The 144,179-nt window shown below is 41.9% G+C and overlaps 1 protein-coding gene and 1 long non-coding RNA gene across 4 annotated transcripts; one reads left to right on the top strand and one right to left on the bottom strand.

Annotated features, from left to right (window-relative positions):
• Positions 1-43,187: 43,187 nt before the first annotated feature.
• Positions 43,188-49,334, bottom strand: CRNN (cornulin). Its single transcript, XM_066362479.1, has 3 exons — positions 49,175-49,334; positions 46,636-46,786; positions 43,188-45,544 (listed from the first exon to the last, which is right to left on the bottom strand). The coding sequence occupies exons 2-3, from the start codon at positions 46,771-46,773 to the stop codon at positions 43,556-43,558; spliced, it is 2,127 nt and encodes a 708-aa protein (XP_066218576.1). The 5' UTR covers positions 46,774-46,786; positions 49,175-49,334; the 3' UTR covers positions 43,188-43,555.
• Positions 49,335-49,846: 512 nt separating this feature from the next.
• On the top strand, positions 49,847-103,970 carry LOC136391073 (uncharacterized). 3 transcript variants are annotated; one of them, XR_010748808.1, is made up of 6 exons: positions 49,847-50,059; positions 69,496-69,623; positions 73,915-74,112; positions 95,577-95,802; positions 103,370-103,456; positions 103,654-103,970. It is a non-coding gene; the product is annotated as an uncharacterized lncRNA (long non-coding RNA). The 3 variants fall into 3 exon arrangements; XR_010748807.1 differs by lacking the exon at positions 69,496-69,623 and having other exon boundaries at positions 49,847-50,065; XR_010748809.1 differs by lacking the exons at positions 69,496-69,623; positions 95,577-95,802; positions 103,370-103,456; positions 103,654-103,970 and adding an exon at positions 90,923-91,621 and having other exon boundaries at positions 49,847-50,065.
• The last annotated feature ends 40,209 nt before the right edge of the window (positions 103,971-144,179 follow it).

Here is a 144,179-nt window from a genome sequence, read left to right as displayed (position 1 = left end):
TATGTTGTGAATGAACAGTAAAGTGAGGAAAATTCCTTCACTTTTCTAAAAATTAACATTGCCTCCACAGCCTTTCTGATGTCCCCCAAAAGTACTACTCTTAAGGTTTGCTCAAAGACCGCCGGAACTATGCACTTTTTAGCTAATGTTTGGTTACATAACAAAACATATCCAGTACCATAGGACCCTTCAGTCCTAGCACAGGGTCCTCACCTTCAGAACTGGCCGAAACTCTTTCTCCAGAAGTTCCTTCAGCTCATCCTTGCTCAGTGTGCCACACTCCCCATCTTGGTTGGTGTATTTGTAGAAAACGTCGATGACGGTGACAACGCTTCTCAAGAGGTCGCTCATCTTTCTGCACGTTTCAATGAACCTGAAGAGAAAAACAAAACAAAATATTCTATCGTTCATTTTCTTTCCTTTTAATTTATAAACTGTTCTGATTTTAATAATTTTCATCATGATTTTTTAAATCTTATCTCTTTAAACTTTAAAATACCTCAAAAAAGTAAAGATGGGTCAAGGATGATACAAAATCTTTCAACAGAATGAAAAATCACTTTAACATTAGTCATGGCATGTTACTGGCTGAACTGGGATGACATTTCAGATCTCCGTGTCCTAGAGGAATAGATCTTTTCCTAATGTCTCTATATTTTGTTTACTTTGGTGTCCTGGGTGTTGTCCTAGGGCTTCCAGAGTTTTCAGAACCACCCAGACATATTTCTCCAGTTTCTCTTGCTAATTTCACTGATTGTCTAGAGTCAAAAGTGACAGACCTTCTATCATGCATACCAAAAGCTAAACTTGACCCTTAAGGCTTTCAGAAAATAAAAAATGGATAAAGTGGGCCAATGCATTCTTGGTTTTTCAGAGGCCTGAGATAACCCTTGTGAGAGTTTAGGAACTATCTTAATCTCAGCCCTTGACCAAACAGTTCTTTTTCATTAATCAGGGACAAAGGCTCAGAAATCCAGGCAGCAATTTAACTAGTAGATGATTTGATCTGGAACCTCTGGGAACTGACACTGAATAAGGAAGGGACTCTAAGACAGTGCCAGCCTCCTCCCTGTTTGAGCTGGACATCCCAGAAAAGATGACATGTGCAAAATAGGAAGAGAGTATGGGATGGCCTGTGAGAAGAGAAACTTCTACTTGAGTTATTCTTCTCCACAATGACAAATTTATTCTAAAAAATGTCCCAGAATAAATTAAACTAGCTAAACAAATAAGCAAAGAAAAAGAAAAAAGAAACAAAAATGGAAAGGCCAAATATATATTAATTCTGCCTTAGCTCCAACTCTTAGATTTCTGCTGTGGACAATGACCAACCAAATATCCATCAGTATAGCTAGATGAATTTTTTCTCACCTGGTTCACCAAAGGAACAAGTAGGAAAAAAGCCTGATGAAGCTTGCAGGGTGACAATGATTGAGATAGTAGCCCTTTTATAGCTAACATGTGGGTGCTGCTCCCTGTGGATGGACTGATTCATTTCCAATCAAACATAACTCCACCCCTGTCCATGTTTACCTTCCTACTTCTTTGCATTCTCATCTTTGAGATGATTGCAGAAAGGCTGGTACCGACCTACCTTCCAGTGAGGACATGTTGCAGGGCACTTTGTTCAGGATAATATACTTTTGAAAAGCAGTTACTATGTTTTAGAGGACTTGTGCAGTTCATTCCCTTGATCTGGTATCCACAAAAAGTAGCAAACTGTAAGCTACTTGGTGGGTATGCAATAAATTCTTATTTAATTGAAAATGAACCGAGGCTAATAGGCTCACATAAGTCATGTACTTTTTGCAGTAATAACTGCCATTTATTGAGAATACTATGTGCAAGATATGCTGAATACTTTTCACATGTCATCTATTTAATCTCCACCAACTCTTCTATGAAGTACATATTGTTTTTTTCCCCTCCATTTTACAGATGAGGAAATAGGTTCAGATAACTTGAGTCATATCCAAGGTCACATAGCTAGTAGGTGGAGGAGCCAGGGTTTGAACCTATACCTTATCATAATGTCCTTTCTCTTAACCATTATAGTAGGTTATCTCTGTGTATTGATTACATATGCTTATTATACAAAAACTATGCACTGTATTAGGAGTGTCAGGTCCCCTCTCCCCCCCACATAGAAAGAATAATATATAGAATATGAATATATTAGAGTAATATCAGCCAGTAAGAGAAGAAACATATTCTCTGGCCATTTGAAGGCTCTTTTCTAGATTATGAAAGTATAAGTTAATGGGCTAAACACAAAACTAATGTTTTCAGAAATGTTCAGGGTGAATTTAGAGTGAGCTTTCTTCTTGGGCTTTCTGCTATTCATTGGTAGTCAGTCTGGCAGCTTTGGACATGAACCCCTAGGAAAATGTCACTTATATACATAAAGTGTATCAAATGTAATACCCGAAGGAAGCAAAAATAGTCAGAAAGCTATGTGAGGCATGAAGAACCAGCTTTTCTGTACCTTGCCACCAGGTGATGAATATGATGATGATGATGATGAAGAAGATAGCAGTTACCATTAAGTGCTTCTTATCTTCCAGACAACATGGTTTTACATGATTCTCTATTTATTTCTCACAGTAAGCCTGTAAGGTCAATATTAATTTCATTCTCTTTGTACTAAGAAGGAAATGAAAACATAGATAAATGTAATAATTCATCCCAAATCACAGCTTGCAAGTGGCAGCGCTAGGACAGAAACCCATGCTGTCTGAAGCAAAAGCCCTGAACTTACCACATATATTTTACATATGGCGTCGACTGGTTCCTATCTGGGCACTCTTTTAGGGGAGCCATCATATCAGATTCACCCCACTATCTCGACAGGGCATAGGACCTAGTAACACTTAGAATGGTGTTCACAAAATATTAATGGATATATCACTGAGTTATATCCATTGCTCGCAGAGCCAGGGAGTCGTAGAACAAAGTGACCACACAAAGAATTATGTTGTCCCTTGGATATTATGGTCATTTTCAATTGTATATATTTTTTGGAATTATGCTTGTTTTTGTTGCAATGACTGCTACGCCAAGAGGACTTGGAGACTCCCCAGTCTCCATACTGATATTTTTAAATACATCCTGCACTGCAACTCCAGGATTCTAGTTCAGAACTTTGAAAGCAATTCCATAGTTTGACTGCTCATAGAACTCCACCATTCACTCTTTTCTATTCTTTGTGTTCAGATTTCTCTTCCCTTTATAAATTGCTTAGCATAATAGATAAAAGTATAAACTTAGCAGTTAGAAATATTTGAGCTCAAGTCTCAGCTGTCTTTTATAGGCTGTGTTCCTTGGGAAATTATCTAATCCTCTGAATCTCAGCTTTCTAAATTATTTAATAGGAATACTAGTACTTACCTAACTGGTGAATATTACTTAATAATATGTGAAATTGCTTAGTACCTACATGGTACATATAAATGCTTAGTAAACTATATAATTATTGTAATATTTTTTTTTTGAGAGAGAGATAGATAGACAGGGACAGACAGGAAGGGAGAGAGATGAGAAGCATCAACTTGTAGTTGCTGCACGTTAGTTGTTCATTGCTTTCTCATCCGTGCCTTGATGGGGGGGGGGTTGTCCAGCTGAGCCAGTGACCCCTTGCTCAAGCCAGTGACCTTGGGCTTCAAGCCAGTGACATTTGGGCTCAAGCCAGTGATCATGGAGTCATGTCTATGATCCCACACTCAAGCCAGCGACCCTACACTCAAGCTGGTGAGCCTACGCTCAATCCTGTGACCTCGAAATTTTGAACCTTGGTCCTCAGTGTCCCAAGTTGATGCTCTATCCACTGTGCCACCACCTGGTCAGACTGTGAGCTTTTTAAAAAATTATTTTATAGCATCTAACACAGTTTTTAAAAATTTATTTAGAAAATTAATTTTAACATTGATCAATAAGTGTACAGAGATTTCAGGCAAACATCACTCCATCATTTGATGAGTCAATTATGTTGTATGTGCATCATCTAATGCCAAATCATTTTCTGTCACCTTATATTTGTCTCTCTTTACACCCTTCCCCAGCCTCCCTCCCCTACATCTCCCTCCCCCTGGTAACCACTGCACTTTTATCCAGGTCCATGAGTCTCAGCTTTGTATCCCACCTATGAGTGAAATCATACAGTTTTTAGCTTTTTCTGATTTACTTATTTCACTTAGTATAATGTTCTCAAGGTCCATCCATGTTGTCTTAAATGATCCTATGTCATCATTTCTTATGGCTGAGTAGTATGCCATTGTGTGTGTGTGTGTGTATACCACATCTTCTTTATACAATCCTCTATTGAGGGTCATTTTGGTTGTTTCCATGTCTTGGCCACTGTGAATAATGCTGCAGTGAACATGGGGGTGCATGTGTTTTAGGGACCAATGTTTTCAAGATTTTGAGGTAGATATCCAGTAGAGGGATTGATGGGTCATATGGTAGTTCTATACTTAATTTTTTGAGGAACCACCATACTTTCTTCCATAATGGTTGTACTACTTTGCATTCCCACCAGCAGTGAATGAGGTTTCCTTTTTCTCCACAGCCTCTCCAACACTTGTTGTTACCTGTCTTGTTGATAATAGCCAGTCTAACAGGAGTGAGGTTTTGATTTGCATTTCTCGAATAGCTAGTGAAGATGAGCACTTTTTCATATATCTGTTTGCCATTTGTATGTCTTCTTGAGGGAAGTGTCTTTTCATGTCCTCTCCCTATTTCTTAACTGGATTGCTTGTTTGTTTGTTTCTGAGTGTTGTGAATACTTTGTATATTTTGGATATTAACCCCTTATTGGAGCTGTCTAACATGGGGTTTTATACATAGGTCCCCCAATCATGTGATAAAAAATAAATTAGAATCCAACAAGAGACCTTCAAAGGCAAAAATACTACTTCTCTGTCAAAATCATCATGCCCCAGAAGGAAAGTCATTATTCTGTTTTATTTTTAAATAACACTTTTATTGAGATGTAATTCACATACCATAAAATTCAACTTTTTAAAATATGTGGTTTAGTGGTTTTTAGTAAATGCACACTTTTCAGTGCTTCAGTTTTCCCTCTACAATGACAATAAGGTATTAGTGCCAGGGTACAAGTGGACACGCATCACATCATTTTCACTGAAATTCTGGAGAAGAGTTATAGTCCTACTAGAGACCCACACACCATTTGGAAAAGAACTAGAGTTTTTGAGGATCAACTTGATGACAACTGTAGAGATTTTTTGCCTGCCTGGGTTCTGAAAGGCTGTTTGGTCCAATGAGGCAGAGGCTTGGAGTCTGGAGCTAGTCTCAGCCACACCATTTCTCTGGATGAGAGCCTCGACCCCATCTCTTCTATTCATCTCCTGATCCTCTGCCTGTTCCACATCCATACTGCTCTAGGTTCTCAGGAACCACCAGAGTTTGATTTTAGACCCATGTGGTGAAACTTGTACATAACTGGCTACTGGGTTTTCTTGAGGGGGAAGCTATACCATACATAGAATGTTAAAAATCATTTTACTTGTATCTGTGAAAGTCTCAGATTTTGTTTTTTCCACTGAATGCCAGCTGAATTTTATTTTCATGTCACATCCTATTCAAGAGGAACCTTCTTTAGGTTAAGGTTGGTGCCTATCATAACAGCTGAACATTCTTTTTGTGCTGGAACCCCTATATCGAGGTTTCTTGATGAACTTAACTTAGAGCAGATAACAGAGTTGATCTAGGGAAACAAATACATATTAAATGTCTCCTTCTCTAAAAGTTTAGGAAGCTGTTCTTGGCTCACAGTATGATGAAGTAGGAAGAATGTTGATTTTGCAGTCAGACAGATAGTCTTTTTATCACAGCTCTAACATAACTACCTGTAACACCTGGGGCAAGTTTCTAAATCTGAGTCTCTATTTCCACACCTGTGAAATGAGGATAATGTTAGCTATGTGAGAATTAGATGAGATCATATTACATTATTACTGAGCACAGGATAAGGGTTCAATATATTTTATTTTATTTCCTTATTCTCAAATTCAATCTGATTAGGAGAAAGTTATCAATAGGTTTCAGAGGCGATGGTTCTTGCAGATGATTCTTAACACTGTTTCTTCCTGGTAGTTCTCTCCATAAGTGAAATCAAAGACCAATTGGGTTGAACTATTGGAACCCAGCCTTCCAAGGGGATTAAAATTTCTATTACAAGTGCATGAGGAAGATAAAATCACTTAGCTAGACCAGCTGAGAATGCTCCCACCCCCAGATTCCTTTCTTATTTTGTCACATCACTGTTGATATATCAAGTTCCAAGCAACAGTCTCACAAGAGATGCCTGCTGACACACCCAGGCATTCAGGCTGCGATTTGAGGCATCAGAGACTTGGTGTGTCCAGATCTAACTGAGAAGAACCATCTGGGACCTTCGGGCACTTGCTAAAATCTACTGAGGGCCACAAAAGGCTGGGTATCAGAAGCTCAAATGGTCCTTGTAGCCACAATATCAGTAACCTATGCTGTCAATAGGGAGGAAAGATTGCCCCCTGATGGATTTGGAAACCCACTGACTTGATAAACCTCACTGGAGGGGGAGGAATTTAGATTAGCAAAGGAACTCTGGAATTCACTAGATGATATAGAATTTGTGTTTTGACAGTTTGCAATGTGTGATGACTAATTCAGGCAACTGATTTTTTTAAAAACGGTTTAGAACCTGCACAATCAAAATTATTTCCCTGAAAGGATGTGAATGTATGTTCAAAATGTTGGGAAGAGCTGTTCTTTCAGAGGATTCCATGCTTTTCTTAGCAAATTCCCTATCATATGTTAGATGGAAATATTGGCATTTTAAGCACAAATCTGACTTTTGGAATCATACATTGGAGAATAATTCAGAAAGCTAAAAAAACAAATAAACAAACAAAAAAAATGGAATCCACTGTTAAGTATTAATTTAAAATAACCAGACTAATTTTTCCACCAGTGACTCTCAGCAATTCTGAACTAAATTTATGTGAAAACTTTCTGTGATCCCATGATTCTTTTCATTGTGGGAATGTGCTTCCAGTGGTAAGGCAGTCCAAGATTGTGTGAAACAGCATACTGAAGCTAGTTCAGGGTTAAAGCTTGGCTGGGTTTGGACATCAAGGGAAACTGGAAGATTTATGTATATCACACATGCACACACATGCACACATGCACCTCTACATTTACTTCCACATACAGTTAATATACATTATTGAAGATCTGTAATGTGCAAGGGCCTATGCTAATCACAGTATCTTCAATAAAACTATATTGGTTTGGGATTATTTACAAGCCTGGAATTTTCCCTCACTTCCTTTCAATGACGTTGGTACTCTCCTGTTTGAAAGGGTATTGAGGGTTTGTCATTTGGGATTGCCCAAGATGCATTGGGCATGCATGTGCACACATACAAAAATATACATACAAATATACATCTATCTTTAAATCATCATAAATTTTAACTAGGGACAGACTTGCTCTATAATATCCAATAAGTCTGATTTTTCATGCCTTCAGGATGAAGAGAGAATTGACAAAAATGTATATCTTGGGCTATCTATCAATAGGATGACATCTTTCAATAGGACTAGGGAAAAACAAATCCAGGATCTCTATGAGTTATAGATGTCATGCTTAGATTTAATTTTAGATTAATTAATTTTATTGATTGTTGCCATTATCAATGATAATTTCATTTGTACTCTCTTTAAAAATCATGATTACTTATAAATAAAGTCACACTACAACTCTGTTCATTAGTTGCTTCTGGCGCTAATTATGCATCAGAGCTTGGATCTTCTGGGACTATTCGGTTTCAGTCACCTCTGAGCATTTGGACGCTAAGAGGAAGTATAGTAAAATGGAATCTGTGGAAAACCATGTCTGCAGTGTCGCACTTTTGCCTCAGTTAAAGGTTTTCTTCCTTGGGGCCTGGTGTCTTGAACTAGGAACACAGCTTACCAGCTTAGCAAGATAATTGCAAAAGACAGAGTAATTATTTTATGGCACTATTATAAGGTGACTAAGATCTCAAAGATCGAATGTGTCCTCTAATCCATTTGCCTCACCCACTGTCCCCAGTTTTGTGCAGGTCAAAGACATTTGGGCAGAATCTGATCCTTGAGGCTTCAGGACCCCTTGCCTAGGGGGACTAAGTTATCGCTCTTTAAGATGTTCAAAGATGACATCCACTAATTTCTGAGCTACATATGGCTTGAAAGGCAGGTGTACTCATGGAGAATGGAGCTTTTGGGGCCTTTGCTACAGGAGGAGAGGTTATTAGCTTAGATTTCTGCCAAGGCCTTTCTCACACCTGTTACATAAGCTTGTTACACATAGAATTCAGAGTACACACAGGATAGAACTCAAAAGAATATGTTTCTTTACTTCCCCCTAAAAACTAAAACAAAATATATAGCAAACTTGTTTAGCCCAAGAATTAAAAACATAAACCTTGCAATTTGACTGATCTGGGTTGAAATTCTGCCTCTCCCACATCTAGTTATATGAATTAATATCTATAAATATGAAGATTTTTTTATAGAGTTGTTATAAAGCTTAAAATGGTTAAGTCAAGTGCCAGGAACAAACCTGCCATTCAAGAAGAGATAGAAATAGCTGGATTTTTAAACTAAAAAATACTTTATTTTTACATTTGATTGAAATACTGAACTTTCTGTGTCTGTTTATGGATGATATCACTGTGAAAATCTATCTTACCAGTTTTATTTTGAGAGCTGAAATATGCCAGACATTGTGTGTGGGTTTAATCAGCATCTCTGAGCATCTAATACTGTAAAAAGTAGCCTATGATTGGTCTGCTAGGAAGAGGGCCTTGGTTCTGGCTCAGTTGACTGGTGGGCTACATTGATTAAGGGTGATCATGATGCCAATATCTTGATGCTCTTTATGGTGATAATAATGATGAATTCTCAGATCAAACACATTTAATTTTACGGCATCAGGGAAAAACATAGGCCCTAGATCTGTTTGCAGGATACACAATTTTTTTTTCAATTTTCTTTATGACTGATCTACAGGGGAGAGGAGTTCTAGTGTGTACTTGTCTTATTTCTCCAGTCTATAACCTTTCTTTCTCTTGTTATACTCCAGCCCCTGGAAGCCCCTTCCTGGTTGTACATCATTCTTAGCCATCTCATCCTCACCAGGAAGGGATACTCTTCCAAAATCTGGAAACATGGATTCTTTGGAGTTTTATAGATAGAAAATCCTTTCTGTCTCTTTCCTGAAGAAGCCATAGAGTCCCAGAAATCTCTAATGGATTGCGAATTTATGGATTTCTCTACTTCTTGACAATCTGATTGGTTCAGGTTGGTCTAAGTGACATTTGCTTACTGAGGTATATTCTGCCACTTTACAATCTTTCTCCAGGTACATGTACAGCTAACCTATCAAATTCAACTGCTTCTTTCTCCTACAGGCTGCTTCCGACTTCCAGTGGCTAGAGTTCAGTTAAAGCAAAGCCCAACCCAATTTAGGTCTTTATGTAAAGCCAGAGGCAAGTTGAATCAAGTACATACCAAACAAATTCATATCCTACCTACTGTAGGACTGGTTCCCTCACTAATAGTTCCACAACCCAATAATCTGGAGGCTAGGCTGAGCTATTTGCCAAACAGCATTGTGATGATAAGGCAGGCTGAATCTCTATTTTGAGAATGGTAGTGAAGGGAGGGCCCTTTGATATTAATTTAAATATAGATCCTGTGGCTCTCACCCTAGGAAACCCAGAGGTTGGCTACTCTGATCCACATCTGCACCAAGTCCATGATACATCAACCTTTAGCCAATTTGGAAAGAAATTCTTATACCCAAGAAATATCCATAAGACACAATTTGTGCTGAACCAGTGGAAAAGGAATAGGAGAAGAAAAAGTATCAAATATACATCCATTGCTTATTCTACATAGCATCAATAATAGAACTAACCTCCAAACCTTTTTGAGAAAATAAAAAAGATGAATATGGTACAGAATAAGGCAAAGAACACTAGACCATTCTTGACTTCTTTCTTTTGTACCTCAAAGGCACTGAGGTGTGATTCTACCTTCATATTGTAACCAGAAACCAAACAATTCTCACCATCTCCATTACTACCATCCTGGTCCAACTGCCATCATTTTTTTGCCAGTACTCTTAGGCTCCGAACTGCCATGACTGCTTCTACTCTTAACCCTTTATAGTCTATACCAGCATAGTAGACAGAGTCAGCATTTTAAAACAGAATTTTGAGCATGACACTCCTCTGCTTAACATCCTAGAGTGAATTCCATCTGGGTCAGAGGTCCAACAGGGACTAAAAGATCTCTGACCTCATTTCTCTAAACTCATCACTTATTTTACGTTAGCCACACTGGCCTCCTTGATAGTTTATGAACTCGCCAGGTACACTTCCACCTCAGAGTTTCTCTCTCTGGAGTGTGCTTTTCCAACTACTGCTCCCTTATCTCCTTGAACTCTATCCTCAGTTATTGCTTCCAGGATTTTCACTGCTGGCCAAGATGGAGTAATATGGATTGGCTTTACCCTCTTACTTTAATCAACTAAAATCTAATAAAAAAGGAAATAAGTGTTTCACCCATTGGACAACAGACAACACAAGGAAAATAAATGAGCATTATAACTGCCACAGCTTAAAGCCTGGAGGGAGTTGCCAGGCTGCAGCACAAGAGAGGAAACCTAGGCAGGGTTAATTAATCAAAAGGAAATTATGGTTCTAAATGTTATATGAACCAAAGATAGAACTGCAAGAAGAATGAGTTCTTTATATTTAGAGATTTCAAAATTCCTTTCTCAATACTTGATAAAACAGGTAGACAAAAAAATCAGTAAGGATATAGAAGTCTTAAAGAACACTCAGTTGACTTTATCTAAGTGGCAGCTATAGAATACTTAACAACAGCAGAATATATATTCTTTTAAAGAACCCATGGAATATATATCAAGATAGATTAAATTCTGAACCATAAAACAAGTACCAATAAATTAAAATGATTGAAATACTACAAAGTATGTTCTTTGATCACAATAGAAGTAAATTAGAAACTAACAGAAATATCTGGAATTCTCAAATATTCAGAAACTAAAGCATAATTTAAAATAACTTATGGGACAAAGAAAAAATCAAGGAGAAAATTAGAAAGTATTTTGAAATGAGTATAAATGTAAAACAATATATTAAAATTTTTGAGTTGCTACTAAAGCAGTGTGTAGGGGAAAATTTATAGCACTAAAATGCCTATATTAGAAAAGAAGAAAGGTCTCAAATCAATGCCCTAAGCTTCTACATTAAGAAACTAGGAATAAAGAAGGACAAAATACATCCAAATAAAAACAAAAAAGGAGATAATAAAGATAAGATAGTAAGGCAATGAAATAGAAAACAAAAATATTAGAGAAAAATCAATGAAAACAGTATCTGGCTCTTAGAGATCAATAGAATTGAAAAACCTTTAGACAGACTATTTAGGGGTAGAAAAGAGAGATGACACAAAATTTTAATGTTAGGAATGAGAAAGAGGATGTCACAGATAGTCTGCATGCTTAAAAAGATAATAAGGAAATACTATGAACAACTTTATGCCAGTAATTTCAACCATTTAGATAAAATAGACAAATTCCTCAAGAGAGACCAACTGCTAAAGCTGACTAAACAATAAATGCCTAATCTGAATAGCTTTATGCCTAGTAAATTAATATGTTAGTAAATTAAATATGTTAAAAATCCACAAAGAAAACTCTAGGAAACCCTGGCCGGTTGGCTTAGCAGAAGAGCATTGGCCCAGTCCTGGGTTCAATTTCCAGTCAGGGCACACAGGAGAATCTGCTTCTCCACCCTAAAAAAAATTGGAGGACTCATTGGTTGACTTCAAAGTGTTTTATTGTCAAAAGTTTAGTCATATAGAACAATGGGTCAGAGTGGAAAGTCTAGAAATTGACCTATCCTTATATGGTCAGTTAATTTTCAATAGAGGTGTAAAGTTCATTTGAAAAAAAAAATGTTTTAACATATGATGCTGGAACAATTGGATATCCTTATTTTTTAAAAAAGAAGAGCCCTAGCCAGTTGGCTCAGTGGTAGAGCATCAACCTGGTGTGCAGGAGTCCCAGGTTCAATTCCCAGCCAGGGCACACAGGAGAAGCGCTCATCTACTTCTCCACCCCTCCCCCTCTCCTTCCTCTCTGTCTCTCCTTTCCCCTCCTGCAGCCAAGGCTCCATTGGAGCAAAGTTGTCCTGGGCGCTGGGGATGGCTCCATGGCTTCTGCCTCAGGCGCTAGAATGGCTCTGGTTGCAACAGAGCAACACCCCAGATGGGCAGAGCATCGCCCCTAGTGGGCGTGCCGGGTGGATCCCGGTCGGGCGCATGCGGGAGTCTGTCTGACTGCCTCCCCGTTTCCAACTTCAGAAAAATTAAAAAAAATAAAAATAAAAAAAAAAAGAAAATAAACTTTGATTTATACTTTGCACCATATACAAAAATTATCTTAAAATGGACCATAAGCCTAAATGTTAAACCTAAAAAAAAATATTTCTATAAGAAAACACAAGAAAAAAAAAACCTTGTGGCCTTGGATTAGGCAAGGTTTTTCAGATGGATTTTTTAAAAAGATATGACACTGAAAGCATAATCCTTGAAAGAAATAAAAATAATAAATTAGGCTTCAAAATTTAGAATTTTGAAGACACTCTTAAGAAAATGATAGAACCAGCCATAGACTAGGAGGAAGTATATACAAATCACATGCCTGATAAAAGACTTGTATCCAGCATATATAAAGAGCTCCCAAAACCCAGTAATAGGGAAAAGAGGACTCAATGAAAAAATTAGCAAAAAATTTGAATGGACCCTTCACTAAGGATACACTACTGGAAAATGAGCATTTGAAAAGATGTTCATCATCATTAGTCATCAGAGAAATGCAAATTAAAGCTGCAATGACATGCCACTTACCCATATATGAGAATATATATTTTAAAGTTTTTATTCATTTTTAGAGATGGGAGAGAGAGAAAGAGGGAGAGAGAGAGAGAGAGAGAGAGAGAGAGAGAGAGAGAAGGGGAGCAGCAGGAAGCATCAACTCCCATATGTGCCTTGACCAGACAAGCCCAGGGTTTTGAACCAGCAACCTCAGCATTCCAGGTCGATGCTTTATCCACTGTGCCACCACAGGTCAGGCAAGAATCATTTTTTTTTTTTAATCTGGTAATACCAAGTGCTGGTTAGGATATAGAGCAACTGGAAGTCTTGGATGGGGGGGGGGGGGGAAACAAAACAAAAAAACACCACCACCAAAAAAACGGTATAGCTCCTTGGAAAACTAACAGTTTCTTATAAGGGTAAATGTACAATTCTCCGTATAATCTATCAATCCCTCTCCCAGATATTTACTCGAGGGAAGTGAAAATTTATATTTGTACCACAATCTGCATTCAGATGTTTATAGCAGCTTTACTCATGATAGACAAAAACTGGAAACAACTGAAATGTCCTTCGTCTGGTGAATTATTCATTCAAATGAAACTGTGATATACTCACAGTTACATACAACAAAATTGCTAAATCTCAAATTCAGTTTGCTAAGTGAAAGAAGCCAGGTTCAGAAGGCTGAATTCTGTATGATTACCTTTATATGATATTCTGAAAAAGACAAAACTATAGGGACAGAAATCTGATCAGATGTTGCCAGATCCTGGGATTGGAGGGACAGGCTTTCCAAAAAGAGACAAGAAAGGTTTTTTGTTTGTTTGTTTTTTATAATGGAACTATTCTATATCTTGATTATAATAGCAGTTATATAATTATTTGCATTTGTCAAACCTTGCAGAACTGTACATTAAAAGATTAATCTATGTAAATTACATCTTAAAAATTTTTAATAAATTTTAAAATACTGCCTAATGGAAGACCTTTTCTGACCACCATTTAACATCACCTTTCCTTTCCAGCACTCCCATTTCCATTTCACTTTGCTTTATTTTTTTTCCATAGTACTTATCATCCTACATACTATATAATTTACTTACCTGTTATGATGATTGTCTCTCCCAACACTGGTATACAAGTTCTATGAGGGTAGAGCTTTATCTCTTTTATTTACTACTGTATTCCAGGTACCTACATAGCAAGAAAAATATTTTGTCAAATCATGTGTTGACAGGTTTAGAAAATATGGTTGTTTCCTCTTTTGTTTAACTAACATGATAGACATTACAAGTGCTGAAGAGTTAGTCCGTAGAGTTGAATTCCTGTATTACCAGGACAAAATGTCCTCTTGAACAGTATAAGTTCATCTCATTTTTGCCTTTAGGCCTGTGGGTAGAGATGCACCTGGGACCTTTTCCAGCTGGATGTTTTAGTTGTGAGATGGCCAAGTTGTGTGGCATAATGCCTAGGGCTGCGGTTTCACAGATGCCCTTCTAGTGTTCTTGTGCTCTGGGCTTGTTTACCAGTCATGAGCACTCAGCCCAGCACGTGGAGACTCCTGTCAATGTGCAGTGCTCATCCGGGCCTCTGCACAGACCAGGCCCTTGATCAGCACTCCCGCCGGCTGCTTGGGGTACAGCTGGGTTCCCCACTATTGATTTACTTTTAGTGTCTGGAAAATTTTACTTACCAGGGAAATTCAGGCTTCCAGGGCAGCAGTGAGGGCCTCACCAGAAGTGAATTTTCTTCAGCACAAATACTGAAATCTGAAATGAACTAGATTTAGATTTGATTCTCCTTTCTGCTACAGTGTCACCCTGGGAAAGTGACTGAACCTCCCTGACCTTGAGTTTCCTCAAATGTAAAATTGAGATTCTTTTTTTTCTTTTTTCTTTTTTTTTCTTTCATTTTTCTTTTTTTTTTTTTTTTTCTTTCATTTTTCTGAAGCTGGAAACAGGGAGAGACAGTCAGGCAGACTCCCGCATGCGCCTGACCGGGATCCACCCCTCACGCCCACCAGGGGCGACGCTCTGCCCACCAGGGGGAGATGCTCTGCCCATCCTGGGCGTCGCCATGTTGCGACCAGAGCCACTCTAGCACCTGAGGCAGAGGCCACAGAGCCATCCCCAGCGCCCGGGCCATCTTTGCTCCAATGGAGCCTTGGCTGCGGGAGGGGAAGAGAGAGACAGAGAGGAAAGCGCGGCGGAGGGGTGGAGAAGCAAATGGGCGCTTCTCCTGTGTGCCCTGGCCGGGAATCGAACCCGGGTCCTCCGCACGCTAGGCCGACGCTCTACCACTGAGCCAACCGGCCAGGGCCAAGATTCTTTTATTGAATCAGTCACTCACACAAAATGTATTTGTTAACAGTAAGTTAGGCCTTGTGCTAGGTGCTAGGAAGAAAATGGTGAATGAGTAGACATAGTCTTTGCCATCAGCATTTACAGTGTGAGAGATAGTAATAATAAATACCTCATAGTGCTATTCTGAGGATAAATAAGAAAGGCTGTGTGTAGTGGATACTTTGTGTCATCTCCATTATTGCTACCTTTTCTGAGAACTGCCCGCTTTCTTCCAGGCCCTCTCCACAGTTATTTGGTCCAGGTTGTCTGCCTGATTAAAGCTAGGGCAATGAATATCTTCCCTTGGAATTCAGTATTAGTATTTTGTGATTCCATTCTTATCTCTGCTTTGAACGGAGGCAATATGAAGTATGAAGAGGCAGGTTGTGTGAGAAGCAGGAAAAAAGTCATCTTCAGCAAGAGAGAATAACGAACCAGGGAGCAGAGTCACAAATAAGGCTGGGGACAAAGGGCCAAGAGTTCTGATGTCATGGCCCTCCCTGGCTCCAGTACCAACTGAGACCAGTTGCACCCCAGCCCTTGAATGTATTGACACATCTATGTATCTCCTATCTATTTAGTAATTGTGCTTAAATTAGCTCTAGTTACTTCCAGCCAGTTCCAACAAACTGAAGGCACTCCAAAGTGTTCAGAAACATGCAGAAATTGTTCAGAAACAGGCAACTTCCCATATTTCTTCCATCCCCTACATTTTTGTGCAGAAAATCACTATCTCTGCAATTCTGACCTACCGCCAAGTTCTGGACAGTATCCGGGAGAGCTCCCTCTAGGTCTCTTACGGAAACATCGAACACAAACCAAACATATCCCAAACAGAAATTCCCTCTTCCAATCTACTCATTTAGCTTCCTTGTACTTTTGTGTGTCAGCATTAAAATCATTCAGTTGCTCAAAATCCTGTGTTATCTTAGATTTCTCCTGCTTCCTCATTTTTCACATTCAATCATTCAACAAGTTGTGTAGATTTTGATTTCTAAACATGTTGGGAATTCTTTCTCTCAACACTATCTTCCCCACAGTTACTGCTTCAGATTAGGTCCTCATCTCTCCCCAAGATTATAACACTAGCCTCCTGTCAATCTTTGTTCTTCTATCCTGATGTTTTGTAGCTCAACCTCCCCATTTTAGCCCCAATAAATTGTATGGGAAGTAAATTGATCAAATCATGTCTCTCACAGGGTGAACAATCATTCTAGTTTGCCCAGGATTCACTGATTTCCTGGATCACAGGACTGTCTGTGATAAAATCAGGACTTTCCCAAGCAGACTGAGATGGTTGGCCACCTCCCTGATTAAAACATTTAAATGAGTAATACTTATATTCCAATTACCTCAGGGACTCAAGGAATGAAGACTATTAATTAGATTGAGCAAAGATTCTTTTTGGGTTAAAATTTATACTCCGACCTTGTAATTATGTTTACAATTCTTTCAGTGTTTTTTTTTAATTATAGAATTTATTTTATTATTTTTTATTGATTTTAGGGGGAGGGAGAGAGAAACAGAGAAAGGGAGAGAGAGGGAAGAGAGAGATGAGAAGCATCAACTTGCAGTTGCTTTACTTTAGTTGTTCATTCATTTCTTCTCATACATGTCTTTACTGGGGGGTTTCAAGCCAATCCAGTGACCCTTTGCTCAATCCAGCGACCTTGGGCTCCAGCCAGCAATGATCCCACACTCAAGCTGGCATATCCATGCTCAAGATGACGTGCTAAGCCTAACCCAGTGATCTCGAGGTCTTGAACTGGGGACCTCAGAATTCCAGGTTGATGCTTTATCCACTGTGTCACCATAGGTCAGGCTCCTTTTCCCCCATCTCTTCTCTTCTCTTCTCTTCTCTTCTCTTCTCTTCTCTTCTCTTCTCTTCTCTTCTCTTCTCTTCTCTTCTCTTCTCTTCTCTTCTCTTCTCTTCTCTTCTCTTCTCCTCTCCTCTCCTCTCCTCTCCTCTCCTCTCCTCTCCTCTCCTCTCCTCTTCCTTCCTCCCTCCCTCCTTTCCTCCTTCTGTTCCTTCCTTTCCTCCCTCCTTTCTTTCTTTCTTTCTTTCTTTCTTTCTTTCTTTCTTTCTTTCTTTCTTTCTTTCTTTCTTTCTTTCTTTCTTTCTTTCTTCCTTTCTTTTCTTTCTTTCTTTAGAAACAGACCAGGGGAGAGAGAGAGAGACAGAAACATTGTCTGGTTCCTGTATGTGCCTGGACTGGGGGTTGAACTGGCAACTTCTGCACCTCAGGAGGATGCTCCAACCAACTAAGTTATCCAGCTAGGGCTTAATTAATTAATTAATTAATTAATTTATAGAGAGACAGAGCAAGGAAGGGAGAGAGTGGGGAGGGGGAAGGGAAGCATTCATTTGTTGTTCCACTCAGTTGTGCGTTCTTTGGTTGTTTCCCGTGTGTGCCTTGACCAGGGATCGAACCTGCAACCTTGTCATTTCAGAAGATGCTCTAACTGACTGAGCTAATCAGCCAGGGTGGATTCTCTCCAAAAGCCTCCAGAAGAAACACAGTTTTGCCAATACCTTGATTTTAACCTGTGAGACCCATTTTGGACTTTTTCCTTCTTCTCCCAGTGAGAAGAGGGAAGATAGAGAGACAGACTCCTGCATGTGCCCCACCAAGATCCATCTGGTGACCTGTCTGGTGCCATGCTTACAACCAAGCTATTTTTAGCACCTGAGGCAGAGGCTCTAGGGAGCCATTCTCAGTGCCTGGAGCCAGTGCACTCAAACCAATTGAGCCATGGTCGCCACAAGAGAAGAGAGACAGAAGGGGGGGGAGGAGTAGAGAAGCAGATAGTTCCTTCTCCTATGTGTCCTGACCAAGAATCGAACCCAGGACATCAACACATCAGGCTGACTCTCTACCATTAAGCCAACAAGCCAGGGCCCAGTTTGGACTTCTGACCTCCAGAACTATAAGAGAAAATTTTAGTCCTGGCTGGATAGCTCAGTTGGTTTGAGCATTATTCTGATACACCAAGGTGGCAAGTTTGGTCTCTGGTCAGGGCATATAGGAACAGATTGATATTTATGTCTCTCTTTTCCCTCCCTTCCCCTCTCTCTAAAATCAATCAATAAATTTTTTTAAGAAGAGAAACTTTTGTGGTGTTTGAAGCCACTAAATTTTTGGTAATTTATTTTAGTGGAAACAGGAAACTAATACAGTAGTAAATTTGTTCATCTGTATCAGTGTTGCATACTCCCAGATGGCATGTTCCCTGCCTGTTCACTTCCCAGATCCTGTGTTGTCCTCAGCCATCAATTTTTAAAGTAGGAATGGTATAATTTGAGAATTACCTATTGATTGATTTCAGTAACATTGATGTAGACCAGCGATTTTCAACCTTTTTCATCTCATGGCATACATAAAAATTACACTGGGGAACAAAATTTTTGTTGCATCCACAAAAACACTTGTACTTACCTAATTTGAGTGTGCTGATCTCAAATCTGACATTAGTTTTTCTCTGTAAGCTACAGTTGTTTTGCAACTCAAGATTTCAGGTTTTCATCTTATTGTAAAATTTTCAACATTTAGTTTAACATAACGAAGTAGAATGTCTTCTTGGGCATCATCTTTGTGAATATATAATAATTTATATAATGCAGTAAATACACGAATACACTAAAAGATATGATTGCATCAGAATTTGTCTACAATTTTGAAATAGAACATATTAAAACATTTTAATCATAAAATTTGCGCAAAACTTATTTAAATTCTATTCAGGCAAAAATTTGCATTTGTAGCTCTTGCATTTGTGTACTTGTTGAGGACAATCTCGTTTGATGCTCCAGCAGTAGTCTGCTCATCACTAACAGCTCCAAGATTTTCGGGAAACTTATCAAAGTGACTGTTCAGGAAGTGAATCTTAATGCTCATGTTACATCCAATGTTGCAAAAGCCAACAGCATTCTTGGAACCAGAAGTTCATAGTTTTCTGCTTTTTTGTTGCCAAGGAAGTTCTTTGTAACTGCCACAAAAGACCTCCATGCTGCTTTCTCCTCCTTATTCATCTTCCTGGCAAATTCTTCATCACATATGAGGGTTTGAATTTGAGATTCATTGAATACACCTGCTTTTATCTTCTCGAAAGACAAGGCAGAAAAAGCAGAAATAATATGCTGAAAGCATTCACTTTATTCAAAGCCTGAACAAACTGCTTCATTAAGCCAAGTTTGATGTGAAGTGTGTGGGGGGGTGATCCTGCCTCAATTAACTACAGGTTCATTCACAATATTTTGCATCCCTACTTCCAGAGCTTCACGTTTTGGCCACTCCTTCTGTGCCCTGTGTTTCTCCAGAGCTCGGCTATCCCACAAACACAGAAAGCAAGGATACTTTATAAAAACTCTGTTGTCCTAGCAGAAAATTTACCATTTTAAGATCCACACAAATGATCCAGTTATGTTCCTCATACTTCATAAAGTTGAGGACAATTTTTATGTCATTATAATCTTCTTGCAGATGAATTGAATAACCAATTGGAACCACTGCATAAACATTACCTTTGTGTAGGAGAACACATTTCAGACTCCATTTAGAGCTGTCAAGAAATAGCCACCATTCTGTTGGACTGTAAGTGGTAACACCTAGCTGGCTGAGAAGACTACTGATATGACAGTAAAGTGTTTGTCTTCAGGAAAAAAATCCACAAAAATTTGTTCACGCTTCCTGAAATGGGATATCTTAGCTGACCGGTAAAGTACATTCTTTTCTTGAAATGTGGAGGCTAATAACTCAGCTGCTTTCTTTGATAGGCCCAAATCTCTTATTAACTCATTCAATTCAGGTTGGCTAAACTGCTGAAGGGTTAATGACTGCTTGGCATCAAAAGAAGACCCTTCAGATTCTACAACCATTTCCTCATGCATCTTATCAAAATACACTTGAACACCATGTTCACTTTCTTCATCCTTAGAAGAAATAAAACCATTGAAAACTGGAACCGGGAGTGTCTCAGAGTGTGGGATAGGTTGTATTGCTGAAGGAATGCTAGGATATGTGATCATATGCTTTTTTTTTTATGCCAATGCCCTTTGTATGGATCAGACAGAAATAACAGTCACTGCTGTGGTCCTTAGGTTCACGCCAAACCATGGGAATACCAAAAGGCATTCCTTTGCATTTTCCTTTTACCCAGTCACAAAGCATTTCCTCACAATTATGACACACAATATGAGGACCCCAATTCTTGTCTTGATCGCCAAGGGGAACTTGAAAATAGGCAATATATGTATGTGTCACAAATGATGAAATATTGCACCTTTGATGTTGAAGTGTGTTAACAGCCACATATATAACAGAATTCTTACATTTACACCTACTCAAAGAAGCCATGATTCAATCTTAAAACAAAATAAAAAAGTATTTTTATAAGATAATAATTTTTTACATTTAAAAACAACTACAGTTATGTAAAAGTGATATTTGTAAAACATTAATTGCCTTGTGGTTATGTTCAATCCAAGAGTTGTTGCCCTTTAACTCCAATTTAAAAACCAATACATGCCATTAACTGTAACAAAAAAAATTAAAATTGCATAAAAACTAGAGCATACACCAAAAAATGAATTTCATATTTGGAATCAACAATGCAGAAATATATAGAAACAGTTCTAAAACCTCATGCAACAGAAAATGAAAAAAAAAAATTTGTTCCCAGTGTAATTTACTAAAATTCTGTGGCACACTATATATATATATATATATTGCCTCTCTGACAAAAAGTGGGCATGATTTTCATTTATTTATTTAAAAAACAATAACATCTACTCTTTTTGCTCCAAACTGACTTTTAAAAAAAATCTGGTACCTATACTTGTATATAAGGATTTCTGGTACCAAGAATTAACCAATCAGATACAACCTTATTATACAATGTAACAAATAAGATGAAACACTATTATATGACCAATATATTTATGGTTTGAGATAGGACATTCACTTCAGATGGCCATTGTTGTGTTGGCTGTTGTCATTTTTTTTATTTGATAATCTAAGGGAAAAGATGTCAGTGTCCCTGACATCTTTTAGGTATTGCATGTTTTAAAAATTCTTGTGGCACACTGGTTGAAAATTTCTGATGTAGACATTCAGTAAGTATCTCTTGGTTAATTGACATACGTTCTAAACTCTATGGATGTGAATTTTTAAAATCAGATGCAGAGAGTGATCTCATGTTCTTCATCTGAATCTCCCTGAGCTTTGGGACAAGGTTTGTTTTTCATTTCTTTATCAGAGAGATTTACTCAGTATGGAATGATCTCCAATAGGGAGATTAACTTAGTAGGCATGGACAGTATCACCAAGGCAGGTTTTCTAAGGAACCAATGATGAAATCTTTCTGCAGCCAATCCAGTGTGTTACCACTTTTGATTTTGGCATAAGTGAATTTGTACAATATCTCAACTTTAGATATCTGCTTATCAACATTCCTTATTCCTATAATTTATACACATATACAAATAGTCTTTTTCCCATGTAGTATGATATTTACCACTTCTTTCCACTGTATTCTTCTAGTTTCTCATTTAACTATTGGTAAAAGGTAAGAGAGTGACTATATTAGACAATACATTGTTTTGCCTGGTTTGGGAAGACTGAACTCTTCCACCACATTTTAAAAGGTATATTTGAGCCTGACCTATGGCAGTGCAGTGGATAAAGTATCCAACCTGGGATGTTGAGGTCACCTGTTTGAAACCCTGGGCTTGCCTGGTCAAAGCACATATGGAAGCAACTACTATGAGTTGATGCTTCTTCCTCCTCCCCACCCCCTTTCCCTTTCTCCTCTTTCTAAAAATCAATAAATAAAATATTTTTTTTAAATGTATATTTTCTTTGAAGAGGGAGAAATTAGAGGAGTCCGAAGAGCTGTGCCAAGTCCTATCCCAATATGCTATTACTGCATAGAGTGCAGTGTCCCCCTCCCCAGTGATATGTATAGGCACAGAAGCTCTGTTAGGAATGGGAATGGAGAGAAATAGATGATTCAGTGAATAAATATATGATGTGACAGATGGCGATAAGAACTGTAGAGAAAACTAATGCAGAGTAAGAAGAGTAAGGAGGAGTAGGAACTGAACTTGTGAGGTGTAAGGTGTCCGGGGAAGGACTGAGGTGACATTTGGGCAAAAGCAAAAGGGTGATGAGGACTCAGGCCATGCTGCCAGGGGGAGAATTTTCTAGGCAGAAAAACAAGGGTAAACATGTGGTAGGAGTTGTTTGGTGGATTTAAGAAACAGCAAGAAGCCAGTGTGGCTGGAGTAGAGTGAGCAAGAAGAGGGGATGGAAGAGAGGTTTAGAAAGGGAGGCAAAATCTTGTGTCATAAACAGTAATTGGATAGGAAAGTTTTGAAGTGTAAATTAGGCCACTTGGCCACACACAAATAAAAAAGCTCTTTCATGATATGTATCAGGTGGAGGGGAAGATAGAGAGTAAGCCTGGCAAGCCTAGGCTGAAATATCCTTATTTTCCCCACATTTGAAATAAAATAGATGGAATGGCAATAAGAATGCACCTTGGAAGAGAAAGCAGATTTTAGTGCAGAGCCAATGAAGTAGTTATTACCATGTGTTTATTATGTGCCAGGAATGTATTAAGCAATTAAATATAGCGTTTCTTGAATTCTCACTATTATTATCTTTATTTTACAGGTAAGTTATAGAGAAGATAAGCAGCTTTTCCCAAATCAAACCAGGATTTCACTTCAGGCAGTCTGGCTGAACAGTAGTCAGACTCTCTATTCAAAATAAGAAACAGACAGAACTGGCTGTCAAAGCCAATTCATAAGGTGACCACCTTTTTTACAATGAAGAAGACAAAAATAAATTGAAGAAAACTATCGTAAATAAAAGAAACATTTTATTCATTGCAACAATAATACACTATAATATGATAAATGCATAATAAAAACATTTGTAATATTTTATAAGCTTACATGCCTATTAATTTTTAATAATAACTGTAAGAACATTCATTTCCATTGAATAAATACTTTTTGTCAATGTATCATCTTGTAACAGTATATTGGAAATATCTGAACAAGAAATATCCTTCATATTAAATTTTACGGCAAGTGCTGCAGCTAGAGTATCAACATTCAATCTCGACTTCTCACTTGTCCAAAAATCATGAGCAATTGAAAAAACTTTTTCAACTGCTGCATTAGTTCCAGGGCAGCACAATGTAAATTGAACAAGAATAAATAAATTTTCACATGGAATACGTTCATTTTTGAAATGGCTGAATATTTCCGCCCATCTTTTATCAATTTCAACGTGTTCATTTTCCCATTGTATTAATTTTTTCAGAATTTAAGTATATATACATTCAGTCTTCTAATTTCTTCAAAGAGACAATTGTCATCTATTTTGATGTCTGGCATTTCTTTAGATAAAAACTCAAGACAAGATTCAATATCTGCCCAATATACTTGCAATGAAGTAAAAAAAACACCATTGAAAACTGTTATTTCCCATGACCATTCTTTGATATATTGAAAACATCTGGTAAGAATACTGCACTTCTTTGATAAACTTTTCCGTTATGCCTGGATTTGATTTCTTAAGTCTGACAATTTTTTTTATAATTAAAGGAAGAAATTTTTCTTCAAAAGGAGATTTATATCGAAGGAAAAAGCCATTCAAGACTAACTTCTGTAGATAAAATGTGTTCACCTTCAATCTTTTGAATCTTTTTGTGAAAAATAGATGTTTGATTATGTAAAAAGTACATTAATATCTCAGATATGTTACTACTGAAAAATTATTCCAGGATTTTAGGACATTTGTCTAAACTTAAAAAATATGAATGGAGAGGCTCAAATAATTGTAGAGCATGCTCTATAGCAGGTGTTAGAGCAAGCCATCTAACTTTTGAAAATCTTAAAAGTTTTTTGTATTTAACATTTGCTTCTTCACAAAATTGTTTTAAATTAGCAACAAAAGTAGTAAAATGACTAAAATGGAAATAAACTGTAGTTATTATTACTTCTACATCAATTGGCATGGCACATGACGCTGTGTTGACTGCATTTGACAAAATATGTGCATTACAACCTATTCCTAGTATTTTCTTTTGGAGTAACTCTTGTAATTTTATATACACATTATTTACCCCTTTGCATCTTCACCCACAAAAATTTGTATTTGTATTATCAGCCGTTAGTGCAACAACTTTGAATTTCAAATTGTTTTCATTTATTACTCTGTATAGATGGTTTGACAAAATTTCAGAAGTTTTGCTCTCAATGGATTTTAAATTTAAAATCTTTACTTGAATGCCCTTGGTAACAATAAAATATCTTACTATTATTGGATGCAATTTAATTTTATTATAATTTGATGCATCAGATAAAATTATTACAAATGCTGCAGTTTCCAAGTCCTCTGTAAGTATTTTGTCACAGTAATTTTTTTTTTTTTGTATTTTTCTGAAGTTGGAAATGAGGAGGCAATCAGATAGACTCCTGCATGTGCCTGAACGGGATCCACCCAGCATGCCCACCAGGGGCGATGCTCTGCCCATCTGGGGCATCGCTCTGTTGCAACCACAGCCATTCTAGCACCTGAGGCAGAAGCCATGGAGCCATCCTCAGCGCCCGGGCCAACTTTGTTCCAATGGAGCCTTGGCTATGGGAGGGGAAGAGAGAGACAGAGAGGAAGGAGAGGGGGAGGGGTGGAGAAGCAGATGGACGCTTCTCCTGTGTGCCCTGGCCAGGAATCGAATCCAGGACTCCTGCATGCCAGGCCAATGCTCTACCACTGAGCCAACTAGCCAGGGCCTGTCACAGTAATTTTTAAACACTGATTTTAAAATAGCCTTGCATTTTGTTCTGGTACATGAAAATTTTGCACTGTGAAACTTTTTATAATTTAGTTGAACAATCCATACTACAAAAACTTTGATTGTGAATTATGGTATAAAATGCAAATGTTCCCTCCATTGCAGCCAGCTGTTTTTCATCTTCAGAATAATTTGAAGTTTTAAAAAAACTTGTTACTTTACAACTGGAAGCTGATGCATCTAATGATTGCTTATGTTTGTTGGTGGTCAAGTGTTTTGTTATCGCTGCTCTGCCCCCAACTGCAATACAAAATTCTACACTGCAAATACTGCAGAAAATGATGGTATCTTTCTTTGATAGGAGGAATGGAAATTCCTTTTTCAATTTATCATTGAAATGGCATTTTCTCTTTTTTGATTTTTCCATCCTTTAAATGAAATCAAAAATTAAAAATAAAATATAGAGCTACATGAACAATGCAAGCACATTAGGAACTGAAAACGATACATCATGGTAGGCAAAATTTCTGGAAACTACATTAACAAAACCAATAATCAAACAAAACCACTAATTTAGAGTGATATTCGGGTGTATTTATCATTGTGTAATTAAAAAACGCCTGTTTTAGGCAACTAATCAAAATGCATTATTAATAGATATGGTTTGAGGTTAGATTTCCACTTTAATACTCAAATTTTGGAAAAATACTTGTAAATAAAATTATATGTATTTGGAAATTATTAAAAGATAATGAATTAATAAAACATGAATTGTGCTTACCTGTCTACGATTGACTATTCACTGAGAAAGAAATAATCGTGAGTCTACAATGTTGTATATGTGCTGTGTCATGTTTCAGTAAGAAGAACATAAAGCCATTTGCATGCTCGGTATACTGTGTGCTCTCTCAAGGTTTCCTCTGCAGAGTGCATGCGTCTCATAATTGCGTCTTGTCGCACTGTACTGATCCTTGACGAATTGTCATGTCAAATACAAATATGTCACATCACATGCAATAGATCGAATCTTCATCGATCGAATACAGACATTTACAGATTAGTCTTCCAATATCAAAAAGGATGACATGTGGGACATTTTTTGAGGGAGGATGCAACTTACGAAAGAAGGACTGTCCTCCCTAAAGGAGGACAATTAGTCACCTTATGATTGAGAAACACAGGTTCTATACAACTCAGGTAAATTAGGCATTCACTGTGTGCCCAGAACTAAGGAGAACTTTATCTGTTATGCTAGACAAGTTGGCCCTTTACACTCGGCCACATCCTTGTAATTTGACACACTCTGTGTATACAGCTGGCTTTGGAGCCTGTACTGCCTGAGGAATGAGGTAGTAATGAATGGTGTAGTAAAGAGCCTTCTTGTTTTCTAAACAACTGACTGAGTATGACCACAATGAATCACTATTTAAGATGCTGTTAAAGAGGATTCAGAGTCAGCCCCATGATGTGTCCAAATCCCATTCCCCTTACCTGGTCTCATGTTAAGAAGTACTGCCAAGAATGCAGTGGTTTGTCTGAAATGACAGCATCCAATTATGCAGGAGCACTGTGAGAATGACAGCACCCAAGAAGAACCCTGATCTCAAGAATTCAGGAAGCTGTTTAGGGTGACAGGATTTAAGAACTCAAGACAACAGTGTCTGAGGTGTCCCAGCTCTTTTCCCAAACATCATTGGCTAGGAAAACAAAGTTGAATAGAGGCCAGAATAATTAGATTTTTTTCTTTTCTCCTTTTAAAGAAGGTGGGGGCAGCTATGTCAACACTAGACCTTCTATACTGCACTCATCTGTACCATGGGGAAACTCTAGAAGTTGTTATGTTGGACTGCTTTGACCTCCTAGGAATAATGGCTTCCTCTTCACTCCAGCCTTTCAAATTTCACATAGGTCTCTTTCATTGGCAACTATATAGAAAGGGGTTCCAGAAAATGAAGTTTTCATACTTAGAAAGGCATGGGAGTGGTGATGATGCCACATTTGTAGCAATGTGGCAAAAAATCATGTAAAATCTTGAAGACTGCAAGAATCAAGTGATTAAGAAAGAAATCCAACTCTTCACCAATATCCTCCACTGTTTGACCTGCTTTTTTTGTAATTAATTAATTTATTTTTATTTAGTGAGAAAAAGAGAGGCAGAGATGGATTCCCACATGAGCCCTGACTGGGATCCACCTGGCAGGCCCACTAGGGTGCAATGCTCTGCCCATCTGGGGCCCTTGCTCCATTGCATCCTGAGCCATTTTTTAGCACCTGAGGCAGAGGCCATGGAGACATCCTCAGCATCCAGGGCCAACTCAATCTAATTGAGCCATGACTGCAGGAGGGGAGGAGAAGAGAAGAGAAGAGAAGAGAGAGAGAAAAGTGAGAGGGGGAAGGGTGGAGAAGCAGATGGGTGTTTCTCCTGTGTGCCCTGACTGGAAATCAAACCCAGGACATCCACACACCCGGCCAGTGCTCTACCACTGAGACAACCAGCCAGGGGCTCACTTGCTTCTTATACCACATTGATATAAGCATCCCTATTGCAGCTCAGAATTCCTATTTCTAATTAGTCTTCCCATCTACATCTTCCTGCTGTTTACACATGGAGAAAGTCTTTCAGCTGGAGCTTTACATTAACATATTTTTCTACCCCCTGTACTTGTTCTAAACTATTACCACTTTCACTGAGCTATAACTTAAACACCAACCTCACTCTTTACTTTTAGAGAAAATAATAATAATTTCTGAGTTTCTTGTGATATCTTTAGAAACTTACCTTCTTGTGTACTCCTCCTGATCTCCTCACATTCTCCTGCAGTGGAAAAAGAGTTCCAACTCTGGCCCAAGGAGAATCCTTGCTATCCTGAATCTCATCATTTCTCATATTCTTGTGAAACTTATTCCTCCATCTGTCAATCTCTCTCTCTCTCTCTATATATATATCTATATATATCTATATATATATCTATATATCTATATCTTTTTATCCTTAGCATAAAGGTGTCTGCCATTTTAAGAATAATTTCTTCCTTGCTCTCACTCCATTTCTTTATTTTCCTGCAGATGAAGCTTCTTGAAAGAGTAGTCTCCCCTAGTCTCTTCTTTCTCTCCTTCTAATTTCACTACAGTCAATACAGTATGACTTTGACTCCTTTTGTGTCACACTTCACTGTAGTATTAAAATCAAAGTCACTTTAATTTCTAAATTTAATGTCCATTTACAACCCTAACATTTTTTTTGTTATTCTTTGTAGCATTTGAATACTTGACAGCTCCATTGTTGATACTGTCTCCTCTCTTGGCTTCTATAATATACCACTGTCCTCTAATTCTTTTATTTTATCACTCAACATTGTGTGTGATTTTGTCTTCTTTCCTCCATGCACATTTTAAAGATTGTATTTCCCCATGTTTCATCTGAATCTCTCTTCTTTATCATGACACCTTTTTATGACTTATTCATATCTGTGACTTTGATCTTAACCAGTGTAATTATCTTCCTTTGTGATTTGATATTGATTGATTGCTTTTAGAGAGAGAGAAAGGAGTCACACACAGAGAATGAGAGGTGGAGAGAGAGAGGGAAATGCTGACTTGTTGTTCCATTTATGTATGCATTCAGTGGTTGATTCTTGTATGTGTCCTGATCAGGAATTGAACCCACTGCCTTGGCATATTTGGACGGTGGTCTAACCAACTTGGCTACCCAGCCGGGGCATGATTTGATGATTTTAAAATAGTGAGATACTTTCTTTTCTCTTTATCTTTAAAATCTGCTGTACATTTTTTCCTCATGGTTACTTTGAAGCTTCTTTTGTTATAATAGTCTCTTTTGAGCTGATAACAACCTAACTTCAATTTCATAAAAAATTTTATGCTTTTACTGCCTCCCCTATACACTTTATATTATTGATGTCAGAATTTTCTTTTTGCATTATATATTCATTAACCAATTTTTTAAATTATATTTTATGTTTCTTAATAGTCTTGACTTTTAACTAAATTCATACAAGTTGGTAGCAAAAAAACCCCAAACAATTCATATAAAAACATGGGTAGAAGATCTAACTATACATTTTCCAAAGACATATAGATGGTGAATAGATACATAAAAAAATACTCAACATCACCAATCTTCAGGGAAATGCAAATCAAAAACCACAATGAGATACCACCTCAGACCTGTTAGAATGGTTATTATCAAAAAGACAAGATATACCAAGTGTTGGCAAGGATGTTGGTGGGAATGTAAATTGGTGCAACCACTATGGAAAACAGTATCAAGGTTCCTCAAAACGATGAAAATAGAACTACCATATAATTCAGCAATTCCACTTTTGAATATTTATCCAAAGAAAATAAAAATACTAGCTTGAAAAAAAAAAAAAAAAAAAAAAAAATATATATATATATATATATATATATATATATATATATATATATATATATACCTCTCAGTTCTTTGCAGCCTTATTTATAAGAACCAAAATACATGGTCATTGATAGATGAATGGATAAAGAAGATGTGATATATATATATATAATTCTATTCAATATGAAATATTATTCAGCCACAAAAAGAATGAAATCTTGCCATTTGCAAAAACATAGATGGTCCTTCAGGGCATTATGCTAAATAAAATGAGTTAAACAGATAAAGACAAATAGCAGTGTGATTTTACTTATATGTGATATCTTAAAAATACAAAACAAAACAAAAACCAAGCTCATAGTACAGAGGACAGATTGGTGGTTTCCAAAGGTAGAGGGTTAGAAAGTGAGTGAAATGAGTAAAGGGAGTCAAAAGATACAAACATCTAGTTATAAAATAAATGTCATGGGGATATAATGTACAGCATGGTAACTATAGTTAATAATACTGTATTGCATATTTGAAAGTTGCTAAAAGAGGAAGTTACTTAAAGTTCTTATCAGAAGCCCGGACTATGTAGCTCAATTGGTTACAGGATCGTCCCAATATGCCAAGGTTGTGGGTTCAATCACCAATCAGGGCACATACAAGAATCAACCAATGAATGCATAAGTAAGTGGTACAACAATTCAACGTTCCTTTTTCTCTCTCTTTTCTTTTCTCTCTCTCTTTTAAGTAAAAAAATAAAATGTTTAAAAAATACTCTTATCACAAGAAAAAATATTTTGTAACTATGTATATTGACAGATGTTAACTAGGAGTATTGTACTAATTATTTTGCATATACAAATATTGAATCTTTATGCTGTACACCTGAAACTAATATAATATGGTAAATGTTAATTATACTTCAAAAATTAAAAAGTGATTTATGTACTATCATTAAAGTTTTATATTCTGTATTTGTCTGTCTACTTACCTTTCCAGTCATATTTATACCTTCATATACCTTTATGTTGCTGCTTAGTATTCTTTTTTTTCAACTTAAAGAGCTCCCTTTAGCCCTTCTAGTAAGGCATGTATGTATAGTGTTGACAAATTCAGCTTTTGTTTGACTAAGTCTTTATCTTTCTTTCATTTTTAAAGAATAGTTTTGCTGAGTATACTATTCTTTGTTGGTAGCATTTTCCTTCATCATTTTTAATATATCATTTCACTTTCTTGGCATGCAAAATTTCTGCTGAGAAATCTGGCGATAGTCTTATAGAGGATCCCTTGTATGTGAAGTGGATTTTTCTTCTGCAGCCTCCATAATTCTCTTTGTCTTTTAATTTTGATAATTTAATTATAATGTACTATAGTATAGACCTCTTTAGATTAAATCTATTTTAGATATTTTGGGCTGCATGAATTTGGGTGCTTATTTCTCTCCCTGGATTTGGGGAATTTCAACCATTATTTCCTTAAATAAGCTCTCTGCCTCTTTCTCATGCTCTTCCTCCTCTAGGACTCCCATATGTGTATATTGATTCATTTAATGGGGTCCCATAAAGTCCTGTGGGACTTCTTCATTCTTTTTTTATTCTCTTTTCTTTTTGTTCCTTTGATTAGGTAATTTCAGATGACTTGTCTTCAAGCTTGCTAAATATTTCTGCTTAATCAGGTCTGCTGTGTGTGCTTTCTATTGAATATTTCAGTTCAGTCACTGTTCTTCAAGTCCAGCATTTCTGCTTTTTTTTTAAATTTATGGTTTTTGCCTCTTCATTGAATTTTTTATTTTGTCCATGCATTGTTTTACTGATTTTGTTTGGTTGTCTATCTGTGTTCTCTTGTAGATCACTGAACATCCTTCATATTATTATTTTGAATTCTTTGTCAGAGAGTTTGTAGATCTCCATTTCTTTAGGGTTGGTTATTAAAGCTTTATTTTATTCCTTTGGTGATATCATATTTCCCTGACTCTTCATGATCCTTGTAGTCTTACATCAGTGTCTGTACATTTAAAGAAGTAGTCACCTCTTTTAGTCTTTACACACTAGCTTCAGCATGGAATACCCTTCATCATTCAGTCCGACCAGAGATTCTGGGCAGGCTGACTCTCAGGGTCTATGGGTAGACCTACTGCCAGAGTCCTTGGGTGGGAAGGCCTGGTACCTTGATCTGAAGGCAAGGAGGTCCAGTGCCAGGTTTCTAGGCAAGTGAACCTGCTTTCCCAGTGCCTGGATCAATAAACATGTCTGATACCTGGGTCTATGGTATTAGGTTTGGACCCAGGATCCTTGAAATAGCTTGGCACCAGGATCCACTGGACTGGGCATGTTTCCAGGATCCACAGTGAAGTTAACACCCACTTTACTCTTTTTTTTTCCAGAGGAGAACTCCTGAGCTGAGAGAGTTCTGTCAGTTTTGTGCTGCACAGACTGGGGTTGGGGGAGGGTGACATAATTAAAGTGATACTATTATACCTTCTTTAACACATCTTTTCTCATTTCTGTGCTCTACCCAGATGCTATTATCTCTCAATTGGATTCTGAAGCTCCCATGAAGATACTTTTATCTTTGTATGGTTGCCAAATTGATGTTTTCACTTGGGGGGGGGGTGCAGATGAGGGATGGAACCTTCTATTTTGCCATCTCCCTGATATCACTCATTCAATCCAATTTGATTCTAACTAGTAAGTCTACCTCTTTCTTGAACTTTAGACTAGTATAGTCATATCTAGTGTGTGAGGCAGAAGCAGGATTTGAACAAAGGAATTTTGGCTCTGGAGTCTACTCAGGCCACTGATGCTGCATTACCTCTTTAGGTGTCACCTCCTCTGTGAAGCCCTGTTGGATTCACCATCTGGGTTTCCATAGAACTAAATTATACTTTTGTAAATAATTACATTGTATCTTTAATTGCCTCACTTTTTTTCTCGTACAGATGTGAGCTCCTCAAGAGCAGGGTTAAAACCTTGTATTGTAATGGAATGGCAGAACCAGCTCAAAATGGTCCTATGAGATTCTGAGTTACTTTTCAGATACAACAGACCAAAACCACATGTAATTCAGCCCAAAGATGTATAGAGGGGAGAACTTTGACCTTCTTCTGAACCCAGAACCAAAGTCTTATGTTTGTCACTGCTAACCGGGACATAACTGAAACTTGAATATCATAACCCTTTCAGAATCCAAGGGTCCATTGTCCGGGAAGATCCAGTGCTGACATCCCTTTACAGTATATGGCCAAGACCCAGGGTCCTCCAATTAAAACTTGCCTCACCAGCACCTTTATGTACCTGCTCCCTGTAATCCCTTAAAAACCTTCACCTAGTCCAATGAGCAAGATGGATTTAAGATACTGTTAGGTCTCCTCCCATCTTCCTGGTTGGCCCCTTCTCAATCAATAAACTTTCCCTTACTGTACATGAACTTGGGTTCAGTAACAGTATTTCACCACCACTCTACACCAGCACAGTGCCTGGAATTTAGTGACACTCAATGGCGCTTGCTGGATAGATGTCTTGTAAGCTAAGATTATTGGTTGTAAGCTATGGCTTACTTAGGAAAGATAGCATTTAATAGGAAGGATATTGAGTGGTTTATTGAATCAACTATAAGATGAAAGAACTATGTTAAAAGACAGGCAGGGAACAAGGGAAGTTAGACTGCAGACAAAATAACTTGCTCAGGACTTGGTTGGTGTGCAAAAAATATATATATATAATTATCGATATTATAAGTAAAACACTTAGAACATTCTAGGCCACATTTTAAAGACTTGCCATGTTTGCTATTATTATATGAGCTGGGTCTTGAAGGGTATCAAGTTTGCTAACTGGAAGAAGGGCCACCATATGCAAAAATCCCTGCCTAACAGAGCATGCTGTGTTAAATGGATTTCTGGAAGCTTGATATAGCCACGGCATATGGTATACCAAAGGGGCAAATCAAGGGTGAAGCAGAGCAAAAGCTGAGTATGGCGTAGGGCTTCCAGGTCTATCACAATAAAGTATCTGTTTGTAATTTGTTTTAAGGGCAAAAGGGAACCAGTAGTGGCTTCTGAATAGGGCAAGTGAAGTGCTCAGTATACACAGGGCCTAAATGTGAGTTGCCTAGAGCCCATTTAATAACAGATCATTGGAATTCTCTACTGGGAATGTCAGGGCAGGCAAAGACAGTAAGACTTTATGCCAACTCCTTAGCACTGCTGAGGACTCACATAAAAATCACTAATGAACTTGCATGCAAAGCTTAACAACAACTTTACAGAGGTGCTTCTGAAGCTATGACTACTGAAGTGACCCTTAGAATGCAGAAGAGTTTATCATGGAAGGCTCCCTAGGGGAGGTGAATAGTGAGCTTGGTTTGAAGGAAGGGTCTGTGTTTTGCCTGATCCCCTCACCTTATGAATGAAGAGTCACAGAAGGAGAGTGTCTGGCCTATGGCCACAGTGTCAAATTCAATGGCTGGCTTCTATTGTGGTACCTTCCACACTGCATTGTGGTGCCACATGAAGCCTCAACATGACTGTGCTGGCTATAAGTCAGTGATAATGGTCCCAATATAACTTCTGGGGCCATCAAGAGGAATCCTACCTGAAAACAGCCATAAATTCATCTATGAAATTCAGAAAAACCTTGTAAATGCTCTCCAACAATGCCCATGTGTGTGTGTAAGATACTCTTTATGGGCTCTGTAATGTTGAAACTACCTTGTAAAACCTTGGGGCAGGGCTTAGAAAGGAGAAATTTCCACTATATGTTCACCTGTAGGGCTAGCTTCCTCCTTGACCAAAGCAAAGTGCCTGTTTGAGGAAACTCAAATGGATTTAAAGAAACACATTTTTTCTTTTTTCTTTATTTTTTTAGGTGAGAGGAGGGGAGATAGAGAGACAGACTCCCACATGTGCCTTGACTGGGATCCACCAGCAACCTCATCTGGGGCCAATGTTGTAGTACTGAGCTATTTTTAGTGCCTGAGCCTGTCATACTCCATGGAGCTATCCTCAGCACCCAGGGCCACATTGGAACCAATAGATTCACTGGTTGAGGGAGGGGAAGAGGGAGAGAATGGGGAGAGATGGGGGACAGAAGCAGATGATCACTTCTCTTGTGTGCTCTGACCAATAATTAAATCTGGGATATCCGTATGCCAGGCCAATACTCTATCCACTGAGCCACTGGCCAAGGCTGCTCCCACCTTTTGACTATTGAGAATAATGTTGCTGTGAACGGGGGTGCACAAATATCTGAGTCCCTACTTTCACTCCTTTTGGGTCTGTACTTAGAAGTAGGATTTCTGTCTCATATAGTAATTCTACTTTTTTAAAATATATTTTAAAATTGATGATATGCTCATAATTTTGTATCAAGTTGTGAGCACTTTACAATGTCCTTATAATCTCTTTTAAAACCTGACTTCATTAAAGGCTGTCTAGTCTCAGTATCCTATTCTTAGATATTTTGATTGCTTTCAATTTTTTACTATTACAGATCTATAATACACAAAAAGAAATCTGATTATTTTCTTAATATGTTATATTCCTAAAGGTGAAATCATTGAGTAAAAATGTGTGAACATTTTTAAAGCCCTCATGTATATTTATATACCTATTTTCATAAGTCTGCTCCAATTTTCTACCCCTCCAGTACTGTTTACCTCCCCCTTCTCTTAACACTTACTAAAAATAATTTATTCTTTTTGCAACCTGGCATCCCGGGTAAATGAACTATCAACCAGTCATTTCTGGCCCTGGCTTCCCAAGAACTTTATTAAAGTATGGTTGTGGGTATACAGGTTAGAAAGAGGATTTGGGAAGTATTACTAGAAGGAAAGAGAAACTGACAGTTTCTTGTATGAGAAAGTAAGAGGTAGATTGGTGATGGTTGTATAGGGATAGTGTGGATGGGAGAAGGGAAGGCAGAAGGTGCCAACATTTACTGAGCATCTCTATGTGAAAGTTGCTCTACGTGTATTATAAATTTCCAAACAACTCTGTAAGGGAGATACGACGATTCTCATTTTTCAGTGGGAAAACTGAGTTCAGAAAGAGCCTCAGTTCCAGTCACACAGATGGCAGGTGGCAGAGCCAGGAGTCAACCTAGTTCTGTCTGACACTCAGGATCCAGGCACTGGCTTTGCTGTCTTTCCATGATACTCTCAGGAAAAGACCAGAGCTCTGAGATATGAGGCAGAGACGGTGGGCAAAACTTCAAAGTCAAAACTGGAAAGCTTGTACCACATTTTCTTTACCTAATCATCTATCGAGGAGACACTTTCAGTTGTTTCCATGTCTTGACCACCATAAATAATGCTGCAATGAACACTGAAATACTTGTATCTTTGTGAATAAATGTTTTTAAATTTTTTGGTTAGATACTCAGAAGAGGGATTTCTGGGTCAGATAGTAACTCTATTTTTTTATTTTTTGAGAAACCTCCATACTGTTTTCCATAGCGTCTGTACCAGTTTACATTCCCACCAGCAGTGGATGAGGGTTCTTTTCTTCACAGGTTCTCCAACACTTGACATTACTTGTCTTGTTGAGAATAGCCATTCAAACTAGGGGTGAGGTGATATCTCATCGTAGTTTTGTTTTGCATTTCCTAATAGCTAGTGAGTTGAGCATCTTTTCATGCATCTGTTGACCTTTTTTATGTCTCCTCAGGAGAAGTGTCTGTTCAAGTGCTCTGCCTATTTTTTAATTGGATTGTTTTTGTTGTCGAATTGCATATTTTGGATATTATATATTTTGGGTATTAAATCCTTGTCAGAACTGCAGAACTGTTGTTTGCAAATATCTTCTTCCATTTGGTTGGTTGCCTTTTTGTTTGGTTGATGGTTTCTTTTGCAGCTCAGAAACATTTTAGTTTAATATTGTCCCATTCATTTATATTTGCTTTTACTTCCCTTGCCTTTAGGGCCAAATTCATAAAGTCTTCTCTAAGATTGAGGTCCACAAGTTTAGTACCTATAATTTCTTCTATATAATTTATTGTTTCAGGTCTTTATCCATTTTGAGTTAATTTTTGTATATGGGGACAAGCAACAGTCTATAGTTTCAGTATTTTGGAGGTGGCTTTCCAGTTGTTCCAGCACCATTTATTGAAGAGATATTTCATAAGAAAAGATGGAATTCTGCCATTTGTGACAACATGGATGGACCTTAATGATCTTGCTAAGGAAAATAAGTCAGAGAGAAAAAGTCAAGAACCATATGATTTCACTCATATATGGGATATAAAACTGAAAGCAACAAATGAATAAATAAGGCAAACAAATAAACACAACCTCATGTACACAGACAACAGTATGGTGGTTACCAGAGAGAAAGGGGGTGGGGTGGAGGAGTAGTAAAGGGTAAAGGGAATCAAATATATGGTGTGAGAAGGAGATAATCAAATATATGGTTATATCTCCTCCTAATTCCAATCAAATATATTTCCCAGAAGGAGATATGACTTTGGCGATGAACATACAATACAATATACAGAAAATATATTATAGAATTGTACACTTGAAAACTATATAATTTTATGAACCGATAATACCTCAGTAAATTCATAAAGAATAGAATTTTAGAAACTGGAAAATCTTGGCATAGACAAATCTTATTATCAGTGCTTAGATGTAGGGAACTGTGAGGGTTGCCATTCTGTGTTAAGGGGAATGAAAGGTGCCTCCATGTGGTGGATGATCAGATTCCTTATTGGACGTGTGTGGGTTCAGCACTCGTGGCATGCCACTGAACTGGATAATCTGATTGATTTCAACAGATACCACAAATCACAACAGAGGTACTGCAGGCCCCACATCCACCCAGGGGAGGTGCTCTGTAAAGGTGGGGGAGCAGCTTAATCTGATGGAAAAACTTTAGAGGGGTGGCAGAAGGTCAGAACCAGTTAAGCAAGAAAGAATAGGTCATGGGTGGAAAACCATAAATCTGTGGTTTACCTCAAATTATGGCATTGCTGCTTAGTTTGAAATAAATAATACCTTATGTTATGTTAAGGTGTGGGTTAATCTTTCATTGATTGTAGGTCAGGCAGTGTAATTAAATTTTACATCATCTACTCATGGGACAAACAACCACTTCAAAAACAGCTATGGCTGCTGATATTATCACAAAGTAGATGGTAATTAGAGCAGTGAGTTCCTGGCTGGCATATCATGGAAAATGGAAGTGGATTTCATTCTTCTGTCTTATAAAGGCAACTATGTGTTTATTGTTAGTGACAAACAGTGGAAAAGATCTCTGATGAGATGAAAGAGAGTATTTAATATATATATTAATTTTGTGTTAGCCCCTTGATGAAGAGACCAGGTCTGGTTCATTTATAATATGCCTAACACAAAATTGGTGTTCAGTAAAGTCATAGTAATATACAAATGAACATGTAACATACCATTCATTTTTATTAGTGATTATATTTGGAACTAGGATTAAAGATAAGGTAAATTTTAGCTTGTGTATCGGAATTTACCTCTTTGGATGGTGAACCCAAATGAAGTGTATGTCATGATATATGATATAATGAAACATATCATAAAACAAAAAGTTGATTTCTCTGACTATGGTCCAGATTGTTTTAGTTTGTTAAATGTTCCTGTCTAAGTCAGATGCAATAGGTGAGGCACTAAAGATGACTGTGCCTTCCTCAACCACACACACACCCTCCATTCCTCTGCCTGAGTCTTATGGAAAAATAAGCCAATTAGAGATCCACTCCCTACCTGTTTCTTAGGTAACAGCCTAATAAGCTTAGAGGGAAAGATGGACCAGTGAAACACTGATTTTTCCTTGATAGGCAGGATGGGGGCTTGAGAGAAAAGGGGGGTGTGAGTGTTTTGTGAGTACATTAAAAATAATACTCTGATATTCAGTTATAATCTTTAGCTTTTCTTTGAGATGGAAACCCTCACAGGTGGAGTCATGGTCCAGAGCAGCTCCTAAAAGCTACAATTATCCTCACAGGATGAAAGCCCAGCTCCTGAGAATCTTCATACTGGGTCAAGGCCAGGCTGGCTGATTAGTACTATTTGTATCTCCTCCTAATTCCAACATCCTTTGCTTTATAAATGGCTGACCTTAAAGAATCCTTCATTCGCCTGACCTGTGGTGGCGCAGTGGATAAAGCCTTGACCTGGAATGCTGAGGTCGCCGGTTCAAAACCCTGGGTTTGCCTGGTCAAGGCACATATGGGAGTTGATGCTTCCTGCTCCTCCCTCCCCCTTCTCTCTCTCTCTCTCTCTCTCTCTCACTCTCTCTCCTCTCTAAAAAAAAAAAATAAATAAAAGAATCCTTCATTCAGTTCTTAATATGTTTTAATGTTTATCATGCCATGTGCCAGGTATACATATACTTTCATATGTATGCATTTATCTACCCTCATAACTACTGTGAGGAAATACCATTATTTTCTCCACTTTACAGGTGGGATAACTAATACAGGTATCAAGGGCATACCTCATGTAAAATGCACAGTGGAGGTTTGAACTCTGATAACCTTGCTCCCTAACACTTGGTCTTGACCATCAAATGTAACTGACATGGGATGCTCTAAATCACTGAAAATAACCCATGGAAACTATTCTGTAATCATACATATTTGTAAAATGTTTATGTGTATATACATATAAATATAATGTATATAGTGGTATAATTTATATGTTTGGAAATAGATATATAATTCATAGATATAATTTGCATATACATTTTCACATCTAATCATACACACACATTTTATATATACAATTTGCATATAGAAGAGGGTCTGGAAGGGATTAAATAACAATAGTAATTTTGGGGCAAGGGTATTGGTGTTTTTTGTATTCATCTATTTGTTTGTATCTTTTATGGTTTCCCTATAATAAACATATAATAGTTTAAAACTAAATTTTCTTAATTTTTTTAAAAATATTTGTTTTTCTTTATTTAAGACATTTAAAAACAGGCATTGACTGAGTTCCTGCCTGCTCAGTACAAGATTACACAAAGCCCATGCTGAACCTGGGTCCAGAGCGACACCTACCTGTCTGGTTACCATAACTGATTCACTTCCTTTTCTAGGATGGAGAGTGCAGGCTTCCAATGTCTTACATTACTCTCTTGGCCTTCAGGGCACCTCACCAACAAGCATTCCTCTTAGAGTGGGCTCTTAGAGAATCCCCAGATAAATTAGAACAAATGTCCTCTCCACATTTCACCCAGAGCTGTCAGCCTCAAAACTGCCTCATCTCCCCGCATAGCTCCAAGAAATGAGGGCCTCTTCCTCTGGACGTCTATCTGCTTAGTGCTGTAAGAATAAGATTCAGGGGTCCTTTTCACCATGATGGGTAAGAGGTGATGCTGCCTTGAGATTTTAGCCTTGTCTGTGTCAATAGGCCCCAGTTCCACTCCTCAACCCCTTTGCCGTTCCTGGGCCTTGCGGATGTGCAAGCCACTCACCACCCAGGTAGACTTGAGTCAAAGCCATTAGGCTTCCTTTTTTCTTAGATTTCCCCTATTAAATGGAGATATGTAAGGACAGGATGTACCCCGTCCACTCCAAACTTAGCCCACTCCCAGCAATGTGGAGGGGAGAACCACCATTTATTACTTGTAGCCCCTGTATAAGTGGGGAGAGAACACTCTACACAGAGCCCAGTGGCCCACATCAGTCCTGGGAGATGAATCCACCAGGTTTTTGCAAGTGGCCAGGAGAAGGGCAAGCCACAGCCTGGTCTCAGGACTCCCGGGAAAAGTGTATAGACTTATTTTCTGTTTTGAGAAGGGAGAACCAAGGGATGTTTTCTCCGCTGCTTCTCCACAGGAACTGCTTCGGAAATGAACGTTGCCAGGTGAGATCAGTGGGTACCCATAGGGCCATCACGGCCTAGTAGAGCCAAAGCCCTGGCAAGAGGTCTAGCTCTACAGTGGGATCAAGGTGGGGCCCGCCCCAAGTCAGAGCCCAGTTGTTAGTGGGAGTGGCTCTGTGAAGGGCTCCGCTGAAACAAACACACAAATAACACACACCCAGTATCAGTCCTCTGGCTCAGAGCAGCCTGGGGTGGGTCTATATTGAGATTTCAGGGCCACTTCCTCCAGGTGGTGCTGTGCCCAGTGTTGCATGGCTGAGCTTGCCCTAGTCCCATTCCAGCCAAGGAAGATTTATTGCAGGAGTTCCTTCAGAGGCATTAATCTTCGCCACCACCAGGGGCAGCAGTGTAGTATACACTCCTGGAGGGTGTCTGTACAATGCTATTTATGTTATTTCTATTTTTAAATATTGTATTGAGGGTTCTTTTATAACCTAATATTAAATATTCCATGTGTAGAAGGTTTTTATTGTTGAGCTATATGGGGAGTTATTTATATCATATCTTATTAATTTTGTTATTGAATTCTTCTCCACACTTACTGTCTGAACTAAGAGGAAATACCTAATTATTACTGTTTTTAAAATTTTTGTGCATATCTTGAATTGATATTTTTGCTTATATAGCTCCTTGCTCAAGGGAAACAACGGGACTACATCAAACTAAGAAGCTTTTGCATAGCAAAAGAAACTATCAACAAAATTAAAAGGGAACCCACGGAACAGGAGAACATATTTGCCAATGATACATCTGATATATTCTTTTATATATATTCTTTTATTCCCAGTTTTTACTTGGAAGTATAAATTTATGTAAGACAATCAGTGGACTGACTCTATTTTTCATATGCTTTCTCCTCCCTCCATTTTGTATTAGCTGTATTATATATGCATTTTCAGAGCATATAATGTTAAATGCTATTCTGTCATCTTTGTCTCCATTATTTAGTCTTAGTTCTACAGTTAAATATTCATATTCCTTATTGTATTGTATGGAAAATGCTTTTCCTCTGATTCAGGTTTGTTTTGTTGTTGTTGTTTGTTTTTATGCTCACTCTCTAGTAGATTGCCCAGGAAGGAATTATGGGAACAATACTGTCTCAGTCCTTGCAAGTTCTTTGCTGTTCCTCTTTGGCCTTTATATCTAAATGTCAGTTTGGATGGATATAAAATTGCTTTGTCCTCAGAAGGGCAATCTTACCTTTCACACATGTTTACTCCTTCCTATTTTGGCTCTAACTCTGGGATTTTTGTTTTGTGTATTAGTTTTCCATTGCTACTATAACAAATTAGTATAAACCAAATGGCTTGAAACAATAAAAATTTATTCCTTCGCAGCCCTGGAGGTCAGAAGTTTAAAATTCAAGATGTTGCAAGGGTTGTGTTCCTTCTGGAAGCCCTAAGAGAAAATGTGTTTCCTAACCTCCTCCAGCTTCTAGAAGCCAGCCGCTCTCCTTGGCTCCTAGCACATTGTTCCAGCCCCAGGTTCCATCCTCCTTTCTCCTTTTTCACAAGGACGCTGTGATTACATTAGGCCCACCCAGAGGGTCCAGAATAATCTCACCTCGAGTCCCTTGACTTAATCCTATTTTCAAACTTCCTTTTGCCACAGAAGGTAACATATCCACAGGTTCCTTGGAGTAGGACATGGACATCTTTAGGGGATGTTATTCAGCCTAACACATTTTATTTTTTCCTTGTATATTTCCTTGCTTCCTGTAAACCAGTAATGCAATGAAAAATATTCATTATGCAGAATCTAGTTATTTTGTTGTGGGAGCCCCTTCAGAGTTTCTGATCTGCTTTACTGTCAGAAGCAGAAGCCCCCTTACAATTTTCATAGGCTCCACTCAAACCCTTGGACTCAGCACCTCTAGGGTTAGGTTTATAAGTCTGTTTTAAAAACGACTCCCTGGCTCTGGCTGGTTGGCTCAGTGGTAGAGTGTCGCCCAGCGTGTGGAAGTCCCTGATTTGATTCTCAGTCAGGGCACACAGGAGAAGCAACTCTCTGCGTCTCTACCCCTCACCCTCATCTCTCTCTCTCTCTATTTTCCCCTCCCACAGCTATGGCTTGAATGGTTTGAGAAAAGTTGGCTCTGGGTGCTATGGATGGCTCCATGGCTTCTGCCTCAGGTGCTAAAATAGCTCTGTTGCTGAGCAACACAGCAGTGGCCCCAGTTGGGCAGAGCATCCCCAGGTGGGGCGCTTACCAGGTGGATCTTGGTCAAGGCACATGTAGGAGTCTGTCTCTCTGCATCTCTACCTCTTACTTAATAATAAAAATTAAAAAAAAACCCCAACAAACTACTCCTGAGATGATTCTTACAATAAACCAGAGTTGAGAGACTATACTCCATAACCTGTTCATATCCAGAGGGTGAGACACCACGAAAAATCAGGGCTGTAGTGGATAAGGTGGGGGAGGGGAGGTCAGGTCTCTGGCTCCTGGCTCCATTGCTGGTAACACACACATTTCTTCTTTCTTACACAATCCCTGCAGCTTTATTTCACTTATTGGTTACCCTGAGTCAGCCTTCCTATGAGACCTTACAGGTGAGCAGAGACTTAACACTCTAGAATTAGAAGTCATGAAAGACTGAGAATAGCTTTACCTACCTAAATCCTGCTTGTCCTGCAAGGGCATTACAAAAAAAAAGCCTCTTCTGGTTGAAACTTTTCCTGATTCATCTCTTCCAAGTATAAAAGTATAATATCTCCTCTCTTTGACTCTTTATAACTCTTGAAATCTCATGCAATATTTTCTCAACTAGATGCTCTTTGAGGGTAGGGACCATGTCCAGTTCATTGTCACAGCCCCATGACCCTCCGCCCATCACATCAATAGTGATTAAATTGGACACAGAGCCCAGTTGCTTAGACAGGTTTTATTGATGCACCAGGATAAATGGGGCAGTGGACAGATAGCAGAGAGAAAAGCAATTTTGGAAAAATCCTACAGACTGAGGAACACTCAGTAAAAAGAATGATGTGCTCCATGTCTTCCTGTTCCTGAGAGGGTCTGTACAGCAGGACAGGTGAGAGAGAAGAGTTTGGGATAGAAAGCACCTTGCAGAAATGTCCTCACTGAGAAAGATCTAGGACAGAAGCACCATAATTAAGATCTGATGTCCAGGAAAATGTCAGTTGGAGTGGTCAGGGCAGGACAAGCCAACGTCTCTCTAGCTGTCTTCTTCTTGTACTGGGCATTGGAGTCCAGGGCTAAGACACTCATAGCTAGTTGCTTTTGAAGTAGGAATACAGGCCTCTGGCTGTAAGAATTCGTTTCCCTTCCGGCTGGGCCGCTTCCTGGCCCTGCGCTGAAGGCACACCGCTTTGCAGGCTGCCCTGGTTCTGCCTTTGGATCACTGTCTCCCTTGTGTGGTCATCAACCCACTCCTGCCTAACCCCTGAGGGCTCTCTGTCTCCCTGACCTCCTGTCACACTGTACCTTGGGTGAGTGCTGCTGTGGTCCTGTCTGCCTGGCAGAGTGCTTGTCCCAGTCTGGGCCTGTCCTCCCTGCACTGTCTCCTCTGCCTCATAGATGCTTACTTCTGTCCACCTTTGACCACTGCCTGACCGCATCTGTCCCTGCTCTATACCCCTTGGGTGGCTTGGAGTATGGCTGCTGTCCTGCTCCTCAGCCTGGATATGTGGACCTGTCTGTGTCTGAATGTGTCCTGTCACTGCCTGACTCATCTGGCTCCTGTCTGGACTGTGGGGCTCAGTCCCTCTGGTCTGGCCATCGGTGGACTTCTGTGGCTGAGTTCTGGGGCTTCCTGTCTGACGGCTCCCACCTTGCTCTATGGTGTGGGTGTATGTATGGGTTTGTGACCCTGCCTGCGTTTGAATATGTTCGCTTGTCACCACTTGTCTTGTTTGCCTCCTGTCTTGACTGTGGGTCTCAGTCCCTCTGGTCTCAGTTCCCCTGGTGGACTCCTGTGGCTGGGTGCTGGTGCTTCCTGTGTGACAGCTCCTGTCCTGCTCTTTGGTCTGGATTTGTGGCCCTGTCTGTGTCTGAATGTGTCCTTCTGTCACTACCTGGCTCATCTGGCTCCTGTCTTGACTGTGGGTCTCGGTCCCTCTGGTCTGGCCATCCGTGGGCTTCTGTGGCTGGGTGCTGGTGCTGCTTGTCTGACGATTCCTGTCCTGCTCCATGGTCTCAGTGACACCTCCTTGTGTTTGAACAGGTCCTCCTGTAACTGCCTGGCTTGTCTGGCTCCTGTCTTGACTGTGGGTCTCGGTCCGTCTGGTCTGGCCATCCGTGGGCTTCTGTGGCTGGGTGCTGGTGCTGCTTGTCTGACGATTCCTGTCCTGCTCCATGGTCTCAGTGACACCTCCTTGTGTTTGAACAGGTCCTCCTGTAACTACCTGGCTTATCTGGCTCCTGTCTTGACTGTGGGTCTCGGTCCCTCTGGTCTGGCCATTGGTGGGCTTCTGTGGCTGGGTGCTGGTGCTGCTTGTCTGACGATTCCTGTCCTGCTCCATGGTCTCAGTGATACCTCCTTGTGTTTGAACAGGTCCTCCTGTAACTACCTGGCTTGTCTGGCTCCTGTCTTGACTGTGGGTTTCAGTCCTGCTGGTCTGATCATTGGATGACTCCTGTGGCTGGGTGCTGGTGCTTCCTGTCAGCTGGCTCCTTTCCTGCTTCATAGTTTGGATAGCATCTGTCTGGGTCTGAGTTATGGTTCCAGGAACTGTCTCACTTGTCTGGTGGGCTCTGTTCTGTTCCCCACTCTGTGACTGTCTCTCTGACATCCTCTCTCTGGTCTGATGACTCTGGTCTTCTTCCTCTCTCTGGTCTGGCTCCACATGACCCATCTCTTGTGTCTGCGAGCTCTCATCTTCCAGTCTCTGGGACTCCTGCTGCCTGTCAGGATGACGGACCTGAGAAGGGCTGCTGTCCTGCCCCTGGGTCTGAGACCCAGTCCCACCCTGCCCTCTGGAAGCTGGCCTGCTCTGTCCACCATTGCTCCCCTCATGACGCTGCCCTTCTCCAATGCTTCCTTCTTCTGTGACACTTCTCTGTCCTTCTCCCAGATCTGGCAAGGTTCCAGGGGCCTCTTGAGGTCCACAAGCTCCCTCAGGACTCTCACTCAATGTCTTGAAACAGGCCTGTGCAACTTTAAACACCAAGACCAGGAATTCCTTGAATTCTACAGTCCCCGTGTGGTCTTCATCCAGCAGGCGCAAGACTTCATCCACAGTGGCTGGGTCGTGGGGTTTCTGGGGAGAAGATGAGGCCAAGTCAGCAGCCCTTTCTGAGGAAAATGTGGTTAGGCTGGTCCACTCAGCTACCTATCCTGAGCCGGAGCCCACTCATTCTGCCCCCTTTCCCCCTCCCCACACTGTTATAGCATCACTAACACAAAACAACTTCCATGGTTTCATCCTGTCACCCTCGTCAGTAAGAAGCAGCTTTTATTTTGTATCCTTTGTGTCTGGCACAATTTTTGCCCACGGGAAAACTGGATAAAGATTTAACAAAGAATGAGTAAATAACTATACTCCTAGTGATTCTTTGGGCTGTCCTTGGGCCCTGGCCCCTGACACTGAGGCCATATTCCCACCAGCGAGACCAACACCAAGAAAAGCACAGTGAAAACATGGTCCCGTGGGAATTCTGTGATATCCTAACTGAGATTCAGGTGTTTTCCCAACACAGGGCGGGTGGAGAGCCCGAGGGACCACAGGTTGCTCTGAGCATGTAGAAGCAGACCCTGCTTCCTGTCCCCAAGACTCTCACCATCCTGGTTGTTTTAGCTGTGAACCAAAGGAAGAAGGGGTGGGGAAATGCACCAGGTTTGGTTTGCTGGAGAGGGGCTGCCAGATGGGGCCTGTTAACAACCTGCTCTCCAAAACCTCATTTCTGATGTGAACACCCACCTAATATTTTTGAACAACTGCTTTGTACAAAGCATGGCGTTGTGCTTCTCATGAGTGTTTATTAATGGACAGCCAAATCTCTGATGGTGAATGGTTACCATATCAGATTTAAGAAGCAGCAAAAGCAGCAATTGTTTTTATTTCTAGAATATTCAAAGGCTGTATTTCTCCCTGAGGAGGAAATACAGTCCCATTGGACTCTTTTGATCTTGTCTCCCACTTAGAATCAATTGAAGTTAAGGTACTCAACTCTAAGAACTGGTTGGTCACCTCCAGTGACCGTCCCTTGTTCCTTCCTGTTTCTCCACCTGCTCAGCCTCCAGTAGGACCTGCAGGCTTGGATCTAGCGCTGCCTCCTCAGCGTCTGGTCTGCAGGCAAACCGCTTTCTCTCTCCCCTCAGCCCCTCCCTGCCTGGCTGGGCACATCATACCACGATGACGTCGGCAAACTCCTGCTCCAGGAGCCTTTTGAGCTCCCCCCGGGTGAGCACCGCGCAGCTGCCCTCAGTCCTGGCATAGCGTTGGAAGGTGTGGATGATCCCGTTAATGTTTCGCAGTAACTGAGGCATCTTGGTAGTCAAGCTGGACAAAGAAGAAAAGCCCCCGTGGGGGCTCCACAGTCAACCTCTGCAGCTTTCCCCGGAGCACTCCTGCTTTAAGTCCTTTCCTTACGTTCTCAGCTCTGCCTCTGGGCTCTCCCTGTCTCCCTTCTTCCTTTGCTTCATAATATATTTATGGAGAGGACCGAGGGGCACCTGGTGGTTAGAGGCAGGCTCCTGAGTCAGCCCGCCTACCCGTCAGGTTAGCTAGGGCGGGTTACTTTGCTTTTCTGAGCCTCAGTTTACTCATCATGAGATGGAGGCAATACTAATATTTACTTCAGAGGATTATTCTAAAGATTAAAAGAGATAATTCTTTTAAAGCACTTGATAGATGCTGGCTTATACAAAATGCTAGTTATTAAATATCACTATTGTATTATTATACACATATATAATTTTGTATGTCTATATATACTCTACAGCTCAGAAAGCACTTTCATCTCTTGTGATTCTTATTATCTCCACTTTTTATAGGTGAGGGCACAGACTCAGAGAACTTGAGTGATTTGCCCAAAGCCACACAGCTTTTAAGGGACCAAAGGATCCTAGAATCCATATCTCCTGAATCCAAAGTAATGACCTTCTAGACTCTGCCCTATGGACAGTCTATCTAGCCTATCTTTGCCTGTCACAGGGTGTTAGAGTTCTGCTGGGAACACCAACAGGCAGCAAGTCTGTAGGTGAGTCAGCTGCCTCAGGTGTGGGCCGAGCAGGAACCCAGGTGTGCAGCTCTACCCTTTGTGGGAGATTGCAAGCTGGCAAAGCCCTCACCGTTTAAGGCTTAAGCTAAAGGCTAAGCTCTTCCCCACAACTCCTTATTGGCTATGAAGCTGAGTATTTTTATTCCTCGCATCCCCCCACAGCACTTGCTTGATTAAGTTGCTAGTGGCAATTTACATGCCCTTCCTCTCACCTCTGTTTGTTCTGATGTTGGTTGATTTCAGTTATGCATGGTGGGGGTATTCCTGTTTACTCCTTAAAAGGATTCCTGGCCTTAAGAGAATTCCTATTTATGCCTCAGATGTGTGGCTTTGTATCGGAGACTTCCTTATTTGCATATGGCTCTACACTATACAATAAAGCTGACCGGAGGCTTTTGCTCTGGCTTGCCATCAGCTTGCAGAGGCCTCTGATCCCATCCTTTTTCTGTCTGAATTCATTTCTTCATTCTACACTGTTCTCACTCAGGACCTGGACAATTACTAGCCGTGCTGGTCTGTGGCAACCTTTCCTGGCTTCCTTTTAGGAAGGTGTTTAGGAAGAGGTTGGGCCACCACCTGTTGGGGCTGCTGAGGAGGGGGCTCTCTCTCTGGGTGGGAGGGCTGGCCATCTGAGAGTCCAGGTTTCTCTGAATGTGAGCTCTGTCCTCAGCACTGAGACCTGTGAGAAAGGTCGGCCTGCTCAGAGGTAACCTGTAATGCTGGTGGCCTGTGAGAAAGGGTTCTCAATAGGTGGGAGAGTTTTTTTTCTCATCAGCCACCGGCTGGGCAGGGCTTGAAGTGAGTCTTGAGTGTGGCTGGTTGAGCAAGAGGCAGAGGCCTGGAGGTGCAGGAGCAGAACCTCAGGGAGACCAAAGGGAGGAGATGGTGTCCAAGGTGGCAGGGTTCAAATGCAGGGGGAGATGCAAAGTTAAAACTGAGGGGTGGGGGCACCATGAGAGGGAAAAGAGAGGGTGCAGGAAGAGGAGGGGCCTAGCTAGAGAAGCCCAAGAGTGAAGGAAGGAAGGGGTCCTGGTGGCTCTTCAGAAAGCGTCCTTTCTATGATCCAGTAGCCAAAACTTTCAGGCAGACTTTGTTGTATACATCATAGTACAAAACCCAGAATACTGTGCAACAGAGGCGTAAAAGTCCCATTTTTGTTGTTAACCATGTGGCAGACCTTAGCCACTGACATACAAGCAGCAAAAATAATGAGATGGCCTTTTAGTTATACTTCAGATCCCTTAGAATAAACCCACAAATTCATCATGCCTAAATATCACCCTGGGGTAGGAGAGGGCTGCCAGGCAAGCCCCTTCCTCCCTGGGAAAGTTAAACCCTGTTGTCTGGGTTGACAGCAGTAATTTGATTCTGGTTGCACAAACCCTGAGCATTGCCAAGAAGCTTCCAGAACCTTAAGAACAGAGACTTTGGCTGATCCAGGAAGGCTTGTTGGTGGTTCCTTTGCTCCTGCCAACACAGCCTTCCAGTGACAGGAGCTGCTGCCCAGCCAGCTGGGGGCAGGGGTGGTGGTGGGCAGTGCCCTTTCCCATGCACTGGTTTGCCTGAGTCCCAGTCCGAGCGGACACATTCTGCCCACAGCCCTGGTTTTATGAGGTCAGACCACCAAGACACAGAGTGAGAAAGAGGTTCCTCTGGAGGGGACTTACCTAATGAACAGGCAGGATGAGGCAAGTGGCAGCTAAGCGGGGTGTGCAGTGCCAGGTCAGTGGGGCAGGAGCCTTTTATAAAGGATTTAACCGAAGTTAGCACTGTGGTATTTGGACAAGACGTCCCACCCCAACACAAGGCCTGATTCACCCAAGGCTCAGATGAGCCCCACCTCCATTCAGTTTCACCTGTTAACGTTTGGCTGTGTCGGTCTACTTATCAGACCCCTCCTACCACACGTGGAGCTCTCTCTGTCCTCATCTCTCCTTGGGTCTGTCTCCTCATGACAGGGAGGTTCCTGTCCCATGCGATGGGCTCAGCAGTGCTTAGCACGGGTGGGGTTCCTGGTGAGCATTCTTTGTCTTGGCGTGACTGCAGAGTCATGGGGATTTTCAAAAAAATGTACAAACATTCAGGAACATATTCATCTATGGAGGGTTAGTTAACCTTTTCAAAGTGGTTGCTTTAGGAGGCTATACATATTTTCTGGTGATGTTGTCATTACTTAGAACATTCTTGGAATTCTTGGTTTGGAATAACCTTTTGCACCCAGTTTATGAGACATGCAAGGAATCCAATTTTACTTCTCTATATTTGAGTCTCATATTTGATTAAAACAAAGAAGGTTAATACCCCCATCCCCGCCCCATTTTAGGGGTAGGCACCTTTTTACAGCTGATAGAAGAGGCTTACGATGATTCATTGTGAAGACAGGAGACTGAATCAGTTGATTAACCAGTAAATATCTGTGGAGATTGGCTTTATTTCGGGCACAGGGCTGGGCCTGAGGGATACAGAGTTAAGCAAGAGCAGTTTCACAGCAGCAATTTCAACCCTCACGGAGTCTGCAGTTTGGTGGTGCCAGAAAGAGAGGCCCCAGGAAGGTAACGGTAACAGAAATTATCATTTGACTTGTAGGACTTTCATTTCTATTTTGGTGGATGCTCATGACAATCCTGAGGGTGTGTGTGTGTGTGGCTGAGCCCCTAAGTGAGAACACAGAGAAAGCCTCAGAGAAGTAGCGCTCAGTGGAGAAGGGAGGGGCTGGACCATCCAGCTGTGAGTGATGTGCTTAGAATTTACAGAAAGGTTTGTCAACTATGGGAAACTAAGATTGGAAAGTAATAAACCAGGTGCTTTAACTATGAGGTACATCATTACACCCAATTTACAGATGAAAGAACTGAGGGCCAGAGAGGTCAAGTAAACTACCCAAGGCCACATACCTAGAAAAGTGAAATAATTGAATTTGAACTTAGGTCTGCCTGCCTCTATAGCCTTTGACTTTTCATGTGGCTTGGGCAGGTCTAAGCCTAGGTTGGGGTGTGTGGGGGCTGTGAATAGCTGTGGCTCCATAGAGGCAGAGAGAGGTAAATGGAGTGTCTGTGTGTTTTGGGTAGCAGGATGTTCCCTAGAGAGGTGGTTGGGATAAGGGAGATGAGGAGGTGGGAGAGATTGGGACTGGCAGTTTCTAATTGAATATGTAAATCTGTTAGTTTGTAAGTTTCTGATGAGTTACAAATGAGTGCCTTTATTCTGGGTGGACAGAGGCTAGGGAGCCTATCAGAAGTTAAATCAAACACTTATCCTCTGCTCACTCTGCCTTGGAGTAAATAGAAATATCTTAATGAAACAAACTCATATTTGCACTTTGATTCCTTTGTACACACTTGCTGGAAATCCATTATTTGTCTCCACTTGATTTCTTTCTACAAATATCTAACAGTTGGCATTTGCTGCACGTGGTGGGCTGCAAATAAAGAGTAAAATCCTGCTTTCTAGGAAGTCAGTTTCATTGGGAGAACAGGACATGTGCACCAAAAATAGTTTTCTAATAGTGAGATGGGATTTTTGTAAAATGTTAAATTGTTGTAAAGTGACTAGCAAGTTCCACAAAAACACCTAAGTTTCAGCAAAATTTCAAGAGGAGTTCATTACCCAGCTAGCTACATGGGGCACAATCCCAAATCATGTAGGCCCCTGTTTAGTTCTGAGCCTGCTTTTATAGACAAAATCACATACCGGTCAGGGTGAATAGGAGGGGCTTGTGATCCCTTTGTCTAGAGGTTTATGTCATTCTCATGACTTTAGGGTGGGAGGGTGAGTCAGAGTGTAGGAATTCTTAATTAAGGTACATAAACATTCTTTTCTAAAGGCTTTTAAAATTTTTTTTTTTTTCAGGGACAGAGAGAGGGATAGATAGGGACAGACAGACAGGAATGGAGAGAGATGAGAAGCATCAATCATCAGTTTTTCGTTGTGACACCTTAGTTGTTCATTGATTGCTCTCACATGTGCCTTGACTGGGGGACTTCAGCAGACCGAGTAACTCCTTGCTGGAGTCAGCGACCCTGGGTCCAAGCTGGTGAGCTTTTTGCTCAAGCCAGATGAGCCCGCGCTCAAGCTGGCGACCTCAGGGCCTCGAACCTGGGTCCTTCCGTATCCCAGTCCTACACTCTATCCACTGCGCCACCGCCAGGTCAGGCTCTAAAGGCTTTTAAGAAATGAGATGAGGAAAGGGTTTTCAGATAAGTTCTATCTTCTTTTCTCTGTAATTAAATTATAACTTAGCTGACCCAGTTGCCTTTACAAACTCTTCCTCCTGCATTCTTCTCTTTCCTTCCTCCACAGAAAGAAGAGGGTAAGAGGCCTGACTTTTTCTCTTTAAAATGACATTCCTAATGCTAAGTTTTATAGTTTCTTGGCACCTTATCACATTCCCCACTGGTTTTATGTCATGAGTCAAATCATTGACTCATTTTAATGAGGTTCATGAGGCTGTTGAGTAGACAGGGGCCTAAAGTTAAGGTTAAGAATAGTGATCTAAAGACCCTTTAAGTAGGAACATTAACCTATAACATATAACAAAAAGGTGATGCCTTTTGACATATTTAACCAATAGACTTGATGTTATCATTAACAGCAATATAGTCTAATGAAGAAATAAATGCAACTGATTAACTTCCTATAAGCTGTAGAAACCTTCTGCAACTTACATAAACCCTTAACTTTTATGAACTTTAAATAGCTTTTATAACAACTTTTTCCCTTTTTTCTTTTAAAAGTATTTCTATACCTTATACCTTTTATTATTGAAACTATACCATTCCTTTTTAATCAGAACTCTTAATTTTAAAAATCTTAACCTTCAATGACAACGAACCTGGCAACAAGCATTTTTTTAAAAAAATATAATTCTTTTTGGAGCTGTCCTCCTTCTAAGTAGCTCGTATTTATAGATTACTTTATAGGGGTAGCTATAAGCACATATATACTTTTCATTTACCTTGTAGCTTCCCTTCTAGCAAAGGAACTTATATCTCCCTTCTGTATGACATACAGCAGCACATGTATCGAACATTAAGATGACTTGCTCTGGCGTTTCCCAGATTTTAATTTCCCTCCTTTCCCAAAGTTCAATTATAAGGAGTCCCATGATGAGGTTCTTCAAGCTTCTGTTGTACATAGACCAGCCAGCTTCTGGTTTGTGGCTGGAGCAGGGCATGACCCTTCTCAGGGTCAACTTCCAGGGGTTGGTGGGATCTATTTGCACCTCTCCGAGGGGGTCTCCAAGGGAGCTTAGGGAGAAGGGGTGTTGCCCTGCCTAGTACAATTTTATACGGGGTGAATTCTGCTTGGTAAGGGGTGCATTGTGTTTTCAAAATAACAAAGGGAAGGAGATTGACTCAGTTTTCACCCATTTCAAAAATGAATTTAGTTAGGACTTCTTTCAGAGTTCAGTTCATTTTTTCTACCTGAGGCCTGTAAGCACAATGTAATTTCCAATTAATATTGAGTGCCTTTCCTACTAGATATGAGATCTTGGATACAAATGCAAGCCCATTATTAGACCCAATATTAATGGGCAAGCTAAATCTGGGAATAATTTCATATAGCAATTTCTTAATAACTATTACTGCAGTATCATTTCTAGTAGGAAAAGCTTCTACCTATTCTGAAAAGGCATCAATAAAAACTAATATGGTACTTATATCCCTGTGCTAATGCTCTCCTGGGAAAGCTCCTCTTTCCATGTTTCTCTTTATAATTTCTTTACTTTGTTTAGTATCTATTTGGGCACAGACTAAACACTCGGACACTGTGCCTTCTGCAATAGATTCTAAGTCTGGCTTTTCTAATTATTTTTTCCTTATTCTTAGTTATCCCTTTCTGGCTGGTTGCAAAAAAAGAATCTTTGGCAACAAGGGTTCTAGTAAAGTTACTAAAATTTCTGAAGGCCCCATGGTTTTAGGTCTACCTTATTGGTAGTATCATCAGCTGCTTGGTTTCTCTTGAGTTTCTAGAGAGTTCCTCCTCTTTTGGTGCCCTGGACAGTGGATGAAAGCCACTATTTCAGGGGAGCAGACTCCTGCATTATCAGGGTGAGGGTTTGAGCCTCACCTTTGTTCATTCTTAAGCCTTCTCCTGATGGCCCCTCTTCGACTGTGCCTGTCTTAGGTTGTTCCTGCCTTCAGGAATCTTACCCGTCTTTGGCTAACCAGCCATCTTAGGGGCCAGAGTTATGTGAGTGAGGGAGGATCAATGTCCCTTCCAAAATGCTTAGTTGTGTTTGTTTTTTTTTTAGCAGCTGATGTTTCTACCTTTTAAAAAACTTATAATACATTTTCTTTCCAATTTCTAGAGTTGAATGCTAGGTAAAGGCTAAGTTGACTGTCTCCATGTTTTTTGGCACCTCTGGGTCTAGAGGTGCATATACTGTGAACTTTCCATAGTCTAAGAAAGCGGTGGGGGTCTTTTGAGGATCCAGAATAACTTCTGACACTTTAGACAAATTTATGGTTCTTTTTCTTAGTATCTTCCCTTATCTTGGCTAACAGAAACTGGTGGAAAGTGTCCAAAATTTCCTCTCCTCCTTGGGTGTTAGGGTCCTGCGTAGGCCAGGCAACCAGAAACATTTTCTTAAGGTGGTCTCGGTTGTCCTAAGTGGGGCAGTGTATGTGCAGTACAGATTCTAACATCCCTGTTAGGGCTTGAGGTTTCCCCTAGAAAGAGGATTCTGAGCTTTTTAATTCTATAGGTCACTTGGGAAAATAGGGATTTAAACTATGTCCTATTACATCCAAGCCTCAAATTCTAAGATCTAGTTAAAAGCACCAACTGAAATGACCAATACTTCATAAAATAAATCTTATACTCTAATTAATCATAAATTCCTTTTACATTCAAAGAAAACATACCTTATTTATGCTGTAATTTTATGCACCCTAACAGATAATGTCTAAAAGCTCAAGAGAAACAGATTTCTGTTCACATCATTTAGCCCTTTTAATCTATCTGTGCACAAAGCTTAAATGTTTCCTACTATCAAAATTAGTCATTTATTTTTTTCTTTCCAGCCTGTATGTTGAGAATTCTACCATTAAGCTAATCAATAGCAATATTTGTCACTCTGAGTTTGGTGACTTAACATTGTACAATACTGCTTCCATGGTCCACATGCTCACCGAGCAGACTGGACCTTACCCCTTTAACTGTTTCAGAAATAATAATAAGCTGAACATTTATATACAGTATAAAAAGATATCATTAATAATTATTACATATCTCCTAATATTTAGACCAAGATTTCAACATTACAGGACTATGAAATTGCAAAAAGGAGAATTAACAAAAGATTCTTGAAATAACATACATTTCTGTAAGGTATTTTTCCCCGCCAAGGAAGAAGGAAGGGTGTAGCCACAAAGTGTGGATAAGCAGAAGCTTTATTTAGTACAGTGCATCCCGCCTGACGAGGTTCTCTGGTCCGGGGGACAGGGGCCAGAGAAGTCACATGGAGGAAAATGTGTGGGGGAAGATTAAAGGGTCATTAGGGCGGCTGAGCTAATATGATGTGGCAAAATTTATTGGCTGACAGACGGTTGCTCTTTTCCAAAGGACTCCTGGGAAGTTTCTTTTGGCGCGCATGGGTGTGGGCAGTTCCAGCCAAAGTTCCTGGGTCTGGTTCGTCATGCGACCTTCCCTCATTGCCCACTGACCTTACATTCCAACCTTTTATGTTAGATAGGGGCACCGCTGTTCATCTAGCTACTTCCTGCTGGTTAGGGGTGTCATGGGGAGGGAACATCGAAAGGTGGGTGGTGGTTTTGAGGGGAGTTGCGAATATGGGTGTAGGAACCTCTGTTTGACTGTGACTCGAGAAACCTTGCGGATGTGGTCCGGTAAGAATTTTTAAAAGAGGAGTAAATATGAGTAATATGCTGATAATTAGAAGAGGAATTAGGATAGGGACAGCCCAGGTGAGGATGGGTGGCTGCCATTAGAAGCCAAGCGGGTTGTAGAAGGAGAGGCCCCTGTGCAGTCTCTCCTGCAGATGGTGGAGGACCCCGATGCTTTCTTCCATCAGGCCAGTCTCATTGAACAGCATTGCTCTCTGCTTCAGCTTACTCTGGTGGCAGGTTCCTGGTGGGAGGGACAGGAGCAACAGGAGGATCTGCAGGGCCCAAACTTTTTGTGAGCTGGAGACAGGTATGGCCCCGTGGTTCTGACTGCCAGCAGTCCTGCATGGGGGCACGCGTGAGGTGAGAAACATGGTTAGAAATGAGGGTAGTATTGATTATGGGGGAGCCCTTGGTAGTGAGGAAGATATTGTCAGCTGGATAATGGCTTTGAGACTTTGTAGAATGTCCTGACCCAGGAGGGGTACAGGGCATGAGGGCATAACTAAGAAGGAGTGTGAAAAGGGGATTCCGTCCAAACTGCATATCAGGGGTGGCATACGAAGGGGACAAAAGGGGGTCTCATCCACTCCTATAACCGAGAGCTGTGAGGGAACTAGAGGTCCAGAGTGTGATTGCAAAACAGAGAAGGTAGCCTCCCTGGCCACAAGAAATGAGATGGACTTATCCACTACCTGCAGCATAACCCAGGGCTCAATAAGGGTTATGGGGGTCTCTGAGTCCAGGCCGTGTCAGTCGTCCATGAGGCCTAGGAGTTCGAGCAGTAGGCCCGCCTGGCTGGCTTGGCCTCCCATTTGGGTGACTTGTCCTCCATGTAGAGGCACGAGGAAAAGCCTGTTGCCCAAAGGGGGCTATCACTCTGCCAGTGACTGGGCTGCTTGCAGTCAGGGCAGGGATTAGTGGGCAACTGTGGGCCACATTTAAAGCAAGCTCTTGGTGGGGTTCCTCTTTGTGGCCTGGACTTGGGTTGGGTACCTCCTATGCCTTGCCCCTGTTGCTCTGCTGGCCTCGGGGCTGCCACAAGAGCCTGTGTTTGGAGAGTTACCTTCTGCTGCATATGTGCCTGGTGAACAGCCTTGGCCTTTTTCTATTAGCCGCAGCCATTAAAAACTTTAAATGCCATGTTCATCAGGTCTCAGATAGGGGTTTGGGGTGAGAATAAGAGGAGGGGGTTCCTAGGGAGCCTGGCACCCAGATCCAGCCGGAAACACTGGAGCCAGAGGCAGGACAGGGCCAGGCCTTCCTGCAAGAAGATCGGGGTTGGGCGGTGGGGTCAGGAGCCCTGCAAACCAGCGTGAGAGCCAATGCCTGGTGGAGAGTGGCCTGACGGCAGAGGGGCTGAAGAGCACAGTAGAGAAGGGAGGGGCCCCTGGCCAGCAGGGGAAGAGAAAGAGGGACTGTAATTTGCAGGTGAATGAGAAACATGATTGGGCAAAGGGAGAGGAGGAAACCGATAGGATGGAGGGAGCTGTGCAGGAGGGGAAGAGAGCTGGGGGAGGAACAGTCAGGAGTGGAGGGTTTAGCTGAGGTTTCTCTGGCCAAAAAGGGCCTATGCCGTGTTTCAGGCAGCACAGAGATTAGGACAGGAGCGCAAATACTAGAAGCCCTGAAGGTAAGGGATCTCCAACCAGTTCCTAATTTTTTCGGCACTAGTTAAATTGGTGAGGATGTTAAAATCAAAAGTCCCTCAGGAGGCCACCTGGTTCAATTATCCAGTGGGTTCTGTGGCCTGGCCACATCAGAGAAGAACAGTTTCTTCTTCTTTAGGGAGGGAGAGATTTTGGATAAGGCATTCCAGGAGTGTTTTTGAGTCAGGTTTAGATTCCTATGCCTCCCATGGCTGCCCTCAGTTCTCGGAGTGATCAGAGATGAGAATTGGCATCTCCCAACTCAATCTCTGGCCACTAGACAGTTAGGTAAAGTGAGAGTGACCGAGATGTCTCCATGGGCATATATGTACTTGGAACGGAAAAGAGGTCTCTGATGCAGCTTGATTATGGACAGGGAGTCTCTGTGAAAAGAAGCAATGGGAGGCTGGAAGCAGGGACTTACTGCACCATGTGTGAAGTGGGTGGGAGTTTGGAGATTCTGGTTCTTTCTTGGAGGGGAAGGGGAGAGGAGCGGTTGTTGTGACTTCAACTTCTCCTGGGTTTCGGCACCAAATGTAAGGTATTTTTCCCCACCGAGGAAGAAGGAAGGACATAGCCATGAAGTGTGGATAAGCAAAAGATTTATTTAGTACTACGCATCCTGCCTGATGAGGTTCTCTGGTCCAGGGGCCAGGGGCCAGAGAAGTCGCATGGAGAAAACCATGTGGGGAAAATTTAAAGGGTCGTTAGGTTGGTTGAGGTAATATGACGTGACGAAATTTCATTGGCTAACAGACTGTTGCTCTTTTCCAAAGGACTCCTGGGAAGTTTCTTTTGGCGCGCATAAGTGTGGGCTATTCCAGCCAAAGTTCCCGGGTTTGGTTCATCATGTGAACTTCCCCCATTGCCCACCAACCTTACATTTTCTAACATAGAAAATATTTTTCCACAACAACGGATCTTTGGTACAAAAGAAAGTCTTTGTATTTGGCAGACCATACAATTTTATATAGTTCCTCATTAGTATAAATGTAGTATGATTTACAATAAGAGGGTTTTTCAACTACTACCCCCCAGTGAACCACTGATTTACTGAGAAAAATAAGGAATGATCAAAAATTCACTTACTTTTCATAGCTATACAGCTGGCATAAGAGATGCTAACCCTCTTTTTGACTATAGTGCTTTACACCAGTGGTCCCCAACCTTTTTTGGGCCACTGACCGGTTTAATGTCAGAAAATATTTTCACGGACCAACCCTTAGGGTGGGACGGATAAATGCACAAAATAAAATTACGTAACCGGCGTAAAAACTGTGGTATTTTTAAATATAATTGTTGAACTTATGAGACAAGCATCAAGAGTGAGTCTTAGATGGATGTAACAGAAGGCATCTGGTCATTTTTTAAAAATAAAACATCATTCAGACTTAAATATAAATAAAACGGAAATAATGTAAGTTATTTATTCTTTCTCTGTGGACCAGTATCAAATGGCCCACAGACCGGTACCAGTCCACAGCCTGGGGGTTGGGGAAAGGGTTGGAGTGCCTAAGGGGGAGCATAAGTAAGTGCAGTGGGGGCCCTGAACACTATGGAGACAGCACTATCCCTAATGCTACTTTCCCCCCTTTTTTTCTTTCTTTGTCTCTTCTCCAGCAAACATTAGCAAAACAATGGCCCCTCCCAAGCAGGAATGTAATCCAATCAGCAATTTGCAATCAACTGCCCTGCTCTGAGGGCAAGCACACACATGGCTACTCAGCACTATTTTTAACAATAAAAGTAGCAAACTAAAAAACCACAAATTTTACAAACTTATTTTCCAATTTCCCCAGTGTAAAGCCAGACGCCACGGCCAGGGCCACTATCACAGCAGCCCGGCCCATGCAGGTTCGCATTGGATTCGGACAGTCGGTAAAGAAACCATGGAGCCAAAAACTGGTGGGCCATAGCCTTTAATCCTACCTTGCACCCAGCGGGCAAGTAAAAATACACACTGGGCTCCAAAACCCAGTCACACTCAGTGCTCACAAAGCCACTGACTTATCCGAGTTTCCTAGAATCAAAGGTTTCTAGCTCACCAGACTTATTCTCCTCAGTTCCCCATCTCCTTCCTTATCCCAGATACAAACTCTACACAAACTGGCATCTCACTCAGCACTCCGCCATCTTGGCTGCTTTTCCTGGCCTCCACGTGGCCTCCTTCCGCTGCTGGCTCTACTTTCTCTGCTCTCTCATGCTAATCTCAGGAACCAAGAGCCCAAGCTCTCGTTCCGTCCCCATTTTATAGTGTAGCTTCACAACCTCTAATCCAATATACAAAATAGGGAAGTCTCTAATACAAAGTCACCTCTGAGGCATGATTGGATTGTACCACCCTACATCAAAAAAGGGTGGGAAAGGCTTAATCCCAAAACCAAGCCCCAGGCTACAAGGATTCCCAACACACATTAATATCACCTGGGCGACGGCCTCCATCTTTAACAAAGTGAGCATAATACATTTTAACTGCCCAACACCCAGGGACATAGTAACCCTAATCCCCCCAAAAGCCTTTCTTAAAATTCTTGACCATCATGGTTAAAGCCATGAGTTTCCCCTGTGAACCTCCTATGCCTCCCACCTCAGACAACAACTATGCCACATGAAGGAATTGGGGAAGGGTAGAGGAAATTTGTTGGGGACCCACCACTTGCTTTGACCCTGTGGGAGAGAGTCAGAACCCTCTCCTAGTGTCAGTCTCATTCATTCCACACTCATTCTCTTTCACACAACTTCTCACACACCAGTGGAGGGTGACAAGTCACTACTCCTAACCTATAGAGGTCCTATGTGTCTTTCCTGTCTTAGGAAGGGGAAGGGGAGAGGCAGCCAGAGGGTCTGTCCCTGATAATTTCATCACCCATGATCCTATCACTCACAATCTGATCACTTATAATCCTATCACTCATTCTTCTTCTTGGAGCTGCAGTTCATTTCAAGGAACTGATAACCAGCAAGGTCCACACTCATGGTTTGTTATTTCCCAAACATTTCTGTATGGCCTTGTTCTCTCAGTCAAGAACACTGAGGTCACAGGCTGGAGTGTAAGACCCCAGACATTGCAGTCCCCTTTTGATTATTTAATTCTATACCTTCCCTCATCTCTAAAGGCTTTCTGAAGTGGTATTATAGGAGTCTTTTTCTTTCTTTTTTTTTTTAAGATTATTCTAAAGAAAAGTTCTAATCTTTTCTATTTTTCTTTTTAATACTGTTCATACCCCATATCTTCCATATGGGTATGTGGATATCTAAACATAGTTTCTACTCTATACTTCCATCAGCACTCTCTCAGGTCTTAGTTAGTTTTAACTTTAAGCAATATAATATTTCTATGAATACTGCTTTGCTATTTTTATAATTTGTGGGCTTTAGAACAGTTTTCTCAGAGTTGCCTTTCAAAGGTGACAACCATCTGCTGAGTCTACCTTGGGATATTCACACTCCTTTGTATAAGCCGGTCAGTATACACCCCTGACTAGGTGTTGGGCAGATAAAATATATTATGCTCACTTTGTTCAAAATAGTGCTGCCCACGTGAGGCCTTTGCCCAGGTGATATTAATGTGTGTTGAGAATCCTTGTAGCCTGGGGCTTGGTTTTGGGATTAAGCCTTTCCCACCCTTTTTGATGTGGGGTGGTACAATCCAATCATGCCTCAGAGAAGTGACTTTGTATTAGAGACTTCCCTATTTTGTATATTGGATTAAAGGTTTTGAATCTACACTATAAAATAGGGGCAGAAAGGGAGCTTGCCCTCTTGGTTCCTGGGATGATTAGCATGAGAGAGCAGAGGGAGCAGAGCAGAGAGCAGAAAGAGGCCATGTGGCCAGGAGAAGCAGCCAAGATGGCGGAGTGCTGAGTGAGATGCCAGTTTGTGTACAGTTTATGCAGGGAGAAGGAAGGAGATGGGGAACTGAGGAGAATAAGGCTGGTGAGCTAGAAACCTTTGATTCTAGGAAACTCGGATAAGTCAGTGGCTTTGTGAGCACTGAATGTGAGTGGGTTTTGGAGCCCAGTGTGTATTTTTACTTGCCCGCCGGGTGCAAGCTAGAATGAAAGAAAATGGCCTATCAGTTTTTGGCTCCATTGTTTCTTTACCGACTGTCCGAATCCAATGCGAACCTACATGGGCCAGGAGGCTGCTGTGATGGTGGCCCTGGCCCTGGCTGCTGGCTTTACACTAGGTCAGACCCAGAGATGGAAGAGGTTTCCCTCAGCTTCGGGCGAATGGCCACTAAACCATATGGAGTGTATGAATTTCCCTTCACCTTTCCCCTCTGGTTTTAAGCCAGAAATTTCCAATTGAAATTGCACCAGAGATTGTCCTGACAAACAAAGAGAACCTATGTAAGGCCAGTAGCCATGGCTACCATCACAGCCACCTGGCCCATGCAGGTTCACACTTGATTCGGACAGACGGTAATAAAACAACAGAGCCAATAACTGGTGGGCCATTACATTTAATCTTAGCTTGCACTTGGTGGGAAAGAAATACACACAGTGAAAAAACACTTCCCTTTTCATTTAGGGCTCCCAAAGCTGCCAACTCATCTGAGTTTCCTAGAATCAAAGGTTTCTACCTCACCAGCCTTATTCACCTCTGTTCCCATCTCCTTCTCTCTGTACAAACTCTGCACAAGCTGGTTTCTCCTTCAGTACTCCACCATCTTGGGTGCTTCTCCTCTGCAATGCTAATTTCAGGAACTACACGAGGGCCCCTGGTCTGACCCATTTTATAGTGTAGAAATCAAAACCTTTAAGCCAATATACAAATAAGAAAGTCTCCGATACAAAGTCACTTATCTGAGGCATAAATGTGATTCCTCATAAGAGTGTACCACCCCACATCATGCAACAGTTAAGGGTGTGGGGAAAAACTTAGTATTGGGAAGATCTTAGGATTAAAAGGTTGGAAAAGGCTTAGTCTTAAAACTAAGTCTTAGGCTATAAGGACCCTGCCTGCTTACAACCTGTCCCCCACACCTAATGCAAACTATAAGCGAGCAAACATATACATCATATTTGCAAACTTATTTGACCCACATTCCACCTCTTTTGCTTGCTTACAATCTAAAGCACAGGTATTTCTGCACAGGAAATTAGGCACATTACACAAATTACAACACCACAAATCATACAGTTTCAACAATTACAAGGACACATTTTACCAGTCTCTGAGTGCTTTACGAAAAGCACAGAATGTCCTCGGATTTTTTCTAGCTATATGAAAAACTTCCTGGGGCCAAGGGAAGGCCTCCAGCAAAGCCACTCCCCACCCCCAGGGTATTTCACATTGTCCAAAATCTGTAAGTCCATCCAGCAAAGTAGGCCAGTGCCTACTTTGGTCATAGTCCAGAAATCAGTCCACACAAATAGGGCCTCAGCCACCCCCCTTCATCCTGGCAGGTCTTATACTTTCCCAAGGAGGAGCACATGGCAATGGCAGTCAACATGCTCCGGAGAGCATGAGGCCATCTACCCCTGTGTCCCAAAATCACAGACTTATCAGGAGTATAGTAGGTACTCCTTGCTGCTGGGCTCTCATCTTCTGGAGACTGTGGATCGCAACTCCAGCCCGATTCTCCTCATCCTCCAAAGAGGAACTGAAAACACCAGCTCCTGCCAGGCTTGAGCCCCGGGCCGCCACTACCTTCTGCTCCATGGGCCTTGCAGCCCCAACCCCGGCCTCCTGCTGGCTCTCCACAACGTCCAGGGCATACTGCAACTCAGGAACCTGTGATTCCTTCTCCAGTGGCTGCTCCATTTCCAGGCAAATCTCGCGAAGCTGGTCATCTTCCTTCTCCAGTGCTTACTCAGCTCCAGGATCAGCATCCCTTTCTCTCATGTTTGCTCCATCTCCTTCCACTGCTCAGTTTGCAGGTCCCAGGCAGCCTCTTCCACACAACTCTCAGTTTCCTCATGCATGGCTGTAAAAGTCAGCCAGCCTACAGCCCCCAAAAGGACAACCATGGGGAACCATAACAGCAGCCAGTCCTCTACTCCACCACTCAAAGGTGGTGGCAGCTCCATACTGATCTGATTTGAATCCTGCCATAGACTACGCCAAATGTAAGGCCAGTAGCCACGGCCACCATCACAGCCACCTGGCCCATGCAGGTTTGCACTTGATTCAGACAGATGGTAATGAAACAACAGAGCCAATAACTAGTGGGCCATTACATTTAATCCTAGCTTGCACTTGGCAGGCAAGAAATATACACAGTGGGAAAATGCAAACTATAAGCAAGCTAACATATGCATCATATTTGCAAATTTATTTGACCTATAATCTACAAAACAGAAAATTTGCTATTTACATTTACACTTGACTTTTCAACACAGTTAAATGAACAAAAAAAAAGGGATGCCCCGTGAGGGGCTACTGAGATGCCCACCTGGCAGTGTCCCTTGTGGGAGCTTAGGCATCTTGTAGCATTGGTGGAGCCACAAACTGAAAACTCAGGTGCAGGCACCAGAGATCCCCATTCACACACTAATCAGTCAGGAGTTTTTAGACAGAAACAATAAGAGCAAAGAATGAGATCTCGGCATAGAAAGATAACACAAACAGTTGTGTCCCAGAGAGCCCGAGACAGGACTTACTCAGTCCCCACTGATGTCTTTCCTGAGAACACATTAACTATGCGCCAGCGTCTTGGCCCTGGAGAGCCCATTGCATGAGTCTGATCATGTCTGATCCTCAGTCGCAACAGTTCCAGATTGACTAGACCAGGGGTAGCCAACCTTTTTATACCTACCGCCCACTTTTGAATCTCTGTTAGTAGTAAAATTTTCTAACCGCCCACCGGTTCCACAGTAATGGTGATTTATAAAGTAGGGAAGTAACTTTACATTATAAAATTTATAAAGCAGAGTTACAGCAAGTTAAAGCATATAATAATAATTACTTACCAAGTACTTTATGTCATATTTTTGCTAAGTTTGGCAGAATAAATTTTTAAAAAATTTTTTAAAGATTTTATTTATTCATTATAGAGAGGGGAGAGAGAGAAAGAAGGGGGAGGAGCAAGAAGTATCAACTCCCATATGTGCCTTGACCAGGCAAGCCCAGGGTTTTGAACCGGCAACCTCAGCGTTTCCAGGTTGACACTTTATCCACTGTGCCTCCACAGGTCAGGCTGGCAGAATAAATCTTTATAAAACAACTTACTATAGTTAAATCTATCTTTTTATTTATACTTTGGTTGCTCCGCTACTGCCTACCATGAAAGCTGGAACTCCCACTAGTGGACAGTAGGGACCAGGTTGACTACCACTGGACTAGTCCCAGAAACCAGAATATAGTAAAGCAAAAGATTTGCTTTACTTACCTCCAGAGGTCAGAATTTGTACACCTCGATTCTGCCGAATCTGGGGACCGGTGATTTCTGCCAGGATGTTGTCCAAGGCCCACAGGAAAACGAGTCCTAGAACATCTCGGGGGTGCCTCTCCTAGAGATCCAGCGGGGTTTGGCAACCTCCAAGAGAGGCCAGCTGGTCCAGGTATTTCTACCCGATGACACTGTGGAAGGAGGGGCAGGCCTCCCTCTTCCCTGAGAAGGAAGAAACAAAAAGAATATAAGGGAAAGGATCCAGCTGGAGTAACCAAGTCAGCCAGTGATAAATCTATATGCCATAGTTACAATACAAAACAAGAACAGCGGCCCTGGCCGGTTGGCTCAGTGGTAGAGCGTCGGCCTGGTGTGCAGGAGTCCCGGGTTCGATTCCCGGGCAGGGCACACAGGAGAAGCACCCATCTGCTTCTCCACCCCTCCCCCTCTCCTTCCTCTCTGTCTCTCTCTTCCCCTCCCGCAGCCAAGGCTCCACTGGAGCAAAGTTTGCCCGGGCACTGAGGATGGCTCTGTAGCCTCTGCCTCAGGTGCTAGAATGGCTCTGATTGCGGCAGAGCGACGCCCCGGATGGGCAGAGCATCACCCCCTGGTGGGCATGCCGGGTGGATACCGGTCGGGTGCATGCAGGAGTCTGTCTGACTGCCTCCCCGTTTCCAGCTTCAGAAAAATACAAAAAAAAAACAAAAACAAACAAACAAAAAAAAACAGCAAGATCTGTATGTAACTATGGCCAGTGATCTGGAAACCCCTTCCCCCTAGTTTTCCCCACTGAAGCTTTCCCTCCCCTCTCCCTGAGTCCTGGGAAACCTTAAACAAAGAAATCACATGCCCATTGCTTAGATACTGTAAAGGTATATAACGTGTAAGAAAATCAGCTTCGGGGAGCCCGTGTTTTGGAGCTACAAGCCCCACATACTCTGCCAGCTTAATAAATTCTCCTTCCTTTAATAATTGAGTTATCTGAGTGTCTATCCTCCGTTGGATCGCTTCATGCAACAGATTTTGGTACATTGGCCGGGAAGCAAGGAGGAGACATCCGCATTTGGCAGACTTCAAGTACCCGACCAGGGAGCCCCCAAACCATTCTGTAGACGTGCCTGCTGAGTGCACATGGGGAGTTTTTCTGTGTGGACACATCACAGGGTGGAAAGGGGAATTCCCATCTGCCAGTCCCAGCAAGATTCAGATAACAAAGGAACAGGAACAGAGGCACATCTGAAGCATGGTAAGGCATACCAGACAAGGGTAGCTAGCTGAGGTCCTGCCCTACTGGGCAGAAGGGAGGCCTGATCACCCTCCGGGCAGTCACTAATTGCCCGCCATTGGGTAAGAGTGGCAACTGTGAACCTTTCATAGGTTGTGGGAATGGGCCACCCTCCAGTGGAGAGTGGGAGGTTGTGTAAAAGAGAGTGAGTGCGGAGTGAACGACATAGACATCGAGAGAGGGTTCTGACTCTCTTCCACAGGGCCAAAGCCGGTGTTGGGTCCCTAACTGTGGTTCCATAGGGCACCTCATATGGCTCAGAGGCAGACTTGCATGCTGATGCTTTATATCAGCCTGCCATAAGCCAAGAGGGCCCGCCATTTCCTGCAAGGGGAACGGCTGGTGACGAACTGAAGTTAGTGGCGTCCCCTACAAGTTTCCCCTTCCTTTCCCCCATTCCTTCTTGCGGCGTGACTGTTGTCTGTTGTGGGAGGTATGGGGGGTTCACAGGGGAAACCCACTCCTTTAGCCACAATGGTCAAGAATTTTAAGAAAGGGTTCTCAGGGGATTACAGAGTTACTATGTCCCCAGGGAAATTGAGGACCTTGTGTGAGTTAGAATGGCCCACTTCTGGGGTAGGGTGGCCACCAGAAGGAAGCTTAGAGAAGTCTGTTGTACAGAAGGTGTGGCAGGTAGTCACTAGAGATCCAGGCCACCCTGACCAGTTTCCCTACATACACACTTGGTTTACACTAGTTATGAACCCACCCACTTGGCTTAGAGGTCAGGCTTCTACAGTACTGGTAGCTAAGGCAGGGAAGCGTTCCACCAGACTCAGAGAGCTGCTACAGCAGACAAAGCCAGAAATTTTAACCCCTAGGGAACCAGAAGAAACAGAAACTCTGGCTCTTCTACCTTACGTAGCGGTGAGGCTCTACCCATTTATACCTGACTCTGCCCATTCCAGAGACTGCCACTGACTCAGGCCCATCATCGCCAGATATATTAGGTCCCAGCATAAGCTCACCCAAGCCCAAGCCGGAGGTGACTCCCACTGCACTGCCAGAATCAGGCTCAGGTTCTTGACCCCTAACTGGGAGGTTATGCTCAAATACAATGCCTGGTATGCAGATGCCTCTGAGAGAAGTAAGAAACACAGTTATAAATGAGCAAGGGAATATAGTGGAACAGAGAGTGCTGGTATATCAACCTTTCACCACCACCAACCTCCTCAATTGGAAGCATCGTATTCCCTCTTATACAGAAAAGCCTCAGGCTTTAATATTGAATAGATCTCATGCAATCCATAATCCAGACCCACAATCCTATGTGGGCAGACTGCCATCAATTGCTTCTCACTCTTTTCAACACAGAGGAAAGATGTCGGATAATGCAGGTGACAACTAAATGGCTAGAGGAGAATGCTCCTGAGGAACACCAGAATCCCCAGGAATATGCAAGGGTCCAGATGCCAGGTCCCTAAGTGGGACCCGAATGAAGAGGAGGGCTTGAGACAGCTCAGGAGTTACAGGGAGGTGCTCCTCCAAGGCCTATAGAACGGAGGTCAGAAGGCCACTAATATCAGCAAGGTGGCAGAGGCTTTGCAGAGGAAGGATTAAAGTCTGGGTGATTTTTATGAGAGATTGTGTGAGACTTACAGAATGTATACCCCTTTTGACCCAGAAAGTCCAGAGAACCAAAGAATGGTTAATATGGCCTTTGTCAGCCAGAATGCAGGATATATATATATATATATATATATATATATATATATATATATATATATATAAAACCTCCAGAAATTGGAAGGCTTTGTGGGAATGAATACATCCCTGCTCCTAGAAGTCACCAATAAAGTCTATGTGAACAGGGAGATTACAAGCAGAAAGGAAGATGAGCACCGAATGCAATAAAGGCTGAATTTATAGCTGCAGCTGCAACCCTTCAACCAAAGGGAAAAGGAAAATCTTCCCTGTTCAAAAACAAAAAGAAGACAGGCAAGGGCAAGAAAGGACAGTCAGGCAGGTGTCCCCTCCAACGTGATCAGTGTGTCATTTGCCAGGGAACCAGTCATTGAAAAAATAAATGTCCCATTACCGTCTGGGACAAGGGGGAGGCATGCTTGCCAGCCATCTCTGAAGGGGAATGCACACTGTTCAACATAGCTGGGGAGTCCCTCTTGGACTAAGGGCAACCAGATTCAGGAGCCCCCACTGACTCTATGGTCTGCATGGAGGTAGGGGGCCAGAAGATAGACTGCCTGATTGATACAAGGACTGAACACTCACTGGTGATCCAGCCAGTAGTGCCACTCGACACCCGTAGAGTGGACATTATAGGAGCTACAGGAACACAGGCTGAACAGACATTCTGTCTGCTCTGTAAATGTACAATAGGAGGTCATGTAGTTATACATCAGTTTTTATACATGCCTGACTGTCCAGTGCCCATATTAAGACATGATCTACTGAGCAAATTAAGGGCTACTACATCTTTTGCTGACAATGGCCAGCTGGACTTGCAGGTGCCTAAGCCCAGGCTTGTTCTAACTCTAACTGTCCCCAGAGAGGAGGAGTGGAGGATTTTTGCTGCCCCATCTGGGAAGCCTCCAAACCAAAACTAATTAAAAAATACCCTGGAGTCTGGGCTGAAGAAACCCCCCCCACCCCCAGGCTGGCAGTAAACCAAGTGCTAGTGCAGATAGAGTTAAACCCTAGGGCAATACCTGTCAGCCAGGAACAATACCCGATTCCTAGGGGTGGGGGGGCTGGGAAGGGATCCAGGTGCATTTACAAAAACTCAAAGAATACAAAATCATTATTCCATGCCAATCGCCCTGAAATACTCCTTTGCTTCCTGTCAGAAAACCAGGGAACAATGATTATCGGCCAGTACAGGATTTGAGGGTCATAAATGAGGCAGCAGTGACTCTGCACTCAACAGTACCAAATCCTTATACACTCCTAAGCCTCCTCGCTGCTCCAGTCTTATGGTTCACTTGCTTGGACTTAAGAGATGCCTTCTTTAGTATAAGACTGGCTCCTGAAAGCTGGAAGCTGTTTGCCTTCCAATGGGAGGACTCAGCTACAGGGGCTAAGATGCAGTACACCTGAACTAGGCTCCCTCAAAGGTTCAAGAACTCTCCTACCATCTTTGGGGAGCCCTCACTTGGGACCTCCAGAGGTTTCCAGCACAGGATATTGGACGTGTCTTCCTTCATGTAAAGCCAGTTGCCATGGCCACCATCGGAGCAGCCTGGCCCATGCAGGTTTGCATTGGATTCAGACAGTCGGTAAAGAAACAACAGAGCCAAAAACTGATGGGCCATTAGCTTTAATCCTAGCTTGCACCCAGCACTCAAGTAAAAACACACACTGGGCTCCAAAACCCACTCACATTCAGTGCTCACAAAGCTACTGACTTATCCGAGTTTCCTAGAATCAAAGGTTTCTAGCTCACCAGTCTTATTCACCTCTGTTCCCCATCTCCTTCCTTCTCCCTGCACAAACTCTGCACAAACTAGCTTCTCACTCAGCACTCCGCCATCTTGGCTGCTTCCCCTGGCCTCCTCCACGTGGCCTTTCTCTGCTCTCTGCTCTCTGATCTAATGCTAATCTCAGGAACCGAGAGAGCAAGCTCCTGTTCTGCCCCCATTTTATAGTGTGGAAATCAAAACCTTTAATTCAATATACAAAATGGGGAAGTCTCTAATACAAAGTCACTTATCAGAGAATGATGGGATTGTACCGCCCCACATCAAAAAGGGTGGGAAAGGCTTAATCCCAAAACCAAGCCCCAAGCTACAACAATCCTGCCTGCCCACAGCCCGCCCCCAACACACATTAATATCACCTGGGCTATGGCCTCCACATGGGTAGCGCCATCTTTAACAAAGTGAGCATAATATATTTTCTCTGCCCAACACTTCAGTATGTAGATGACCTGTTGCTAGGTCATGAGACTATCCAAGGATGTGCTCAAGGAACGGATGAGTGTCTACATCACCTAGAGAAGAACAGATACAAGGTCTCGAAGAAGAAGACCCAGATCTGCCAAAGGCAAGTAAAATACCTGGGATTCGTTCTCCAACAGGGGGAAAGAGGCTAGCAGTAGAGCGGAAACAGGTTATTCAGAACATCCCAACCCCCACCACGAGGCGATAAGTTAGAGAGTTCCTGGATGCAGTAGGATTGCCATTTGTGGATCCCCAACTTTGCAGTACTGGCCAAACCCTTCTATGAAGTCACAAAGTGGGAGAAAAGGAGCCCATGGACTGGGGACCAGAACAGGACTGTGCCTTTCAGACTCTTAAAAAGGAATAACAAGTTGCCCCAGCACTAGGTCTTCCAAACTTAGCAAAACCTTTTGTGCTGTATGTCTCAGAGAGGAGCAAGACAGCAGTGGGTATATTAACCCAGGATTTGGGGTCATGGCCTAGACCGGTAGCCTACCTCTCCAAGCAACTAGATAGGGTTGCAAAAGGCTGACCACCCTGTTTAAGAGCCCTAGCAGCCACTGCCATGCTGGTGCAAGAGGCAGACAAACTAACTTTAGGACAAGACTTGAGAGTGTGGGTGCCACATGCAGTAGTGTCTCTGATGAAAGCCAAAGGACATCACTGGCTCACTAATGTTTGCCTCGCCTCACTGAGTACCAGAGATTATTATGTGAAAACCCAAGGTTAGTAACAGAGGTGTGTATCACTTTAAATCCAGCAACACTGCTCCCAGTGAATGAGGGAAAGCCGTGGCACAGTTGCTTGGAAGTACTTGACTCAGTATACTCCAACCAGCTGGACTTGCTAGATCAACCCCTGAGGGAGCCTGACTGGGAGCTGTATGTGAACAGAAGCAACTCCAGCACCTCAAGAGGAGAAAGGCAGGTGGGGTATGCAGTAGTAACTCTAACAGAAACTATAGAGGCACAGCCTCTACCCCTGCGATTCTCAACCTGTGGGTCGCAACCCCGGTGGGGGTCGAACAACCAAAACACAGGGGTCGTGACCCACAGATTGAGAACCGCTGCTCTACCCCAAGGCACTTCTGCTTAGTGGACAGAACTGATTGCCCTGACTGGAGCCTTAGAGCTCAATGAAAAGAAAAGAGTGAATATCTATACAGATTCCTAGTTTGCCTTTCTCACTTTCCAAGTACACGGGCAATTTACAAAGAGAGAGGACTCTTAATTGCTGGTGGCAAAGAACTTAAATATCCAGGAGAAATTCTCCAGCTGCTGGAAGCCGTCTGGAAGCCAAACCAAGTAGCAGTGATCCACTGCCTAGGACACCAGAAAAGAGGAAGGGTAGAAGCCAGGTGTTGGGCGGATAAAATGTATTATGCTCACTTTGTTAAAGATAAAACGAGGAGGCAGTCGCCCAGGTGATATTAATGTGTGTTGGGGTGGGCTAGGGGCAAGCAGAATCCTTGTAGCCTTGGTTTTGGGATTAAGCCTGTCCCACCCTTTTTGGTGTGAGGTGGTACAATCCTATCATGCCTCAGAGAAGTGACTTTGTATTAGAGACTTCCCCGTTATGTATATTGGATTAAGGGTTTGGATTTCTACACTATAAAATGGGGACGGAACGAGAGTTTGCGCTCTTGGTTCCTGAGGTTAGCATGAGAGAGCAGAGAGAGTAGAGCCAGCAGCGGAAGGAGGCCACGTGGAGGAGGCCAGGAAAAGCAGCCAAGATGGCGGAGAGCTGAGTGAGATGCCAGTTTGTGTAGAGTTTGTATCTGGGATAAGGAAGGAGATGGGGAACTGAGGAGAAGAAGGCTGGTGAGCTAGAAACCTTTGATTCTAGGAAACTCGGATAAGTCAGTGGCTTTGTGAGCACTGAGTGTGACTGGGTTTTGGAGCCCAGTGTGTATTTTTTACTTGCCCGCCGGGTGCAAGCTAGGATTAAAGGCTATGGCCCACCAGTTTTTGGCTCCATGGTTTCTTTACCGACTGTCCGAATCCAATGCGAACCTGCATAGGCCAGAAGGCTGCTGTGATGGTGGCCTTGGCCCTGCCTGCTGGCTTTACACCAGGAAAATGCCAGAGCAGATGCAGAGGCGAAGAGGGCTTCTACCCTGCCCTACCTCAAGGGCACTGTTGGTCAAATAAGTTTGTAAATATGATATATATGTTTGCTCCCTTATAGTTTGCATTGGATGTGAGGGACAGGCTATAAGCAGGCTGCGTCCTTATAGCCTAAGGCTTAGTTTTAAGACTAAACTTTTCCCCACACCCTTGACTGATTGCATGATGTGGGGTGGTGCACTCTCATGAGGAATCCCATTATGCCTCAGATAAGTGACTTTGTATCAGAGACTTCCTTGTTTGTATATTGGATTAAAGGTTTTGAATCTACACTATAAAGTGGGGCAGACCAGAGCTTGCTCTCTCTTGGTTCCTGAGATTAGCATTACAGAGGAGAGCAGAGTAAGGCCATGTGGGGGAGAGAAGTAGCCAAGATGGCGGAGTGCTGAAAGAGAAGCCAGTTTGTGTAGAGTTTGTGCAGAGAGAAGGAGATGGGAAACAGAGGTAAATAAGGCTGTGCGGTAGATACTTTTGAGCCTAGGAAACTCGGATAAGTCAGTAGCTTTGTGAGCACTGAATGAGTGGGTTTTGGAGTCCAGTGTGTGCTTTTACTTGCCCACCAGGTGCAAGCTAGGATTAAAGCTAATGGCCCACCAGTTCTTGGCTCCATTGTTTTATTACCATCTGTCTGAATTCAATGTGAACCTGCATGGGCCAGGCGGCTGTGATGTTGGCCGTGGCTACTGGCTTTACAGACACTATAACCCCTCTCATCCCATGGGCCCTGGAACTTGCACCCAGATATTCAGAGGGAGAGAAGAAGTGGAGAGAAAGAGGGAGCCAAAGAATTAAAGGATGAATGGATGCAACTGCCAAATGGTAGATGTTGGGCAGATAAAATATATCATGCTCACTTTGTTAAAGATGGCACTTCCCATGTGGAAGCCCATTGCCCAGGTGATGATATTAGTTGCCCTTCTTGCTTGGGAGAGGTGTTATTATGTTAATATATGTTGGGGGAGGGCTTTTGCTCCAAAAGGTTTTAAAAGGAAGAGAGATCATGTTGTTCTGGGAGAAGAGTGATTACTTTCTAGGAGGAGTCCATGCTGTGAGAGAGCAGAGAAAGGCCACGTGGAGGAGAAGAGAAGCAGCCAAGATGGTGGAGTGCTAAGGGAGAAACCAGTTTGTACAGAGTTTGTGCAGAGAGAAGGAGATGGAGAACAGAGGTGAATGAGACTGGTGAGCTAGAAACTTTTGATCCTAGGAAAACTTGGATAAGTCAATAGCTTTGTGAGCACTGAATGAGTGGGTTTTGGAGCCCAGTGTGTGTTTTTACTTGCCCGCTGGGTGAAAGCTAGGATAAAGATGATGGCCCACCAATTCTTAGCTCTGTTGTTTCATTACCATCTGTCCGAATCTAATGTGAACCTGCATGGGCCAGGAGGCTGTGCTGTTGGCCCTGGCTACTGGCTTTACAGTAGAGTTGTTGTTCCTCACCTGTTGGGGCCAGCAGTAGTCCAAGTTTTGCGTGCTGCCACCCATCTGGGACAAGAAAAGATAGAAAAACTGCTAGGGAGATATTTCTATATCCCTCTCTTGGCAACCTTATCCAAGAAAGTCAGCCTAAGTGCTCAACCTGCCATCAGAATAATGTAAAACAAGGAATTTCAGTACCCTCCTGGTATTCAGTCATAGAGGGCAGCCCCTTTGAGGATATACAGGTGGACTTCACCGAGATGCCCAAGAGTCAATGCTACCAGTACCTGTTGGTGTTAGTATGCATCTACTCAGGATGGGTAGAAGCCTACAACACTCAGACTGAAAAGGCTAGAGAAGTAACAAGGGCATTGCTTAGAGAAGTAATTCCAAGGTTTGGACTGCCACTTCAGATAGGCTCTGACAATGGCCCAGCCATTGTGACTAAGGTAGTACAAGGAACAGCTCAAGCATTGGACATCACCTGGAAGCTTCACATGGCATACAGACCTCAGAGCCAGAAAAAGGTGGAATGCATGAATAGGACTCTGAAGTTAGGGCTTAGCAAATTATGTCAGGAAACAGGTCTTAAATGGGTACAAGCTTTGCCTCTAATATTGTTTAAGGTTTGGTGCACCCCTTCCAAGAACAACAGGTATTCACCTTATTAGGTATTATACAATAGGCCTCCCCCAATATTACGTAGCTTGCCAGGGTCTCCCTGAGAATTAGGAGAAACAGAACTACATAAGCAATTAGAAGCTTTAGGCAAGGTGGCTGATACCATATCTAAGTGGGTGTTAGATAGGGCTCTGATCAGTTTATTTGCCCCTGCTCATTCTTTTTCCCCAGGAGACCAGGTGTGGGTCAAGAATTGGAATCCAGCTCCCTTCCGACCCAGGTGGAAGTGACCCTACACTGTGATCCTGACCACTCCCACTGCTGCCAAGGTAGAAGGCATACCTGCCTGGATTCATCACAGCTAGCTGAAGCCTGCAGCCCCAGCAGAGACAGCATTGTGGACAGCAGAAACTGACCCTGCCAACCCTTGTAAGTTAACCCTAAGAAGGACAGCATGCCCTGCTCCAGCCACAAACCGGGAGCTGGCTGGTCCACGGATGACCAAAGCTTGAGGAACTACATTATGAGACTCCTTATAATTGGACTCTGAGGAGGGAGGGGAGCTAGTGCAGAGGACTGTGAAGTGTGCAACCATGTCACCAAGGAAGGCCAAAAGGTTCTCCACAACCTTGCTTTTCTATACCTTCTATGAGTGCAAGGGAATTCAGAAAGGGACCTGTACCTCTAATTGGACTCAATACAAAGAATGTGTGACCCAGGGGATAACCAGCCCTATTTCTGTTGTAATCCTACAGATTCTCCTACTACAACATTTGAAATAAAAATAGCAGCAGGAGATGGGGAAAATGAGTAGAAGAACCAACAATAGCCCAGACCAAAGTTGAAGGAAACCCAGACAAGTTACAGTAGGTTTTGATGCATGTGCAGCCATAAGCCAGGCAACATGGGAGGAAGGAAGGACCTGTAGGTCTCTCAGCTGGGAGAGAAGCTACAGGGTAGAAGAAAAGTATATGTGCTCACAAAGTTTAACCTGTGAAACCAGCTGTGTATATTGGTCATGTGTCTTATGGGCAACCTGGGAAAAGGATAGTTCCAAGAAGAGGGAAGTATACCTGAGGAAAGGAACAGCCTTGTCAAATTGCACTAGCCATGGGTGCAATCCCTTAGAGCTAGTTATAGCCAATCCTCTGGATCCCCACTGGAGGAATAATGAGGTATTAACCCTTGGCATTAATGGAGCTGGCTTAAACCCCTATGCCCAACTCATCATCCGGGGCCAGATACCGAACCACCCAGTTTGAGCCTTTCAAGTGTATAAATCCTTTTATGAAGAAGCAATTAGATCCCTACCACCACTCCCGCCAACAGCTAAGAACTTGTTCCTCAGGATGGCTGAGGGAATAGCCCATTCCCTAAATATCACCTCTTGCTATGTATGTGGGGGAACTCTAACAGGGGACAGATGGCCATGGAAAGCTAAGAAACTAATTTCCACAGAGGCTAGGCCAAATATAATGACTCCCCACACCTCTGACGACAGCCAGTGGATTTTAAAATATACTATCATAAGGGAATACTGCTTAGTGAGAAAAGAAGAAGAGCTGACTGATTCAGTGGGAGAACTGACTTGCCTTGGGCAACCATATTATAATGCCGCCTCCAAGCAAGTGTGTATTGGGGAAACCAGATGGAGAGAAATCCATTGACCAGATTTTCTGAGCTAACTAGAGCTTGGCAGGACCCTGGCAGGACTAGAGACTGGATAGCACCACATGGACTTTATTGGATCTGTGAAAATAGGGCTTATACCCGTCTCCCCAAGAATTGGGAAGGAAGCTGTGTGATTGGGTATGATAAAGCCTTCCTTTATCCTCTTGCCTCTGAAAACAGGGGAACTGCTTGGTTATCCAGCTCCCCTGCCCTTACAATGGGTAAAAAGAGAACTCCAGATAAGAGACTGGAAAGATTATGAGTGGCCCCCAGAGCAGATAATCCAGTACTATGGATCTGCCACCCTGGGCAGAGGGTGAATCTTGGGCATACCATACCCCCATTTATATGTTAAGCCAAATTATCTGATTGCAAGCAGCTTTAGAAATCATTACCAATGAGACTGTGAGAGCCCTAACCCTCCTTGCACATCAGCAAACTCAGATGAGAAATGCCATCTACCAAAACAGATTGGCACTAGATTATCTGCTAGAAGCAGAGGCAGGAGTGTGTGGAAAATTCAATCTTACTAATTGTTGCCTGCAAATAGACTACCAGGGCCAGGCAGCTGAGGACCTTGTCAAGAAGATGACAAAACTGGCACATGTACCCATACAAGTTTGGCACGGATGGAACCCTAATAGCCTTTTGGGGGGATGGTTCTCAGTCTTTGGTGGGTTTAAAACCGTTACTACTCCTAGGAATTTGTTTAATAGGTCCGTATTTGTCCCTATTATTAATAAACAGCATAAGGAATATGATAGAGGCAACAAACCACAGCCCATGTATAATTTAGCCACCACTATCAGGCCTTCCCTTGGGACCAGATAAAGAATGTGAGAATCCAGTATAAAAGAAATTCTGAATTATCAATGGGGGGAATGTGGAAGGAGGGGCAAGCCCCCCTCTTCCCTGAGAAGAAAGAAATGGAAAGAATTCAAGGGAAATGAGCCAGCTGGGGTTACTGAGTCAGCCAGTGATAAATTATCTGTATCCCATAGTTACAATACAAACAAGAACAGCAAGATTTGTATGTAACTATGGCCAGTGATCTGGAAAGCCCTTCCCCCTTGTTTACCCCACTCAAGCTTTCCCTCCCCTCTCCTTGAGCCTGGGAAACCTTAAACAAAGAAATCACATGCACATTGCTTAGATACTGTAAAGGTATATAACCTGTAAGAAAATCAACTTTGGGAAGCCTGTGTTTTGGAGCTACAAGCCCCACATGTGCCACCAGCTTAATAAATTCTCCTTCCTTTAATAATTGAGTTATCTGAGTGTCTATCCTCTGTCAGGTTATTTCCTGCAACAACACAGAACACCTGGATCTCACTGAGGCCTCTAAAAATGTTGTAAAGTGACTAGTGAGTTCCACAAAAACACCTAAGTTACAGGAAAATTTCAAAAGAGGAGTTTATTACCCAGCTAGCTAGCGGGGGCACAATCTCAAATTATGTATTATACAGTTCTGAGCCTGCTTTTATAGACAAAATCATGTACTGGTTGGGGTAGGTAAGGAGGGGCTTGTGATCCCTTTGTCTAGAGCAGTGGTAGTCAACCTGATCCCTACTGTCCACTAGTGGGCGGTCCAGCTTTCATGGTGGGTGGTAGCGGAGCAACCAAAGTATTAATATAAATAAAAAGATAGATTTAACGATAGTAAGTTGTTTTATAAAGAGTTAGTCTGCCAAACAGCAAAAATCCAACATAAAGTACTTGGTAAGTAATTATTATATAGATATATGCTTTAACTTGCTGTAACTCTGCTTTATAAATTTTATAAAGTAAAGTTACTTCCCTACTTTATAAATCACCATTACTGTGGAACCAGTGGGTAGTTAGAAAATTTTACTACTAACAGAGATTCAAAAGTGGGCGGTAGGTATAAAAAGGTTGACTACCCCTGGTCTAGAGGTATACTTCACTCTCATGACTTTAGAATGGGAGGGTGAGTCAGACTGTAGGAATTCTTAATTGAGGTACATAAACATTCTTTTCTAAAGGCTTTTAAGAAAAGAGAAGAGGAAGGGGTTTTCAGATAAGTTCTATCTTCTTTGCTCTGTAGTTTATGACTTAGCTGACCCAGTTGCCCTTGTAAGCCCTTCCTCCTGCATTCTTCTCTTTCCTTTCTCTACAGAAATAAGAGGGTAAGAGGCCTGACTTTTCCTCTTTAAAATGACATTCCTAATGCTAAGTTTTATAGTTTCTTGCCACCTTATCACAAAATAAAATGAGCTGCTCCACCCAGGAGCACAGAATGCAGATGTAGGAGCTGGGTCTGGCCATGGGGAGTGATTAGAGGGTGATCATTCAAATCTCCTCCAAAAAAGTAGAAGATGAGCAGATTCTATAATCCTGTGCTTTGCACTTAGGAAAAAACAAAAACAAGTCTGAAAGCCAGAGAGCTGTGGCTGTACAGTGGTCCCTCATCTTTCACAGGGGTTAGGTTCCAGAACCCCCCAACAGGTGAAAATTTGCAAAGTAGTGGCCACATATTTGTTTTATTATTTATATATTTTTAAGGCTTTATTTTGATTTAATATTTTTTTAATATGTAAATTAATATATTTTATATTGTTTTCAATTTTTTAGGCTAGAAAATGCTTATTTTACCGCAGAAATAATTAAAATAATAAATATATAAAAATATCTATATACTGCAAAGTCTCGCAATACAGTGAAAAATCTGCAATACAAAGTTAGATATATACAATATAAAAATCCGTGATATAGTGAGACTGCGAAAAATGAACTGTGATATGGTGAGGGACGACTTCTTGGGTGATGAGAGAAATTATCTGTCCACTCTGGCCCACACATCCTGACTGAGGGACAGGATACAGACATGGGTCTTTATTTATTTTTTTAAGGGACAGACAGACAGAAAGGGAGAGAGATGATGTAAGGCCAGGAGCCAGGGCCACCATCACAGCAGCCCGGCCCATGCAGGTTCGCATTGGATTCGGACAGTCGGTAAAGAAACAATGGAGCCAAAAACTGGTGGGCCATCTTCTTTAATTCTAGCTTGCACCCGGCGGGCAAGTAAAAACATACACTGGGCTCCAAAACCAACTCACATTCAGTGCTCACAAAGCTACTGACTTATCCGAGTTTCCTAGAATCAAAGGTTTCTAGCTCACCAGACTTATTCACCTCTGTTCCCCATCTCCTTCCTTCTCTCTGCACAAACTCTGCACAAACTGGCTTCTTACTCAACACTCCGCCATCTTGGCTGCTTCTGCTGGCCTCCTCCATGTGGCCTTTCTCTGCTCTCCTCTCTGCTCTCTGCTCTAATGCTAATCTCAGGAACCAAGAGCAAGCTCCTGTTCTGCCCCCATTTTATAGTGTAGAAATCAAAACCTTTAATCCAATATACAAAATAGGGAAGTCTCTAATACAAAGTCACTTATCAGAGACATGATGGGATTGTACCATCCCACATCAAAAAGGTTGGGAAAGGCTTAATCCCAAAACCAAGCCCCAGGCTACAAGGATTCTGCCTGCCCACAGCCAGCCCCCAACACACATTAATATCACCTGGGCAATGGCCTCCACATGGGCAGCGTCATCTTTAACAAAGTGAACATAATACATTTTATCTGCCCAACAGATGAGAAGCATCAATTTTTCTTTGCTGCACCTTAGTTGTTCATTGATTGCTTTCTCATATGTGCCTTGACCAGGGGGCTACAGCAGAGCGAGTGACCCCTTGCTCAAGCCTGCAACCTTTGGCTTCAAGCCAGTAACCTTTGGGCTCAAGCCAGCTATCATGAGGTTTCAAACCTGGGTCCTCTGCATCCCAGTCCTATGCTCTATTGCTGCATCACCACGTGGTCAGGCCAGGCATGGCTCTTAGAGAGAAAAAGAACAATGGGCAGTTCCAGACTTCTTTCTGTACTCTGTGCCCCACCTAGAGACTCTTCTCCCACACCTAACCTACTTGGGCCCTGATCAGAGCATCTCAGAAGCCCAGATGCTCAAATTCATCCTGGAAATGCCAAGGAGGATTAGGCAGATACCAAGATACCGCTGTTGACAGTTCCCAGTGACTTCGTGAATATGTATTAGACATTCTTGGCCTAATCCTCAATTTGGCAGGTTGTATTGGCCCACTGTTCTGAGTACCCATCCAGGCCAGAGCATGTGACTAATATGGTTTAGCCTCCTTGGTTTGGCCAGGAAAGCTGGCAGCTGCCACTTAAAAGGGAGTTTGAATTTCCCAGACCTAAGTGTCCAATCCATAGGCCAAGCTCTGAGGGCAAGCAAACTGAAAGGGTTCAACCTCCTTATTGGAAAAGAGAAAGACTATCTAGGGAGAAGTGGGAGTAAGGGAGGAGAAACCAGAAGAATAAAGAGGAGAAGGGGCCTGCAATGTCTGGGGTCTTACACTCCAGCCTGTGTTCTTGACTGAGGGAACAAGGGCAGACAGAAAATTTGAAAAATAACAAAACAGAGGTGTGGACCTTGCTTGTTATCAGTTCCTTGAAATGAACTCTGCAGCTCCATCAAGAAGAATGAGTGATAGGTTTATCAAGGACAGACCCTCCGGCCTCCTCTTCCCTTCCCCTCCCTATGACATGAAAGTCACATAGGCCTGCAAACAAAGAAGTTATAGAAATCAGATGAAAGCTAAAGCTGTAAAGGTATATAAGATGTGAGAAATCTAACTTTGGGGAGCACATATTGTGTTGCCTCTTTTGGGGTCACACAGCTCCACTGGCTAAATAAATCCTACTTCCTTCATCAAGTTGTCTGGGCATTTTTGTCCTCCTTTGATTCCTGCAATAGAAGGAGGGGAAATTCTTCCTTTTCCTGCTTCACCTGCACTCCTGCTCTGAACTCCACAAAGTTTTGGTGGTACCAAGGTTTGTCGGCTTAATTGTAATGAGAACATACACTTCCTGCTATGCCCTGTATGGCCAGTAGCCGCAGCCACCATCACAGCTGCCTGGCCCGTGCAGGTTCGCATTTGATTTCGGACAGACAGTAATGAAACAACGGAGCCAAGAAGTGGTGGGCCATTAGCTTTAATTCTAGCTTGCAAGAAATACACACAGTGGGAAAACACTTCCCTTTCCATTCAGAGCTCCCAAAGCCACTGACTTATCCAAGTTTCCTAGAAGCAAAGGTTTGTACCTCACTAGCCTTATTCACTTCTGTCCCCCATCTCTTTCTTTCTGCACAAAATCTATAAAAACTGGCTTCTCCTTCAGCACTCTGCCATCTTGGCTGCTTCTCCTCTTCTCCATGTGGCCTTTCTCTGCTCTCCTCTCTAATGTTAATCTCAGGAACCTAGAGAGAGCAAGCTCCCAGTCTGCCCCATTTTATAGTGTAGCAATCAAAACCTTTAATCCAATATACAAACAAGGAAGTCTCTGATACAAGGTCACTTATCTGAGGCATAATGGGATTCCTCATGAGAGTGCACCACCCCACAACATGCAACAGTCAAGCATGTGGGAAAAAGTTTTAGTCTTAAAACTAAGCCTTAGGCTATAAGGACCCTGTCTGCTTCCAGCCTGTCCCCCACACCCAATTGAAACTATAAGCAAGCAAACATATACACCATATTTACAAACTTATTTGACCAACAGCTCCATTCCATTCATCCTCTCTGGTAAAAAGTATGGACTGTCTTTTCCACAGAGCCCTGGCTTACACTGCCTTCTGGCCTCTGCAGACCCCTTTTCCAGGTGTGAATGCTTTCCTCTCCACCTCCATCCAATCAGGAAACTCAAACACCACTGACTCCATAATATATTTTCAGATTATTCTAACCAGAGACCTTTCTTTAACATCTTAGCTTGATTTCAGTAGTCTCAAAAGTTGTTGCACCTTTTATAGCATTGATTTTACTCTGTCATCCTTATTGCTCCTCTATTTGCTTAATCCTCCTTTCTTGATCATGCCTCCCTTTGACACAGACTGGTTTGTAATAAATGTGTGATAACATGGTGTGGATGCCCTGCTCCCTCTTCCAGAGAACAGTTTTCCTCTGAAATCATGAGGGCTGAGTGAAGTGTCCCTATACCATGACTGGCTCCCTGTTAAATCCCCCTAGAGCAGTGGTCGGCAAACCATGGCTCATGAGCCACATGTGGGTCTTTGGCCCCTTGAGTGTGGCTCTTCCACAAAATACCACATGCGGGCGCTACCTTGATAAAGAATATACCTACTTATATATCATAGTTTAAGTTTAAAAAATTTGGCTCTCAAAAGAAATTTCAATTGTTGTACTGCTGATATTTGGCTCTGTTGACTAATGAGTTTGCCAACCACTGCCCTAGAGCTACTTGGCTTCATCCTTGTGCTCATGGGGATAGAGTGGGATAGTTCAGCTTGAAGGCTAAGGGAGTTACCAGGACTAAACGTGGAAAAGCTCCATTGCAGCATGAGTCAGGACAAACTGATTGGTGCTATGCTCTCCACAACCCCTACAAACCTGTCTGTGCTGGTCTCCACTAGTGTTAGTAGGCTTCTAACTATTTCCTCTTTCACTGATCAAAGTGCCTATCCTACCCAAGGAGGAAGAGAGGATTAAGGGATGATGACAGGGTGTTCTGAGCACTTTGAATGACAAAAGGAACACCAAGGGTGTGCAAAGGTAAAAACCATTAAATAGGGAGTTACTTGTGGGGTTTGAAATAAAGTCTTTATTTAACTGGAACAGGTTGACATGCAGTGCAGTGTGCTGTGCACAATAGAGGTCAGGGACTACTGGCTATCGGTAAATGTGCACGCTCAGTGTCTTTAGACTGCCTTGCTGTTAGGAAGATAACAAAGCACACAGGCTTGGTTCTCACTCTCAGCAGCCGAGAGAGATTGATACATTCACCACTTCACTGGCTCCATGGCTTTGAGTAAGTTTCTTTCACTCTTCGGAGCCTTAGTTCCCCTATCTGTAAAATAGTAATACATATTAGGTGTGAAAGTGCATCATAAACTGATGAATACTGAAACGTGTGTAGGGTGTTGTTGTTATTTCAAGTAGCAGCAGTGCGCTTGAATGCAGAGAAGAGGAATGTATACTGTAAAGCCAGGAGCCATGGCCGCCACTATCAAAGCAGCCCGGCCCATGCAGGTTCGCATTGGATTCGGACAGTCGGTAAAGAAACAACGGAGCCCAAAACTGATAGGCCATTTTCTTTCATTCTAGCTTGCACCCAGCGGGCAAGTAAAAACACACACTGGGCTCCAAAACCCACTCACATTTAGTGCTCACATAGCCACTGACTTATCCGAGTTTCCTAGAATCAAAGGTTTCTAGCTCACCAGCCTTATTCTCCTCAGTTCCCCATCTCCTTCCTTATCCCAGATACAAACTCTACACAAACTGGCATCTCACTCAGCACTCCGCCATCTTGGCTGCTACTCCTGGCCTACTCCACATGGCCTCCTTCTGCTCTCTGCTCTGCTCTCTCCTCTAAATGATCCCAGGAACCAAGAGCTCAAGCTCTCGTTCTGCCCCTATTTTATAGTGTAGAAATCCAAACCTTTAATCCAATATACAAAACAGGGAAGTCTCTAATACAAAGTCACTTCTCTGAGGCATGATTGGATTGTACCGCCCTACATCAAAAAGGGTAGGAAAGGCTTAATCCTAAAACCAAGCCCCAGGCTACAACGATCCTGCCTGCCCCCAACACACATTAATATCACCTGGGCAACGGCCTCCACGTGGGCAGCGCCACTTTAACAAAGTGAGCATAATACATATTTTATCTGCCCAACATATACAAAATAAATGTTCAAATGGATCACCCAATCTATCTTTGAAAGAACACTTATCTATAAATAATAAATACAAGGCACACTTTGAAAAATCTAAAAATAGAAATTAGAAAAAAATAGTGGGAGATTATTTACTAACAAAGGTATGTTTATTTTTCCACAGAATAATTGACCACAGACTTTGTTCATTTACCTTCCTATTAATTTATATACCATTAACCCTTTCAGAAGACATGAATATAAAGCTAATGTTAGGCATTATGGTTTGCAGATCAGTCCATAGTTATCTATAAGACAGAAGAAAATAATATTCAATTTACACAACCTTTGTGGTTGTTGGGCAGATAAAATATATTATGCTCACTTTGTTAAAGATGGTGCTGCCCACATGGAAGCCCGTCGCCCAGGTGATATTAGTTGCCCTTCTTGCTTGGAATGGGCGTGATTATATTAATGTGTGTTGGGGAGGGCTGTGAGCAGGCAGGATCCTTGTAGCCTGGGGCTTGGTTTTAGGACTAAGCTTTTCCCACCCTTTTTGATATGGGGTGGTGCGCTCTCATGAGGAATCCCATTATGCCTCAGATAAGTGACTTTGTATCAGAGTCTTTCTTATTTGTATATTGGATTAAAGGCTTTGATTTCTACACTATAAAATAAGGGCAGACCAGGAGCTTGCTCTCTCGTTCCTGAGATTAGCATTAGAGAGGAGAGCAGAAAAAGGCCACGTGGGGGGTGGGGTGGGGTGGAGAAGCAGCCAAGATAGTGGAGTGCTGAGTGAGAAGCCAGTTAGTGCAGAGTTTGTGCAGAATGAAGGAAGGAGATGAGGAACAAAGGTGAATAAGTCTGGTGAGCTTGAAACCTTTGATCCTAGGAAACTCGGATAAGTCAGTAGCTTTATGAGCACTGAATGAGTGGGTTTTGGAGCCCAGTGTGTGTTTTTATTTGCTTGCCGGGTGCAAGCTAGGATTAAAGATAATAGTCCACCAGTTTTTGGCTCCTTTATTTCTTTACTGACTATCCGAATCCAATGTGAACCTGCATGGGTCAGGCTGCTATGATGGTGGCCTTGGCTACTGGCTTAACAGTGGTGCAAAAAGCTAGACACAGCCTTGCAGTGAGCCTACCTCTGGTTATTCACCTGCGGAGCTGCTGTGTGTGGGGGAGACTCTCAGGGAAAAGGAAGATTCTTCCTACATGAGTGCTAAAAACCTGCTTCCACTCCCTGATTCTTGAGCTGGAAGTTTCTGGTGCTTGATGGCTGTAAAGCCAGTGGCCAGGGCCACCATCAGAGCTGCCCGGCCCATGCAGGTTCGCATTGGATTCGGACAGTCGGTAAAGAAACAGCGGAGCCAAAAACTGATGAGCCATCTTCTTTAATCCTAGCTTGCACCCGGCAGGCAAGTAAAAACACACACTGGGCTCCAAAACCCACTCACATTCAGTGCTCACAAAGCCACTGACTTATCTGAGTTTCCTAGAATCAAAGGTTTCTAGCTCACCAGCCTTATTCTCCTCAGTTCCCCATCTCCTTCCTTCTCCAGCGTCAAACTGCACAAACTGGCATCTCACTCAGCACTCTGCCATCTTGGCTGCTTCTCCTGGCCACATGGCCTCTTTCTGCTCTCTGCTCTGCTCCCTCTGCTCTCTCATGCTAATCATCCCAGGAACCAAGAGAGCAAACTCTCGTTCTGCCCCCATTTTATAGTGTAGATTCACAACCTTTAATCCAATATACAAAATAGGGAAGTCTCACTTCTCTGAGGCATGATTGGATTGTACCGCCCCACATCAAAAAGGGTGGGAAAGGCTTAATCCCAAAACCAAGCCCCATGCCCACAGAGACACACATTAATATCACCTGGGCAATGGCCTCCACGTGGGCAGCGCCACTTTAACAATGTGAGCATAATACATTTTATCTGCCCAACAGTGGCCTTTGTGATTTTTGTAAGGGTTACATGTATCCGCGTGCCTGCCAACCATTACTGCATAGGGAATCATAAAGAATACACATCAGACACATGTGTGATTCTTATTTTTTTCAAATATCTGTTGGCAAAGTGGAAGCAGTGAACAAGAAAGAAGTCACCCTTTTCCATACACTCCAGTATGGGCCTGACTACTGTTCTGAGTCTCTGACCATAAAGGGACACTGGTCATAAGCTGGGGCTGAATGGCTGGATGGTGGCAGTGGGCAGCTCAAGGAAGCAGTCACAGAAGCCAAGGCCTCCCAGCTAACCCTTCACTCAGGAGCTAGGAGTAAATTCCAGGAGAAATGAATGCCCTGAGCATGAAAACTAGAAGACGCTGATGAGGAGGTGGTGATGATCCACTGGGTATGAAAGAGAGCTTGTGAGTGCATTGCTTCTTGTTGATGAAGAAGCTCTCGGCAACAAATGACTGTGTACAGATTGTGTGTCAGCCACTGGGCTAAGGTGACTTATCGCATCTGAGAACTTCTCCCAAACACCTTGAAAAGTTCTTATTCCTCTTCCACAGGAGCCACTTGCCTTTCAAAGAGGTGATGTGACATGTCCAAAGTCACATAATTTTGGGTGGAGATGGGACTAGAGCTACGTTTTTTTTTTTATCCCTGGTTCAGTGGACTTCTTACTATCCACATTTGCCTTCATGCTGGGTTGGGAGGAGAGAGGAAGGAGTGAATGCCCATGAGTGATAAGTACAGTGCTTTCTTTTCTTTCTTTCTTTTTTTTTTGTCAGCATGCAGTCCACTTTCACAGCCCCTGAGCTATGTGGAAACAAAGATTTATGAGAAATATCACATTGGAATATTAGCAGGTATTAGGGTGACTCCATAAAAGGGAATATTCTCCAAAGCAGCTTTCTGAGGCACGGATATGGTGGCTGAGGCATCACCTGGAACCACAGACAAGAGATGGTTTTGGCCTCTTGCTGTCACCAGCAAGAACTTAGGGCAACTCTCCTTGTTTATGAATCTCTCTCTTCTTAGCCTGTCTTTACACAAGCATGACACTTGTGTTGTTGGTGTTGCTGTTAAAATGGAAACTGAGGGCTTCAAGGCCAAGGGATCCCAAGATGCATCCTGGCTCTCTCTCATATGAGCCGAAGGCTTAGGACAAATCCCTCACCTTCTCTGAGTCTTGGTCTCTTCTCTAAAAATGGAGCTGATCTTGTTCTCTCCATTCATGGATGGTGTGTAATGTAAATAAAATAATGAGTCATAAATGGTTTTTCTAGTGACTGGTCAAAGTAGGCTCTTGATAGATAATGCATGGCTGATGGCAATTATGAAGGTGGGTCATGAACCCTGATGATGAAAGAACACAAGCTGCTTGGGCTCCGGCTCAAAGTTCTTACACAAAAGAACTCAATGTGGTTAAACAAACAAACTGTTGCAGGAGAGCGAAACCTCGGAGGATTGACACTCAGATAACTAGAAGAGGAAAAAGAGAATTTATTAATAAAAGCCAGTGAAGCACGTGGGGCTATAGCTCCAAAGACATGTGCTCTCCGAGATTAGATTTCTTACATCTTATATACACTTTACAGTTCACATTCATGGGTCTTGTGATTCCTTTGTCTTGAGGTACATATGTCAATCACACGATTTCAGGATGGGAGGGGGCTTACAGGATGCCAGAGGATCATCATTTGTAAATTGCCTATTAAGGAGAAAGAAAAAGGGAGAGGAGAGGGCTACTCAAATCTCTCTCCCCCTCCTACATTCCTGGCTGTTTTACCTTCTTTCATCCACGTGTAGAGAAGGGAGGGGGTCCAAGTCTCCTTCCTTCTTCTATTCAAAACCTTCTAAGTATGAAAACCTCTTCATTTACAATATATAGCCCTTCCTAAGCAGAATTATGATTGATCAGCCACCTTGAGCTGTTGTAAATTACACAGAAGTATAAAAACCATATTTACAAATTCTCTCTGAATGCTTGTCCTAAATTATAAAATATCCTTGAAGCCTCTTAACTCAACGAGGGTTTCCTTCCTCTAAACGAGAGGTTCCTATGGTCATGACGGAGGACTATAATGGATTAAAATGTAGCACAGTTGAATTATCATAGTATGTGTGTTATGTGTGTGTTCATCAGTAGAAGACTGTAAAGCCAGTAGCCAGGGCCACTATCACAGCCGCCCGGCCCATGCAAGTTCGCATTGGATTCGGACAGTCGGTAAAGAAACAATGGAGTGAAAAACTGGTGGGCCATCATCTTTAATCCTAGCTTGCACCCGGCGGGCAAGTAAAAATACACACTGGGCTCCAAAACCCACTCACATTCAGTGCTCACAAAGATACTGACTTATCCGAGTTTCCTAGAATCAAAGGTTTCTAGCTCACCAGTCTTATTCACCTCTGTTCCCCATCTCCTTCTCCCTGCACAAACTCTGCACAAACTGGCTTCTCACTCAACACTCCACCATCTTGGCTGCTTCTCCCCTCCTCCATGTGGCCTTTCTCTGCTCTCTCCTCTAATGATAATCTCAGGAACCAAGAGAGCAAGCTCCCGTTCTTCCCCCATTTAATAGTGTAGAAATCCAAACCTTTAATCCAATATACAAAATAGGGAAGTGTCTAATATCATACAAAGTCACTTATCTGGGGCATGATGGGATTGTACTACCCCACATCAAAAAGGGTGGGAAAGGCTTAGTCCTAAAACCAAGCCTCATGCTACAAGGATTCTGCCTGCCCACAGCCCGCCCCCAACACACATTAATATCACATGGCCGACAAGTTTCATGTGGGCAACGCCATCTTTAACAAAGTGAGCATAATATATTTTATCTGCCCAACAAAGACAAACCTTCTTAAGTTACAACAACTATATCTGTTCAGTATCACAACTGGACCAGAAGTAGTTTAAATTACAATTGATGAAACTTTTGGACTTTGACCAACTGCAAGTAGAATGCTGAAAATTTTCTGCATTTTCTGTAAAAGCTTGTGGTACAAAGGTGTGACTATTGGGAGTTATGCTGACAAAGAGGAGACTAACAGGTGACACAGAACCAGAATAGCACAAGAGGAAAATCCAGATAGGACCACACCTGCCTGGTTCACCCAGTCTAGTGAGGAAGGTGTAAGGTATTATCCCCACCAAGGAAGAGAGAAGGGAGTAGCCACCAAGTGTGGATAAGCAAAAGCTTTATTTAGTACAGTGCTTCTCGGACGAGGTTCTCTGGTCCGGGAGACAGGGGCCAGAGAAGTCACACTGCCTCCCCTGTTTGGGGGTAATTTATAGCATCGGTAGAGTGGTCAGGTTGATATGATGTGATAAAATGTCATTGGCTGACAGACAGTTGCTCTTTTTCAAAGGGCTCCTGGGAAGTTTCTTTCAGCGGGCATGGGTGTGGGTTGTTTCAGCCAGAGTTCCCAGGCCTGGTTCCCCGCGTGACCTTCCCCCATTGCCAACCGACCTTACAGAAGGAACTGTAACTCCTGAAGCACTGTTTGAATTGTTTTGTAGTTTGTTGAGAATGCAATTTTTCTTAAGTTAATATATTTTTTAACAAAGTTCAAATAATTTATACAATAATGTAGGTTACATAATTTTTAATAAGTTTTTTTGCTGTCCATTTCTAAGAACTGAGTTCAAAGGTTTGAGTCCTAAGGATTGAGTCCTAAGTAGTTGGGGAGGAGACCTTCACAGAGCAGAGGAAGTGAAGTCCTCCAGGTATTCTGGCAGGGGAAGGACCTACTCTGCTCCACTATAAGGGGTGTGCTCTTTTGTGTGTGTGTGTGTGTGTGTGTGTGTGTGTTTTAAGATTTAAAAAAAATTGAAGTATATTAGTTTCAGGCATATTACTTAGTGATTCTATATGTATATATATACTTTATGATAGGATCACCACAATAAGTCTAGTAAGAGGTACCAACTTCCAGTTATAAAGTAAATAAGCCACAAAAAATAGTGTATAGCACAGAAAATATAGTCAATAATATTGTAATAACTTTGCATGGAGACAGATATTTTTTTGTTTGTTTCTTAACTAGGAAGATTATGTTCTTACATACTTCCAGGCATGAACAGTGATCAGATTGGTTTTGTTTGAGAATAATAATTACTGTCCCTATAGGTAGTAAAGAGGTTATAGATACCACTAACTGTAGGTCAGCTCATCAATCCTGGGAAGCTATGAAGGTAAAGTTCTATGTTGGAATCATGCCCACTGGTTTCTTTATATTAGTCAGGGTTCACCAGAGAAACAGATTAATAGAGAATTTTTTAAGAAACTGTGGGGCTGGCAAGACTGAAATTCACAGGACAGCCAGCAGGTTGGAAATTCTGGCAAGAGGTGATGTTTTAATCTTGAGTCCAAAAGCAGTCTGAAGGAAGAAGTCACTCTTCCTTGGGAAATCTTAGCCTTTTCTTCTTAAAGCCATCAATTGATTAGATGAGGCCCACCCATATTATGGAGAGTAATCAGCTTTACTCAAAGTCTATTGATTTAAATGTTTAAAAATTTTTTTACAGTAACATCTAGACTAATGTTTGACCGAACGACTGGGCACCATGGCCTAGCCAAATTGGCACATTAAATTAATCATCACATAGTCTGAATACTCTTTTTGGTTTCCCCTGGTTTTGGCTTTTCATAGTCTAGGGTACCCTCACCCTATTTTTTAGTAAATGATTAGTCCCTGTATCTTGGTCTAGATTTTTATTCCTTATCTTTTTTCCTAAAAAGTTGGCCCCAGATTTTTTTAATTTTAATTAAGCAATATATATTTTTCTTATTAAAGTCATTACGGTACATAAAAGAAAATTTAGAAAATTACGATATCAAAAAAAGAATAAACATTACTATAATATCATCTACAGAAACAATTATTAGATTGTATATGTTCTCATGCATTTTTTTATGCACATATGTAAGTAGTGATCATAATGGCTAACATATAACTGTATAACTTACTATAGTGTGTTTCTTAACTCATTCAAGCCTCCAAACATCAGTGAGGAAGGTACCATTATTATTTCTAAATTCAAATGAAAGAAAACAAGGTTCAGAGAAGTTAGGTGACTTGCCCAAGGTCACGGAAGTTGTGAAAGACAGTTGCAGGCACAGACTCAATGTTTGATGAGTATTAGAGTGGAAAGTTCTGGGGGGTCATGGAATTTGCAATGCCTAGTATTCCCCTAATTTGTATCTCTTATTCCATTATTTCCCTAACCCCCTACAAATAATCGATTTCTCAAATGGGAATAAAACGTGGGGGGAGAAAAGCTCTCTGACTCTGGAACCTGGGCTTTTACTCACTTTGTTATAGTGTCCCTCTATATGGATTTTTTCTTTTTATAATATAGGGATTACTTTATATAAAGTGTATTGTTTATTTTTATCTGGTTTTCACACCCTCTTTAAGATTCTAAAATAGCAAAGAATTCCACTAAATAAAGGTGCCATTGCTCATTGAATCATCCCCCTCTTTGCTATTTAAGATGTTTCTTACAAAACACAGATTATGACTATTCTTAAATATATATTTTGTGCCTATTTATAAACTTTTCTCTAATAAATATCTAGAAATGAAATTGTGGAGTCAAAGAGAATCAATAACATTAAGGCCCTCACATGCCAGAGACCAAATAACTCTCTTAAAAGGTGGTTTCAAGTTATACACCCATGAACACAGAGCCTCTACAATGTCACTGATAACCTACTTTTTAAAAATTTCTACTTTATTTGATGCCACCTGAGTGCTGAACTCCCTACATTGTAGCAAGAACCCTTTTTTCCCTCTACCTTTTTATTGGCCACTTGTATTATATATATATATATATATATATATGTTCTATATATATATATATGTTCATTTCTTTCTTTCTTTTTTTTTTTTTTACAGATGGAAAATTGCAATCTTCCTGTATGGCCTGAGGCCACGGCCACCATCACAGCCGCCTGGCCCATGCAGGTTCAAGTTTGATTCGGACAGATAGTAATGAAACAGCGGTGCCAAGAACTGGTGGGCCATTAGCTTTAATCCTAGCTTGCACCGGCAGGCAGGAAATACATACAGTTGGAAAACAATTCCCTTTACATTCAGGGCTCCCAAAGCCACTGACTTATCTGAGTTTCCTAGAATCAAAGGTTTGTACCTCACCAGCCTTATTCACCTCTGTTCCCTATCTCCTTCTCTTTGCACAAAATCTGCACAAATTGGCTTCTCGCTCAGCACTCCACCATCTTGGCTGCTTCTCCTCTCCCCCACATAGCCTTTCTCTGCTCTCCTTTCTAATGCTAATCTCAGGAACCAAGAGAGAGCAAGCTCCCGGTCTGCCCCATTTTATAGTGCAGAAATAAAAACCTTTAATCCAATATATAAACAAGGAAGTCTCTGATACAAAGTCACGTAGGGTGGGAAAGACTTAGTCTTAAAACTAAGCCTTAGGCCAGTGATGGGCAATCTTTTGAGCTTGGTGTGTCAAAATTCACCAAAAACCGAGCATAACTCGGGTGGTATGTCACTTTGAGAAAAAAAACATAATTTCGTGATATTTATAGTTTAAATAACAAAAATGTATAGTTGTAATATATAACTGTATTCAATAAACTAAAAACTAATTATTTAACTTACCTGCTTAGTGACTTCTTTGTTTATCTGTCAGTCAGTTTTTTTTGTTGGTCTTGATATTATTTAACTTGTGTGGGGTGCCGTGAACTAAGATAAGTGAGGGGGAGTGGGAATTCTTTAGCTAACCTGCCTATTAGTGACTTTTGTGTTGCTGAATTTCATTGGCTAAATCTTTAGTTGAAGGTTGGTATTTTGTACACTTCAAGCCCAAGCAAGCGCTACTAACTTCATCTGTCAATCTGTTTCTTTTGTTGGTTTTGATATTATTTAACACTGAGAATAGGTCTCACAAAAGTATGTAGAGGGATAAATTGTGAGTAAAGCCATTGCTATATTTTTCAGGGTGCTAAAAGTGTCCGGTAATCGGTTCCAGGCACTCCAAATTTCCTGTTCGTAGTGGCACTCCTCTTGATTCTCCAAGTGGCACCTTTCAGATTCTCAAGCTATGACCTCAAGTCGACAAACACCTGAGCCAAATGCTGTCTTGAAATTCTGCAAGTTGCATCTTATGTAAATTAAGATGGCTGCCACTATTTCTAACGGCGGGAAATGGCACCCATAGCACAGGCCCTCGCCTCTCCCAGCCTCCCCCTCACTTATCTCGGTAATGATGGTCAATTAGAAATCCACGACACCCCAGAACAGTAGATTGGATGATGGTTGCTGTGGTTATGTGGTTGCTGGTAATGGTGATCACAGGGCCCCCAGAGATGTGTCCCCCATGGCATTTTGCTGCTCCCTGCTCCACTGGCCGAAAGTGAGGTCAAAGATCCCCTAACGGCCTAACTGGAAGTCCCAGAACTAGACGCTCTGTGCAGGAGTTCTGTTGTTTTGGCCTACAGACCTCCGGCACAGAGTGTCTACACTACAGCAAATGTTTTTATCCTTGGCTACTGCACTTGGCCATGCAGGAACCAAGGATGAAATGTCCTTCTCGGCATGCGGCCCCATAGTTCTCTGGTATGTGGCTGCATGCGGCCGCATGTCATCAAAAATGGCTACGTGTGTCAGTGCTGACATGCGTGTCATAGGTTCGCCATCATGGCCTTAGGCTATAATGACTATGCCTGCTTACAGCCTGTCCCTCACACCCAATACAAACTACAAGCGAGCAAACATATATATCATATTTACAAACTTATTTGACCAACATTTCCAAACTAAACTTTTATTTTGCAAATTACTTTTGAACACTTTTTTTTCCTTTATGGTAATGGTGGTCTTTTTCTTTCCTGTCATCTCTAGACTCTGGAGTCTTGGTCTATTTTCTCTAAACACCATGACCTTCTTGATTGTGGGTTCTGGGCAGAGGACTCCTCTAGGAAACAAGCTGTTGAGCCCCTAGGGTGGGGTGTAAGAGGAAGGTGCGGGGCTGCCGCCAATGGCCTTCTGCCCTGTGGCCCAGCTTTGGGCTGGAGGCTGCTGTGGTGCAGTGGAGGTGCTCTTATGGGAGCAGGGATGTGGGTAGGGGATACCTCATCACCTGTCTGGGTCTCAGGGCTCATCTGAAAAGCAGGGGTGATGATGGCTCTTTCCAAGATGCAGTGAGGGTCCAGCGTGACAGTGTGTCGCAGATGCTTATGAAGTATAACAAAGATAAAGTTGTATTATTTGAACTTTGAGTATGGTTCTGCTTCTTCAGGGAAAGCGTTGGGTGGTTTGGGGTGGGCAGGTCTAGGTTTAGAGAACGTTGCCATTTGGGGGTAGATATGGTGATGATCTCTTTACCCATGCTCTCTTAACATCAGTTTCCTCATCTGGAAAGTAAGGATAATAACAGTACCAACCTCACTGGGCTGTGTGAGGATTAAATGAGTTAATCTCTATAAAGCATTGAGATTAGCCATTGGCACCTAGTAAGAGGTTTACATAGATTAACTCTTTTAATCATCAATCCTGTAAGGTGGATACTATTATTATCCTTATTTTACAGGGGAAGAAATAGAGATCAGGTGGGCTACTGGCCAGCCCAAGATTACAAAACTATTAAGTGACTAAACTAGGATATACATCTAGGCAGTCTATCCTGAGACCCACTGCTCCATCTTGCCACTATCTATAGTGGATGGGAGAAAGGGTTAGTAAAGAAGAAAGGAAGACTGGTCTTTCCCTCTCAAAAGTTGACAGGCTTCCTTCAGCCTCTCCTTGCCTAGCCTCCTCCAGCCACACCTTCTCCAGGAAGTCTTCCCAGATGAACCTCACCCATGTGATCACTCCTATTTTCTTCATCTGCTTTGAACTTATAAACCTTGATGTTTGCATAGTGCTTTGCAATGCTTTGAAGTTTTTATTCAAATCAATGGGCATTTATCAAAAGCCTAGAAAACAAGGCTAGAACCATAGATGAAGTATACAGACCTAGTTCCTCCTCTCAGGCATTTATAACCTTGTCAGGCACATAGACAAAGGCAACCATATCAATGAAGAGAAATTGGGATCAGTGTTTGTTAGGCAGATAAAATATATTATGCTCACTTTGTTAAAGATGGCGCTGCCCACTAGGAGGCCGTCGCCCAGGTGATATTAATGTGCGTTGGGGGTGGGCTAAAGGCAGGCAGAATCCTTGAAGCCTGGGGCTTGGTTTTAGGACTAAGCCTTTCCCACCCTTTTTGATGTGGGGTGGTACAATCCAATCATGCCTCAGAGAAGTGACTTTGTATTAGAGACTTCCCTGTTTTGTATATTGGATTAAAGGTTATGAATCTACACTATAAAGTGGGGACAGGACAGGAGCTTGCTCTCTTGGTTCCTGAGATTATCATTAGAGGAGAGAGCAGAAAGGAGAGCAGAAAGAGGCCATGTGGCCAGGAGAAGCAGCCAAGATGGCGGAGTGTTGAGTGAGAAGCCAGTTAGTGCAGAGTTTGTGCAGGGAGAAGGAAGGAGATGGGGAACAGAGGTGAATAAGTCTGGTGAGCTAGAAACCTTTGATTCTAGGAAACTCAGATAAGTCAGAGGCTTTGTGAGCACTCAATGTGAGTGGGTTTTGGAGCCCAGTGTGTGTTTTTACTTGCCTGCTGGGTGCAAGCTAGGATTAAAGACTATGGTCCATCAGTTTTTGGCTCCGTTGTTTCTTTTTTTTTTCTTTTTTTTTTTTTTTCTTCCATTTTTCTGAAGCTGGAAACGGGGAGAGACAGCCAGACAGACTCCCGCATGCGCCCGACCGGGATACACCCGGCACGCCCACCAGGGGTGACGCTCTGCCCACCAGGGGGCGATGCTCTGCCCATCCTGGGCGTCGCCATGTTGCGACCAGAGCCACTCTAGCGCCTGGGGCAGAGGCCAAAGAGCCATCCCCAGCGCCCGGGCCATCTTTGCTCCAATGGAGCCTTGGCTGCGGGAGGGGAAGAGAGAGACAGTGAGGAAAGCGCGGCGGAGGGGTGGAGAAGCAAATGGGCGCTTCTCCTGTGTGCCCTGGCCGGGAATCGAACCCGGGTCCTCCGCACGCTAGGCCGACGCTCTACTGCTGAGCCAACTGGCCAGGGCTCCGTTGTTTCTTTACCGACTGTCCGAATTCAATGTGAACCTGCATGGGCCGGGCTGCTGTGATGGTGGCCCTGCCTACTGGCTTGACAGTGTTGTAAAAGAAATATGAACACTGTACTATAGAAGTAGGAGAAAACAATGGTTAATTCAGAATGGAGGGGGATGGTTCTGGGACAGCTTCACAGCCCATGCATTTGTACTGGGTCCTGAAGGAAGGGGAAGACTTTAAAAGGTAGTGTGAGGGGACAATCACCAGAGACAAGAGCTTGGACTCATCCAGGCTGTAGAACAGGCAGGCTGACGTATGACAGCTGCCAGTACTAGTCTGCTACTTCGGGGTCCTCAGGAACAGGAGCAGGAACTCTGTCCTGAGGACTTGTTCATGTGTTTGCATCTCATTTGACTTGTCAGTCGACACCCTGCTTTCTGTGTTCTTTTGCAGGGATAAACTGCGAGAGGCCGGCTGTCCTCTGGCTGTGTGCTCACCTGCGTCACTCCATCCCTCGCCTGGCCGAGCGTCCCTCTGGGCAGATGTGACGGTGGAGTTGGAGCCGGCAGTAGCTGTGTTCCACTCAGTGCCTAGCATCTTCGTAGAGAAACCACGGGAAGCTGCCCTGCCCTTGTGCCAGGGAAAGCATCCAGTTGTGGTCCTTCATGTCCTTCTGCAGGTCTGGCTTCATGGAATGGGTGCCAGGGGCTTGGGATTCAGGCGAGGAATTTAAATACTAGACCACTTCTGAATGAGCAAGGAGCTCTTCCCAGATGTAAAGCCAGTAGCCACGGCCACCATCACAGCTGCCTGGCCCGTGCAGGTTTGCATTTGATTCGGACAGACGGTAATGAAACAATGGAGCCAAGAACTGGTGGGCCATTAGCTTTAATCCTAGCTTGTACCCGGCGGGCAAGAAATACACACAGTGAGAAAACACTTCCCTTTCCATGCAGGGCTCCCAAAATTACTGACTTATCCAAGTTTCCTAGAACCAAAGTTTTGTACCTCACTGGCCTTATTCACTTCTGTTCCCCATCTCCTACTCTGCACAAACTCTGCACAAACTGGTTTCTCCTTCAGCACTCTGCCATCTTGGCTGCTTCTCCTCCCTTCTATGTGGCCTTTCTCTGCTCTCCTCTAGCACGGGCTCCTCTGCCCCATTTTATGTGTAAAAATCAAAACCTTTAATCCAATATACAAACAAAGAAGTCTCTGATACTAAGTCACTTATCTGAGGCATTTTGGGATTCCTCAAAAGGGTGGGAAAGGCCTAGTCTTAAAACTAAGCCTTAGGCTATAATGACCCTGCCTGCTTACAGCCTATCCCCCACACCCAATGCAAACTATAATCGAGCAAACATATATATCATATTTACAAAATTATTTGACCAACACTGAACATTTATTTTTTATTTTCCCATCCATCCACTTACCTATCCAACAAACATTTGCTTAGCCCCTTTCCTGTGTCAGGCAATGAACTTGATGCTGGGATCCAAAGACCAAAAATACTTGATTCTTGACCTCCAGCTCAAAGTTTGAGTGCTGTGTGATCACACAATTATAACACTGATCACTTTGATCAGGTTAACACAGAAAAGGGCACCTAACACAGAATTGGGATTAGGATGTTGATGATTCTTGAATAAAGTCTCAATGGACAAAAAGGAGAGAGGGGACGTAGTGCAGGCAGAAGGTACAGTAGAAGGTGGGGGCATGGGCGCCCAGGGACACTTCTGCTGGGGCAGGAGGAGTTGGGGGTAGACACTGCTGAGCTGTATGGCTGGAAAAGGCAGGTGAAGTCAGGTCCAGAGGTTCTTCTGGGCCATGCAATAGTGTTGGGATGCTACTCTCAGGGCCTTGAAGGGTTCTGAGCACATAAAGAACTTGTTTAACTCTGCATTTAATAAAGAAACCTGACTTCAGTGAGCAGAATGTGATGTGGGGGGCAGGAGTGAAAGCAGGAGAACTAGGTTGGAGGCTTCTGAAGTTTTCCAGGAAAAAAAAAGATGGGGACCTGGTCTGGGGTAAGGCAGGGGGACTAGAGACAGGAGAGATGTCAGAGGTACTGAAGGGGTAGGAGTCACAGGACATGGCTAGCGAGCAGATGTGGGTGGGGAAGGACAGGGAGGCATTAACAATGACTTCCAACGGTCTGTTTTGGCCACTGAGTGGCTGGTGATGCTCTTCATGATGACAGAAAACAGGAGGAGGGGCAGGTGTGCATCAAGCCTGCGGATGGAGAGGAGTCCCGTCTCGGGTGTGTTGAGTCACCTGGAGATGGGGCACCAGAGCCCCATCAGGATACACGTCACAGGGAAAGGGTGAAGGAAGGATGTTGGGTGTAAGTGGAGTATAGGAAGCAGATCAAGAAGGTCATTTTAAAGAGGGCTGGGCAAATGTTGGAGAGGCTGTGGAGAAAAAGGAACCCTCATACACTGTTGGTGGGAATGTAAAGTAGTACAACCATTATGGAAGAAAGTATGGTGGTTCCTCAAAAAACTGAAAATAGAACTACCTTATGACCCAGCAATCCCTCTACTGGGTATATATCCCAAAAACTCAGAAACATTGATACATAAAGACACATGCAGCCCCATGTTTATTGCAGCATTGTTCACAGTGGCCAGGACATGGAAACAACCAAAAAGCCCATCAATAGATGACTGGATAAAGAAGATGTGGCACATATACACTATGGAATACTACTCAGCCATAAGAAATGATGACATCGGAACATTTACAGCAAAATGGTGGGATCTTGATAACATGATACGAAGCGAAATAAGTAAATCAGAAAAAAACAGGAACTGTATTATTCCATACGTAGGTGGGACATAATAGTGAAACTAAGAGACATTTACAAGAGTGTGGTGGTTACGGGGGGGGGAGGGGGGAATGGGAGAGGGATAGGGGGTGGGGAGGGGCACAAAGAAAACAAGATAGAAGGTGACAGAGGACAATCTGACTTTGGGTGGTGGGTATGCAACATAATTGAACGACAAGATAACCTGGACTTGTTATCTTTGAATATATGTATCCTGATTTATTGATGTCACCCCATTAAAAAAATAAAATTATATAAAGAGGGCTGGAGAAGAATATAAAGCTGTACCAAGGAGAGGGAGCAAGTGTGGCCTGTGTCAGAGGCAGAGAAGGGCAGGCTGGAGGGCTCTGGGTGGGCAGTGGGAGCAGGACACAGCAGACGCTGGACAGGAGGAGGAGTCAGGATACAGTTGGTAGAGGAGTGAGTGGGAGGTGATGCGGGGAGAGGGAGTAAGGAGAACTTTTCCCATAAGTTTGCCTAAGAAGGGAAGGCCAAGAGAGGGGCGATGAAGGGAGAGACCAGAATCCTTTTCAGGTGGAAAAGGCTTGATCATGCTGTTATGCTGAGGGGAAGGAGTCAGTAGAGAGAAATGTGGAATATAGAAAGCCTGTGTCTCTAGATTCAAGAGGATCCCAGAGGGGCCTCTGGGCCACAGGAAACTTCAGTCCTTGTAGGTTAAGTAGCCTGATGGCCTGAAAGGCTGACATGCCAAGTCACTCTGTCATTACCCAGGCCTCAGCTCCTTGTATACTCCACCAAGGGCTGTTTTGGACCTTTGTTTAAAAAGGTAGCCTCCTCTAGCAGAAGAGCTGATTCGGAACCTAATCCAAACTTCCACTTGTCTCCATGGCTTCAGCCTAAATTTAGCAGCAGGAAGTTTTCCTTGGGTCTCTGCTGCCAACAGCTGCAGCTGTGCAGTGGGGCGGGTCATGAGACACGCCTGGCACTAGGGTAACCCAGTTGAAGCCTCAGACCTAAGCCAGGCACAGGACTGGGCTAATTTAACAAGGACCTGTGGTCAGGCTGCCACCTAGTGTTGGGCTGTGTGTATAGCAGGAAGACTGTTAAGGCACCAATCATTAGTGGGGAATAGAAAAGAAAGATGGAAAACCAAAAAACCAGCAGAGGCCAGACTTCAGAGTCTCACCATCCTGAACCAGAAAGAGAATGCATTTCAGATGGTGAAGACAAAGAGTGAAGTTACCAGTTAGCCTGTGACCGGAAGCCAAATAAGTAAATAAAATAACAGCACAGAGTTATAGTTCACAAGGCACATTCCCCTGCATTCATTTGACGAGTCTCAATGGATGCATTGAGTTAGTGATTATTATCTCCCCTATTTTACAGATGTGACTTTATCCATGGAAAGTTCAGAAGATTTGTCCTTGTCAGTTGCTAGTTAAATGGCAGAGCTGGGATTGGAACAGGGGTTTTTAGGCTTTGAGAAGTGGGGATGAGGCGGACACTGAGGTTCACTTTAGGAGCAATAGGAGCAGTCTAGGCAGAAGTAAGCATAAAGCGTGGAGCACCTGGGGAAAACTGAGCAGTGGAGACCTGTGCTGTGGCAGATGGAGGCAGAGAGTGAGGCTCGGAGGTGGGGAGCCCCAGCACCTCCCAGGATGTGTGCAAGTGGCTCCTGGGCTTCAGGAGGGGCTGCCAGTGCAACGAGCTCCAGAAAGTTCTGCACAGGAGCCGTGAGAGGGTCATTACCAGACGTCAAGGACCTTGGGGAGGAGGGACCAAGGGGTACTGACAAACCAGTCAATGACAGATCCAATCAGTGATGTTTGGATTGCTAACCAGCAGCTGGAATGGAGGACCCAAGATCAACGAAGTGCACCAGGCAGTAGGCAGGGCCCTAAGAGCAGGTAACACAGGGGAGTATGGGCTAGGTGTCTTCTGGAAAGGTCAAGGAGAAGAGCAAATCCAGCCAGTGCCCCTGTTTGCAGGCACCAGCTAGGAAGGAAAACCAAGGGACCTCTGAGGATGCTGGTGGGTGGGTAGAACTGCCTTCAGTTCAGAGCCCGAGGTGAGAAACAGCACAAATGTTCTGCGTCTCATCGGCCTGGACCATGCCAGTAAAGGTGTGGGGCCAGCACCTGGGGGCAGGTAGCAGACTCTTGCCGAGAGTAAGAAGACAGAATCCTGGGTAGCACATGCCACCAAGCCAATCTGCACCTTCAAATGCTACACAGTAGGGATTCTGTGCCTGCCACACCCTCCCTCTTCCACCATTTCCCAGTTACTCACTTTTGTTTTAATCTCCTGTTGGTTTCCCAAATGAAGTTCCCTGTGAAAAAATCACACATCCTCCCTTTTATCTAAACAAGAAGGCAGAATCATTTGTTCCCAAGCAGAACAGGGTAACTGAGAGACAGAACATCTCTTGAGGCCCAGGCCTGAGAGTTTGAATTGGAAAGTTGGTAATCTGAGTCAGGGAGAGGAGCAGCTTGAGAAGAAGCCGGGCAGCTTGGGCTCTGATGTCACTGGTGGTGACAGTCCCTCTGAGGCTGTCCCTCTAACCTCCCGGGCCCCACCAGCCCTCTCCTTTCCACACACACTCAATACCTCCTTACCTCTGTTCATGACTAATGGCTAATTAGGTATATAGCGAATCAGATCCTAGTGGTAATCTATCAATAATATTAATCAGTGACTATGTACCTCAACCTTTGCTACTCCTACTCAGACTGTCTTAAAATTTTCTTTTAAATGAAAATCTAGCTACACAAGTAATATGGCCCTACTGTGGAAAATCGGGGAAGTATAACAAGGACAATATAAATCAGATTGTCTTTTGTGTTAATTAAAAATATGACACAGCTCTGGCTGGTTGGCTCAGCAGTAGAGCATTGACCTGGTGTGTGGAAGTCCTGGGTTTGATTCCCCATCAGGGCACACAGGAGAAGCACCCATTTGCTTCTCCATGACCCCCCTTCCCTTTCCACAGCCATGGCTCAAATGAGCAAGTTGGTCCTGGTGCTGAGATGGCTCCATGGCCTCGCCTCAGGTGCTTAAAAAAAAAAATAACTTGGTTGCTGAGCAATGGAGCAACAGCCCCAAATGGGCAGAACATCAGCCCCAGATGGGGGTTGCCGGGTAGATCCTGGCCAGGGCGCATGCGGGGGTCTGTCTGCCTCCCTGCCTCTAAGTAAAAAAGAAGAGAAATATGACACAGACAATAATGTGGTGATTATGAGAGGGGAAGGAGGGCGGGAAAAGAGGGTAGGGAAGGAAGAAGAAGGTAAAGGGGGGATAAATGGAGACGGAAGGAGACTTGACTTCAGGTGATAAAGTGCAATGCAGTGTACAGATGATGTATTATAGAATGGTTCACCTGAACCCTGTGTGATTTTATTAACCAATGTCACCCCCATAAATTCAATTAAAAAATAAATAAACATCCTTATCTTTGATGACTAGTTAGTTCTTCCCACTTCTCTTCTCAGACACTAAAGGGTCCCAGTGCTATGGCACCTTGTATATGGTAAGTGCCCAATCAATACTTGTGGAGTGGCTGATTGTTGCCTGGTGCCCAGTGAGTTCCAAGTTTCCTATAAACATTGGATAATGAGGTACATGCCGGAGGTGGTGACTCGTCGGCAGCATGGTGGTTAAGCAGCTGGCTGAATTCTGCACAGATTTGTTTTCTCCAAGTTTCCTGCCATGACAACAAGCTCAACCCAGCAGGAAGTGACTTTGGATGGTGCTTCTGGATCACCTGAGTGTGAGTCAGTCTTGAGAGGAGTTAGTTTCTCCACAGTCAGGTACTGAGTACCTACTGTGTGCCAGACACTGTGCAGGCTACCGGGAATATGACGATGAAGTTGTTGGAGACAGGATCCACACACATTGGATGGCTACCTAATAAATGTGGTCCCGGAGTTAGATACAAAACACTGGGAGAGCAGAGGAGGCTGTCTCTGGGGGTGGTCACTCCAGGAAGGCTTCACAGAGAGCCGGCCTGAGAGTTGGGCCTTGGATGATCAGTGCAATGCAGTAGATTGGAGGGCTTTGGGGCCAGGTGGAAAAAAGAAAAGGTATTCTTGAAAAAGTGCAGAATAAAAGCCGTGACCTGGAGGTATGTAGGCTTAAAGTGTGTTTCAGGAACACCCGAGGGGCCTTCCATGGCTACATGTTTAAATCCAAGCCGCACTGTCCAGAGGGCCTGAGGGCAGCGAGCTGCTCCGGGACTGCAGAGGGCCTCCTCTCGCTGCCCCTCGCCTCTCCTTGGGTTTATCTAACAAAGAACAGCCATGTCTGCTCATGCAGGCCAGGCCCACTTCCAGTGCCTCCTTCCCTGAGGCTGAGACAGAGCGTCCAGACAGATGTGGCCATTCCTCCTCTGGCCTCCCCAGCACCCTGTCCTTGCTGCGGTCATGGACCCTAACACACCAATCGTCTCTCCTTTCGGGTCTGTTTTCTCCACCAAAGTATGTGCTTCTCACAGGCAGGAAATGTACTGGGTTTGTCCCTGGATTCCTGGCATCGGGCGCTGACCTCATATACAGCACACACTCAGGAAATTCATTAGGCAGTTTGTTCCAGGAGCACAGCCCCATCACCCAGGAGACCCTGGCCCAATGTCCCCCCTGAACCTCTTCAGGGATGGAGGTAGGACTGTAAGCAGTCTGAAGCAAGGGTGAGATGATCCCAGGTACCTTGTCCTCATCAACACCAATTAATGCCTGCTTGAGAAGGGCACAGTGGAGGCTTGTGTAAATAAGAGTCAATTGTTTGATGAATGGAAACAGGTTGTCAGCTGTCAGCATGACAGGTACGTGTTCCACAACCTCTCCCTCTCTGTCTGCTGAGCTGGCATGTGACAGATTTCAGTGACAAATGCTTGGAATGCCTTGAAGATCCTGCTCCAGCCAGCAAGCTGAGTGCTATTGGCACAGGGAGGACCCTGGTGACAAGTGTGACCTGATTATACTGGGGCCCTTTGTCCCTAGGATGGGTCTTGGGAGCCTGCCCAGTTGCTGAACCAGCCACTGAAAAGCCCACCATGGACTCTCCTGGGTCCTGTCCTGTTGCATCATTGACCCAATTTGGGAACCCTGACCTTGACTTTTTATACTAATAGTCAGCTGAATGTTCAGGATACTTTTATAAAGTCCTAATACCTACAGGGGAGTTTGTGATGATGCCTTTCCAAGGAAGTGTAGATGAATGAATGGCTAAGCAGAGGGATGGGATATGGATAGACAGATAGATCATCAGGTGGATTAGCAGGTGGGGGATTGAGGAGGAGGACAGATGGTGCATGGGAGGCAGCCTGTGCTTATGGCCATCCTAGAGATATCAAGTCCTGCAGTTGGTGGATGTTGTCATAGAGTACCTTGGCTTCTGAAGGTTTGCTATGAATAACCAAAAAGCTAAATGTAAACAGATAACTCTTCAATTTACTTTTCAGGAAACAGCAACAAATTGAAGGCAACTGATACCTCTTCAAAGATTTGCTACTTATCAACACTTTCAACAAAGGCTGACTTAACAGCAGGTGCACTGGGCGTGTGCCCTGGGCCTCCACTTCTGAAGGGCCCCTCAAAACCCAACTTACACTTTTTTCTAATGACCCCAAGTTTGGTTTCATATGTGCAATTTTAACATTAAAAATACATAATATTTTTTATTTATTTAAGAATATGGTTAACATGTATTTTTATCTTCCCTGTCTCTTTCTCTCTTCTCTTTAAGGGACCCAATATTTTCTTCTGTGTCCAGGGCCTCAACTGACCTTAATCCGCCTCTGACTTTCAAGCATGAAAAGTCTGTTTCTTCCCCTCCACAGGAGAGAGAGCAAGATAACCTGCCGATAGAGCATTCTAAGAAGAGTACACCCGTGAAAATAATATAACAAACAATAAAACCAGCCTGCAAACAGTTTGACATGTGTCTCCTCCGTGAACCCATCATTCTTTGTTCTGTGTGGCCGTGCTCGTGCACGGGGACTGTGTATTCTATAACCCGCACTCTGTAACCTACTTTCTTCACCTCCTATGATGTCATGTGCATTTCTGTGTTGCTACATAGTCTTTATAATTACTTTAAATGACTGTAAACTATTCCATTCCTTATAAATATTTAGGTTGCTTGTATTATTTTGTTTTCCTTTGATCATTTTCACAAATTAATAAGTGTTAGGTATTTCACTGAATGCCTGGAAAAATGTATTTACTTAGCCGGTGCTTTATTTTCTTCCTCTGTCTCTCTCTCTCTCTTCATGTATATCTTTAGATTTGTTTTTCTCCTTTAGGATACATTTCTTAGCATAAATATTAAGTCCAGGAGTTGCATGGCTTTTCACATGTATTGTTGCCATGTTGTTTTATTAATAACAATAATGATAATATAAATGGCTCCACAATTATACATATTATTTCATAAAATCCTCCCACCATCTCGAAGGGGTAGCCATTACTCCATTTTAAATGAAAAGCAGAGGCCTGCAAGTTTAAAGTAATTTGTCCAACATCCATGTCTGTTCTGTTTTCTTTTTCCTCAGGGTCTGGTACAGTGTGTGGCACAGAGAATGACTTCAGTAAATATTTGTTGAATAAAGTTCACAAATGAGGGGGTCATAGTTCAACCTCAGGTGCTTTTCCCTTTAAAACAAACCCTCTAAATTTACTGTAGCCATGAAGCACATTCACTGGGACCAAGGGGGGTAAAAATGCAAGTGTTGCTATACCTTTTCATTAAAAGACTCAGACTTAGTGAAGCACCCAGTCAGGCTCAAAGCGAATATGCAAGAACTAATGTTGTGTTGTGGGTGAGAGTTTAGTACCCTAAGTATAGTTACTGGAACTATAAGTATGGTATACAGCTGGAACTGTACCTGCTTGACTTTTTCCTGAGAACACCCATGCAGAGCTATTATATAGTTCTGAGAACAGTGCTGTAGGAGAATGGTCCTAAGTGCTTGGTGGCTACATTAAATTTAGAGGGCTTGCTGCTGTCTTCTGGTTGTGTGCCTTGGTGATGCTTTAACAGAAATACCATCTTTATTGGAATCATTCTCTAAAATCCAGCTCTATGGGCTGAAGAGGTAGAATAGCTTCCTGGACTGAACTTCCTTTAGTTCTATCATTCCCAGTTTCAGAGAATGCATCCCAAACAGCCCCAGCCCCAAGAGTCCTAAGTAGTCACTTCCTAGAGTTGTGTCTTCATGGCACAGAGAAGAAACCTTTGCTCCTTTCTGTTGCATTGGATGTATGTGTTAAGTGACAGAATGGTTCTTCAGTGACCTTTTAAAGAATGAGGTCTGTCCACTGATGCTGCCTGGGTCAATGACAGGGTTGGCCCAGGGTTATGGAGGATACCCATTGTGGTAGGGCTTCCTGTGAATTGAAGAGCTACTCTAAACCCTGACTGTATATTGAAAAGAATGTGGAAACTTGGGAAGTAATCACAGTTAGGAGGTAACAGTGGGAGTAGTCATTAAAGGGACCAGAGATAGCAACATAGCTAAAAGGTCTGGTAACAAAAGACCAGGCCTCCCAAGCAATCCCACTTACATGTATTGAGCTCCTGCTATGTATATATCTGTCTTCAAGACAGATACATAGACTTTGCATCTATGCCACAGTCTACCTGGGAGGCAGGTACACAAAACAACAGTAGCAATAACAGAATACAGCATAATAAATGTTCCACTAGTGCCCTGGTTGGCAAACTGCGGCTCGCGAGCCACATGTGGCTCTTTGGCCCCTTAAGTGTGGCTCTTCCACAAAATACCACATGCAGGCACTACCTTGATAAGGAATGTACCTACCTATATAGTTTAAGTTTAAAAAATTTGGCTCTCAAAAGAAATTTCAATCGTTGTACTGTTGTTATTTGGCTCTGTTGACGAATGAGTTTGCTGACCACTGCTAGTGAGATAATCTATGGGCTCACAGAGAAAGGAACAAGATACCAAGGATCTGCAAATATTTCAAAGAAATAATGTTTGGACCTTGCACTGAAGAGTAGAAGAGGGTTAACTGGTGTAAAAGAACTGGAAGAGCATATTGGTCAGGGAAAAGCAAAGTCCCAGAGGCTCACAAAGACATAGAAAAATCTAGCCTCTTGAGTGAGGAGGGGTTTCCAATGGAGGAGATGCCAAAAGTGGCTAAGGCATGTAAGAGGCTGAGCTGGGTAGAAAGGTTGCCATCAGAGCCAAAGCAACCTTGAGCTTGAGCGTGTGTGTGTGTGTGTGTGTGTGTGTGAGTGTGTGCACTGAGCGATCTCAAGCCCCACTGCTGTGGGTAAAGATGGATAAGATGTGAATAAGTGAGGCTTCTCTATTCCTTCCTTCAAAGAATGTTCATTAAGCACCTGCACATGCTAGGCACACAGAGAAGTGGGATGAATGAGGGAGACCACGGCTCCTACCCTCGTGGAGCTTACATTAGTGAGGGAGGCAAAAATACACTAACAGGCAAAGTCATTACAGAGTGGTGGGACTGGGGAGGAAGTGAACATGATGGTCTGATACCTAATTAACTGTATCTAAGGAGGCACTGCTTCAGGGAGCCAGGCCTGCCGGCCTCCCCAAGAAGGGAGCATTTGAGCAGAGGCCTAAAGATTGAGAAAGAGCATTATAAGAAGAGGAAAACTTCAAAACAAATGGGAAAAATGGTGTATTTGTAAAAGAGAGAAGAGGTGAGCAGGGCCTGAGTGTGGTGAGGAGAGAGGGTAGGAGATAATGTTCAGTGAGTTTGCATTTTATTCTAAGAGCAAAGAAAAGCCACTGAAGGGTTCTAAGAAGGGAGAAGAGACTTTGGTTTTATGAGTAAAACAAGTGCTCTTCATGCTGCATGAGCTGAGCTTTCAGAGCTGGAGGAAGGGCAGAGAGGCCAGCTGGGAGGCCACTGCAGAGGTTCAAGCAGAGAGGAAGGCGGCTTGGACTGAGGTGGTGGAAAAGGAGACAGAGACAGGCAGGCAGCTTCAAAATGCACTTGGTGATTAAATGAAGGGACTTGATGTGTGGGCAGTGAAGAAAAGGGAAAAATTAAGGGTGACTTCTAGGTTTGGGGTTTGAGCAAAATAAGAGTAGGGTCTTTTCCAGAAGCTTGGGTCCTGGGTTCTGCACATCTTTCCAGAGAGGGACACTGCTCCCGCAGCATGGCCCGTGGTGGAGAAACTGTCCTTCCTCTGGGTTATGGAAGATCAGCGAGATGACTCTCCCCATGCCTTCTGTAAAAATGGCCTCCGGTCTGGAAAGTGGATCTTCCCGGGCCATTAGCTTACGCTCATCTAGCCAGGGAAAATGGATGTATCTAACATCCATTTATCTAACATGTATTTATTAAGCACCCATTGTGTGCCAAATTCTGTTCTGGGTGTTAGGGATATAGCAGTGTGCAAAACATGCAGATGGCCTACCCTCATGGAGCTTTTGTTATAGTTGGCTAGAATAACAACAAACAAAAGAATGAATGAAGCATATCAAAGAGACGCAAGCACTGTGGAGAAAATGCAGGGCTGGGAGGGAGTCTGGAGGTAGGTGGAGGGAGGCATTAGAATGGAAGATTGGCATGCACGTGGTTGCAGGAGGGGCATGCAGAGGCAGAATGCCCGTGCTACTGCAGAATGCGTGGGTGACTGCTCCAGGAAGTGGTCTTTCTCGGTTTATTGTGGCCAACATGACATCGCCTCATCCCTGTCTTTACACATTATTCTATTTGTTTTCTTCCAAGTAATTATCACACACTGTAATGATCTTGTTCTTTGTTTATTCCTTCAGTTGAGTTCTGGTGTGATTCCAAATGGTGTCAATTTGGGGAGGAGATGGAAATGAGAATGGGATTGTGAAAGTCAAACCATGACCTGGGGTGCTCAGTTCAAGTTGAGAGGCTTCTAGCCTTGGATATTAGGTTCGCAGTCCTGGGTTCAAGTTTTGAAGATTTTCCTGACTGGAGAGAAGGGAAGTATACTCATGTGAGAGGGGTTTGGATAAATAATTTGGGTTGGAGATCCTGAGAACTGGGTGAGATGGGTGGGCCTCTCCCTTCTTGACCTGGGCAGGGATGCAGGAGAGCAGGGTTTCAAAACAGGGCTGTCGGATAGTTGCAGCCTGGCTTGTTCCTGATCTAATGCTAAGATGCTAGAAGAGTTCAAACAGGAGGGACCCCTGCTCCTGCGCTGACCTTAATCCTGTCCTCCTCTGTAGCAAGTTGCAACAGACTTCCTTATGGGAGCCTCAGCCAGGGAGGAGTGTCCTTAATCAGCAACTGAAACTCTGAGCAGGTGGCAATTAGGTCTAGGCAGCTGAGAGATGATCCTATCTTTCCATCATTAAAGATGAGGAGAATGCGCGGGGCCCCTGGCAACTCCCTGGTTCCTCTCCAACTTCCAGAGAAGGCTCAGCAGGGGAGGTTGGATGGAAGATCTTGTACCAAGCAGAGCCCTGCCCCACTCGGTGGGCCCAGAGGAAAGGTTTCAACTCAGGTCCTGAGAGGAGGGAGGCGGAGAAGGACCCTCGGAAAGCCCTGGACTAGGAGAGTTGGTCTCAGTAGGAAAGGAAGGGTCTTTCTTGCTGCTGATGCCACTCGTCACTGTTCCATGCAGCTCACCTTATTTTAAGCATTTTTTCTTGTCATTTTCCTCTTATCATAAACATGATACACACACATGCCCTAACACACACATTGCTTAGTATAGACTTTGGAGGTAGAAAGTGGCTTAGAAGAGCTGTGATAGAATGCATGAGACTGGAATTGAGGGATTAAAGTTACAGTTCTTATTGGTTGACTTCCAGTTATGTGATTGTGACCAAGTTACTTAAACTTTGCTGAAATAACCAGATCTATAAAGAGCGTATTTTAAAAAATTCATTTATATTTTGAACATTTGTTATGAAGCACTGAGATCATAATCAGTAGTTATATGTAAACTCTGAGGTTCTAGCCCAGTAGAAGATAGAGAACTATCATAGGCCATACTCTTATAAGAATGGGCCTAAATGTTTTTTTAAAAGATTTTATTTATTGATTTTACAAGGAGTGGAGGAGCAAGAAGCCATCAACTCCTAGCTGCTTCGCTTAAGCTGTTCACTGATTGCCCGTCTTATGTGCCTCAACCAGGCAAGCCCAGGGCCTCAAACCAGCGACCTCAGCATTTCAGGTAGATGCTTTGTCCACTACGCTAACACAGGCCAGGCTCAAAATTTTTCTTTTCTAATAGGAACAGAAGTGGTCAGGTGTAAGAGGTTCTAAACATTTAAAAACTCCATTGAACTAGTTTCCTTATATGCAAAATGAGAGTTGGACCAGCGCCCTGCCCTTCCAGGTTAGAATGTGATTCTGAGGAGCAAACAGCAGACAGATGCTCTTCTTGGGAGGGTCAGGGCAAAGGTCATGGTGGCCCCAAGGAGCCCAGGAGCCTCTGAGCATGATCACATGTGTCAGGGCAAGGCCTTTGGCTCAAATACCAGCCCCACCTCTTATTAGCTGTTTGACTTTAAGCAAATTTCTTAACATCTTTGAGTCTTAGTTTACTTCATCTGTAGAACTGAGATAATTATATCTATCTCCCTTGCTTTGGGGTGGAAATGGAGAATGAAAGGAAAGAGCATTATATAAAGTGCTTTGCATGGTAGTTGTATTTGGGAAGTAGGGGTGGTGGCTGAAAGACACGGGGACTATCTGAGCTTGATTTTCAGGTTTTGGTCTCTCAAAGCCTTCTTGCTCTAACCTGTCCCCAGAGGGGAAGTCTCGCCTCTCCTGGCCACTGGGGGTTCCACCAGAGCAGACACTGAGGGGCTCAGCTGGCTCAGAACAGGGTTAGAGAGTTATAGAGCGTGGGACATGGAGGGCCTTCAGACATCACCTGGTATGACCTTTCATGTCATAAGTGAGGAAGCTGAAGCCCAGAGATGTAGGGGCCCAAAATTTCACAGCAAATTAATGGGGAAGCCTAGATAAGGACGCTGGTGGCCTAAGAGTCCATCCTTTCAGGTTTTATAACTTATCCTTGGGGGATCCCACCTCCGCCTCTGTTGGAGAACCTGTCCCACCTGGCCCTGGGAGTTTGTCATTCCTGAAGGACAGGCCAGTAGGCTGGCAGGGTCTTTCCCAAAGTCCACAGACTCCCTCTGCTGGGAAAGAGCTGAGGGCTGCCACGCTGAACCTGCTCATGGGCACTTCCCAGGAAGGCTGGGCGTTGTGCTGCTGGGTACCCTGGTTAGCTATTGTGATGTGTTCTTAGGTTTTCAGTATTCCAGGTCACTCTACCATTTTAAGAGAGATTAAAATAATTTTTAAAAACTGTTTTTATATTTCTCCACATAATTACCATTTTAGGTGCAGTGTCAGGTTTTCTCTAATATTTTCCTCCTGCCTAAGGACTTCCTTTATCATTTCTTATGGTTCAAGTTTGCTGGTGATGAGTTCTGTCAGCATTTGGATGTCTTTAAAAGCTCTTAATTCTTCATTTTTGAAAGATGTTTTTTACTGGGTATAAAATTCTAGGCTGAAAGTTACTCTTTCAGTAATTTAAAAATATTTCTCTACCATCTTCTGGCTTAAATTATTTCTGATGAGAAGCTCTTCTCTTTCTTCCTCTGAAAATGATGTATTTTTTCACTGACTGCTTTGAAGGTTTTTTTCCTTCATTATTGGTTTTAAATAATTTGATTATAATGTGCCTTGGTGTAGTTTTCTTTATGTTTCTTGTGTGTAAAGCCAGAGGCCAAGGCTGCCACTATCAAAGCAGCCCGGCTCACGCAGGTTCTCATTGGATTCGGACAGTCGGTAAAGAAACAACGGAGCCACAAACTGGTGGGCCATAGTCTTTAATTCTAGCTTGCACCCGGCAGGCAAGTAAAAACACACACTGGGCTCCAAAACCCACTCACATTCAGTGCTCACAAAGCTACCGACTTATCCGAGTTTCCTAGAATCAAAGGTTTCTAGCTCACCAGCCTTATTCTCCTCAGTTCCCCATCTCCTTCCTTATCTCAGATACAAACTCTGCACAAACTGGCATCTCACTCAGCACTCCGCCATCTTGGCTGCTTCTCCTGGCCACATAGCCTCTTTCTGCTGCTCTCTGCTCTGCTCCCTCTGCTCTCTCCTGCTAATCATCCCAGGAACCAAGAGAGCAAACTCTCGTTCTGCCCCCATTTTATAGTGTAGAAATCCAAACCTCTAATCCAATATACAAAATAGGGAAGTCTCTAATACAAAGTCACTTCTCTGAGGCATGATTGGATTGTACCGCCCCACATCAAAAAGGGTGGGAAAGGCTTAATCCCAAAACCAAGCCCCAGGCTACAATGATCCTGCCTGCCCCCAACACACATTAATATCACCTGGGCAACGGCCTCCACGTGGGCAGCATTATCTTTTACAAAGTGAGCATAATACATTTTATCTGCCCAACAATCCACCCCTATGCTCACTTTACTACCCACAATCTACATCACCGGCATCCCTGTGCAAGGAAATGAGGCACATTACACAAATTACAACAGCACAAGTCATTCCTTCTCCCAGATACAAACACTACACAAACTGGCATCTCACTCAGCACTCTGCCATCTTGGCTGCTTCTCCTGGCCACATGGCCTCTTTCTGACCATTATTTCCTTAAATACTTTTCCCCATCCCACCACATTCTCAATGAACTACATCCAAACCCAGGCATGAAGCTGTCCCACGTGAACACTCCTGTTTCTTAGTTCTTGCTTTTTCAGTTTCATTTTGGATAGTTTCTGTTGCTGTATGTGCAACTTCATTCATCATTACTATAGTGTTCAAGATACTGCTAACCACATCTGGTTCTTTTTCTCCTCAGACATTTTAATTTTTATCTCAAGAAGTATGATTTAGGGTTTTAAAAATATATTTTATATCTTTATTCTTTCTGTTGACATTTTGAACATATAAATTACAGTTATATTAACTTTTCTAATGCCTTCATCGACTAATTCTATATCTGTCATCATCAATCGTTTCTGTGTTAATATTGATTGATTAATTTTTTTTTTAAATTTATTTCACATTTTTCTGCTAAAGAGCATGGCTGGTTAATTTTTGATGGATGCCAGACATTGTGGATTTTACCTTGTTGAGAGCTATCTATCTATCTATCTATCTATCTATCTATCTATCTATCTATCTATCTATCAATCATCTATCTATCTGACTTATAAATATTCTTGAGCTTTGTTCTGGGGCACAGATGAGTTGCTTGGAAGCAGTTTGATCTTTTTCAGATTTGCTTCTCAGGATCTGTTAGGTGGGACCCAGAAAATGTAGTCTGTGACTAATTTTGCTCTGCTACTGAGGCAGAACCTTTCTGAGTACTCCTCACATGAATTAGGGCTTCCCACTCGAGCTGGCGGGAACTGGAGCTCTTTCTAGCCCTGTGTGATTCCTGGTGTCTCCCCTCAGCCTTGGGGAGTTTCCTTACACCCAGGTGCTGATCACTACTCAGCTAGAGATTGAGAGCAGGCCTCTCCTGACTGGTGGAGCTCCATCTGTGAGCAGCTCTCCCTCCCCTCCAGCTCCTGCCCTGCAGACTCCAGCTGCCTTGGTGTTTGGGGCCCAGCTCCATTTCCTCAAATCAGAGCCAGCAGTAGGTTCTGCCTGGTTCCCCTCCCTGGGCCACAGCTGGGAAACTCTTTCATGGCTCTGAGCTGGGTAGCCCTAGGCTCACTGCCTTTGCTTCTCGTCCTTTGATAGCATGGTTCTTTATTGTTTGATACCCAGTGTTTTGACAACTATTTAATTCATTTTGTCAGATTTTGTCATTGTCTCAGCTGGGAAGATAAATCTGTCCCTGTAACTCCATTCTCATTGGAAGAGGAAGTCTCCACTTTTTATTTTCACTAGCTTAATATCATTATCCTATTTATCAAAACTAAAATAATACTATTTATCAAAACCAAAATCTAGAATTGTAACTAAATTATACATCACTTTCAATTTTCAGATTGATTGAACAAACATGCAGTCTCCCCACTGAAAACCCTCTCGAAAAATAGGCTTTGGTCTCTGGTGAGGCTAAACTCCTCACCAGACTGTTCATCAGTCATTTCTAATCCTCCCAAAGCCAGCTTGGGTCCCTCTCTACTTCCAGAGGTCTTGACGGATTATTCTGAGCTGGAGAAATGAAGGGTGGAGATAAGACACTAAGAACAAATGAAGAGCAGCGGGAGTAGGGGGTGCAGCCTTTTCCCAGGGCCAATGGCCGGCACCCATCACCCCAGCCTGACCACCGCCCTGCCCTCCAGAGCCAAACCTCTCTGCTGCCCTCCACAGAGCCTCTTTAGTTAACCTTCAGTCAGATCTATTTCCTTAGGGACTGGCCTCTCTTCCTCTGGGATAGTTCACTGTGATCAGGGCTTCTTCCTCAGGCATCCTGACTGGAAAGACTTGCTAAAAGAGGAAGAGGAATGAATGGGAGAAAGACAGAGAAAGACAAATGAATGGGAACTCAGTCCCCATTTGAAATAAAATATGAGGTATTTTTATTGCTGAAGGTAAATGTGGAAATACCAGCACTGTCATATGCACCTGGTATCACAGTCACTACTTTAACTGTGTGGAAGGGGCTGATCCCAGAGCTCCAGGACAGAATGGGACAATCTCTCCATAGGGAGTTGCTGAGGCCTGTCCCCAGGCACAGCCCAATCCAGTGCCCTAGTGATCACAGGCTTCTTGCCTTTAAAAGCAATAATTACAGAATGTCTGGTGAACAAGGCTTGACCACATTTGACAAGATGGTAAACTGTGGGGACAATGAAATGGGTTTTAGGGAAGGGGTGGATGGGACAACTAGGTCGTTTTGGGGACATTTTCTTTTTAGACCGTGTTTGTCATCTTCCAGGCCCAGTGCTAGGTTTTCTACAATCATTACTCCGTTCATTCCTTGTGACAACCTTATGTGGTGGGCATTATCTTTTTACATTTCAAAATTGAAGACAATTAGATTCCGAGGGTTTAAGATAGTTGTTCTGTTGGACTTGCACTTTGGGAGGGCCAGCAAGTTTGCTGGGAGCCCAATACAGGGCACAAGGCACATCTGGTGTGACAGACACCGAAGCCTTCATGCCCCCTGCTGGATGAAGCCCTGCTGTGCCCCAGGGGTGTGCACTGGTGGGGCCAAGCCCATCACAGCAGCCGCCCCGCCCCACTGGGGAGATGCCCCACAGGGTCAGGTATGGCAAAGAGCAAGAACCTGAAACTGTAGGAGGTGAAGGGGTGAGGTATTAATTCAGACCACATGATATTATTGTTTTTCAGGTATTAAGCTTATGAACAGTTTCATTTGTTTAATGTATACTCACCAAAGGAAAGCACTGAATCTTCAGTATTCCCCATGAAGCATAGGTCTGAATAAGTAGCACTTGATTTTAGCATCTGGAATGTCCATCTGTTTGCAAATACATCTTCAAAAGGCCTCTGTTAAAATCCACATATTACCTGAAAGTAACTATACCTAGAACACCCAGGCATAATTGATTTTATCCAACCGTTCTGTCACATACGCAGAACAAGAGTTACTACATAAAGTGACTGAAAAGAGCATTGGCATTTTGAATAGATGGCACTGGGAAGGGGAGCTGCCGGGCAGCCTGTGGGCAGCAGGCTGATACGGGATAGGTGGCTTGGGTAGAAGGTACAGAGGAAGAGGAGACCGAGGTCTGGGACCCAAGGAATCTTGGCTAACTTACATTGCCCACAGACTGCACTTCAGCCCCATGGCAGCTGGTGAGCCAGGATTCCTTGGTGCTCTGGCGCCCTCTTCAGGGGAAGTCCTGACATGCTTGGCTATCGCTCAGGAAAATGGATCTCTTCTAAACCAATTCCAGAGCTCAAGATAGAAGGGAAGGGAAACAGTTTTATTAAATGCATACTGTGTTTAAGTAGCGTGCTGGGCACTCAAAATCTCCTCGAGCAGTGGCCACTATTATCTCTGTCTGACAGAGGTGTAAACTCAGGTTCAGAGAGATTATGTGACGTGTTTAAGATCATAACTCAGTGGTGGCGGAACTGGGATTCAAATCCAGATATGCCCTTCTCCAAAAGACAGAGGTTGACCGTCAGCACTTCCAGGGGAAGGAGCACTCTCTATTAATTTCTGAGTCCCCAGTGGGGTTCAATAAGTGTCAATCCCCACAGATGCTTAGCCCTGCTTAAACACTCCACCCTTTGATGTTTCTCCCCAGAGCCAAAACCCTGCAAATTTGTGCCCCTTGGCATAGGTGGTGAACCTTGGTCCCCAGGTATGTGTCTGGGACAGCTTTGCACATCTTCCTTCTAAACACTCCTGACAGCCACCTGGAAAGCTGTCTGCATGGTGCAGGGCCTCCCTTCCCTCTGCCCCTTCATACAGAGAGCTGTCTTTTATCTTGCCACACCCAGTCAATGTTGTTGGCCCTAGGGAGGTAGCAGTGAACAGAGTAGATAAAAATGGGGTGGAAAAGTGTTTGGGGGAGAGTAGACAGGAAGCAATATACCTCACAAATATGTAAGTTATATAAAATGTTAGAAAATGATAACAGCTATAAAAACAAAGCAGAAGTAGGAGAATTTGGAGTGTATGGGGGGCAGAAAAAGGAGGTAAACTGTAACTTAAACGGACTGGTCAGATCAGCTTCATTAAGAAGCCTATTTTTGCACAGATACTTGAATGAAGTAAAGAGTGAGCCAAGGAGATATCTCAGGTAAGAACACTCCAGGCAGAGGAAACGCTAGGGCAGGGGTCGGGAACCTATGGCTCACTAGCCAGATGTGGCTCTTTTGATGGCTGCATCTGGCTCGCAGACAAATCTTTAATAAAAAAATAATAACATTAAAAATATAAAACATTCTCATGTATTACAATCCATTCATTTCCTACCGCTCATGTTCATGGTTGCGGGAGGCTGGAGCCAATCACAGCTGTCCTCCAGGACAACAGCAAATTTTTATTGGATAATGTGTAATGTACAAGGGTCATTGTATGGCTCTCACGGAATTACATTTTAAAATATGTGGCGTTTATGGCTCTCTCAGCCAAAAAGGTTCCTGACCCCTGCGCTAGGACATTGGCCTTGAGATGAGAGATTGCCTGACCATTCACAATACAGCAGGAGGGAGTGTGAGAGGAGGAAAGTAACGGGGACTAGACATCGCCATTTATCTATCTATCTATCTATCTATCTATCTATCTATCTATCTATCTATCTATCTATTTATTGTATTTTTCTGAAGCTGGAAATGGGGAGGCAGTCAGACAGACTCCCGCATGCCCAACCGGGATCCACCCGGCACGCCCACCAGGGGGCGATGCTCTGCCCATCTGGGGCGTCGCTCTGTCACGATCAGAGCCACTCTAGTGCCTGGGGCAGAGGCCAAGGAGCCATCCCCAGCACCCGGGCCATCTTTTGCTCCAATGGAGCCTCGGCTGCGGGAGAGGAAGAGAGAGACAGAGAGGAAGGAGAGGGGGAGGGGTGGAGAAGCAGATGGGCGCCTCTCCTGTGTGCCCTGGCCGGGAATCAAACCTGGGACTTCCGCTCGCCAGGCCGACGCTCTACCACTGAACCAACCGGCCAGGGCCGACATCACCATTTATTGAGTGGCTGTTCCATGCCAGGCACTATTAGGCACTTCCATATGCTGATCTTGTCAACTCTTCTGGGAAGTGGGTGTTACGAACCCATTTATACATTAAGAAATGGAGGGAGACTCAATGCGAATGGGTGACTTGTCCGTGGTTACAGGGCTAGCAAGTCTGGTGTTCCGGCGGCAGTACCCTTGTTTTCCCCTCTGTGCCCGTTTGCTTTCTCCGTGCATGATCCTCTGTGGGTTAGCAGCCCCTGCCTGCAGCCCCTGCGGTGGTCTGGGCCAGCCTCTCCTGGGGGCTCCGGTCACAGAGCAGCCCGAGGCACTTTGGGCTGTGGGTGGCGGATTTCTCACCATGCCTAGCCTGCTTCCTTGCACCCCTACTTGTACTCTCACTGCTTTTAGTTCCCACTTTTTTTTTTGGCACCCAGTAAACATTATTTCCTGAAAGAGAAAGCACAGAAATTACATTCTTCTGGAAAATGAAAGTAAATATGGGGCCTTGTTCATCATGGCGTTTCCATTCTTGTTTTCTAGGCAGTAGGTACAGAATAACTTGAGTATATGTTGTGGGATGTTTGTGTGTGTGTGGATGTGTGTGTGTGTGTGTGTGTGTGTGTGTGTGTGTGTGTGTGTGTGTTATGGGGGTGGGGGTGGCCCAGTCAGGCACCTTTATTTGGCTCCTTCCTGGGTGGTGTGCTTGGGAGAGATTCAGCCATGCAGGATGCTGTGGAGAAGGGTAGGTATCGCCTGCTGATTATATGTACAAACCACCTTTCACTGAGTGAATCTTCATTCATAGAAGTGGCCCAGAAACTTCCTATAGGTGTTTCTAGCAAATTAATTCTTCCCTTTCCGGTCTTCCCCAAGTACTTTATTATGTCTGGTACCTTTATGGTAGCACCATGCTAATGTCCTTCGTCATTGCTCATGTTGGTGTGTATTAGGGAGAATATTCTCTACACCTAAGATGTCCTTCATCTCTTGTTCTCAAATCTCACAACTTTAAAAAGCACATTCCCAGAAACCATTTCTTACTCTCTGCTCACCAACCCTGTCCTCCGTGGCTCCTGCGATATTTTTACTGACTATGTGGTGTTGTGTCCGTCAGTCCCAGAGTGTCAGTCACTTAAGGCAGGGGTCCCCAAACTTTTTACACAGGGGGCCAGTTCACTGTACCTCAGACCATTGGAGGGCCAGACTATAAAAAAAAACAAAACTATGAACAAATCCTTATGCACACTGCACCTATCTTATTTTAAAGTAAAAAAAAAAAAAAGGGAACAAATACAATATTTAAAATAAAGAACAAGTAAATTTAAATCAACAAACTGACCAGTATTTCAATGGGAACTCTGGGCCTGCTTTTGGCTAATGAGATGGTCAATGTCCGGTTCCATATTTGTCACTGCTAGCCATAACAAGTGATATGATGTGCTTCCAGAGCCGTGACGCGTGCGTCCGCGTTACCAGAAGTAGTACTGTATGTGAGCGACACCGCGCTTTGCTTCGCTGACCACCAACAAAAGAGATGCCCCTTCCGGAAGTGCAGCAGGGCTGGATAAATGGCCTCAGGGGGCTGCATGCAGCCGCGAGCCGTAGTTTGGGGACCCCTGACTTAAGGAAAGGGAATTAACATAATTTACCTCAGATTGCCAATGCCAACACAGGATCTGGGTCATGGTAAGGCGCTCAGTGACTGTTGAAAGAAAGAATGAATGGATAGCAACAGACTGCAATAAATAGAAAATAGACTGCATTGTGATCTGTGGAGAGGTGTCAGGTTTATTAAATGAAAAAAGAATGTTCTCTTTTGGTGGGACATTTCCAAAGAGCTATTGTACTTTAAAACTTTTCATATTAAATACTGATGCCAGAAATTCAATCATATCCCTTCTAAAGAATTGTAGGAGTCAAAATTCATACAAACATTCCCAGATGTTAAGGATTTAACTTTTAAGCAGAGCCAGATCACATGCACACAGATTCCTTACCAAATCTTATCTAATTGTTGGAAAAAAACATTTCATCACATCACTTGTCACATATTATTGTGATTATCTAACTACATGTGTGCCACCCATAATAGTGACTATAAGGGAAAATGGTTGGAGATAGGTTGGAAAGCCAGGGTGGAGGAGGCCGCCCAAACCTTACTAGGGCCTACTGTTGTGCAGGGGTGCCCTCTTGTGGAGAAACAGCAAATTAAAAACCAAAGAAATTTTAAAAATATTTTTTACTCTATAACTAATTAGCCCAACAATAGAATACTCAAACCATTCCCCATTTTCTTTTTTTAATGTTTAGATTTAACTTTTAAAGTGCAGATTTCATAAATTTTAAATGTATAACTCAGCACATTTTTATATTTTACCTGTGTAATCACCACCTGGATCAAGATAAAGAAAGCACCAGCTTCTCAAAAAGCTGCTTCTGGGCTCTCTTTCACTCAGTACAAAGGGACTCAATACAAACCACTATTTTGAACTCTAACTCAACAGATTAGTTTTGCCTGCAATTGAACTTCATATAAATAGAAATAAATAAGTAAATCATAAAGTATATACTATTTTGTATCTTATTTTTTTACTCAACAATATATCTGTGAGATTCATTTATGTTGTCAGTTCTATTATCTTTATAGCTGTGTAATAAATATTTCATTTTATGAATATACCACATATATTTGTAATATTAGTTTCCTGTTGCTGCTATAATTAAATTATTACAAATTTAGTGGTTTGAAACAAAACCAATTTATTATCTTACTGTAGTGAAATAACCCATTGCATGACCTTGGATGGGAACATGGCCAACAAGAAAAGAATGTTTTGCCAAGAGAATTGTTTTGTGACTTGAAGGCTGGTCACTGAAACAGGTCTATGTGACTGAAGGCAGTTGCTGGGCTTTTTTCTCAGTAGAACATTCTCATAAGATATCTGTTCCTTTCAAGGTTATCCCTTGAGATAAAGAGAGGAATGTTGTGGGAACCATAGAAGCAATAGCAATTAATGCCTTTTGATATTATATTATTATTAAGCTATCATGCAGATGTATTCCATGTATCTTTATGTAAAAGTTATGTTTGATGCTATGCCAATTTCTCAGTAAACAAGCTCTTTGAAATCTTGTGAATAAAAATAGTACACAGCGCGAACTCAGCACCATTTGCCTGGGCAAGTGGTGGTCCTTTGCTAGTCCACGATGATTTTGTCTGCTGGTCTCTCTCTTTGCATCCCGACTCACAACATTTGGCACCTACCATGGGGCCTTAAGAAGAGATTAGGAACAGGCGGAACCCCGAAAGGGTAAGTTGGACATGCTGTATACATGAAACTTTTGGGAAAACTAGCAAAGTCATGGGAAATTCCCATTCATTATTGGACAATTATGTACAAGTTTTAAAATTCCTTTTAAAAGGGTCTGGGATTCAGATAAAAGACAAGGTTTTGTTAAGTCTTTTAAGTCTTTTAAATGCTATTCAGAAACATTGTTATTGGTATACTTCTGAGCATCGTAATTAATTGAATTTGAATGTTTGGCAACAAGAAGGAAAATCTTTACGCCATGCTCATCAGCACGCAGATCCACTTGATGCTGAAATGTGGGCTGTTTATAATCTTATTGCTATAGCCCTTAGTCCTTTGCAATCAGATGGAGATTTTGTTAAAGATTTGAGTGAGGTTATTTATAATGAGCCTGAAGGACTTGATTCAGCACAGAATGAACAGAATAATGACTTGGACAATACTGTCTCTGCTTCTGAAGTTACTGATAATGTTAATGATATTCAGCTGTCCACAGGCTTTCATCCTTCTTTCTTAAAAAATGAGGGAGCTCCTATGGATGATGTTGCCTGTCTAAAACATTTATTAAATAAATTACAACTTACGCTGGAACAACAGGAGATTGGAAATCAGTATATTGCTTATCCTGTTCAAAAGCAAGATATATGTGAACCTATGGCTTCTCCAATTCAAGGTCAAAAATTAATTGGTACTGGCAGGGGAAGGACTTTTCAACTCCCTGAAATCTCTGAAATGCAACAGGTGCTTGTGCATCATGATGATTTAGAATCTAATTCTAGTAATTTTTCTGCATCTATTTTTCCAAATATTCAACAGCCTTTTCCTCTTAATGCTCCAGATTCTGGGGGAGGGCATAACATCCAATTTGACCAAATTGAATTTACTTTTTTAAAAATTTTTATTAATTTTAATGGGGTGACATCAATAAATCAGGGTACATATATGCAAAGAAAACATGTCCAGGATATCTTGTCATTCAATTATGTTGTATACCCATCACCCAAAGTCAGATTGTCCTCCGTCACCTTCTATCTAGTTTTCTTTGTGCCCTCCCCCTCCCCCTCCCCCTTCCCCTCTTCCTTCTTCCCTCCTCCCCATAACTGCCACACTCCTGTCCATGTCTCTTAGTCTCGTTTTTATGTCCCACCAATGTATGGAATCATGCAGTTCTTGTTTTTTTCTGATTTACTTATTTCACTCTGTATAATGTTATCAAGATCCCACCATTTTGTTATAGATGATCCGATGTCATCATTTCTTATGGCTGAGTAGTATACCATAGTGCATATGTGCCACATGTTCTTTATCCGGCAATATATATATATATAATATATATATATATTATATATATATTATATATATATATATATTTATTTATTTTTGCTGTGATTAAAGCTTTTAAGCAAACTCTTGTCCAATACAACAAGAATCCATAAAAGGGTAGTGTCCTTAACATGTTCACCAAGACCAAGTTGGCACCAACACCATTCCAAATCCCTGCGAATGCAACCCAACCCCAGTTCAGTCCATTAGGAGCTGTCACAAGGAGCAGGCATCCAGAAAAAGTCCACATCCAAAAAAAGTTCGCATGGCACTGGAATTGTTGTAACAATTCTATACTTTGTAGCTCACATCCAAGTCCCAATGACCGCTGCTTCTAGCTGGTAATGATTCAGGTAGACTGGAAAAGCCATCTGCAGCATGTGTGGAGATGAAGCCTCTGTTCTCTGCCTGGAGAGATGAGACCAGGGTGCTTTTCCCTGAAGCTCTGCAACTGTGGCATGGTTAAGAGAACCTTGGGATACACTAAGCTGGGTGGCAAAGGTAAATTCACAATAGAAGTTGGCAAAGGGGGAGAGAGAGCTCTAAATTAGGAGTAGGTCCCAGCCTGAAATATTGAGTGGGGCATTGAGGTAGGAGGAATAAAGGAAACACTATACATTAAACAAAGCAGCAGAATATAGGACTATCAACACCCACAACAGAGATCTTTTTGGGAAGAATAAAAAACCAGACTATTCAGGCAAGACATAGTTAAGTGGCCCTTGTGCAAATGAGATCAGTTTACCTGCTTCTTGGAATAAATACCCTAGGCTTGTCCACAGTGTCGTAGATGGGGCCGATGGCCCTGGGCACCTTCAGCCTTCAGTGGCAAGCCCCAGCATTCTGGGCAAGGTTAGGTCATAGGTGGCTGGAGCAGGGCTGGAAGAGACTGAACACTCCCTTAGAGGAGTGAGGGGGAAGCCTACCTTCCAGTGTCCCTTTTTCCTCACAGCAAAGGCATGTAAGCCTGCAGGCTTTAGCTCAATGACCTTCCTTTTCACTATTGAAGCAGGACCCAGATGGAATTCTATGAGACCCCTATGGGGTGTTGGTGCCTTTGAGAGCATATCCTAAAAACTGGTAGTTCACCTGATCTCTATTGGGCTTTTTCTGTCTCTTGGTACCTTAAAAGCCATGCTCAGAAGATCTCACTGGGGGGTTTGAGGATCCCCACCTGCCTATGTAAACCTTTTCTATATATCTGAAGCTATTTGGAAAAAGAGAAAACAATGTTATTAGGTGGATCAAATAAAAGAAGGTAGAAGTTTGCAGGAGAAGAAGATTTGGCATCTCCTGTTCATCCGCATTCAAAAGAAATTTATATCTTTTTAAGTAAAAAGCATCATATGGTAGATCCGTAGGAGTTCCAGGATATGGCTCCTCCCTTTTAAATTTTTTTTAAATTGACCTTAAAATATTTGCTGGGTACACTTTAATAATACCTTGACTTTAAAGATTGTAAGAAATACCCATAATTTGAAAGGTTTGACAAAATATAGTAAATGCTTTTGCTACATATGCAGAAGCATTGTCAGTTTTAACCAGTTTAGGAAATCCAAAAATAGAAAAATGCATACAGACAATGAGCTATAACCTGCTTAGCAGCCTCTCCTGTTCTGGCAGAGGTTACTAGGTATATAAATCCAGAATAAGTATCCACTGTAACGTGGACATAGGGCTGTTTGCCAAATGAAGGTATATGAGTAACCTCCATTTGCCAAAGTTGTCCTGGTAGGAGTCCTTGAGGGTTAACTCCAAATGAAGGGACAGATTGTAGTATAGAACACTTTGGACAGCACTTACCAATCTGACATGCTGCTTCCTGAGAAAGTTGAAGCTGTTTACACAGGGATGCAGCGTTCTGGTGATGAATAATATGAGATTGAATTGTTCGATCTGTCATGGTTGCTCCAAATAATTTTCTTTTGGGTAGCTTGATCAACAAGGGCATTCCCTTGTGCTAAAGCTCCAGGAAGCATGGAGTGAGCTTGAGTATGTCCTATAAAACATGGAGCTCTATGTTGACATACAAGTCTTTGAAGAAGGAGGGACTGCTGAAATAGTTCATCCGCAGTTGTCCCTAAAACAGCAGTCGTTATTGTGGAAACAACCATAAGTAAATATTTGCTGTCTGTATATAGATTAAAGGAGGAATATAGCAAATGCTGAAAAGCCATGATAATGGCATATAATTCTAGTCTTTGAGCTGATTTTAAGTTGACTGTTTCAGTATAAAGTTGTCCATTGATTTGCAAAAGCGATTTGCCATTTAGTGGAAGTTTCCCAGAGTCATTGTTGTTGATCCTTTGAAAAAAGGGACAACAATCATTTTGAGGCTCAAAACCTATAAACTGTAAGGGTCACCTATGCCCCTTGATAATCAAGGAGGTGACAAGATCAAAATATGGAAGTTCATTCCATGAGCTATTAGATGGTTCAATGTGTCCAAGCAGTAGGTGCTCTTGTACCAATCGAGCAGCTGCCCTAAGTTTCTCCTGAGAAAGAGGCCATTGGTCTACCCATACAGGATTATCTGATTTTCAAGTAATTGGGTCTGCACAATGCATTATTGTGGTAGCAGGAACTATCAAGGCCCCTATGCTAAATTTTGATATCCTAACCCACAGCTTCTGGTATTGGGTGCCATTTCTATGGGGGTGAGAATTCCTTGCTGTTCTTTCCCTAGTCCCTTAGTGGGAAAAAATCCCCGATCAAGCATCTGAGTACTGACTAAACCATTAGGACTGACAAGCAATGCTCTCATATTTTTCAAAACATTTCTACCCCACAAATTAACTGGCCATCCAGGGAGCACATAAGACTTAAAAAATCCAGAATGACCTTCTTAATCTTCCCAATGTAAAAAACTAGAACTTTGTTGAGGGGATTTACTCTGCCCTATACCTTGTAATTCTGTGGCTGCTGCATGAGTGGGCCAGGAAGGCCAATGTAGCTTAGCAATAATAGATACATCAGCTCCAGTATCTAAAAGTCCTTTAAATTTATGCCCTTGTATTGTTAGTTCCATTTCAGGGTGTTCCTGACCTATTTTTTTTTAAATCCAATTGACAAAATCAGAAGAGCCAAATCGCCAATTTTCTTGGGACCCCTTTTGTAGGATGTGGCCTGAGAAGGAGAATTAGCATCCTTATACTATTCTTCTAACTGCCTGAATTAGCTCTGAGACAAATTCTTTTTTTTTTTTTTTTTTGATTAATTTTAATGGAGTGACATTGATAAATCAGGGGACATATGTTCAGAGAAAACAGCTCTAGGTTATTTTGCCATTTGCTTATGCTGCATTCCCATCACCCAAAGTCCAATTGTCTTTCATCACCTTCTAACTGGTTTTCTTTGTGCCCCTCCCCTCCCCCATAGCCCTCTCTCTCCCCCCTCCCACCCCATAACCCCCACACTCTTGTCCATGTCTCTGAGTCTCATTTTTATGTCCCACCTATGTATGGAATCATATAGTTCATAGTTTTTTCTGATTTACTTATTTCACTCAGTATAATGTTATCAAGGTTCATCCATGTTGTTGTAAATGATCCAATGTCATCATTTCTTATGGCTGAGTAGTATTCCATAGTATATATGAACCAAAGCTTTTTAATCCACTCGTCCACTGACAAACACTTGGGCTGTTTCCAGATCTTCGCTACTGTGAACAATGCTGGCATAAAAATGGGGGTGCATTTCTTCTTTTCAAACAATGCTATGGTGTTCTTGGGGTATATTCCTAACAGTGGGATAGCTGGTCAAAGGCAGTTTGATTTCTAATTTGGAGAAATCTCCATACTGTTTTCTACAGTGGCTGCACCAGTCTGCATTCCCACCAGCAGTGCCGGAGGGAAGTTTCCTTTTCTCCACATCCTCACCAGCACTTAATCTGTGTTGTTTTGTTGATGAGCATCATTCTGACTGGTGTGAGGTGATATCTCATTGTGGTTTTAATTTGCATTTCTCTAATGATCAGTGATGTTGAGCATTTTTTTCATATGCCTATTGGCCATCTGTATGTCCTCTTTGGAGAAGTGTCTATTCATTTCTTTGCCCATTTTTGGATTGGATTGTTTGTCTTCTTGGTATTAAGTTTTACAAGTTCTTTATAAATTTTGGTTATTAACCCCTTATCAAATGCACTGTCAAATATATTCTCCCATTGTGTAGTTTGTCTTTTTATTCTGTTCTTATTGTCTTTAGCTGTGCAGAAGCTTTTTAGTTTGATATAGTCCCATTTGTTTATCCTGTCTTTTATTTCACCTGCCTGTGGAGACAAATTGGCAAATATATTGCTGCTAGAAATGTCAGTGAGCTTACTGCCTATGTTTTCTTCTAAGATGCTTATGGTTTCATGGCTTAGATTTAAGTCTTTTATCCATTTTGAGTTTATTTTTGTGAATGATGTAAGTTGGTGATCTAGTTTCATTTTTTTGCAGGTAGCTTTCCAATTTTTCCAACACCATTTGTTGAAGAGGCTGTCTTTACTCGAATGTATGCTCTTACCTCCTTTGTCAAATATCAGTTGTTCATAAAGGTGTGGGTTTATTTCTGGATTCTCAGTTCTGTTCCATTGATCTATATGCCTGTTCTTATGCCAGTACCTGGCTCTTTGGAATACAATGGCCTTATAGTATAACTTGATATCCAGAAGTGTGATACCTCCCACTCTATTCTTCTTTTTCAAGATTATTGAGGCTATTCGTGTTCTCTTTTGGTTCCATATAAATTTTTAGAATATGTGTTCTATATCTTTGAAGTAAGTCATTGGTATTTTAATTGGTATTGCATTGAATTTATAAATTGCTTTGGGTAATATAGACATTTTAATGATGTTTATTCTTCCTAACCATGAGCATGGTATATGCTTCCACTTGTTTGTATCTTCCCTGATTTCTTTTATCAATGTTTTATAATTTTCCGAATACAAGTCTTTAATCTCCCTGGTTAAATTGATTCCTTGGTACTTTATTTTTTTGGTTGTAATGGTGAAGGGGACTGATTCCTTAATTTCTCTTTCTGACAGTTTATTGTTAGTGTATAAAAATGCCTCTGATTTCTGAGTATTAATTTTATATCCTGCCACTTTGCTGAATTCATTTATCAGGTCCAGTAGTTTTTTGACTGAGACTTTAGGGTTTTCTATATACAATATCATATCATATGCAAATAATGATAGTTTTACTTCTTCTTTGACAATTTGGATGCCTTTTATTTCTTTTTCTTGTCTGATTACTGTGGCTAGGACTTCCAGGACTATGTTGATTAAGAGTGGTGAAAGGGGGCAACCCTGCCTTGTTCCTGATCTTAAGGGGATTCCTTTTAATTTTTGCCCATTGAGTATGATGCTGGCTGTGGGTTTGTCATAGATAGCCTTTATCATGTTGAGCTTTGTTCCATGTATTCCCACTTTGCTGAGAGTTTTGATAATGAATGGGTGCTAGATTTTATTAAATGCTTTTTCTGCATTTATTGAAATTATCATGTGATTTTTGTCCATCCTTTTGTTTATGTGATGAATCACATTGATTGATTTGTGAATATTGTACCAGCCTTGACTCCCAAGAATAAATCCCACTTGATCATGGTGTATGATTTTTTTCATATATTGCTGGATCCGGTTTGCTAATATTTTGTTGAGGATTTTAACATCTAAATTCATCAGGGATATTGGCCTATAATTTTTTTCTTTGTGTTGTCTTACCTGGTTTTGGGATCAGAATTATGCTCACCTCATAAAAGAAGCTTGGAAGTCTTCCTTTCTCTTGAATTTTTTGAAATAGCTTGAGAAGGATAGGAGTTAGTTCTTTTAAATATTTGGTAGAATTCACTTGTGAGGTCATCAGGCCCAGGACTTTTCTTTGTTGGGAGTTTTTTGATAACTGTTTCGATCTCATTTGGTGTAATCGTTCTCTTTAGGTTTTCTGATTGTTCCAGATTAATTTTTGGAAGATTATATGCTTCAAGGAATTGGTCCATTTCTTCTAGGTTGTCTAGTTTTTTGGCATACAATTCTTCATAGTATTTTCTTACAATATTTTGTATTTCTGTTGTTGTCAGTTGTTATTTCTCCACTCCCATTTCTAATTTTATTTATTTGAGTTCTGTTTTTTTTTTCTTGGTGAGTCTGGTTAAAAGTTCATCGATCTTGTTTACCTTTTCAAAGAACGAGCTCCTCGTTTCATTGATCCTCTGTATTGTTTCCTTAGCCCCCATGTCATTTATTTCTGCTCTGATCTTTATTATTTCCTTCCTTATACTAGCTCTGGGCTTTACTTGCTGTTCTTTTTCTAGTTCTTTTAGATGCAGGGTCAAGTTTGTATTTGAGCTTTTTCTATCTTCATAAGGTATGCCTGTAATGCTATAAACTTCCCTCTCAGTACTGCTTTTGCTGTGTCCCATAAATTTTGAGTTGATGTATGCTTGTTATTGTTCATTTCTATGATTTTTTAAAATTTTTTCTTTGATCTCATTGTAACCCATTCATTATTTAATTACATGCCATTTAGTTTCTGAGTGTTTGAGTATTTTTCAGTTTTTCCGTTGTGGTTGATTTCTAGTTTCATGCCACTGTGATCAGAGAAAATGCTCGATATAATTTCAGTCTTCTTAAATTTGTTGAGACTGCTTTTGTGCCCTAACATGTGGTCTATTGTAGAGAATGTACCATGAGCACTTGAAAAAAATGTATATTCTGCTGCTTTAGGGTTAAAGGTTCTGAAGATATCTATTAAATTGTGTTGATCTAGTGTGTTCTTTAAGTCTGCGGCTTCTTTGTTAATTTTCATTCTTGAGGATCTATCCAGTGATGTTAGTGTGGTATGGAAATTTTTTACTATTATAGTATTGCTGTTGATCTCACCCTTTAAATCCATCAAAGTCTGCTTTATATATTTAGGTGCTCCTATATTAGGTGCATAGATATTTATAACAGTTATATCATCCTGTTGTATTGCTCTCTTTATCATTATGTAGTGGCCTTCTTTATCTCTTACTATAGCCTTTGTTTTAAAGTCCATTTTGTCTGATATAAGTATTGCTACCCCAGCTTTTTTTTCATTTCCTTTTGCATGAAATGTTTTTTTTTTTCATCCTTTTACCTTCAGTCTATGTGCATCTTTTGTTCTAAGGTGTGTCTCTTGTAGACAGCATATGTACAGGTCCTGTTTTCTTATCCATGCAGCTATGCTGTTTTTTGATTGGATCATTTAATCCATTTACATTTAAGGTTATTATTTTTTTATTTTTTATTTTTTATTTTTTATTTTTTTTCATTTTTCTGAAGCTGGAAACAGGGAGAGACAGTCAGATAGACTCCCGCATGCGCCCGACCGGGATCTACCCGGCACGCCCACCAGGGGCAATGCTCTGCCCACCAGGGGGCGATGCTCTGCCCATCCTGGGCGTCGCCATGTTGCGACCAGAGCCACTCTAGCGCCTGAGGCAGAGGCCACAGAGCCATCCCCAGCGCCCGGGCCATCTTTGCTCCAATGGAGCCTTGGCTGCGGGAGGGGAAGAGAGAGGCAGAGAGGAAAGCGCGGCGGAGGGGTGGAGAAGCAAATGGGCGCTTCTCCAGTGTGCCCTGGCCGGAATCGAACCCGGGTCCTCCGCACGCTAGGCCGACGCTCTACCGCTGAGCCAACCGGCCAGGGCCTAAGGTTATTATTGATATGTAGTTGTTTATTGCCATTTTATTCTTTAAAACTGTATTCCTTTTTTGCTATATATTTTTTCTCCTTTGATCTGTTTACAACAGGCCCCTTATCATTTCTTACAGCCTTGGTTTGGTTGTAGTGAATTCCTTGAGTTTTTTTTTTTGTATGGAAAACTTTTAAATTCTCATTCAATTTTAAATGATAGCTTAGCTCGATAAAGTAGTCTTGGTTGTAGGCTCTTATTCTGCATTACTTTGAATATTTCTTGCCATTCTCTTCTGGACTCAAGTTTCAGTTGAGAAGTAGAAAGTCATCCTTATGGGGGCTTCTTTGTAGGTGATAGTCTTCTTTTCTCTAGCAGCTTTTAATATTTTCTCTTTATCACTTAGCTTTGGTATTTTATTTATGATGTGTCTCAGTGTAGATTTCTTTGGGTTTCTCTTTAATGAAGTTCTCTGTGCTGCTTGAACTTGTGAGATGTTTTCCTGCCTTAATTGAGGGAACTTTTCAGCTATGATATGTTTGAACAAAGTCTCTATCCCTTGTTTTTTCTCTTCTTCTTCAGGAACTCCTATGATACAGATGTTATTTCTCTTTATGTTGTCACAGAGCTCTCTTAGAGTTTCCTCAGACTTTTTGAGTCTCTTTTCTTTTTTCTGGCTTGCTTCCGTGCCTTTATTTGTCTTGTCCTCTAACTTGCTGATTCGATTCTCAGCTTCATCCATCCTGCTTTTAATTTCTTCCATTGTGTTCTTCATTTCTGATATTGTATTTGTCATTTCTGACTGATTCTTTTTTATTATTTCAATATCCTTTTTTATATTTGCTATCTCTTTCCTTAGGTGTTTGTAATGACCATCTATTGTTGTTCTAATGTCTTTGAGCATCCTAACAATTGTTATTTTAAACTCTGCATCTGGTAATTTGGTTATATCTGACTCATTCAAGTCATTTTCTGGGGATTTCTCTTGATTCATTTGTGTTGCATTTCTCTGCCTTCTCGTTTTGTCTGTGTAAAAGAAGGTTTTGGACACGAGTCCACTGGGTGTGGCCTCTGTGTTTTCTATGTGTGGTCTGTCTGCAGGCCCACCACTCCCTCTGCTATTGCTGCCTAGGGCGTTCGGGTATGGGCATTGTCAGTGCCTGCCACTGGGGCTGTTGCCATGATTTCCGCCTCTCCTTCATGGGAGTGGCTGTGATTACATGCTCGGGTGTACAAGCCTCAGTGGCCTTGGCCTTCACTCCATCCCCATGGGTGGCATTATGCTTTGCCCTGAGGGCAGGGGTGAGAACCTTTGCTCAGCTGTGGGTCTCCATTTGATTCCAGGCTTTCACCTCACCCTTGCAAGAGGAGCTTGCTCATGGGATGGCTGCAAGCCTTGGCTCCACAGGCCGGGTGAGACTGCATGCCCACCCTCAGTAGCAGAACTTTGCCTGTTCTGGGCTTTTGGCTCCACCCCCACGGGAGAAGCCAGCTCCCAAGTCAGGCCACAAACTTTGGTTCTGTGGGAGAGTCAAGGCTGTGCTCCTGTGCCCTTGCTCAAGGGTGGGTCTCTGTCTCTTCTGGGGCTCTGGCCCTTCCCCTGCAGGCTGGATTTCAGGGGGTCCGCAGCTGGGCTTAACCATATTTGCATGTTTCCTCCTCCCCAGCCAGGCAAGACTGAGCTCACACCTGGGCCCAGTCGTGGCTAGTTGGCTTCTGCCCTTGCTGCCAAACTGCACTTCCACATCCCCCTGCCTCCCACCCTCGGTCAAGCCCTCAGCTATATGGGTGGGGGCTCTGCAGCTCAGACCCTAACACTAACTACTGTAGTCCCAAAAGCTCTGTCCTTCTAAGTGACTCTGCTCTGAGTGCTATGGGAGAGCTTGTTTGGCTGGTGTCCTGCTTCCCTTTGCTGATATTGCTGTTTCCAGGGGAAATATACACTTCAGATTTGGGGAGTGACTCATCCCAGAGGTTAGGGTGGCTGTCTCCCAAAATGTTTCTTTCTGTGCCTCCTAGATTACACTCTCTTCCTGCTACTCTGGTCCTCTCCTTTCTCCCCATCCCCTGGAGCCCCAGGTAAGTGGTTGTGAGAGAGGTTTTCTGCACAGTCCATTTAAGAAGAATCCTGGGTCTGAGAAATCAGTCTCTTTCTCACAAACAGTATCCTGTCCTGTTTCCAGCTAAATACATACACCTCTTCTAGGCTCTGGGGCTGCAGGCTGGGGTTTGTTCCTGGGACTCAGGATCCTCCCCTCTCTGCTAAACTCACTTCCCACCATATGAGTCTCTCCTGGCTGCCATTCACTCTGGGGAGCTGGGCAGCCCTCTTTGCATTTCTGCTTTTCCTACCAGTCTCAGTGTGCATTTTTCAATGTTCCTTTGTTGAAGAGTCCTCTTAGTTTAGTCCAAAGTAGTTTTTCCAGATGATGGTTTTTAAAATTAATTTGTAATCCACTTTGGTTCTGGGAGGTGGGAGTTGGTATGTCCATCTACTCCACTGCCATCTTGTCTTCTCCAGAATAATGGTTTAATTATTGCTGGTGGTCAAGGTAATCATACTATCACATGGCATAGAGTAGGGATGTCACCTCAAGCTCCTCATATAAAATCTGGTCTTATACAATATCACTTGTAGAAAGTAGCCACGGGACTTAAACATATGTCAGTGTAGAAAGGAAAAATCTGGGGAAATTATCCTTCTAATCATAGTATGTTAATCTTTAAGAAAAATGAAACACATTTTATATCTGCTTGTGTTATATTGCTTTATATGATTGTTATAGGTGAAACCAAATAGACAGCTAAAAATTATTCAATAACTTGCAATTAGTGTGCTTTTTATACACGTATTAACTCTTCTATTTTTTTTAATAAAAATAGTCAAAATCTTGTTGACCTGAAGATGCCAGCAGAGTAGGCAGATGCAAAGACTCCCAGCTCACACCACCAAACTGGATTATAAACTAATTTATGAACAATCAACATGTGACACCAAATCTGGACTACAAGAACAGCTCTCAAAAGCCAAGGAGCAAAGAAGAAGCCACAACAAACCTGGTAGGGAGTGCCTGAATCTCCCCTGCTTATAGGAACAAGGGGAGGGGTGAGTTTGGGCTCTCACTCCAAGGAAAGAGCAGTAAATACTGCTCACAGCCACTTGCCTGGTGACCAGGAAACGAGGTGTGTTGAAAGGGCCCACTTGTCTTGCAAAAAGAATAGAGAGATAGACGGATGGTGAGGGGGAGAGGAATGAAGGGGAGAACCTGAAAAGCTGATTCATTCAGTGCTTGAGGGGGCCATAACTGGGGGAGGGGCTGATCCTTCCACAAAGCAAAATACAAAAGTACTTCCAGGTAACAGAGATACAGACATCTCTCCAGCTACAATCAGTGCAACAAGACACAGCTGAAAACAAGAAGTGGGGAGGAGGGGCAGTAACTCAGGTCTCCATGGAGATCTGAGATATACCTCCCCCTACTGAATCTGAGAAAGCAACTCTCCCAGAGAGACTAACTGGCAGAAGAGGACTTCAGAGCCTCAGGTCACACCCACCGCATTCCTGGATACAGTTTCAAATAAGCCCCCTGCTGATTTCAGCAAACAAGACAATCACCTGTTAAGAAATCAAACAAATCAAGACTTCAAAGGGGCCCAAATCCGAAAGTTGATTACAAATAATAGCTTATGCCAAACCAAGAAGTCCTAGAAACAACACAAGTGAAAACTGGAGGAAGACAACACCAAGCCTAGACTCAACCAGCTCTACAAACAAAACACTCAAACATACAGACATAATGAGAAGACAGAGAAGTGCAATCCAAATGAAACCACAAGAGAAACCTTCAGGAGGTAAACTGAGTGATATGGAAATAATCAAACTTCCAGATGCGGAGTTCAAAATAATGATTGTAAGGATGCTTAGGGATCTTAGAACAACAATGGATGGTCATCACGAACACCTAAATAAAGAAATAGCAAGTATAAAAAAGGATATTGAAATATTAAAAATGAATCAGTCAGAGATGACAAATACAATATAAGAAATGAAGATCACAATGGAAGGAATTAAAAACAGGATGGATGGAGCTGAGGATCGAATCAGCAAGTTGGAGGACAACTGGAATGAAGACATGAAAGCAGAGAAGAAAAATAAAAGAGACTCAAGTTTTCTGAGGAAACTCTTAGAGAGCTCTGTGATAACATAAAGAGAAATAATATCTGCATTATAGGGGTTCCTGAAGAAGAAAAGAAAGAACAAGGGATATAGACTTTGTTCAATCATATCATAGCTGAAAACTTCCCTAAATTAATGCAGGAGAAACTCTCACAAGTTCAAGAAGCACAGAGAACTCCACTAAAGAGAAACCCTCAGAAACCTACACCAAGACACATCATAAATAAAATACCAAAGCTAAGTGATAAAGAGAAAATATTAAAAGCTGCTAGAGAAAAAAAGGCTATCACCTACAAAGGAGCCCCCGTAAGAATGACATCAGACTGTTCAACAGAAACACTTGAAGTCAGAAGCGAATGGCAAGAAATATTCAAAGTAATGCAGAACAAAAACCTACAACTAAGACTACTTTATCCAGCAAGACAATCATTTAAAATTGAAGGAAAAATAAAAGGCTTTGCAGATAAAAAGAACTCAAGGAATTCATTACAACAAAACCAATGCTGCAGGAAATGTTGAGGGGCATAGTATAAACAGATCAAAGTGGAAAAAGAATATAGCAAAAGAGGAATACAACTATAAAGAATAAAATGGCAATAAATAACTACATATCAATAATAACCTTAAATGTAAATGGATTAAATGATCCAATCAAAAGACATAGGGTAGCTGCATGGATAAGAAAACAGGACCCGTACATATGCTGTCTACAAGAGACAAACCTTAAAACAAAAGATGCACATAGACTGAAGGTGAAAGGATGAAAAAAAAAAACAACCCACATTTCATGCAAATGGAAATGAGAAAAAAGCTGGGGTAGCAATATTTATATCAGAAAAAATGGACTTTAAAACAAAGGCTATAGTAAGAGATAAAGAAGGCCACTACATAATGACAAAGGGAGCAATCCAACAAGAAGATATAACTATTATAAATATCTATGCACCTAATATAGGAGCACCTAAATATACAAAGCAGACTTTGATGGATATAAAGAGCGAGATCAATAGCAATACTATAATAGTAGGGGATTTTAATACTCCACTAACATCACTGGATAGATCCTCAAAAATGAAAATTAACAAAGAAGCCGCAGACTTAAAGAACACACTAGATCAACACAATTTAATAGATATCTTCAGAACCTTTAACCCTAAAGCAGCAGAATATACATTTTTTTCAAGTGCTCATGGTACATTCTCTACAATAGACCACATGTTAGGGCACAAAAGTGGGCTCAACAAATTTAAGAAGACTGAAATCATATTGAGCATTTTCTATGATCACAGTGGCATGAAACTAGAAACCAACCACAACAGAAAAGTTCAAAAATTCTCAAACACAAGGAAACTAAATGGCAGGTTGTTAAATAACAAATGGATTAAGAATGAGATAAAAAAAAATAAAAAAATTCCTAGAAACGAATGATAATGAGCATACATCAACTCAAAATTTATGGGACACAGCAAAAGCAATACTGAGAAGGAAGTTCATAGCACTACAGGCACACTTTAAGAAGATGGAAAAAGCTTAAATAAACAACTTAACCCTACATCTAAAAGAACTAGAAAAAGAACAACAAGTAATGCCCAAATGTAGTAGAAGGAAGAAAATAATAAAGATCAGAGCAGAAATAAATGACATGGAGGCTAAGGAAACAATACAGAGGATCAATGAAACTATGAGTAAGTTCTTTGAAAAGGTAAACAAAATTGATGAACCTTTAAGTAGACTCACCAAGAAAAAAAACAAAACAAAACAGAGGACTCAAATAAATAAAATTAAAAATGAGAGTGGAGAAATAAGAACTGACAACATCAGATATACAAAATATTGTAAGAACATACTATGAAGAACAGTATGCCAAAAAAACTAGACAACCTATATGAAATGGACCAATTCCTTGAAACATACAGTCTTCCAACAATCAATCTGGAAGAATTAGAAAACCTAAACAGACCGATTACACCAAATGAGATCGAAACAGTTATCAAAAAACTCCCAACAAAGAAAAGTCCTGGGCCAGATGGCTTCACAAGTAAATTTTACCAAATATTCAAAAAAGAACTAACTCTTATCCTTCTTAAGCTATTTCAAAAAATTCAAGGGGAAAGAAGACTTTCAAGCTCCTTTTATGAGGCAAGCATAATTCTGATTCCAAAATCAGGAAAAGACAACACAAAAAAAGAAAACTATAGGCCAATATCCCTGATGAATATAGATGCTAAAATCCTCAACAAAATATTAGCAAACTGGATCCAACAATATATGGAAAAAATCATACACCATGATCAAGTGAGATTTACTCTTGGAAGACAAGGCTGGTACAATATTCGAAATTCAATGAATGTTATTCATCACATAAACAAAAGGAAGGAGAAAAACCACATGATAATTTCAATAGATGCAGAAAGAGCATTTGATAAAAACCAGCACCCATTCATTATCAAAACTCTCAGCAAAGTGGGAATACATGGAACAAAGCTCAACATGATAAAGGCTATTTATGACAAACCCACAGCCAACATCATACTCAATGGTTAGGAAGAATAAACATCATTAAAATGTCTATATTACCCAAAGCAATTTATAAATTCAATGCAATACCAATTAAAATACCAGTGACATACTTTAAAGATATAGATCACATATTCTAAAAATTTATGTGGAACCAAAAAAGAACACGAATAGCTTCAGCAGTCTTAAAAAAGAAGAATAAAGGGGGATGTATCACACTTCCTGATATGAAGCTATACTACAAGGCCATTGTACTCAAAACAGCCTGGTACTGGCATAAGAGCAGGCACATAGATCAATGGAACAGAACAAAAAACTAAGAAATAAACCCACAGCTCTATGGACAACTGATATTTGACAAAGGAGGTAAGGACATAGAATGGCGTAAAGATAGCCTCTTCAACAAATGGTGTTGAGAAAATTGGACAGCAACCTGCAAAAAAATGAAACTAGACCACCAACTTACACCATTCACAAAAATAAACTCAAAATGTATAAAAGCCTTAAATGTAAGCCATAAAACCATAAGCGTCTTAGAAGAAAACATAGGCAGTAAGCTCTCCAACATCTCTCACAGCATTATATTTGCTGATTTATCTCCACGGGCAAGGGAAATAAAAGACAGGATAAACAAATGGGACTATATCAAACTAAAAAGCTTTTGCACAGCCAAAGACAATAAGAACAGAATAAAAAGACAAACTACACAATGGGAGAACATGTTTGACAGTACTTCTGATAAGGGGTTAATAACCTAAATTTATAAAGAACTTGTAAATCTTAACACCAGAAAGACAAACAATCCAATAAAAAATGGTCAAAAGAAATGAATAGACAGTTCTCTGAAGAGGACATACAAATGGCCAATAGGCATATGAAAAAATACTCAACATCACTAATCATTAGAGAAATGCAAATTGAAACCAGAATGAGATATCACCTCACATCAGTCAGAATGACGCTCATCAACAAAATAACACAGCATAAGTGCTGGTGAGGTTGTGGAGAAAAGGGAACCCTCCTACACTGCTGGTGGGAATGCAGACTGGTGCAACCACTGTGGAAAACAGTATGGAGATTTTTCAAAAAATTAAAAATGAACTGCCTTTTGACTCAGCTATTCCACTTTTAGAAATATACCTCAAGAACACCATAGAATGGTTCCAGAAGGAGAAATGCACCCCCAAGTTTATGGCAGCATTGTTCACAATAGTGAAGATCTGGAAATAGCCCAAGTGTCCATCAGAGGACAAGTGGATTAAAAAGCTTTGGTACATATATACTATGTTATACTCCTCAGCCATAAGAAATGATGACATGGGATCATTTACAATAACATGGATGGACCTTGATAACATTACACGGAGTGAAATAAGTAAACCAGAAAAAACTAAGAACTATATGAACCTTTACATAGATGGGACATAAAAATGAGACTCAGAGACATGGACAAGAATGTGATGGTAACAGGGGGTGGGGTGGAGGGGTCTGGAGGGGGCGAGAAAGGAGAGGGAGGGGTTAGGGGGAGGGTAGGGTTACAAAGAAAACCAGATATAAGGTGATGGAAGACAATTTGACTTTGGGAGAGGGGTATGCAGCATAATCAAATGTCAAAATAATCTGGAGATGTTTTCTCAGAACATATGTACCCTGATTTATCAATGTCACTGCATTAAAATTAATAAAAATAAAATTAAAAAAATAGTCAAAGTCTTTACATTTTAAGATTCTGAATAGGAGTCTAGATTCCAGTACAGATGCATCGAATGTAGCAGGGTTTCCCTTCCATGAGGCTGTTACAACATCTTATTAAGTCCTTGAAGAAAACCAAGAGACTAGTTGGAGTGATCATCACAATTATTATAGGACTAATAGCTGTAACTACTGCAGCTGCTGTATCTGGAGTTACATTACATCAAAGTATTCAGACTGTGGACTTTGTACAAAAAAGGCATGAAAATTCTGAACTACTCTGGACTTCTCAATAACATATATATAGTAACATTAATACTAAAGTTAATGATTTAGAACAGACTATGATTATGTTAAAAAATCAAATTGTTAGCCTGCAAAGGCAAATTAAGCTAAGATGTGATTAGAATGTAACTACTTTTTGTGTTACCCCTATTCCTTAAAATGATACTTATTTTCCTTTGGAAAATGTTAAAAAGCATTTGTTAAATCATGATAATATGACTAAAGAAGTCATTGAATTACAAAGACATATTCATGAAGCTTTTCAAAGAAAATTAGAAATTTTGACAGGTCAACCTATATTGAAGGGGTTAATGAATAATTTATCGCAATTAAATCCTATTGAATATATTAAAGGATTTTTGGGATCCACCGTGGGACTTTTTATAATAGTATTAATTCTATGTTTTCTTTTATATGTAGTCTGTCGACAAATCAAAGCAAGAGAAATAAAGGATGAACAACAAAAGGCTGTGTTTTCTGTGGTGCTTCATAAAATTCAGCAGAAACAAAAAGGGGGAAATGTAGTGGAATAACCCACTGCGTGGCCTTTGATGGGAACACAGCCAACAAGAAAAGAATGTTTTGCCAAGAGAATTGTTTTGTGACTTGAAGGCAGGTCTTTGAAATAGGTCTATGTGACTGAAGGCAGTTGCTGGACCTTTTTCTCAGTAAAACATTCTCATAAAATTTCTGTTCCTTTTAAGGTTATCCCTTGAGATAAAGAGAGGAATGTTGTGGGAACCATAGAAGCAATAGCAATTAATGCCTTTGATATTATATTGTTATTAAGCTATCATGCAGATGTATTCCATGTATTTTTAAGTAAAAGTTATGTTTGATGCTATGCCAACTTTTCAGTAAATAAGCTCTTTGAAATCTTGTGAATAAAAATAGGACACAGTGCAAACTCGGCGCCATTTGCCTGAGCAAGTGGTGGTCCTTTGCTAGTCCATGATGATTTCATCTGCTGATCTCTCTCTCTGTGCCCCCAACTCACAACAACATCTTACAAATCTGTAGGTTAGAAGTCCAATATGGAGATCAATGATCTGAAATCAAGGTCTAGCCAGGGCTGCATGTTTTCTGGAAGCTCTATGGAGGTTCAGTTTCCTTGCTTTTTCCTTTTTCCAGCCTTTAGAGGCTGCTACATTCCTTGGTTCCTGGCTTCTCTCCATATTCAAAGTCAACAATTTTGCATCTCTCAAACCATCTTTTTTATTCACATCTCCCTCTCTGAATGAAATCAGGAAACGTTCTCCAATTTTAAGGACCCATGTAATTTATATTAGGCCCTTCTGGTTAATCCAGGATAATCTTCCAACCTCAGGATCTTTAACTTAATCTCATCTTCAAAGTCCCCTTTGCCATGTAGAAAATTCATAAGTTCTGGGAACTAGGACTTGCTTTTATTCTATCTGCTATACCATTCAACTGTTTGGGTTGTTTTTGAGAAGCTATTATAAAGTATGCTTTTCTTAGCACTTTAAAGATATGATTCTATCATAATGTGGGTTCTATAATTTCTGTTGAGAATTCACCCATCATTTTTATTATTATTCCTTTAAGGTAATATTTTTTCCACTCTGGTGGCTTTCAATTTTGTTATAATTTGCTTAAATGTGGCCTTCTTTACACATCTGATGCTTAAAGTGTGTTGAACTTTTTGAATCTGTGTGTCTTTCATCAGATTTTGAAAATTCTTGGCTATTATTTCCTTCCAGGCTCCAGATTGTTCTGTCCTATCTTCCCTTCTTGTTCTGGACTCCAGTTACACACATATTCACTTTCTGGACATGATACACTTGTCTTGTTCACTCTTTTATGTCACCCCCACCCCATTTCTTCTCTGTGTGCATAGGTTTGTAATTATAGTTTTTGACCTTATTTTGTTTCTCTTGTTTTATGTCCTTGCTAGTCTATTAGACCCATCCAAGTGAACTTCTAAGTCAAGATACTATATTCTTTAGTACTGGAGTGCCCACTTGATTTTTTTATCAATTCCAATTTTTGGTTGAAATTCTCTTTTTTATCTGGTTTGTACACTTTTCCCTCTATTTTTTTTATCACACTTATCACAGTTATATTGAAGTTTTTGTCTGTACACTCCAGCATCTGGATCATCTCTTGGACTGCTTTTATTCATTGCTTTTCTCTTTACATTGATTACCTTTTCTTGTATCATTGTGTGACTGATTTAAAAAATATATATGCTGCATATTCTGGATAATACTGTGTAGAGGCTTTGGATCATGTTATCTTTTTATGAAGAGTTTTGTTTGGGCAGGCAGTTGAATAACAGGGGTTCACCTTGATCCTGTTGTGGCTTTGCCTTAGGCTTTGTTATAGCAGATATATTTTCTTACTCCAGGGTGTGACCTTATTATAAGGGCATGAGTCATAATCTTAGCACATGGACTTTCTGGGATCTTTTTTGGGGGGGGTCTTAACTGAAGGCTCACAGTGCACCTCAAATTTACTCCACTGTATCTGGAATCAAACTCCAACCACTAACTCCCTCACACTATGTAGCCCTTAATCATCTCTAGTTCATTAGCTTTCCCATGGCTCTTCTCTCCTTGGCCTGCACAGCTCCACACTCAGCAGGAGCACCTGAAGGGCTGGCCAAAAACCCGCAGGGAAATTTTAATGCAGATTTTTGGGTGTCCTACTCTGTGGGTGTCTTATTACTGGAACTCTGCCCACCAAATCCTAACCATCTTGGAAGAGCTCAACTCTGATTCTCTGATTTCTGTCTCCTCTGCTCATCTGCCATTTTTGAAGAAAGTCATGTTGAATGTGGGCTTACCTTTTGTGCTTCTCTTGTCCCAAGGACTGTAACTGTGTTGGTACCTGTCCAGTGTCCAGAAACATTTGTTTTACATCTTTTATTCAGTTTTTCAGTTGTTTCCAGCAAGGCAAAAATCTTGCATTATTTACTCCATAATGGTTCAAACTGGAAATCACTCCCTGATCACCAAGGCTTTCTCTCTCAAACAGGATGGTCCATGTATCTGTAGGCATGTCTCTGAGCTTTATACTTTTCACTCATTAATCTGTCTTCCTCTGTACCAGTGCCATATTGTCCTCATTTCTGCTGCTTTAAAATAAAACTTGTTATGTGGTGGGAACATCCTTCCTTATTATTATTTTTATTACTATTATTATTTTTAAGTTTTGATGTAGACAGAGAGTCAGAGAGAGGGACAGATAGGGACAGATAGGCAGGAAGGGAGAGAGATGAGAAGCATCAATTTTTCATTGTTGCACCTTAGTTGTTCATTGATTGGTTCTCATATGCGCCTTGACATGGGGACTACAGCAGATTGAGGGACCCCTTGCTCAAGCCAGTGACTTTGGGCTCAAGCCAGCGACTATGGGGTTATGTCTATGATCCCATGCTCAAGCCAGCAACCTCACACTCAAGCTAGCGAGCCCATGCTTAAGCCAGATGAGCTTGCGCTCAAGCTGGCGACCTTGGGGCTCAGTCTGATGCTCTACCTACTGCACCACTGCTTAGTCAGGCCTTTCTTATTTTGTTTAAAGCAGTACCTGGTATATGGTGGTGTTTCTTTTTCTTTTCTTTTCTTTTCTTTTTTTTTTACACATTTCCACACAAATGTTAGAAATGGCTTGCTGAGCTCCACAAAAATCCTGTTTCAATATTGTTTTAAATTGCATTAAAGCTATAGATTAATTTCACAGTGACATCTTTAGAATATTGAATGTTCAAATCCAAAAGTATAATATCTCTCTCCATTTATTCAGGTCTTTATTAATGTCTTTCAATTAAATTTTATAATTTTTCCATTAAAAAGCCTTTTTAAAATAAAAGTTTCTGAAATATCTTATATTTTGGTTGCTGTTATAAATATTTTAAAAAACATTTTCAATGGCATTTTTCTCACAGAAATATAAAATCCTAAAATTTGTATGGAGCCATAACAAACCCTGAACAGCCAAAGCAATGCTAAGAAAGAACAACAGAACTGGAAGCATCACTGATTTCTAACTATTTTACAAAGCTATAATAATTAAAACACTATGGTACTGGCAGAAAAAAATAGACATATCGGTCAATGGAACTGGATTGAGAGCTCAGAAATAAATCTCACATATATAGTCATTAATATTTGACAAAGGAGCCAAGAGTACTCAATGCAGAAAGGATAATATCTTCAGTCAACAGTGTTGGCTAAACTGGATAGTCATGTACAGAAGAATAAAATTAAACCCCTACTCACACTATTCACAAAAATTAACTCAAAATAAATTAAAACTTAAACATAAGACCTGAAACCATAGAAATCATAGATGAAAACATAAGGGAAAATCTCCTTGACATTGGTCTTGGCAATAATTTTTTTGGATATGAAAACAGTACAAACAACAAGAACAAATATCAATAAGTGGGACAATGTCAAACAATAAAGCTTCTGCACAGCAAAAGAAATAATCAACAATATGAGAAGGCAATCTATAGAATGGGAGAAAATATTTGCAAATCATATACTTGATAAGGGGTTAATTTTGACATATATAAAAACGTATACATCTTAATAACAAAAACAAACCCAAACAACTCAATTAAGAAATAGGCAGAGGACTCAAATAGAGATTTTTTTCCAGAGAGACACACCAATGGACAACAGGTACAGGAAAAGAAGCTGAACAATTCCCACTTTGGATATACACTATCTTGAAGAGATATGTCTACTTCTATGTTCATTTCAGAGTTATTTACAATGGCCAAGGCACAGAAACAATCTAATTGGCCATCGATGGATGAATGAGTCAAGAAAATGTGATATGTAAATATATATAAATAAAACATGATATGTAAATATATAATATATATTCTATATATAATGGAATATTATTCAATCACACACAAAAAAGCAAATTCTGCCATTTTGTAACATCATGAATGGACCTTGAAGACATTATGCTAGGTGAAATAAGTTACAAAAAGATAAATACATATGATATCACTTATATATGAAATCTAAAAAAGCCATATTCATAGAAAGAGTAGAATGGTGGTTGCCAGGGGCTAGGGCTAGGGGAATTAGAGAGATGCTGGTCAAATAGTACAGACTTTTAGCTTTGAGTTAGTTCTGGGGATCTAATGTACAGCGTGGTGACTATAGTTAGCAAACTGTTTTATGCACTTGAAGTTGTTATGAGTGTAGATTTTAAATGTTTTCACTATAACAACAGCAACAAAATGGTTAATTATGTGAGGTGAAGGATGTGTTAGCTAATCTTTTTGTGGTAAATATTTCATCATCTATACATGTATCAAATCATTATGTTGTATACCTTAAACTTACACAATATTATATATGTCAATTATATCTAAATAAAGCTGGAAAAAGTCACCTTAATAAAAACTTAAGAGCTTATGTCATGAAACTATAAAAGTTTCCAGTCACAGATAAAATAAAAGTTGAGTAGAAAGACATGTCTTTCCTCTGAAGAGAAGAATGGATATTATAATGAAGTTAATATTTTTGGGAACCAATCAACAGCTGCTGGTTGACACAGTCACAGCAATGAAGAAGAGGCACAGTTATACTTTCCCCCTAATTTCTTACATTTATTTGAGTATGATAAATACTATCTTTGAGTGTGTGTGCTATCACTTATGACATAGGGTTAATAGTCGCATTGTGCTTTCCCTGCAGAGTCTCAGTAATTTCTCTGGAAATGACACAGAGGGTGCGAATTCCACAGAAAAGCCTATAAACCCCCCTAACCTTTTCATACTATAGAAGAATAGAAAAACTTTCCATTCCTCTTACATACCTGACCTTCAGGTAGTGGAACACTGAGAAAAATAAAGTAAGAACTTAACTAGTACATGAAAATACAGTGTGTCCGTAAAGTCATGGTGCACTTTTGATCGGTCGCAGGAAAGCAACAAAAGATGATAGAAATGTGAAATCTGCACCAAATAAAAGGAAAACCCTCCCAGTTTCTGTAGGATGATGTGGCAGCATGTGCGCATGCATAGATGATGATGTAACACCGTGTATACAGCGAAGCAGCCCAAAGCCATGCCAGTCAAGATGTGGACAGTACAAAGGAAAGTTCAGTGTGTTCTGTGACTCACTAAATTCGAATCCATGACCAAAGTGCACTGTGAATATTGGTGTGTTTATAACGAAGCGCCACCACATAGGAATAACATTACTCAGTGGGATAAGCAGTTGACGGAAACTGGCAGTTTGGTGGAGAAACCCCATTCTGGTAGGCCATCAGTCAGTGATGAGTCTGTAGAGGCTATACGGGATAGCTACCTAACGAGTCCTAAAAAATCTGTGTGTGAGCCCACATCGAACTGCACTGAATAGGTATGAAACTGGGAGAGTTTTCCTTTTATTTGGTGCAGATTTCACATTTCTATCATCTTTTGTTGCTTTCTTGTGACCGGTCAAAAGTGCACCATGACTTTACGGACACATTGTAGTAGACAAACATAATTTGACTAGACAATAGGCCATTAGGTAAGGTAGAGTTATTAATCAATACTGACCTTTTAGAAGCTTGCGCCAATATTGTTGTTGCTGCTCAAGTTATTATATAACTGTACTTAGAATGACTTACCACCTGATTTATAGTTTAAAGAAATGTACTAACCTCTTCCTGGAATATTTATCCACATTAAAGCAAAAATAACTATTAATCAATGTATTCTGTATAACATGTAATTGTAACTTAGTGTATAAAAATAAAGCTGTACTA

The sequence above is a fragment of the Saccopteryx leptura genome, chromosome 2, assembly GCF_036850995.1.
Source record: "Saccopteryx leptura isolate mSacLep1 chromosome 2, mSacLep1_pri_phased_curated, whole genome shotgun sequence".
In the NCBI taxonomy this organism is placed as follows: Eukaryota; Metazoa; Chordata; class Mammalia; order Chiroptera; family Emballonuridae; genus Saccopteryx; species Saccopteryx leptura.
The sequence above is the reverse complement of the archived record's forward strand: the minus strand, read 5'-3'. Positions and strand labels throughout refer to the sequence as shown.

Bases quoted from the DNA above. Each gene is read 5' to 3' on its own strand.
- CRNN (XM_066362479.1), bottom strand. From the start codon at position 46,773: ATGCCTCAGTTACTGCGAAACATTAACGGGATCATCCACACCTTCCAA. The intron at 45,545-46,635 runs GTATGATGTGCC...TCTTCTCCCCAG, and splicing joins AGTTTGCCGACGTCATCGTG to AAACCCCACGACCCAGCCAC.